The 144,179-nt window shown below is 41.1% G+C and overlaps 3 protein-coding genes across 5 annotated transcripts; 2 read left to right on the plus strand and 1 right to left on the minus strand.

Annotated features, from left to right (window-relative positions):
* The first annotated feature begins 257 nt into the window (after positions 1-257).
* Positions 258-29,993, plus strand: LOC131256906 (putative pentatricopeptide repeat-containing protein At3g25970). Of its 3 annotated transcripts, none has more exons than XM_058258006.1 (4): positions 258-2,719; positions 12,109-12,190; positions 12,984-13,070; positions 13,308-13,366. In XM_058258006.1, exon 1 carries the CDS (start codon positions 319-321, stop codon positions 2,521-2,523), a length of 2,205 nt encoding a protein of 734 aa, XP_058113989.1. In that variant the 5' UTR covers positions 258-318; the 3' UTR covers positions 2,524-2,719; positions 12,109-12,190; positions 12,984-13,070; positions 13,308-13,366. The 3 variants fall into 3 exon arrangements, with proteins under 3 accessions (XP_058113989.1, XP_058113991.1, XP_058113990.1); XM_058258008.1 differs by having other exon boundaries at positions 13,000-13,070; positions 13,308-13,347; XM_058258007.1 differs by lacking the exons at positions 12,109-12,190; positions 12,984-13,070; positions 13,308-13,366 and adding an exon at positions 29,855-29,993.
* Positions 29,994-63,791: 33,798 nt separating this feature from the next.
* On the plus strand, positions 63,792-71,537 carry LOC131256907 (heptahelical transmembrane protein ADIPOR2). The gene is made up of 4 exons (XM_058258009.1): positions 63,792-64,330; positions 64,429-64,521; positions 64,633-64,681; positions 70,676-71,537. The coding sequence occupies exons 1-4, from the start codon at positions 64,059-64,061 to the stop codon at positions 71,384-71,386; spliced, it is 1,125 nt and encodes a 374-aa protein (XP_058113992.1). The 5' UTR covers positions 63,792-64,058; the 3' UTR covers positions 71,387-71,537.
* An 11,440-nt stretch (positions 71,538-82,977) lies between these two features.
* Positions 82,978-115,614, minus strand: LOC131256908 (protein REDUCED CHLOROPLAST COVERAGE 2-like). Its single transcript, XM_058258010.1, has 23 exons — positions 115,217-115,614; positions 112,919-112,980; positions 109,951-110,043; positions 105,469-105,541; positions 102,218-102,514; positions 100,688-100,749; positions 100,035-100,166; positions 98,376-98,417; positions 97,514-98,047; positions 97,222-97,379; positions 95,322-95,850; positions 94,802-94,864; positions 94,586-94,687; positions 93,733-94,053; positions 93,121-93,213; positions 92,927-93,028; positions 92,707-92,811; positions 91,292-91,425; positions 89,551-89,734; positions 88,986-89,117; positions 88,318-88,430; positions 85,565-85,646; positions 82,978-85,483 (listed from the first exon to the last, which is right to left on the minus strand). Exons 1-23 carry the CDS (start codon positions 115,284-115,286, stop codon positions 83,474-83,476), a joined length of 5,493 nt encoding a protein of 1,830 aa, XP_058113993.1. The 5' UTR covers positions 115,287-115,614; the 3' UTR covers positions 82,978-83,473.
* Between the last annotated feature and the right edge of the window lie 28,565 nt (positions 115,615-144,179).

Here is a 144,179-nt window from a genome sequence, read left to right on the forward strand (position 1 = left end):
CTAGAAAATGCACATGGGCCATTGAGTGGGCTTTGACGACATCTGTAAATGTAAGCGTGAGACACTGCAGTTTATTCTTTGAAAACTGGATTTATAGTCGTTGCCCGATCTAACGGGCCAGATTAAATATAAATGGGCCTGTTTTGATAGAGGCCGTTCATCTATAAGGAAGTGAATTTATAGTCCTAGCCCAATCTAATGGGCCAGATGCCCCAACCGAGATCAATGGGCCCTAGGACTTTGATTGGCCCAGCCCATTGTCAGCCCTAGATGGAAATAAAAGAGTGTTAGTAGAAGGTGTCAGAACAACGCACTAATATGTTCTGTAGAGAAACATTGAAGAGCCCCTTTCAACGCCTTTCTCGGAGAAACCGTTATGGCCATTGCTCCCGCCACACCACCTGCCCTTTCCTTATACCACGCAACATCCAAACCACACCGTCGAACACGCCAGCGAGAACCCACGCGCACGTTATCAAGACCGGAATGATTGCAGACACATACACGGCCAACACCATACTTGCGACGTACTCAAAGTGTGGGGTACTGATCGATGCTCGCAACCTGTTTGAGGAAATTCCTCAAAGAGACACTGTCTCTTGGAATTCGATGATCGCAGGTTACGTTAATGGCGGGGATTATGAAGCAGCTTGGCTGCTTTTGAGGGCCATGAGAATGGGTGGATTTGGGCTTGATCAGTATACGTTCGGGAGCACTCTTAAAGCCATCGCAAGCGTGAATTGTGTTGGTTTTGGCCGGCAAATTCATACGGTTGTTATCAAGATGGGTTTTGAACAAAATGTATTCTCAGGAAGTGCGCTTGTGGACATGTATGCAAAATGCAGGAGGATTGAAGATGCGAGTGCTGTCTTCGAACGCATGCCGGATCGTAATTCAGTGTCATGGAATGCCATGATCGCGGGGTGCGGTCTAGCGGATGACTGTGCTAATGCTTTCTTGCTTCTTAACCGCATGGAAAGGATCGGTATGTGGCCCGACGAGGCCACGTTTGCCAGTGTCTTGACATTGCTTGATGGACCCAAGTTTTATAAATTAACATCTCAGCTCCATGCCAAGATTATTAAAAATGGCCGGGCATCTGACACCATCGCCTGCAATGCAACCATCACGGCCTATTCGGAATGTGGGTCCATTGACGATGCTGTAGAGGCATTCGATGACATGGAAGCCACTCGAGATTTGGTATCATGGAATTCCATGCTGGCGGCTTATGCATGGCATGATCGTGGGGCCAATGCCATTGAGCTCTTCGTCAAAATGAAAGAGCTCGGCATTGATCAAGATATGTATACATACACTAGTGCTATAAGCGCTTGTTTCGAGCAAGAACAACAAAATCAAGGAAAATCCTTACATGGGTTAGTAATAAAAGCAGGATTTGAGCATACAATCACTGTGGCAAATTCATTGATTGCGATGTATCTCAAATCGGATGATAAATCCATGGAAGACGCGATAAAGTGCTTTGATTCCATGGACTCAAGAGACAATGTCTCCTGCAACTCGATCCTAACCGGGTTTTCACAAAACGGATTGAGTGAAGAGGCCTTAAGGTTCTTTGGAAGGATGAGATCATCCCATCAGGAGATTGATCACTATGCTTTTTCTGCGGTGCTGCGATCATGCTCGGATTTAGCAGTCCTCCAATTGGGTAGACAAGTTCATGCCTTGGTTCTTAAATTGGGCTTTGAGTCAAATGATTTCGTCGCTAGTTCCTTGATATTCATGTATTCCAAATGTGGGGTCCTCGAAGATTCGAGAAGATCCTTTGATGAAACACAACAAGACAGCTCAATTACGTGGAATTCGATCATTTTTGGATATGCTCAACATGGGCTAGGTAAAACCTCTCTCGATCTCTTCTCCCAAATGCAACAAAGCAAGCTGAAACCTGATCACATAACATTTGTTGGCATTCTATCTGCCTGTAGTCACGTTGGTTTAGTAGAAGAAGGCTTGAATTTTCTAAGATCAATGGAACCCGTCCATGGGATCCCACTTCGTATGGAACACTATGCTTGTGGGGTTGATATTTTTGGTCGAGCTGGGCGTCTTGACGAGGCAAAAGCGCTGATAGAATCAATGCCATTCAAACCAGATGCCATGGTCTGGAAGACTCTATTAGGTGCATGTAGAAATCATGGAAATATTGAGATGGCTATTGAGATAGCAAGGCTTTTGCTAGTACTTGAGCCTGAAGAGCACTCCACATACGTTCTTCTCTCAAACATGTACGCAGGCTTCGGAAGGTGGGGTGAACGAGCTATGATCAAGAGGGTGATGAGGGATAGAGGGCTGAGAAAGGTCCCTGGTTGGAGTTGGATTGAAGTGAAGAACAAGGTCCACACATTCAATGCTGAAGATAGGTCTCACCCACAAGTCGAAGAGATTTATGAGATGTTGGGGGAGCTGATGGAGGAGATTGGGAGGTCTGATTATGTTGCTATTGTGGATTTTTCAACTCATGATGCGGATTATGAAGGGATCGATTGCAGATTATGATACTAACAAGATGTGATTTTAAAGGCAATCAGCACTCTCTAGACTTTTGAGGCAGCATTGGCAAGGTTAGCATTCATCTGTTGGTGGAGCACAGACCCATGCACAGAGGATTGTAATAGCTTGGTGTGGAGGTTTTGCCTCTGGCGTGCTTGATCAGCGAGACGCTTTCGGTTGCCTGCTACCTGATTAATGGCAGGTAAGGTTGTTTATTTCACTCTGTTCATCTAGCAGGTCATGCCCCACAGCTGGAAATCACACCAGTTGGACCATCCTACCTAAAAGCACATTGGCCTGAAATTGTAAATGATTAATGGTCAACATTCAAACTGATAGCTACATTAATCTTTTCAGTGTGATTTTCATGTGGGCCATCTACAAACAGCACCACTAGATAGAGGTCCAGATCCGCCGACCTACCTGCCTTGCATCCGGTGTTGCATGATGGATGTCCCCTGCTGATCAGATTGCTCCATCCCATAGTTCAAAAACCCAAAAACTCGATATGCAGCGAGTTATGCACTATCGAGTTGACTAGCCGAGTATTGATTTGAGTCACTGATTTTTGGAACTATGCTCCATCCCCTTCCATTTTTTGGAATCTGTTTTGCTCACTAGGTTGGTTTCTTCCCTAGTCTAGTTGAGAAGTTTGTAAAAGTACTCACTTTCCATGTCTGAGTGAATTATAATATCTAGTCTCTTGAGATGGATTATTATAACAAACATCAATCATAAAGCTGAATGGCTGTGCATATAAGCTACAGAGGGTGGTGCTAGCAACACCCATTCGGGAGACACCCAATGGACGCTCGTGATTGGGCCGAACCATGTGACGCCAACATGATTTGGAATGTTCATCAGGTGGGGTCTAGTGTAAAGATGCCACAACCTACCTAAAAATGGCATTCATTGGATGATCCTAACTGTTCAATTGGCTGCCACTCGTTTGGGCTAGACACAAACAATGATGGCCATTTGGTTATCTAAGGTTTGTTAGACAGTTGGTCCCCTACTCGTTTGCAAATTAGTAAAATGAAAGTAGAAAGCAGAGAGCAAGAAATTGTTCAGGTTAGATAACCCTTCTCGATTTTGTTCCCTCGACTTCGGTTTTTAATCTTTCTTGGGGCCTGTTTGGACACACCCTCCAAAGGGGCGTTTGAGGCATAAACTCCTTTTTGATCCAAGCTGGAATTTTTGATATGTGTTTGGATGCACATTGCAAACCCCCATTTCACTATTCCACCTAGAGCTAGGCATTGAGTCGAGTCGGACCGAGTTAGGATTGACCCGACTGGACCCAATGTTGCAATAGACCTGACCCGAACTCGATCTGACTCGGTACTGTGTCCAACATGCCTGACCCGATCCGAGTCTGGGTCTGGCCTGGACTAACTTAGACTGAGTCTGACCTGGTCACAGGTACTGAGTCGGTTTGAGTCAACACCAAGTCGGGTGAGGCGCGACGGCTATTGTGGGCTAAAATCACAGCTCAGAACCTAGGTGCACCTGCTGGAATTGCAGCCTCTTCATCGACTTCACAGCATCTCAAATCTGAAACGTCAAATCTAGGTGTATGCCTTGTTGCAACCTACTGCCTTAGCATCAATATTTGGAGGACCCGTCTCCCATCAGCTTCATTTGTGTTTTGCACAAGAAAAACCCACTTTGATCACGACACAATCATCTTCTTTCGGCCCGACCGTTCTACAACCATCAGCTTCATCTTCTCTTAAGCTCGCTGTAAAACCCCTTGCAGATCTGTCATATCTCCTTGCAGAATGCATCTCCAACAACCGTTGCTTCCACGAACCACGTATTACCCCAACCATTAGAATTAGTTTTATTTATTTATTTATTTTTTATTTTAATATGCGAGTTGGGTTTCGGATGGAGTCGATTCAATACCGAGTCAGATTTCGGGTCGAGTCGAGTTACTAGGTGACCCAAACTCAACTCGGTCTGAGTTTGGATTGGACGAAGTCTACTCGGTTTGGATTGACTCATCCACTCGGTTCGGATCAAGTCGGACGAGTCGAGTCTGCCAAGTTGAGTCGTCTCGTTCCTGGCTCTAATTCCACTTGACAAAATAGGTGCTAAAATGCCTCTCAATGAAATTGGTTTTCATGGAGTAGATTGAAAAAGTAGGCTTAAAACCCCCTTTTGTGGAAACCCTCTTTAGCCCAAGTGCATCCAAACATGCCCATCTTTGGAAAAACAAGTTTGGTTTTCAGCCCATTAATAGTCTCTCATTGTCTTTTGGTCCATTCTAATTTCCCATTCCATCTCATTATCAGGTCTCAACCAAACTTCTTTTTCTTTCAGCTCTTTATCGGCTCTCCTATCCAGTTTACATATTTTGGATTTTCAATTCTTATAGTAAAGCCCATGGTTATCTCAATGAAACAATCTTAACCTTTCAATTTTGATGTAGAGAGGGTCGCGGATAGTTACATGGCCAAGATGGATTAGAAAAGGCTCTGTCAACGACAGAAGTGATCCGGACCATCGGACCTTAAATTAGGCGTATCTCGCAATCTGGAATGAGTTATCAGACGTAAAATATATGATTTTGGGGTAAAACGAGCTACTTTAGCCAACCAACCCTGCTACATCGGGTTATGCAAGTCGGATTTGCGAAATACCACGAGATCGACGGTCGTTTCCCTATTTTAATTCCGTTTTTACTATAAATAGTAAGTTATAGTTTGATTATAACTCTTCATCCGTTGGGCTTTAGGAGTTGTGTCCAATGTGAAAAGTGCTTAGAAAAATTAGGAGAACAACTTGGTTGAGCCAAATAGGACACTTACTATTTTTGGCCGAAAACCTTGCGCACTAGTAGACATCACGAATTTTTGACCGTCTATAAATAGTAATTTTACTATTTATAATAAGTCACGAATTCTAGGAGTTTTAGTTGTAGTTTGATTCTAATTTCTTTTCCATTGCTTGGTACCCCCATTTAAAGGGTTGTGAACTCGTTTTTATTTATTCATCAATCAATTTCGAATTTATTAGAATTTATTTCTTTTTTCTTGCTTTCTTTCCTCGTGGATTCGAGAAGTCTCTGTGAGGAGTCTAGAGAAGTTCTGTGGATTTGGAATAGTTATCCTCTTGAGGAAGACGGTGCTCGACCTCACGTCCTTTCCTGTGTTAGTTTGGTATCAAAGCGAGGTTTTTCTTCGGATTGATGACTTCTAACGATGGGTCGGGCAACAATCCCATGGGCGGTGCTCTAGGGAATTTACTTTTAACGGCAGCAGCTTTCGAAGCAGCGCAGCGAGAGAATCGGCAAGCCATGCAAGGGCTATAGGCTTCCATCGACCGCATGACGGATCTCTTGGCAGAAACCCTAGGGCAACTCTGTGTTCCTGCTGGTAATCCTCCACTGCCAATTGCTGAAACTCGTAATTGCCCTAATCGCAGGATAGTACCGGTAATGCATCCAAGGGTCATTCCTGAGGAAGGGGGATCTAGTGAGGATGAGATCGACGACATAATCTTCCAACACCCCAGACAAGGCGGCAATCGAGTAAATTGAACAGATCGGGAATTCAAGAGTTTTGGATCAGGTTGAAAATTGGGCCTATAGAATTTCAAGGGGTGCTGCATCACATGGACCATTAAGATTTTGTGCCCATGACATGAAATGTGTGCAAAGGTGCACAGGTGAGCATTCCTGTATATATACATGTGTTTATGTGTGTCCAGAGAGATATGCTCTCCTACGACCGGTTCTCATTGGAACTTTCATACCTTTGATGACTCATTTCACGTCATGTGTATATGCAATCTAGGCCATAAAGGCCTTTCATTTTAGGTTAGACAAAAAAAACCCATGTTGTTTTGTAACTAAGTGGGCCCCAATGAAAATCGAGGGTGAAAATTTGCTCTAACCAGGCTATGGCCACTAGATGTTACGATCAAGCTAATTTTTAGGCCATGGTGGTCTCATGAGAACCAAATCCTAGGAGAGCATTTCACTACACACTTATATATCCATGTATGTACATCTATATGTATGAATATACATACATATGTTTGTATTTATGTATGTATGTATTTAGGTACTAGCCGGATTTCTAATCCCATCCGTACAATGGAATGAGATCTTATTGTCGGTAAATAGAACCCGAACTTTGAAAGAAAATTTATTTATCCAACAAATAAATAGCTGGTTCCGGATATCAGGCCCAAGCTTAGCCCATGACAACTATAAATGGGCTTGAGCCCATGACTACACCCAGTTTTACATAAGTAAACATAAGTGAAAACTGGATTTATAGCACTCGTTGAATCTAACCATTCAAATTAATTATGACTGGGCCTGGGCCCTCAGTTGGGCCTAATCTTACAAAAGACATCAACAGGCCAAGCTGTTTATATTTTGGAAACTGGATTTATAGCTCCAGTCCAACCTAGCTGTCAAAAATTGAGTTTAGGGCTGTACATGAACCGAGTTAGCTCAATTAGCTCGCTCGACTCGACTTGAAAAAGCTCGATTTGAAACTGAGTTCGAGCTGAGTCGAATTGATTTTTTGAGTTCAAAAAAATTTTGAACCGAGTTCGAGCTTGCCCGAGCTCAACTCAACTTGGATCGAACCAGTTCCGTGACTCGGTTACTCTGATATTGATGTTGCTCACCAAGTGTTTGATGAAATGACTCAAGGAGGTGTCGGCTGGTGGCAAGGAAGGTATGTTTCATCAAACAAATACCATTTTTTCTTGATTTTGATGTTGCCTACAAGGTGTTTGATGAAATACCCGTAAAACCGATGTTGGTGTTTCACATACAGTGAGAATTTGAAGGTGTAGTTCAGGTGTTTGTGAAAATGCTGCACAGGACAAAAAATGATAACTTTATTTTTTTTATTGATTTAATGAATGACTGCCTAATACTTTGGGAATACTTGGTGTGTGTGTGTGTGTGTGTGTGTGGTAGTCACTGTTCGTAGTATCGGTATCGTTACATGTATCGTTGGCTGGGGATATGGAAATATATTGATATCACCGATATTATTGCTGATATCCAGAAATGTATCGCTGACTAAGGGAAACACGAGAAAATGGTGGAATTTCTTAATGAAACTTTAGGAGATGCTAAAATACACATATTTGCATATTTAGGAATCAGATAATTGCAAAAAAGACTTGTACGTAATAAGTTTCTCTTTAATGGGGGTCTAAAAGCATGTAACGTTGACTCAGGAAAATATTAGAGAAACATGGGGTAATGGTGGAATTTTTCAGCGATATTTCAGGAGATGCTAAAATACACATATTTGCATATTTAAGAATCAAATAATAGTGAAAAGTCACATATTTGCATATTTAGGAATCAAATAATAAGTTTTCCTTTAATGGGGCCTAAAAGCAAGTATTGTTGACTCAGGGAAACATGGGGAAAATGGTGGATACATCCATCTGTCCAACCATCCATCCATGCATGCACATACATACAAACACAAATGCATGATCCATCCATCGATGCATGCTCACACAAACAAAGAAACACACACACACACACATCCATCCATCCATCCGACCATCTATCCATCCATGCATGCATACGTGTACAGTCATACAAACATGCATTTCATCATATAACCATGCACATAAAAAAAATTGAAATGGATTTTTTTTTTTTAATAAACAAACTTTTGGTGGATATCGCTACATTGGCAATATTATAGAAATATTGCCGATATATTGGCAATACAAGCGATACTTGGAATTTACAACATTGAAAATATTGGCGATATCGATACATTAGTGATACAAGTGACACCTGGAATTTACATAGTTGAAAATATTGGTGATACATTGGCGATATTGATACATTGATGATACTTAGTAATATATTGCTGAAACCTGGAATTTCTGATATTACCAGTGTTATCGGTATCGTTGAGTTGGAGATACGGATAATATGGGGGACACTCCGAACAACGACAGTAGTAAATCTTCATTTTTGCTAATTATATCTCTGGAATCTTATTATTGGGACTCTACAATCAATGCTCCTGGACTGTGTTAGCTCTGACTTGTTTCACAATCATCTTGATGCTAAGCATATTGGAATAAACACTTCTACTCCTTTTTTTTTTTTTGAAGACACAGGGTGTCCCCACCTCTTTTTTGAAGTGAGACTAATCCTTGCGGATACATGTAATCACCCACAACCACATGTATCGGGTAAAGCCAAGGAGGGGAATCGAACCCTCACCTATAGGGAGCAAACCTATGGTGAAGACTTCGCCCAAACCTTCTACTCCTTGATGAGGGAAAAATATGAGTTACTAGTAGGGAAACACGCGATGCGCAGGCACACACGAAGAAACTGTGTGCCAATCTAGAGAATCAGTGCAAGATCCAAGTCATTCAGCAGGTGACCACTTTAAGCAGGCCCCACGTTGAAGATTGGAAGGCAGCCATCATACCAATGATTGGATCAAAGAGACATGGGCCCGCTCTCCTTATTGCAATCAGATGTTTGACAGTTAATTCAGTCCAGGTTTTGGAATGACCTAATTTTTAGTCCCTTCTTCCTGGTCTTGTCAGATGAATGGATTGGATGACATATACACAGTGGGGCTTGAGGGGTAGATGGGAGGAAAAAAAAGGGAATGGACAAGTATGGGAGATGTAGTTTTGGGGAGAAAAGTGGAGGTAAATTTTCTCGAAGAAAAAAGAGAAGGTAGATTTTCTCATGAAAAAAAGTAAAATCAGAGAAATGACGTGGCAATGCTTGTACAAAAATCAGTTTCTCTTTCCATAGTAGATTCACATCGCACCAAACCATTTCATCAGAGATGAATAGGAACCATTCCATTGATGGATGCTAGGTGAACACGTGCTACTTGTGTCTTCATGCTCTTTGAAGGATTTACTGAGTTCCATTAAAAGCTTTTTGAGAATATCTGTACCGCGGGCACTTTGCATCTAGGTGCTAGATCAAACACAGCACCCAGGTATTCATCCAATTGCACAAATAATAGTTTTTTGTGTTGGCCCTGGATGGGTGCTATCTAGTGTCTCGATGCAGTGGTGGCCTAGTCAATTTATATGTGAGGATAATACATTATCCATGGTCACCTGGCTTTCTAGATGTCTGGATGTATTCCTAAATCGGGTTTGGCACTTCAATGGAGTCCATCTGCTTTGGGTTTGGATTGGCCTGGAAAAAGGAAACGGCACTAAGGGGATTCTTTTTTCCCCTTTTCTTTTTGCCACTGAATGAGGAATACCCACACACCTTTAATGAGGGTGAAGCAATACATATAGTGCTGTAATGTGATGTGGAAGTTCAATGTAGAATAAGATAATTAGCACGATTCTTTAGACAAAATGCATGGCATGAGTAACCTAGAGATCATGTAGATGTCACTATCTTCCAGATAAGCAGCAGTGTGAACAGTTTCTTTAGACATTGATAAATTGCAAAACATGTACGGCATGACTGCCCTATTCTCCTAGAGTTGGAGGAAGAAAATTGGGGCCTGAAACATTAATGTGGCCAGAGGTGGAAGGGTTTTCGAAATTGATCAAAGATTGGTGGGGTTACTTTGAGGCAGAGGGCTTTGCGGGCTTCAAATTATGCGAGAAATTAAAGCGGCTGGAAAGTAATATTGTAACTTGGATGAGGGAAGTGTTTGGGAAGAGGAAACTAAAAGTATCCTTGGTTGAAGTGGGAGAGTTTTCGGAAGAAGAAAGATTTACTCGCCAAAAGCTTGCGCAAGATTACTTGAAACATTTAAGGGAGGAAGAGATCAACTGGAGGCAATGCTTGCATGGCACGTAGCTCAAGGAGGGTGATAAAAACATAAGTTTCTTTTGCAATATAGCAAGTGCCCGGGCAAGATGTAACAAGATTACTAGCATTATGGTTGAGGGTGAAAGGTTCAAAGAAAAAGATAAAAGTATGTAGCACAGTGGTTCAATTTCACATAAGCTGCTGTCTGAAGAAGGTTAGATGAGGCCAAAACTTGACAATCTGTCCTTCAGCTACCTGTTTGGGGAAGAAGCAGTGTTGCTTGAGAGGCTGTTCTTTGAAGAAGAATTCAAAAAGACTGGATTCTTTGGGGAGGGGCAAAGCTCCAAGTCCGGATGGTTTTTCCTTTTAACTTTTTTCAAGTGTTTGGGGAATTAGTGAAAGGGGATGTAATGTGCTTCATGAAGGAATTTTTCGAGCAAGGGCGGGTCTTGTTGTTGAATGGGCCACAAGCATTGAAACATTGCTCTTTTCCTTTTTAGTTTGTAAATAGTTTGCTAGAGTTGTACACGAGCTGAACTGAGTCGTGCTTGGCACAACTCGGCTCAGTTCAGCCAGCAGCCTATCCCAGCTCTAGTTCAGCTTGGCTCCCCTCGGTTCTTGAGCCTGATTGGCAAGCTCGACTTAGTTCGGTCAACAGTTCGGGCCAGCTCAAGCCGAGTTCGAGCTTGAGCTTTCGAGTCGAGCATTTTCTTTTTAGTTTTATATGTGTGGGCCCTTTTTTTTATATTATATATAATATAAATTATAATATATTAATTAAGTTATATATATATATATATATAATTATAATTATATAATTAAGTTATAACTCGAGCTGAGCTTGGGCCAGCTCGAGCTTGGCTTGAAATTCGTTCGAGCTCAAAAAATCAGCTTGGCCTGAACCCAGCTTTTGAGTCGAGATGAGTCGAGCTTATCCGAGTCGAGCTGAGCGAGTTAACCGAGCTAGCTCAGTTCATGTCCAGCTCTAGAGTTCACACCATCTTGCTCTCTTCTTGATAAAATATCAGTTATCTTTCAAAAAAGAAAAAAAGTATGGCATCACTGCATATGTAACATAACAGTAAGTGATTGTCTTGTAGATGATGTGGTCTTCCAGTTACAATTGCAAGCCAGATCTGGGGAATGCTCTGTAATATGTTCATGCAACAAGTTGGCATGTATTTCATTCAATCAGCATTTTAAAACCTGGAATGGACTGGGTGGTCGGACCAGTTTGAGCTGGAATTGGTCATGAAAATGGGCCACATCACCCAAAATCCAGTTCTGGTTGACTGTTTTCTTTAACAATGTAGTGTGAAAAGTGAAGTTTGAACCTAAGACCTGCACCTGGAAAACAGATACTCTACCCATTGTGCCAGGTCCATTTTATTTGTTGATTCTTTTTTATCAGTTAAATCTAAATTAGCTTCCCAGGTCAAAACAGGTCTGACCAGTTGGACTGGCATGTGAACTGCCTACAAAAACCAGTTGGTATCTGGTCTGGGTTTTAAAACATTGCATTCAATAGAATATCAATTTTGGTTTTAATATTGGGGACTTGAATGCATCATGGTGGTCTTTCAAGATGTGAGGAATGATGTTATTCTTTGCAGCTTCCCATGCCATCCTCTAGTTGCAAGCAGAGAAAAGAAATGCAACTCTTTGCCAATTGGTGTTTTGATGATGTCTTCTTTCATGACAACTTAATTTGCTTTCGATGACATTATCAGTCATTTGGACACAATCTATTCTAAGTAAAATAAATCAATTTGTCTTCAGGTTAACTTGCAGATCCACAATATCTTTAGTCATTGACCTCATGTGAATTTCTAAAGGTACAAAGAGAACAAGGAGGCACGTAGTCTGACTCTACAGAAACAACTTAGTCGTTATGCTCCTATTCATATTGATGCGGAGGTAAACAACTTATTCATGTCCTTTGGTTAATCTCGTCCATGTGATCAATCATTGCATAGGAGCACTTGATGGTTATTTCTTGCTTTCCAACTTTGAGTTTGCAATTGAAACTACTGTAAGATTGGAGACAGTTCTTATTAAGCATTCATGGCCAAATAGCAGCTGGTGGCAGGAATGCTCATTGAATGTTTACCCAAGTTTCTCTAAACAAGCATTATTCATACGTTTTCTACTATTTTTACTTCTGTGTTGGTTTTGGATCTAGCGTCTTCAATACCATATGGACACTTGATAGTGCACTTTGGCAATGCATCCTGACTGTCCAATTACCAGACCACCTCTTGGACAATCCATAGCTGAAAATGTGGGCAGATTGGTTGTTTGTACCTTTCCTGCCCATTGCACATTTCTGTTGTCAGGAAGAGTTTTGTTTTTTATTTTTTTATTTTATTTATTTATTATTTTTATTTATTACCATTGGCCGATCCATGATGTGGCTAATCGAAGGTCCATATTGTTGATCACCCCATTTGCCAATTTTATTAGCCATAGATTGATACCCTTTTCTAAATTCTATGGTGTATCTTGACCTGATATCTTTTGTTCTCCTGTGGGTTTATATTATTCAGTTAGCCTAGATGCAGCTTCTGGGTGTTTTATATCCTTGAATGCCTCTACTCTTGTGTTCTCGGCTTCAGGGTGTTTTATATCTGTGAATGCCTCTACTGTTGTGTTCTGGATGTTCATTCATGCCCTTTATTAATTTATTTGTTCTTATGGTTTTTTTGCATAGTTGTCTGGGATTTCAGAAGCAGACAGGGAAGCATTGATCCTTCTCGTTAAAGCTGCAAAGGTTATTGATGAGATCTTCTATTTGCAGGTTATTCTCAATCTCATCGCATAATTATGTTTTATTTATCTTTTCTTCTTAGTTGTATATTTACATTGCATGTTTGTTAACAGTTGTCTTTACTATATTGGTTTTGTATGGTTTCCATTGTTCACATTTTTAATGTCTTGTTCACATTACGTTGTTCTAATATTTACTACTTTAATTCTATATTCATACGTCAAATTTTTATGGATGCTAATACCAGGGCTTCTTCTTTCCTTTCAGGTCTGGTATAGCAATCCAGCATTGCAGGATTGGTTGAAGGAGAATTCGGATATGTCTGATTTGGATAAATTGAAATGGCAGTATTATTCTATCAATAAGAGTCCATGGTAATTTTTTGCCTAGAAACTTGCTCTGTTAATACAAAGTAACTAAACTTAAATGCGGGACTTGTATAAAATTAAGTAATGGGCACATCTAGTTTGTTTAATCTATGCTCTAATTTTGTCCATAAATGACAACCAGTGGTTCTTGTCTCTTTTGCATGCTCAGTAACTACTTTAAGAATCTTCTTTGGAGTCTAGTTTCTCTTTGGCAACTAATGCATCTGCATGAGTTATAAATGTCATAATGAAGTGTGAGAGTTTTTTTTTTTTTTTTGTCATAGATCTTACTTGATCTTAAGAAGAGTTTAACTAACTTTCTGCTGCTGAACAAAATAAGTAAAATTACCACAAGGCATGTATTTCCGACTTTCTTGTCTGACATATACTCTGTAGTTGCTTTCCTGCTTAACTCTTTTGACATTTCAAAGTATTTGCCAAACTATACTTCTGGTGGGCCTTGTTCTTCCTTATGTGTTCCTATTTACAATGTTGCCCTTTCCATAGTTGACTCTAACTTCACAACTAAAATGGTGTAAACAATTATTAGGCTAGAAGTATCGGTATTGCTACAAGTTTCGTTGGTAGGGGATATGGAAACATTATCAATGTCGCTGATAATTTCGCTGATAACTAGTGTTCAAAATATCGGTATTGCGCAATGTATCGCACCTGAGGATACAGATACATATTGGTTATCGCACGGGATATATCGTTCGTATGGCTTAATTTATCACACTTTGTGGGAAACATGGGGAAACATTGAGAAAATAGTTGAATTTTTCAATGAAACTTCAGGGATGATTAAAAAATACCTTAATACATACATTTAAATCATAAAATATCAAAAAAGAAGTACACATAATGGGTTTCCTTTGTATAGGGTCATAAGCTATGCGCCGTCTAACTGAACCGATGCAACTAAATTTGTGGGCAGTTATAAATTTAAATTTTAGTTAGTAGATATTTAATTGGTTGAGAAAAAAATTCTAACCAATGAGGACACTTAATTGTTAAAATAAGACTATTGGAAAAATTACTATTATATGGGTCCCACCTCGATGTATGTGTTGTATTTCTAAGCCCTCCATCCTTCTTGCCAATTCATTTTGGGGCATGGGCCTAAAAATGAAGCAAATCAAATTCTCAGGTGTACCACACCACAAGAAACAATGAGGTAAAATGGACGTTTAATCCTCACTGTTTCATGTCGTGCGGCCCACTTGAGCTTTGGATCTACTTGATTTTTTGGCATATGCCCTAATATACTCTGGAAAAATGGACGGATGGACTAGATTTCTTATAAACATCATAGTGGGCCCCACCACAAGCCCAACAGGACCGTTTGTCTCTAACTAGTTCCTAACGGAACTTGGATTGCTTACTGACGTTGTCAACAACTAGTATGTACTAAATGGTGTTGTGTGGGCCCCACCATAATGTATGTTTTTTTATCTACTATGCCCATCCATTTTTCCAAATAAATTTAGACCATAATGTCAAAAATGAGGTAGATTAAAATCTCATATGGACCACACCACAGGAAATAGTGGAAATTGAACGCCCACTTTTAAAAACTTCTTGGGGACACAACCGTTGAATGGCAAGTCTTTAGATGAATATGATATTTGTGTTTTCACCTCATCAAGATCTTTGTGACCTAATCAACAAGTTGGATGGCAAATAAAAATTACAGTGGGCCCTAGAAAGTTTTTAATGGTGATCATTTAATCACAACTTATTCATTCTTGTGTGGTCCACTTGAGATTTGGATTTGCCTCATTTTTAGGATCATGCTCTAAAATAATAAGAAAAAATAGATAAATGGCATGGATATAACACATACATCATGGTCGGGCCCACATAGTACTGTCTAGTAGCCACTTGGCAACTTGGCACGGGTAGTATCAAGCAAGCAATCTGTGTACGTCCTAATTCACGTCAACAACTATGTGGGTGGGACCCACCATGATGTATGTGTTGTATCTAAACCATCCATCAATTTGGAGTGATCATTTCAGGGCATGAACCAAAGAATTATGCCGATCCAAAGCTCAAGTGGACCCCACCACAGAAAACAGTGGGGACAGTGACGCCCACTGTTGAAACCTTCCTAGGGCCTACATGATGTTTATTTGAGATCCAACCTGTTCATAAGGTCACACAGACCTAGTTGAAGGGAAAAACAAATATCAGCTTGATTGAAAACTTTTGTGGCCCCTAAGAATTTTTCAACGGTAGACATTTAATTCACACTGTTTCATGTGATGTGGTTTACTAGATCTTTATATATGTAATTTTTTTTATTTTTATTTTTTAAGCTCAAGCCATAAGATTATCTGATAAAATAGATGAACGGTGTGGATGTAAGACATATGCACCGAGCTTTGGATATGCATAATTCTCTATCCCGTGACCTAAATTGATCTCTCAAAGCAAATGGTTGGAATGGTTACAAAATATACACATCAAGGTGGGCCCCATCGTAAGGGCTGCACTATCTTAAGTGTAACCGTAGTTGCATCGAACCCAAGAGGACTCGAATCAAAAGGCGAAACTGTCTTCTTCTCCGTTAAAGGCGCAGCCCGCAATCTCTGCGATTTGGAATCCATTCAAAATCCCCAAAAAAATCTCTCTAACTTCTTTCTTTCTTTCTTTCTTTTTCAAAATTTGTACCCAAATCCCAAAAACCTTGATGGAAATCTAGTTTCTTTTAAAGTTATTCTCTTCGGAAGAAAAAAAAAAAAAAGGGTTTTAGGCTTATCCGGTGTTGTCGGCCCCACCAAATCCAGTTGAAGGCCACCCCTTCAAGCAGATTTAAGGTAAGAAATATTTTTTCCTTTATTATTATTATTGTTTTTTTTTCAAATTCGTGGAATGGTAGGTGGCTACAATAAGATATCGATGATATCGTGTATACAATCAAGGGAAAAATCACGATAAATTCCGATATATAATCGATATCGGTGATATCGCACGATATTTTAAGATATTTGTGCGATATATCGCACGATACATAGGATTGCGGGACTTTTTGAATTTCTGAGAGACTTCTTAGGGGTTTTGTATCGTTGGCCATCGATAACGATAATATCGGCCGATAGTATCGATATTACGAACACTGCTGATAACCAGAAATGCGAAAAAATGGTAGAATTTTCAGTGAAACTTTAGAATATGCTAAAATACACATATTTGCATATTCAAGAATAAAAAAATTATAAAAAGAATGTATACACAATAAGTTTCCTTTTAATGGGGGCTTAAAAGCAAGTGTCATCGTAAGAAATAGTCTAACCATCCAATCGTCCATCCAACCTTCCATCGAAACATCCATGGATATTGCATAATATCGACAATTCATAATATTTTGGAAAGAAATCATCAGCAACAGGAAAGGAAACAAAAGATTGTGCTCTTGATATCGCGCATGTTGCGATAACAATAATATTGAGATATTATCAATATTAGCAACGACAAATTGAAAACTTCATACAATGATGCGCTCATAAAAAAATTTGAAATAGATTTTTTTTTTTTTTTTAATAAACAAACTTTCTGTGATATCTCTACGTTAGCAATATTATTGAAATATCTCCGATCACTTGTGATACAAGCGTTACCTAGAATTTACATAGTCGAAAATATTGGCGATATCGATACATTAGCAATGCAAGCGGTGCCTAGAATTTACACAATTGAAAATATTGACGATATCGATTCGTTGGCAGTACTTAGCAATACATTGTTGATGCTTGGAATTTCTAATACTACTAGTATTATCGGTATTGCTACCGGTGTTGTCAGTATTGCCAAGCTGGAAATAACAATAATATTGGAGATATTTCGATAATATCAGGGATAATTCATACAATGGGCTAGACCTGGTCGACAGCTCACTACCAATTTGATCATGATGTCTCACTACCAATTTTACATGTATGATAATCTGAACCATCTTAAAGTGCCGGCCGCATGGCATGTGTAGAATAGCTTGGAAAGGAGATTGATTGGACAATCTTAAGCATATGATTTCTCTCAACAAATTTGGACTGTGAACTATTTTATTTCAATTGTTCATTTAATAGTCATTGGTTTAATGGTTAATGTCATTCAAGCGATTCTTGGTGAATCTCCACTAAATATCATCCCAATGATTAGTAGGGTTGGGAACTTGGGATCTTATTTGCAGGATTCTCCACTTCACCTAATGCTCGTGTACCACCAGCCACTCTTCCTCTAAAGATTTGTTCCAACTCCTAGGAGCCATGCTTCTTATTTGTTTGCTTTCTTCGATAGGAGATATTGCTATTATCTATACACGGGAGTCACCGCTTTTCACCAAAAACAAGTAATAATCCTTATAACCTTCATTTTAAGAATCTTAAAGTCAATCATATGTTGACAAATATTTAAAGAAAATCTAAGTTTTTGTAAAGGTGTATCTTTTAATTATTACAAATCTAACATAGCCACACATTGGTAAGTTGACCTCAAACTCAAGACCTTAATGTTGAAACACACACTATCTACCATTGTGCTATGGGCTTGGACTCTAGAGATGGAATGTATTCATTTTTCCAATATATATGTTTATATAATATAATTTAAAGTAATTGCCATTAATAGGTTTATAGTAAAGACAATTCATAGATTGAACTTCTAACTTTGTAAAAGTAGGTGATTCCCCCCTCCCACTCCACTTTGTGCAACACATGAATGATCGATGATGTTGGAACATTTATTTGTTATGTAGGGGTTTAGCTGTAAATATGCATAGTAGAATCTTATGTGCAATTTTATATTTATTAGAGGGTTACGATGTAATTTGTAAATAGGGGAAACCCTACATATAAACAGAATAAGAAAAAGAGGTAGCTCACGTTTTGAGTTCTCTCTCAACTTCTCCTCCTCTCTCATCTCTCTCTACAACTTCTACAAAAACTACTTGGTATCAAAGCTTTGTTCGATCAGTTCTTCGTAAGATTGAGGATGTATACACAAGGAGGGTTGAAGCTTGAAGGGTTTCTGACATAGGGGGCTGCTGACGTCAGCCGTATGACCTTGTACGGATCGATTTGGGTCGAGATTCACCCCACTAGGTGTGGCTACACATGGGAGGAATTATGAGCATTTTTTCATAATTTTCTGGATTCGTTTCAGTTTTTTTTTTTTTTTTTTTTTTTTTTTTTATAATGGATTTTACAATTTTTTCTAAAAAAAACCCCAAATCATTAATTTCCCAGATTTCTTCTAAATCTGTAGTTTTTAATGCTTGGGACCCTAATGCGGGGCATTTTCACACTGGGCTTGAGTGGGGTTGCCTGTGGGATGCGGGGGCACACTCGGGGTGGGTGGCCCGCATAACCCATGGATTTGGGGCCCGTGTGATGCGGGTGACTCATGTGAGGCGGAGCCCATGGATTTGGGGCCCACGAGGGGGCGGAATGCATGGATTTGGTGCCCACGAGGAGGGTTCAGCCAAGTACCTAACCCAGGGACTTGGAGCCTGGGCTATGAGGTAAAGGGATTAATTCGCCATGCTTTAACAGTTCAAGCTTTTAGAGCAAGTGGTTAATTGTCCTACATCAAATTGGTATCAGAGCGGGAGGTCTCGTGTTCGAGACTCCTCACTGGGGGTGATTAATGCAGGAGCATTTTCATGCCGAGCTTGAGTAGATTTTCTTGTGGGATGCAGGGGCACACTCGGGGTGGGTGGCCCGCATAACCCATGGATTTGGGGCCCGTGTGAGGCAGAGCCCATGGATTTGGGCCCCACGAGGGGTGGAACCCATGGATTTGGGTCTCATGAGGAGGGTTCGGCCGAGGACCTAACCCATGGACTTGGAGCCTGGGCTATGAGGTAAAGGGATTAATTCGCCATGCTCTAACAGTTTGAGCTTTTACAGCAAGTGGTTAATTGTCCTGCATCAGACCCACTCATTATGGACCTTTTTTTGATGATATATCAAGGAATGCTACCATTGTGCAGATTCGAGACGTTTTTATGCATTTCTTGAGCAAAAAGTGGGCCGACTAGACCTTTTTTGTTTTGTTTTTAGAGGTCCATTGCATACACCGGATCTGGGTGTATCTCCTTGCTACTAGTTTTGCTCGTACTACTTCAGTTTGTGATCTTTCTCCACCTCTTCTTTACATATCCATGGATTCCAAGTCTTCTGGACAGCTTCAAGGGGTCCTTCTCAATTACCTCCACAAAATTTAATGGGTACAATTTTCTTTTGTGGTCTCGAGTTGTCCACATGTATGTTATTGGCAGGGAGAAACTTGGATTTCTTATTGGCACATCCAAGAGGCCATCTACTTCTCAATTTGGTGATTCGTCACAGATTGATGCATGGTATTCCTCAAATGCTATTGTTATGGGTTGAATCCTCAACTCTATCGAATTGGGTATTGCCTCCTCCTATTTCTTCTATGATTCTGTTGTCGATCTGTGGAAATCCCTCAATGAGACATATGGGACCATATCTATGAAGCCCCATATCTTCCAGTTGACCACTGAACTCTATTCTCTCACCTAAGTGAATTTGTCAGTTACCGAATATTTTGGTGCAGTAAAGGGTTGATGGGAAGAATTGAGTCATTTGCAACCCATGAGTGACTTTCTAGATAGCCGCAATGCAGAGATTGTGAGGATACAGGAAGATGAAGCAAAAACGTATAAATTTTTGGTTGGATTGAACATTGAATATGAGGCTTTCCGGACCCAACTTGTTGCTACAACTCCATTTCCATTTCTTCATGCAGCTTATTTCATTGTTCATATTGAGGAGGCCCATGGGCAGGTGATTTTAGCACCTGCTGCTACTAAGGAGAGGATTGCATTTACCTCCACCATTGTCCCATCTGGAGACCGAAGTGGTGGTTCATATTCTCAAGGAGGTTTTATCAGAGGACGAGGCCGTGGTCGTAGTAGGTTTATGTACACCTTTTGCAATTGGTCTGGACACACCCGGGATCGATGCTTCAAATTACATGGACGTCCTACTGCTCATGTTGCTGCTTCTGATGAGATCAAGACCATATCTGACTCTTCTGGTGGTCATCCTCTTGACATCTCTCGTCTCCGATCAATTGGACACAATTACCATGACCAGAACCGATGTTATGGATCTTTAGCGCCTTCGGATGCTTCAGACCCAGTCCGTACCTCCTGGCTCTTCTGCTTCACAACCATCTACCTCATCCTTCGTTGCGACCACAAGTACTGCACTCCATGCCTCTTCCACTCCTGTGACCTGGATTATTGATTCAGGGCATCAGATCATATGACTGGTGAGCACACTTGTCCTATTCCATCTAGTTTCTCTACTTGCATCCGTCTAGTACGTCTAGCTAATGGGACCTCTACTCCTGTAGAATTCATTGGCAATGTGTCTTTTTCTCCCAATCTCACCTTGTCCAATGTTCTCTATGTTCCTAAATTTCGTGCAAATCTGATCTATGTTCATAGTCTTACAAAAGCCGTCAACTGTTGTGTGATTTTCTTCCATTCTCATTGCATCTTTCAAGACTGGAATATGAAGAGGACTATTGGAGTGGGCCATGAGCGGTGGTCTCTACATTCTGCATCAGGGGGAGCTGTCTGCTAGCAGTGATGCTTCATCGAGTACTCTTACTCTTGTTTCTCATTATTTTGAGTTTAGTTAGGAGCCGGCTGCCTTACGGCATGCGCAACTTGGTCATGTGTCTTTCAAGACTTTGCAATTTTTTATTCCTAAGTTTAATAAGTTGAATAATGTTTCTTTCCAATGTGAAATGTGTCAGTCCAGTAAGCATGTTCGGACCTCATTTTCTGCACTTTCACATCGTTCTAATAAAATGTTTGCTTTAATACATTTTGATATTTGGGGTCCTAGCCCTGTTACTTCGATTGATGGTTTTTCATGCTTTGTGAGCTTCATTGATGGTTTTGCTCGTGTTACTTGGGTTTATTTGATGAAATGGCGTCAAAAGTTTCTGCACTTATTTAAATAATTTAATCAACTGATTAAGACTTGGTATGATTGCAATATTCAGTCCATTCAGTCTGATAATTATGGCAAGCATATATCCTAAAGTTTCACATCTTATATGATTGCAATATTCAGTCCATTCAGTCTGATAATGATGTCGAGTATATATTCCAAAGTTTCACATCTTATCTTCAAGAAAATGGCATTCTTCATCAGTTTTCATGTGCTTACAGTCTGCAACAAAATGGAGTGGCTGAGTGCAAGAATCGCCATCTTCTGGAAGTTACTGTTCTCTTCTGATTGGAATGAAAGTTCCTAAATCATACTGGTCTGCTGCTTTGTTGACTTCTTGCTATTTAATTAATCGTATGCCTTCTCAAGTCTTAAATGGCAAGACTCCTTGTCATACCCTTAAGCCTGTATGTTCTCTTTTTGGTAATCCTCCCAAGGTTTTTCAGTGCATTTGTTTTGTTCACTCTCTGGGTCCATCCCGACACAAGTCTGCTAATCGTTCCATCAAACGCATCTTCCTTGGGTACTCTCTTCAACACAAAGGCCATAAGTGCTATGATCCATGCACTTAAAGGTATTTTGTGTCCATGTATGTTACATTCTTTGAAGATCATCTTTTTTTCTCTACCATCTCTAATCCTTCGGATTTAGTTGCCCCACATGCTCCTTTACCTATGCCTGTGGTTAGTGACCAATTTATTCCTTCTTCTGAGGCGCCTAAGCAGATTCTCATCTATGTTCATAGAAATTCGAGATAACCAACAATGCTCCCAATAGCTCCTCTTCCTACATCAGGTAATTCTCTCAGTCCCACTTCCATTACTCATCCATCGTCTCGTGTTGCTTCTCGTACTCGTAGCCATCATCTAACCTTGCAACCTATTTCTAACTTTGTTTCTTATGACTCTTTCTCTCCTACATATTGTGCTTTCCTTGCTGCCATCTCTTCCTCCCCTATTCCCAATTCAGTTGTTGAGGCTCCTGCAGTTCTTGTGTGGAAGCAAGCGATGGAGGCAAAAATGGCTGCCCTTGATAAGATTGGCACGCGAGATCGGCTAAGCACACTGTGGGGTACAAGTGGGTGTATTCTATCAAGTATCAGGCCGATGGATCTATTGAATGTTACAAAGCGCGTCTAGTTGCTAAAGGGTACACGCAAAATTATGGTGTTGATTATAATGAGACCTTCCCTCCTATGGCCAAATTGAACTCATTTTTCCTGATCATCTCCTTAGCAACCAATCTTTCCTGGCCATTATATCAATTGGACGTTAAGAATGCCTTCCTTCATGGGGATCCATGTCATCTGACTGAAGAAGTTTATATGGATCTTCCCCCTGAGTTTCAACTTAAGGGGGAGATTGGGAAAGTGTGTAATCTGAAAAAGGCTCTTTATGGCCTCAAACAATCTCCAAGAGCGTGGTTTGCCCGGTTCAGTTTTGTAGTTCTCTCATTTGGCTTTAAGCGATGCCAGTCGGATCATCTTGTGTTTGTTCACACTCAGCAAGAGAGCCGAACCATTATACTTGTTTATGTCGATGATATAATCGTCACTGGAGATGATTTGGACTTTACAGAACATGTTAAACAGATGCTGAGCAAGGAATTTGAAATTAAGTACCTTGGTCCTCTTCTTTACTTCTTAGGGATTGAAGTTGCCTGTTCATCCAAGGGTATCTTTATATCTCAGAGAAAATACACTCTAGACTTGATAAATGAGACTAGTAAGCTTGGTACTCACCTTGCCTCATCTCCTATGGAACAAAAGCATTCTTTACATGAATATGAGGGTGATAGTCTGACCGACCCTGGCATGCATCAAAGATTGGTTGGGAAGCTGATCTACATAACTATTACAAGGCCAAATATCACTCAGGCTGTGAGTGTCGTTAGTAGGTTCATGCATTCACCGAAATTGTCACATCTTGATGCTGTGTATCGTATACTAAGATACTTGAAATCTTGTCCAAGACGCGGTATTTTCTATGCTAATCATGGACATATTCATACTAGTGGATATTCTGATGCTGACTGGGCACGGTGTCCAACTGACAGAAAGTCAACTTCTGGCTATTGTACCTTTGTTGGAGGTAATCTGGTGACTTGGAGAAGTAAAAATAGTCAGTGGTGTCTAGATCCAGTGCGGAAGCAGAATCTCGGGCTCAGGCTCAGGGAACTTGTGAGATTCTATGGTTGAGATCTATTATGGTAGAGCTTAGTTTCCCTATCAACTCTACTACTCCTCTCTACTGTGATAACCAATTTGCCATCCACATTGCATCTGATTCAGTCTTTCATTAAAGGACGAAACATGTTGAAGTAGATCTCCATTTCATTCGAGAGAAGATTTCCTCCGGAATGCTATGCACTTCGTTCGTCAAATCAACCAAGTGGTTAGCTGACATTTTCACAAAGGTGCTAAGTTCTCCTATGTTGTAAGAGATTTCGAGCAAGTTGGGTATGACAAATATTCACACACCAACTTAAGGGGGAGTGTTGGAACATTTATTTGTTATGTATGCAAAATATGCAGAGTAGAGTCTTGTGTAATTTTATATTTATTAGGGAGTCATGATGTAATTTGTAAATAGGGGAAACCCTACATATAAACAGAATAAGAAAAAGAGGTAGCTCACGTTTTTAGCTCTCTCTAAACTTTTCCTCCTCTCTCATCTCTCTCTACAACTTCTACAAAAACTACTAGACGCTGCAACTTAAAAATGTAATGTAAATAAGTTTTTAAGAAAAGAGAAGCAACAATACAAATGGAGAGGAACTTTTTTAACATCGAATTAGGTTACGACTGGAACTGAACATCCCATATATATGTATATAATGTACACACGCATGCATACACACACACAATAGAGATGTAAAATGACCAAAATGCCCTTGGTCATCTACAAAGACAATGTGAAATAACACAATGCATGCGGCTGTTTGAAGATGAGATTGTGCGTGATCATGAAGGAATTGATAGACTAGATTACAAGGTGATGTCTGGGGAAGTGATGGTTGGATATTGAAGGACCTAATCCTACCACAAAAGGTGAAAGGTTCATAACTCAAGGGGCTCTCATTTACTATCAGCCACTTGTTAAGAACTGCATGTGTGTTAGTCGACTTGCAGTTATGTATTCCAAAATTTTCTAGAAGTTCCTAATCATATTTTTGTTGAGGAAGGTGCATGCCGGTACTCCTAGTATGAGATATTTCAACACTAAGAATGATACAAGCCGCCCAAGTCCTTCATGGTTAATTCCTTATGAAGAACATGCTTGAGAGCGATGATTGTTGCAGAACTATTCCCAGTAATAATTATATCTTGAATATCAGCCAATAAGATAACAATGCTAGTGGAGGTGTGGGAAAACAAAGTTCTTACAGATACTTCTAGTATGCTGTGTAGAATAGTAGAATCAATCTGAGAGCTTGTTTAAGGCCATAGATGGAATGAAAAAGTAACGTAGGCCCATGTCCCAAATCAGTCCCATCTAGGACCATTGTAGGGCCCGACCCAGCCCACTTAGGCCCATATTTTCTCATTGTATGGCCTAACAAGACGTTGGTCCATCACCCACCATAGGCCAAACACGTGCCAATTTTTGGGCTGATTATTTAGCGATTTGAAGGTCTAGATCAATGATTATAATTTACTATTTTGGGAGATGGGGGGCTGATTTAAAGATATTATTGAAGATGTGATTGGTATGATTGAAGATATAAAGGAGATGTAATTGATATGATTGAAGATATTTGCTGGTTTAAGAGATATAATTACTTTCTATGTTTTCTTTTTATTAGGCTTTTACCATATTAAGGAAGATTAGATTAGTTTGAAATAAATTGTAATTGATTTAAAATAATCTCTTAGTTGGGGGGATTTCAAATAAAGATTCATTTAGGGTCTATAAAAGGGAGTGATGGTGTAGGAGTTAGACATTCGAATATTTTTTTGAGTGTGAGGTTTCTTAAAGTTTTTGTAAGAGAAGGTTGATATCAATAGAGTTTCTCCCTCTCCACCCCATTGTTCTTGTGGGTGCACTTTTTTTTTTTTTTTTGCAATTTGGGTATCGAGATCTCATTGATACGATAACTGGGTTGCACCATAAAGCCATCATAGAGACTAGGTGTGCTCACCTTAAACAAAACTAGGAGGCTGTTTGACTTCACCCTTCAAGGTGCCATGAAGAAAGGAATTCTTCACGTCTGGTAGAGAAAGTGGTTGTCAGTATTGATTGGTAAGAGCACGAAAAAAGAAAAGAAAAGAAAAAAGAAAAGAAAAGACTATTCACATTTTGACAACAGAGTGAAGGTCTTATCATAGTCAATACCATACTCTTGAGTATGTTCTTTCACCACAAGGAATGCTCTGAACCTTTCAAGAAAACCATTGGAGTTGTGGACTCCAAACAAGTAGAGGTGAGGAATCTTGTATGTAAATGAAAAGCTCACTTGAACACAACCCCTAGGGATTATAATTGAGGGAGACTTGTTAAATGTGATCAAATAGGCCTTGACATTTGAAGTTTTCTTGTGGAGAATAACAAGGTGGGTGGAGGAAATATGAGAGATGAGGGGGACACTCTTGGTGTCATTCCTCCACATCCTTAGGGAAGGCAATTATGTAGAGGATGATTTGGCTAAAATGGCTGTTATTTTTCAGATTCTTTTGATTGGAGATTCCTCCTATTATAATAGGGTTTTCCTTTTTCTTTTTCTTTTTTTCTCCTTTTCATAAAAACTCTTAATACCCTAAGAAAAAAATAGAACCATTGGACTCATGTTTAACTTTGTCAATACATTTAACCATTTTTTTGTTTTTTTTTTTTTTTTTTGTGGGGGGGGGGGGGGGGGGGGTTTTGGGACAGTGTAGCGTGTAGCATTTTGGTATAATGCATCTATTTTCTTAGCCACAGTGTCAAGCCATCTCTAACCCTTGCTGGCAATGCGATATGTTGTTGGTTCCATTATGGCAATGCTATGACCATATGAGCCTTAAAAAGATAGAGGGCGGGTGCAAAGATTTCTTCCCTTGGTGGATTGCTATGGGAAGCTCATTTGCGGAGGGAAGTGTGACCTTATGTCATTGATTGTAGACCTCATCAAAAGATGGGTTCAAATATGCAGGTTGTGCTCCCCAGAAACATCCTATTGAAATGGTTCTGAAATGAGTAAAGTGGGTTCACCTATGCGTAGAGTGCATTTAAGACTATTGTTGGTGGAGGTAAGTCTCCAGACCACACTAAGGAAGAAGCCTGCATCCAGAATTCGTGGAGGTATTGTCAGGGAAGGGAAGGAGACCGTGTTCTTAATCATAGAAGACTCTCCCTCTTATTGTTTGGAGTATGATGAGGTGGAATGTCCAAAACATACTTATCGAATGCGAAATGTCGAGAGAATGAGGATATGCTACCTCTTGAGAGTATTACATCTGTAGCCTTTGTGAGATTCGCTGTAGTCAATAAAGTAGCAATCTGCCTTCCAATCAAGTTTCTGCCTATGAGAGCTCAGAACATGAACAAGCAAAGGCGACCAAAAATCCTCAACTCCACGTGGTTGGGTGAGTAGCCATGTTGCACCTTGTAGGGAGATCAGTCATTAGTTGTGTGGAATGGGATCCAATCGATGTTGTGAACAACTAAATGGAAAGATTTTGGCCATAAGAATAAAGCCTGGTGAGATGTCTGTGTTTTCTTTCTTTTGTACCATTTTGTGCTTGGGTATGTAGATAAGAGAATTGTTGTTGGACACCCTGCTGCCCAAAAAAAAAAAAAACAGAACTGACCGGAGTTGTATTCCCCACCTCATTGCTCGTGGAAAGCTTAATCTACTTACCATAGTGCTTCATAATAAAGATACAAAATGCATCAAAAGAGAAATAAATCAGATTTTTGTTTAAGAAAATAAATCCATGTAAAACAAGTAATGTCATCCACAAAAATAACATGATACCCAAACCATGTTGTAAGCTGTCGGAGTAGGTATCTGGACATTAGAATGAACAAGTTCTAAGAATAATGAAGATTTTTTTTTTTTTTGCTTTCATTAAACAGTAACTCATGATGTTTTGGATAGTTTTGAGCAACTGCCATCATGTGCAATGTTAATTTCATGAATAAAAGATCTGCTTCTTCAATTTTATGCACTTCTGCTTTGAGAAATTGTCATCGTGTGTACTGTCAATTTCATGAAATCTTCTTCCAATTGGGTGATGGCCAACCGAAAGTTCAATTTGAAAATATTGATCGAAATATACCTAGCTGATCCCAATTAGTTGGGATAAGGCTTAGATGACGATGATGGTTGATATATACCTGCACAAAGTTTTTGTTTAAGTAGTTAAATCGTTACCTAAAACTTGGGTTCGGTTTAGGAGTGGTTCTTTTGAATCCAGTACCTTACACAATCAAGAAAATCTTACTGATTTTAATAACAACCAGAAGTAAATCATCAATTGGATTGAAGTAGAACTTGCTAGTTGAAGCCTAACCAAACCAAAACCTATTCAACTTTGCTGGGCTCTGAACATTTGATTTAATTTTGAACAGTTATTAAGCTTGAACACAAATACTTGGTTTCCATATTGTCCATGTAAGCTTTTTATTTCACCAATGTTTCAAAAGGAGTGGGTCTTGAGGCTTGCCTCAAAGCGAGGCTCCCGAAGATATCTTAAGGCATAGATATTGAAGCTTAATGTACATGAGGCATATGACTTAGATAGTGAGGCATACACATCTTGTACGCTTTATGCCTTTTGTGAACAGTGCCTCTCAATTTGTTTTCTCAAGGACCATAGAAGAACATAGTTTTTAATGCAGGGGCATTTTCATACCGGGCTCGAGTGGGGTCGTTTGTGGGATGCAGGGGCACACTCGGGGTGGGTGACCCATGTGATTTGGGGCCCATGGGGGAGGTCTCGTGTTCGAGACTCCTCATCGGAGGTGATTAATGCGCATTTCACACCGGGCTTGAGTGAGGAGGCCCGTTGGATGCCGGGACACACTCGGGGTGGGCGGCCCATGTGATTTGGGGCCCACGAAGGGGGTTGAGCCGAGGTCCTAACCTATGAGATGTGGGGCCTGAGCTATGAGATAAAGGGATTAATTCTCCATACTCTAACAGTTCAAGCTTTTAGAGCAAGTGGTTAATTGTCCTGCATCAAATTGGTATCAGAGCGGGAGGTCTCGTGTTCGAGACCCCTCACCGGGGGTGATTAATACAGGGTCATTTTCACACCAGGCTTGAGTGGGGTCGCCTGTGGGATGCAGAGGCATACTCGGGGTGGGTGACCCATGTGATTTGGAGCCCACAGGGGAGGTCTCGTGTTCGAGACTCTTCACCGGGGGTGATTAATGCACATTTCACACCGGGTAAGAGCGAGGTAGCCCATAGGATGCGGGGACACACTCGGGGTGGGCGGCCCATGTGATTTGGGGCCCACAAAGGGGGTTCGGCCGAGGTCCTAACCCATGAGATGTGGGGCATGGGTTATGAGATAAAGGGATTAATTCGCTATACTCTAACAGTTCGAGCTTTTAGAGTAAGTGGTTAATTGTCCTGCATCAAATTGGTATCAGAGCAGGAGGTCTCATGTTCAAGACTCCTCACCAGGGGTGATTAATGCAGGGGCATTTTCACACCGTGCTCGAGTGGGGTAGCCCATGGGATGCGGGGACACACTCGGGGTGGGTGACCCATGCGATTTGGGGCCCATAGGGGAGGTCTCATGTTCGAGACTCCTCATCGGGGGTGATTAATTGTCCTGCATCAGTTTTTCTCCATATTTACTTTTATCATTCTATCCCTCTGCCACCATGAAAGTGGTAGTTGAGTAAGAAGTTGAATAAAACACGTTTTAGAGCTCCTTTTTACACCAATAGAGAGATCTCTTGAATTTCTTCTACTTCTTTCTATGTATTGGAGGAATAAGCCCACCGATTTTTTTTTTCTCCTTATCCTAATTGCTTAACAGTTATTGGTTAACATTTCCATAAAATTTTCTTTGTTAGTTATGTTTTGGCAATGTTTTTCTTTTAAATAATAATGTAAATAGTTATTTCAAGTTTTCAACATTTAAATGTATAGGAATTAAATAGATAATTCATGAAAGATATCAAAGAATGTTACACACAATTTTTATATTAAATTTAGAATATATTCTTAATTTTCTCTATTTCCATTATTTTGATATTTTTAAATGAAAAGAAGGAAATTAGGAAGATTTTTGGGGAGGCTTATGTTCACCTCTCAGAAGATCTGGGTGCCTTGCCTCTCTTTTTAAAACACCCATTTTGCTGAACATAAATTGTTATTGTATCAATTACGTACTAGTGTCACTATGCATTGACACTGAAATCTGGTCAATGAGTCGTGTTCTCTGGAATTATAACATCACCTATTGCTTGGTGTTTTTACATTGGGTTGAGCAAATTTTTTTCCCTTCTCATAACAGGTCGTGCCTTGATGAAAATAAGGCAATTCTGACAACTGCTGTTTCTGCTGTCAAGTTGTGTGTGGAATCCACAAGGCCTGTATCTGGGTGGAAGGGACTTGAATATAGATCTGCATTTCCTCTGGTGAAACCTCCTGGTGCAAATTTCTATCCTCCAGATATGGATAAAATGGTAAGTTGTATGCATCCTTTTGATACCTTCTACAAACGTGAATCTTATCTACACATTTACATGGGATACTATAATACACAGATGCTAAGGACTCGAGTATGGGTTGGTGGTATAACGTTAATGACCATATAAATGTGATAATTCAATTCCATATGAAAAACGAGTTGTAATTTAACTTAGAGGCTGACTTCCCCGTTTGTTCCTAACAGGGAACTTCTCTGTCTGGAACTTAGTTTTGTAGATGTGCGTTCCATCTTGGGGCACCTCAGATCCTAATGTTATGTAAAGATGGTACTTTTCAGGATAGTGGGTGACCAACAGCTCCAGGTTTGTTATCTTAAAATAATAATAATAAAACTCCAGGTTAGTGGCATAATCTTTATGTCCATTTCCAGCAAGGTTCTTGTCAACAAGGTTTTAAGGTATTGGGGGCCCTATTGGTCTTAGGAAATATGATAAACCTTGAGATATTTGCATGGATTGTTGTGAATGGTCATCAAGCATGGATGGAGAACTTCTGAAAATGTTGCACCATGAATTTCCACCATCTCTAAATTTATGCAATGTGTCAGGCAATAACTATAGAGTATTTATGGCAAGGGTAAGTATTGTTTAGTGATTATTCTGGGTAAGTATTGTTTAGTAATTATTCTTTCTTTTTTCAAAGATCCTTAGATCTTTCCAATGTTGCTATAGGAATTTGAGTTGTGGAAGAGCAGTTTAAGCGAGGAGCAACAACAAGCTGCAACAGGATACTTTAACGTCATTCGAAGGCATTGTGAATCTTTCAAGGATTCTTCCTTGCTTATTCCTTCTGCTTCCACTGATAATGTTTTGGTGACCAAGTCTTTGAACTTGCATGATCTTTATATGGTTCCGTATTTCAAAGAGTACAGAAATTTTCTTACAGAAGCTGCCGAACTTCTGCATAAAGCAGGCGAACTGTCTGACTCTCCTAGGTAAGCTAAGTCTGCCAACTTCTTTGAAGCAAGTTGGGAGGTTCATTTATTGAACTTCATAACTGTGCAACTGATTGTGGACGTCACAATCTAACATAATCTTTCATTTCCATCTCATCATTGTAGTTTGAAGATGTTGCTGAAAACCAAAGCCAATGCATTTCTTTCAAATGACTATTATGAATCTGACATAGCCTGGATGGAATTGGTGAGTATATCTATACTTTTTAGTTTTTTCTAAGTTGGTCAGTTTATTTATCTATAAAAAGTTTGTTAGTTTATCTGCATTCACTATTTTTTCACCAATTACCAAATGTGAAGTGGTAGTTATTACTTTCTGCAATCAACTAATTTCAGTTTCCTTCATTGATTGTCATCTCTTTATTATTGGGTGTTCTACCATCAAGTTTCCAGAAGACGTGCATATTTTTTGAAGGATGTTGAAATAATATTAAAAAGCCCAAAGGACAAAAAACCAAACAGCCAAAAAAAAAAAAAAAAAAAAAAAAAGAAGAAGAAGAAAGCAAAAACATACGAAATAGAAAACCCTAATGAAACTATACAATTCGAGACGAAGCCCATAACAGGGTTACACAACCAAGAGAACCAACATGGCACAGCGCAAAACACCACAAGCTAGTCGAGTTGATAAGAGATCAATGACAAGTCATCTGGAGTAAGTGCAGTCAACCAGTCTTTGATGTTACGAAGGGCAAGCCTCGAGACTATAGTAGCAGAGGAGGCAGTGTCGTGAAAGCATCGATTGTTCCTTTCCATCCAAATTTCCCACAGAGTTGCCAGCCATGCCGACCTCCAAGCTCTGACAAGGCATCTATCAGGGCAAGAGATGCCAGATAAAGAGAAATGAAGATATTGAAGCTGGCATTGTCCAGCACACTTTAAACTTGGCAAGGATCATGGACCACACTTTGTGAGCAAAGGTGCAATGCAGGAAGAGGTGGCTGATGGTTTCCTCAGCCTCCATGCAAAGGATATTGATATTGGGGATAGTATTTTTTTTTTTTTTTTTTGAAAGATGAGAACTTTATTAATCAAAAGGAAAAGAAACAGAGAACAAAAGTAAGGGCCTGTTTGGCCAGTGGTATTAAGTTGTATTAAATGGGATTGCATTGCTAATCCCACCTCGGGATTGGGAATGGCATGTTTGGAAGGAGTGTGGGATGGAATTAAAATTAATTTTATAGGCTTTGGAAAATGAGCCTTGTGTTGGAAAGTGTAAGATGGGATTTCCAAATCCCATGATGATGAATTTCCAAGTGTAATTTGAAAGGAAATCCCAGGATTTACTTTTAATTGCATACATTCCAAACATGGTATTAGAAAACATGGGATACACCTAATCCAGGGACAATACCTTACACATGCATTTATTGTTACTTTTACAATTTCATCCACCTTAATCCCACCTAATGCAGTTGGCCAAACGGGCCCTAAAGGTAAGAAAAGAGAACAGAAAGAAAGAAAAAAAAAAAAAAAAGAAGGAAAAATACAACCAACCAGCCCCATAGCTGGCTAAAACCTAAGTAAGAAATCATGGAGCTTAATCCCTAAACAAAACTAACACCCTAGAGAAAACCCACGCTGCGGAAGAGCTTAGATTCCGGAAGCTTGGATTGTTCCTTTTGGCCCTCATAGCTCAAAGAGTAGCCAACATAATGAGTTGCCATTTTCTTTTTCCTAGAGCTCATCCCAGATCAGCATGCCATATGCAAAGAAGATGATCCACTGAGTTAGGCAAAACCCCCATGATACTCCAGCTAGGCGAAGCAATCTCGACCAAATATCCGAGGAAAAAGAGAAATGGATGAACCATGATTTACAGTTTCCTCAGCATTAAAGCAAAAAAGACATGCTTAAGGGATGGATAATCCTCTTCTTCTCAAATTATCAGTTGTTTAGATTCTATTCCGCCCCACTAGCCACCCAAACGCCGCTACCTTAGGGGGGAATCCATTCGACCACAAAGAACCCATGTGGCAACAAGCTGAGTAATTAACTAGAGCTGACATTGAAATCCACCATTGAAAGTTGTTTCCTTCACTGAGCCCCAGAAGTTTTTAATGGCATGTTTTCGGTTCCCACTGTTTCTTGTGGTGTGGTCCACTTAAGCTTTGGATCTGCCTGATTTTTGGGCTCATGCCCTAAATTCAGCTGGCATAACGGATGGACGGTGTGGGTAAGCCACATACATCACGGTGGGCTGCACATTTATTTTGCAGTGTCCTCGATTTCAGTGTTCAAAAAGTAAGGGCGTGTTTAGATGGCTGAATTCCACTGTAATGTGGTGTAATGTTATGTAAATGTGTAACGATTATTACTACCTCAATAGTCCAAAGTAAAGCCGTTTGTAATACCAACACCACTGTGGTAGCTTCAATTTTTTTTATATGCATGTAATGTACTCATGTGATTAGATACACGTGGATACAACTTGCCTAATATGTGTTATGTCCACATCGTCCTCCATTTTGCAATATCATTTTAGAGCATGACCCAAATATCAGCTTAATCCAACACTTCTGTGGGCCGCATGAAGTTTTTAATGGCAGGCGTTCGATTGGTGTGGTCAATTTCCATTTCGGATGTGCCTCATTTTTTGTCTCTTTCTGTAAAATGATCTCGCAAGATAAATGGATGGTGTGGATATCACACATACATTATGGTGAGGCCCATGAAACTATGCCACATCAACGCATCTCCACCCATCCAAGTCGCTGGTAATTCCGATGGATTACTATGATTTGATAGCTTGGTTTATCCAATCAGCTAAAGGGGTAATGATGACGGGTTTTACACTATATTATGGTGGAACTCCACCGTACAAACATGCCCTAAATAATTATTACCCATTTACAAGGTGTTTACTGAGGGCATGGAAAATCAGACAGGCCCTTGGAGGAATTTGTTGGGACAACAAGGAAGACGTTGAGCGGGGTGGATGGGTTTCTTCAATATGGGGAGGGATTGCAAATTCTATATTCTTTAAAGTCATTTCTTCATCCTTTGTACTTAGTTTACTTGGATATTTGGCATGTGAATTTTTCATTTTTGGTCTCCTAAGATCCATCTTTTGCTTTGATGATTCTTGAGCATTAAATTCATGCTTTTAGTATTGTTTTCAATCCAAGCTCTCAGATTCACCTTACAACACAAACATGTATAAAATATATCATTAAACTTTATTATGTTCATAAAACCAAAATATAAATAAGAAAAAATATGTAATATTTGACACTCAACAATTAACTTAGATTATTATTGTCCAATGTTATTGCTACAGTACGCTTAGGAATACTATAAATATCCACAACCCATCGTCGTCAAAACCCCAATCAACCGAGTCCTTATTTGGAGGATTATACCCTAGACACATCCTGTTGACCACCTGCTACAATTGTTTGTCCGCATAGGCGATCACAAGTATTTATATTTTACTTATTTTTCTGTTTTTTGTTTATCTACCGATTGAATCAATATAATTAACACTTTTAGTCTTTTGTTTCAAATCTTCTATTCACTATTATTCTATTGAGAAATACATAGCTTGCAATTACCGTTGAAAGAAAAGTCTCTAACGCAAGGTAAAAAAAATCAACTTTAAAAGATTTAACTCTTACCTTTTTAAAATTGTATAATCATTGTAACAATTGATAACTGTCGAATGTATCCGAATCCCACATATTTGGTCTTAATTGGCATATCTCAACATTGCAGTCAACAATGTTCAATCAAACTTGAATCCAGTATGACTCTGGCATGCCCACAATATCCTAACTACACGTACTTAACTGAATTCAATCCTTCATTAAAACATGTGGCGTCGCGTTTAATTGAATTGCACAAATATAATCCACCTAATAAATACTTGATTTTGGCAAGCATAAACATTTTGGGTTAGGCTCAAGCTAGAGTATTTTCCATATTATAGGCCTAGGAATGTGGACCAGAGCTTAGCTCGGGCCTAACCCAGGTCAAGACTAAACAAGCTATGATCTAATGATACACCTATAATATACGGGTGGTTATAGGCTAGGCAGCTCATTTGGATCTTAAGTTACTTAAGATAAGTTATTTATGCCGTAAGTAGCTTATCTTAATTTCTACTTATTAAGTTGAAGGGATTAAGTAACTTTAAGTAAAAAAATTACTTATAATTGATCTTAAACCAAACTAACTTATTTAAAATAAGTTACTTATCTACTGTTGTAAGTAGAAAAGGTAACTCATTTGGTGGTATCCAAACGGGCCCTGAATGTTTTTGTGCATGGGTGGCCCACTAATCATGGATTTTATTCAGGTTTTCAATGGGTCTGGCTTAGGTCAGGACATAGAGAAACCATGTCCAGCCTAACCAGGTTTGGGTCCTTTTCGGTCCAGGTCTCATTCTATAGGGTTTAAATCCACGTATGATAAGGTTCCAATGGGTATCCCATGAGTCTTTAGACCTTGCTTTCAAGTTTAAGTCCGAAGTCAAAAGAGGGCCCGTTTGGCTACCACCAAATAAGTTACTTTTTTACTTACAATAGTAGGTAAGTAACTTATTTGAAATAAGTTTGGTTTAAGATCAACTATAAGTAACTTTTTTTTACTTAAAGTCAATCATTTTAGTTTAATTAGTAGAAACCAAGATAAGTTACTTGAGACATAAGTAGCTTATCTTAAGTAACTTACGATGCAAACGCCCCAGTCGGGGCGGATTAGGTTGCACGCATGTGTGCCTTTTTGACAAATGTGATGTATGGGGCTTACCACACTTCATTTAGTTGCTAGATTGGTTAATATATATTTAATATATGAAATTAGCTGGACTCAACCAGACTTGATTTCAACCGGGTCCAAGACAGTAGACCCGACTATACCCTGTTTAAAATCAGATTCAAGGGTCCAAAATGGTAGATGCAAACCCTAAGGATTATCAAACGGTTCCAAAAAAATTAGACCCAGACCTGTAAAAGTAGAGATTTGGGTGGGGCCCACCGTACACTTGATCAATTTTCCGACCGGACCTGGGTCCGGGCTCGGGCTGGGTTCGGGTCTAGGACTACAATGACGTGACTCGCCAAAGCCCAATCCATTGCCACGGCTATATAAAAGTGGGTCCCACTGGCTAGTGATCCAAACAGTTGATATGATGGGAAACACCGGGCTGCGCTATGCACCGAACATTCTTCGGAACTGGAAGATCCGGCCGTTGAATCTTTGGTCATTTTAGTGTTGAATATTGAGTGTTGCTGTTCTTTCTTGCTTGACCGTCTATCTGTTAGCTGTCTAGTGTAGGGCCGTGGATCTTCCCCTCTTGGAGAATTTTCTAAATGGGCCAGCTGTTTAGATGACCTAACCCAAAAGTTCGGCTAGTTAGCTAATTAGGTGAGTTGCGTGCATGAAAACCATGGACGGATCAAAAGGTATTGAGGAGAAGCCTATATTCAAGTTCAACTTGCAGGTGGGGCCCACCTGATGAGTAGACGGTCGGGCCCAGTGGATCATGGATTGGAAGCTTCTAATGGAAAATAAGACCCGGTAGACGTCGATGATCGTTGATCGATTCTACTGTACACGTGGGCGGTTCATGTTTGTCCTGACTGTCCACCTGGTCCCACCTTTGGTTTTCGAATTGGTCATCTGATCAACGGTTTTGGCTATTGTTTGTCGTCTGATGACCCTCCATTTACAGCCACTTTGATCTACGGTTAGGATGGTCTGATTAGAGCAATTTCTTGGCTGTGGGCAACTCGATGTGGGGTCCACTGGTTGTGTGATCTGAACCTTCCATTTGTAAGGAGTAGGATCGGCTTGCTTCACTGCAAGAAGCAATGTAAGCAGTGGTGTCTGGGCTGTCAACGGGCCGGGTCTGGGGTTGGTCTTGACTCGGATTTTGAACTGTTTCGGGCCGGTCGTATTCAAAATCTGATTTTGCGGGCACGAGCCCGGCCCATTGACTCCCCATGTCCGGCAGAATAGAGATGCGTGGGCCCAAGAGGATTTTGTGCCTTGTGGCACATGTGCAAGCATGGCACACGTGTGTGAGACTGCTGTTCATCGAGCAGTTCCCAAGTGTGTGAGATTGGACTGTTCAACAAGCAGGTCCCACGTGATGATTGGACACAAGTGTCTTTAATCCACACCGTCCAAAAATTTTAAAAGATTGGGTGTGACCCCGGAATATCCACCCAGGTGGATGGGACGCGTGAATGTAGGGCTCACAGTGATGTACGTGCCTTAAATCCACACCGTCCAAAAATTTTAAAAGATTGGGTGTGACCCCGGAATATCCACCCAGGTGGATGGGACGCGTGAATGTAGGGCTCACAGTGATGTACGTGCCTTAAATCCACACCGTCCAAAAATTTTAAAAGATAATTTTGGGGGATGATTCCGGTATGAAGCACGCCCAAATCTTAGGTGGACCACACCACACTAAACAGTTGTGATTAAATCCCCAACGTTAAAAACTTTATGGAGCCCACCGGAATGGTTATTTTCCATCCAACCTGTTGATAAGGTTACAAAGACCTATATGAAGAGACCACACAGATATCATCTTGATCCTAATCTTTTTTGGCCCACAAGAAGTTTTTAATGGTCAATTACTATTGTTTCCTATACTATGGTCCATCTGCTTCATTTTTTGGATCATGCCCTAAAAATGAGTTTTCAATATAGATGGACGGTGTGGATGTAGTCACATACATCAAGGTGGGCCCCACAGTCAGGGTTCGCCGCGCCCGTCTTTAAACTGTCCATTCTCTATATACAATAGCAGCTAGCTTGATGATTGGACTGGCCTAAGGAGCAGCCTCGGCCATTCATCAATAGCTCAGGCCTGGCCCAGCCGAGATACCAGGCCTTTTTAAAACCTGGGCCCACCCATCTGGCTGAGGCCGCCGGGCCGTTCATCTCATTGCCACCCCTACGGGCTAGGACGAGGATTGCCTGGTGACCCCACACCGGCCAGCTTGCTTGTGGAAAAGCTCCTTGGCCCTCACCATGATGTATATGTTTTATCCACGTCGTCCATCCATTTTGTCAGATTATGTTAAGGACAAAAAATTGTGCGAGTATGCTTCGATTCAACTGGAGTACGATCATCCTATTAGGGCTGAAAGTCGGGCGGGTTGGATTGGTGCTCAACCCTAACCCAATCCAAGGTTCCTATACCTCAACCCAAACCCAACCCAACTCAATCTCGGGTTGGGAATTCTCAACCCAAACCCAACCCAAGCGGACTCGGTTAGGTTGATCGGGTTGGTTGGGTATATACATCCTAATATTTTCGTTATTACATTAGTTTATTATATTTCAATATAAGACTTATTTTTTGTATCTATAATTTTATTAATTATATATGTGATTATTCATTATAAAGAACTTCATTTTTTCTTTTAAAAAACAAGCTAAAATATAAGACAACTACTCCTTTAAAAGTCATGTAGCATAGCACGGAGTTTATTTGGGAGAGAGAAATCTGGCATATCTTGTTAGCTTGAGTCCTTGGAAATGACGTGGACAAATGAGACTCAACATCACTAGTATGCCTTCGATACAAATGATCCAAACTCAATTATAATTTATAAGTAACTTATATATTAATCGGGTTCGGGTTGGGTCGGGCAACCTGAGACCTCAACATGAGCCCAACCCAAGTTTTATCGGGTTGGTGTTTGTATGGCCTAAGCTTAAGATCAGACACGGAATATTCTGTCCGAGCCCAACCTAATGTCGGGTCGGTCACGGGTCCGTCAGGTTGAATCCACCCAACTTTCAACCCTACATCCTATGGCATGATTAATTCCTACATGCGCGAGTACAGAAATCTCATCGCTTGTACACGCTAATTAGGCAGACGCGTGTCGGGAAAGCACCGAACCGGGCATGGGTCACGCATGAAAAATAAAAGGTAGACATTGTAGTGGAATGAAACCACTAATATCAGGTGTTACCCGTACCATGTGGGGCCATCTTGAATGTATTGTATATCCGGACTGTCCATCCATTTTTTCAGCTCATTTTAGGATGTTATCCTAAAAATTAAGCAGATCTAAATCTCAGGTGGACCACACCACATGAAAAAGTAGTGAATGACCATTAAAAACTTTTCTTAGGCCACAAAAGTTTTGGATCAACCTAATCTTCATAGTTTCCCCTTCGTCCAAGTCTGCTTAACCCTATCAACAGGTTGGATGGCAAATAAACATCACGGATCTACTTACAGTGAGCCCTGGAAAGTTTTTAATGGTGGGTGTTCAATCGCCACAATTTCTTGTGGTGCGGTCCACCCTTAGATTTGGATCTGTTTAATTTTTGGGACCACCTCATAAAATAAGCTGAAAAAAAAGTACAACACTTCATTAAGGTGGGTCCCAAGGTTACTAATTGCCTTGAGCCCATGCCCGGACAGAACCATGCATGCTAATAGACTCAAGCTGTGTGGCGTAAGCAACATCGGGCTACTAATTCCTTATTCTTAAATCAGACCTTTCCCTGAGTATAAGCTATTGTTGGAGTGAAGCTTTTGACATAATTCGAAGAAGAAAGCGACTAAGTCAATGGTAGTAAAATAAGAAAAGAAATACATATTTATTTATTATCTTTTATAAGTTCGTCATGCTAGGTAGGCCATGCGGTCCATTTTCTCCCACATGTGTGCCACGTGCATGCATAGGCAATGGTCACACATACATTTTCTGTGATCTAAACCATTGATATGATGACATAAACATGGTTTCCATGAAAATCTTCCAAGACTGGAATATCCAGAACTTTTCTGTAGTAGCCCACAAAACATTAATTAAAGAAATGGATCAAGATATAAATAAAAAGGTCAAATGATCAAAAGGTTAAAATATCCAAGTTGATGAACTTACATTGCCTATGATAAGAAGCTAGGTGGGTCCACACTAATGTTTGTAAGAAATTCACTCAACCCGTTTGTCCATTTTGTCAGATATGTTAAGGACAGATCCAAAACTCAAGTAAGCTGCGTGGAAGGAAATGCATACCGTTGAAATATCACTTGTCCACGAGTTGTTTATATGTTATCATTCCTAATAGGATGAAGAAAACACAAAATATTAGCCTGATTTAAAACTTTCGTGACCTCGCTAATGTTTTAATGATGGACGTTTAATCCTCACAGTTTCTTGTCACGTGGCTCACTTAAGTTTTGAATTTACCTTTTTTTTTTGAACTAATATCCTAACATAATCTGCAGGCAAAATGGATGGATAAGATGGATTTCTCACAAATATCACGTTGGGCCCGACTGGCTTGATGTCGTGGGTGGATAATCCACCTTGTGAAAGTTTTTTTATAGCATCCATGATGATGCCCATTGCATAAATGTTTTAGAATCATTGAAACATGATCTAACCTAGATCCAACGGCTATAGTCGCACGTTTCCTAGTTAATAAAATAATGTGAGCGTGGGGACCATTTTGGTCCGTTGTTTTTTCTTTCTTTAATTTTTACAATTCAATTCAAATAGACAATCCAAACGCAACCTTCTTGAATTTTTCTTTTTACTAGAAGTTAGCTGAAGGCCTAATAGGTAAGAAATCTTGTGTACTCCTTAGTAGGTGGAGGAGTTCAACCATATACAGGGAAGGGTCTCCTTATAAAATGGGGTATGTTAGGTGAAAGGGAGATGGGAATTTGAGAATGTTAGGCGCCGATCAATTGCACATGAGGAGTGGGCCAACATATCATTTAATGTACACGTGGCATATACGAATAAAAAAGATACCCCATGGTATAATAAAAAAATGCCGTCATTGGATAGATGGCTAAAATAGATTATGCTTTCATTTAGTGGTCTATCAATGGTAGGGCCCACGTGATCAGCTGTCTCGATCATGTCCATGTATGCCAATGGAAAAATGTGGGCAATTGATATTTTATATATATATAGGGAAAAGGTACTATGCCCTCGACCTCACGATAAGCTCCGTGCAGTTGAGCTGTGTGGGCCCCACCGTGATGCGTGTTGACCATCAACACCGTGCATTTGATGGGTCCCCTCTAAATTATGGGATATCCCAAAAATCAGCCATATACGGAACTCAAGTGGGCCATACCATCTAAAATCACGTGAAGACACCGTCAAAACATATAAAAGCACTTGGTGGGGCCCACCTGAGTTTTGAATGCTGCTGAAACTTGGTCTGAACCCTCATGCAAGTGGGACACACATAATGGATGGGCTGGATTTGCAAACCACATCTCGGTGGGCCCAAAAAATGATTATGAATGTTTTAATGGTGCACGGCCCCTCCCCACTTCTGTATGTGGTGTGGCCCATACAAGTCACGGATTGACTTGATTTTTGAGACCTACGTCGACGATGGAATGGTGCATCTGACTAATGGGGTAGATGTTCGAAACGCATCATAGTGGGGCCCACACAGCTCGACCTCATGGGTGGACTCGTGAGGTCGAGCATAGTACCTTTTCCCATATATATATATATATATATATATATAAAGAATGCTCACCTTCTTACATGGTGCGCACCTTTTCACATGTGTCTTAGGTATAAAACTTGAATGTTTCAAGTGATGTGGCGGATTGCGGCCTACCCTCACCCGTCTCCAGCCACAACCGGATAGTTCTATGGACAAGCTCACTATAGTTTATCTATTTATCAACTCCGTCCAGTCATTCTATTAGATTATTTTAAGGTATGTGTACAAATATGAGGCAGATCCAACGCTCAAATGGACACACCAAATAATAAGCCTGGCTACATTAAATGCAAGAGTCATCTTTGGTGTGGCACATTTGAGCATAGGATCTATCTCATTTTTGTGCATATGCCTTAAAATAAGCTGAGAAAAGGGACAGGTAGATAAAAAGATAAATCACGGTGAGCTTGCCCACATAACTGCCCATTCATGGCTGGAGATGGGCATGAGTAGGCCGTAATCCATGTCTTGATGTGGCAACCTTCGAAATTTAATACACCTAATTTTTAGCATGATCCAAAATTCTAGCGGGCCATAGAAAAGAGAAATGCAAAAATCAAGGGAGGAAACTGCTTCCTTTTGCCATAGCCTACTAGAGTTTGTATTAGGTTGAAAGTTGAGCGTGTGAGATTTCAAGAGGTGCAGCATTATGTTGACCATTTAGATTTTGTGCCTAAGGCACGTGTGCAAAGGTGCCAAGGTGAGTATTCCCCTCTCTCTCTCTCTCTCTCTCTCTCTCTCTCTCTCTCTCTCTCTCTATATATATATATATAAATATATATAAAAAAAAATAAAAAATGATTATTCATTATTTGAATGTAGGATTGTTGGACATTTATTGGACAGTAAAAAATATTCAATGGCCTTATTTCCTGGTCCACAAGGTGGGTCCCACAATTTAGACGCTTTAATTTTGAGTTAATGTATTCCCCTCAATAACTTTTGAGTGCCTGCATATCAAGTGTTATACAAAATATCAAATAACTCCATGATATTGATAAGCTATGTTTTTTCTGCTTGAAAGCTTGTTAGGGCTTTCAATTAATGGGTTGGGTCATATATTACCTGTCCCTGCCCTAACCGGGTTCTGGTCTTGTCGGGTCTGAGTCTCAATTTCAAGAGCTTTGACTCATTTCCAATTGTATTTGGGTATCCAACCTCTGCTCATTGGGAATTTGTATATAGTATTCAGTTAGGCTCGCATCAAATAAGAGTTTTTATATGACCGTACGTCCCACTCAATGGATGGATTAGATCTCACACACGTGTGTCACTTTACACATGCATGGTGTGTAAATAAGCTTTCTTACATGCGTGTAGTTAACGAAACTGCATGCATGGGTGTGTTTGGTTTTGCTATCGTCTTTTAAATGGCACTGGGATGACCTATAGTTGAAGTAAACCATTCATTCATTTATTCAATCCCTGATTAGAGAAATGTTCTATAAACTCGACCTTATTGTAACTACAGTGAGGTTGAGTTCTCTCCGCCCTATCATAATGTGTGTCAGAAATCCACACCGTCCATCAGATGCGTATCTTCTTGTTAGCCCTAGATCCCAAAACCCATTTAAATCCATGTTTTAGCTGGGCTACACCACAAGAAGCAGTTGAGAGTAGATGTCCCCCCATTAGAAAATTACATATCATTTTTAGGGCCCACCGAGATGCAGTTTAGCCATTCGCCGACTCCGATCTGTGTATCCCACTTGTATGAGGGTTTCCACTAAATTTTAGGTCATTCGAAAGCTTAGGTGGGCCACAAGAAATAATATATATGGTGTGCCCCACTTAAGTTTTAGATACAACTGATTTTTGAGACATCTCATGTTTAGGAGAAGAGTCCCCCAATGCACAGTTGGATGCCCCATGTGATTTGTCAATCTTATAGAATCATTTTAGGAGTGTTTACATAATACTGCCTCATTAATTAAGTGTTTACATTCCGGTACCTATTTAAATGAATTTTTCATAAAGCTACCTCATTAATCAAGTTAATTGTTATAGCGGTAACTTTGGTTAGTTTTCTCTAAATTCCATTGTATTAAAACTGAATATTTTTTTTTTCCATAAATGACAAAAATGCCTACTAAATAATTTGATTAGTGAGGTAGCTTGATGAAAAATTAATTTAAATAGGTACCAGAATGTAAATGCTAACATTATGTAAAAATTCCTATTTTATTTATATGGTGACTACATGATATCACCTGGTGGACGGATTGGATTTCACGTATACATCTTGGTGGGCCCTAAAGATCGTAAGTGTTTTAGGCGCTGCCTGAAACAGGTGTCATGGACGATTCCAGTCCGATCATCTCCGTTCAAGTTTTAAAAGGGTTAATCCTGGGCTAGTTCATCAGTTTTTGAATGTTGTGGTGACTTATTCACCATACATGTGTCATAGTTGTGTGTCGATTGGGACGGTCCAAATGATTGAACAATCCTATGGTTGACCAAATACAGAACAAAATTAAATAATCAAATAATATGGACCATTCATTGTTTTAATTCCAACCATCTATTTGATAGACATTAATTAGATAATTAGAATCACTAGATAAATAAAATTTTTACCTAGGTTATACCATCCATGCTCCTCATTATTATTTGGACAGTTAAGATTAGAGTTAGGCATCGAGTCGAGTCCAACCGAGTTAGGGCTGCTGACCCAACTCAACCTTGTTTTGAAATAGACCTAACTGAACTAGACAAGACTCGGTAGCGAGTCCAGCATGCCTGGCTTGATCTGAGTCTGGGTATGGCTTAGACTAACTCGGACTGAGTCCAACTTGATCACAGGTACCAAGTCGAGTCGGGTGCGACAGGTATCTATGGGCTGAAATCACAGCTCAAAATCTAAGTGCACCTGTTGGAATTGTAGTCTCTTCATTAGTTATATGGCATCTCATATCTAAAATGTCAAATCTGATTATTATTAGTATTATTTTATTTTTTAAAATGTACAAGTGAGGTTTTGAATCGAGTCGAGTCAGTACCAAGTCAAATTTCGAGTCGAGTCAAGTTACTGAGTGGCCCGAACTCGACTCGATTTGAGTTTGGATTGAACGAAGTCTACTTAGTTCGGATTGACTCACCCACTCGGTTTAGGTCAAGTCGGGCCTAAACAAGTCCGCCAAGTTGAGTCGTCCCGTGCCCGGCACTAATTAGGATAGCCTTTCTCATGTATCATATGTGAGTATGGATTACCATTGTTTTTTTTCACATGGTGGTCATCTTGAGGATGGACATTCTTCATAGTGGCCATGTAAAATAATAAACAAACAGGATGACTTCCCCTCACACTTCAAACTCTACATGTTCATAGAATTAAGTATCATGGCCAAATGATTAAATGGTCAGTATTTATTTGCCATCCAACTTATTCATAAAGTCACATAAGCTTGGATGAAGGGAAAACACAAATATCAACTAGTCCAAAACTTTTGTGGCCCTCGAGAAGTTTTCAACGGTGAGTGGTAAGCATTCAATCCCCATTGTTTTCTATGGTGTAGTCTACTTTAGCTTTTTCCAACAAAATGTATGGGTGATGTGGATAAAGCACATACATCATGGTGAGGCCTATGGAGCTTTGACACCAGCAATCTAGTTGGTGTTGGGTCAGCAGCCAAACCGCGTCCTAAGCAATCAATGACAAGAATTGTCCATTTATTGGATCCTATATGTACATGCAATTTTAATCAAATTATTGTTATAGAAAAAATTAAACTGACCAGCCATATGAGGCATGTGGCAAAGAACTGACAAAGCAATTTTCTTGAGCCATTAATGCGTCTACCACTAGGAAAGCCGAGATATGCTCCGATGAAGGACTCACCTGTTGAGCTAAACCGGTCAAGCTCAAAACTTGGTAATGAGATTCGTTAACCGACCTGACCATCTCGACTGACCTGTTTAACTGACCTTGACCTCAGAATAAAAATATCTAGAGAGAATCTCACATTCTATAAGGGCGATCAATCAGATGAGATCCTATTCGAAAATCACACCAATCAAAGTAGAATTAGAGATATTCTCAGAAGCAAATCCCTACTACAATACGTACCCCTTCATCGTATCCAATAGATCCACTGAGATACATAAACCGCCTACATAATCTATAAATATATATATCCCGTATAAAGTTACACCTACTTTAAATTCATCTAACTGACTCAAAAAAGTTTCCACCATAACCGGTGCCCCGTTATCCCTTGTTTTCTATTGATACGTGTGCCCAATGACATATAGGTGGAGCCGCAGGTTTATCCAGGTTCAACCCATGACAATTATTACGCTGAAGAGATGATTTAGATATTATTACATGTAAAAGGATATTTTGAATGGCTTGCATTCACTCCAAAAATCAAAGTTACGTGAGATGCCAATGAAGCTTGATTATGAGAAGATAAGTTGCCCGTGTACTAATAAAAACATGGACGGTTCAGATCATCAAAATTAGAACGTGCGCTCTACTGGACGGTGACAAAGCTAGAATTATCATAGCTGACAGAATCACGGAGGCATTGCTGATATGTACTCGACTGACCTGTACTCAGGAGGCATTCGCGATATAGAACTGCCACATAAAACAAAAATCCGTACGTACTCAGGAACGGACAAAAATCCATGACTAGATCATCACGTGCTAAGTCATGATGGAAATATATCTCTTTCTTCTATGATTGTTTTCCAAATCCCAGTTGGAAAAGGGGATTGTTTGATATTGAAGGGAGCCGTATCCAGGGCTACGATTTTCATTACAGCCTCACATTGTCATGAAATCAATTGTAGTGGACCATCATCCTATGCTTTGTGTCAATCAAATATATTTTCTACATTACAAAAAAAAAAAACTTAAAAAATGATATTTTCTTTGTATATACTTTCATAGTTGTAGAGCACATGTTTAACGGTCTGGATCAGTAAATATATTATTTTGACTAGTTATTAGGACACCTATAGTCATGAATAAGTTATATATGACTCCCGGGTGGTAGACTCTCCAGAGTTTCAACTCCCGGTCAAGGGTTCGAGTACCCATGGGTCATAAAATTCCACCAGCGTGAGTGTACGGAGTGTGTGCGTTTAAAAAAAAAAGAAGAAGAAGTTATATATGACACATTTGGATAATTTGAAAATTGATTTGTAAATATTTATATATGTCCATGTTAAGTTCTAGGGCCGAAAGTCCGCGGGTTGGTGCTTAATTAACCCTAACCCAACCCAAGATTCCTATACTTCGAACCTAGTCTAACCCAACTTAACCTTGGGTTAGAAATTCTCCACTCATGCCCAACCTAAGCGGGCTCAGTCATATGGATACATGCTAATATTTTCATTATTACATTAGTCTATTGTATTTCAATACAAGTTATATTTTTTGTACCTATGATTTTATTAATTATATTTGTTGGGGGCAAAAATACAAGTCCGAAGACTCGGACTTAATGCCTCGGGACTCGGACTTGATACCTCGGGTCGCCGAAGGATGCGTCAAATCCGAGGCATGGTTCGCTAAACCGAGGCAATGGTTGAGTCGGTTCGAACGACTTGTCAGCGTTCCGGGCACGTGTCGGGCGGACCGCCTTGCAAGACCGACCGTCGCTAGGTCAGATCTCATCCCGGATATCTTGGGATAAGATCTCCGACCCCGAAGCTCACGGGATCGGATGATGGCTCAAGATGGGCACGATCCTATCTCCGTGATACCAGGAGAAGATCCCGCGCTCGATATCAGGAGGACCCGAGAAGATCCCGCGCTCGATATCAGGAGGACCCGAGCAGCTATAAAAGGAGGACCCTTGCCACCTTGAGAGGTACGAAACAAATTCCTCCTAAAAACCTTCCAATACTTTGAGACCCCGAGTCCAGGCCTGACTTTGGCATCGGAGGGTCCCCTGCTCGAGCCAGGGTCTCCTTTGTTTTCTTTCTGTGCAGGCATACAAGGGTCCAGGAGGACGAACCAGACAATTGCATCAACAGTTTGGCGCCGTCTGTGGGAACGTGCAAAAAGCCATCTCGTATCTCTATACTGAGTCCAATGGTGATGACTAGAAGGACGGTCCCAGAAGAAGATTTGAATGAGAACGCGATTACAGGGCCACCCGGTCCAGTCGCCGTTCCCCCAGCCCAAGACCCACCTAACAACCGCCGACGAGGGGCGACCGGAACAAGCAACAATCAGCGGGGTCGCGACGATGGGCGGTTGGACAAGGAGGTTCAGGAAATCCGCTCTGATATGAATACGATGAAGCGATCTTTGGGCCGCGATGAGCAGCAACAAATGCAGCCACTCCCGCATCTTCAAGGGGAGACAGCGCGCGGCGGCGGCGGTTGATCCTCAACCTTCGGCGCCGCATTCTTGCCGAGCCAACCCCAAGGCGGGTCCAGAACCATCTCCAGCGCATTCAGCCAACGCCTCCCCCCGCCCGATCTTCGGCACGAAATAGAACCCAGAAGGCGCAATCGCCCTTCCATGGAAGGCACGGCAGAAAGCAGCGCACCCTGGAAAGCCGACCCTCAAAATTTCAAACAAGACCTGCGGGCAGAGATGGCAAAAGAGATGGCGAACATAAAGCACGGCCGGAATGTATATTCAACCGGGTCCGAAGCGAAAGCGTCCCCCTTTGTGGACTCCTGTAATGAAAGCCCGATTGCCCGAGAGGTTTCGATTACCTCAAATCACTCCTTTCACCGGCAAGACTGACCCGACCGAGCATATTGAGTGCTTCAGAACCTATATGGAACTCCATGATGCCTCGGATGCAGTAATGTGTCGGGCCTTTTCTCTTACATTGACTGATGTAGCTCGGCTGTGGTTCAAACAGCTGAAGCCAAAGTCCATCAGTTCATTCGTTGAGCTGAGCAACGCCTTCCTCACCAACTTCATCGGCGGAAAGAAAAAATTAAAGCCCCCTGCACATCTGAATAACCTAGTTCAGAAGCAGGGAGAGCTATTAAAAGATTACATCAAGCGTTTTAATTTCGAATCCCTTCAGGTTCGAAAACATTCGGAAGAAACGGCCCTCAATGCACTCATGCAAGGAGTTAGGGATAAGCCATTCCTGGCATCTCTAGACAAAACTCCGCCCGATACTCTGGCAGAGTTTATGGCACGGTCCGATAAATATGCCAACGCCGAGGAAGCGCGAATCCTGCGTGAAACTAAGACCTCGGCCAAAGAGTCGGCCAAAAAAGAAGCCGACCGGGGGAAGGAAACGCAAAGAGGATCAAGCGCGTGACGAGCGAAGGTCGGAAAACGGCCGGATCGAAAATTTTCCACATATACTCCCCTGAATAAGACTCGGGAAGAGGTACTGATGGAAATAAAAAACGAAGGCTTTGTTAGCTGGCCCAGTAAGCTCAGGAGTAATCCTAATCGGCGGGATAAGGATAAGTACTGCCATTATCATCGCGATCACGGGCATAACACAAGTGATTGCCGTCACTTAAAAGAAGAGATCGAAAGACTCATAAAAGACGGCCGACTCAGAGAACATATGGTCAAAGCTGGGGCATCTGAGGCCGCCCAACCGAGAGTCATCCTATGGAAGAAATCCGGACGATTATCGGCGGTCCACAATGTGGGGGCGACTCAAACAACGCGCGAAGGAATCATGCACGAAAACTTAGTCAGCCTCAGTCCGAGCTCATGATTATAGATCGGCCATCAAAGGAGAAGAAAAGAGAAAGATATCGCATCTCGTTCACAGAAGAAGATGCCCGAGGCATCTATCACCCCCACGATGACGCATTGATTGTCACCCTGACCATCGCTAACCGAAAGGTGTTTCGTATACTCGTCGATACGGGGTCATCTGCAGACGTGTTATTTACCCAGGCGTTCGACAAAATGGGGATCGAACGATCCGCACTGCGCCCAGTTCGGACCCCGTTGATCGGTTTTTCCGGAGGACAGGTGCTGCCTGAAGGGATTGTCTCGTTACCACTCACTGCTGGTAGTGCCAGACGACGGTGATGGTAGACTTCCTGGTCGTCGATCAACCATCGGTATACAACGCAATACTCGGCCGACCTTTGTTGAGTCTCCTCCAGGCCGTGGTGTCCACTTACCATCTTTCCATGAAATTCCCGACCGAATCGGGAGTCGGGATTGTCAAAGGAGACCAGCAGGATGCGAGGCGATGCTACATGATAGCCGTAAAAGGACCCGCCGACAAAAGTCCGACTAACATATTAACAATCGAATCGCTGGACCCTCGGGGCGAGAATTATGAACGAGGACAGCCGGTCGAGGATCTTGTCTCGGTCCCCTTGGTCGAGGCAGATGGATCCAAGACGGTACGAATTGGCTCGTCTCTGCAGTCCCCTTTAAAAGAAAAGCTGATAGCCCTGCTCCGCAGGTACACCGACGTCTTTGCCTGGGGTCACGAGGACATGCCCGGGATCGATCCCTCTGTGGTGACTCACCGACTCAACATCGATCCGTCGTATCGACCGATCCGATAGAAGCGGCGACCGCTCGGCCCTGAACGATACGCTATCATCGAAGAAGAAGTCAACAAACTCCTCCAGGCTAATTTCGTAGAGGAAATACACTATCTAGAGTGGGTCGCGAATGTCGTGCTTGTAAAGAAATCCAACGGGAAGTGGCGAGTCTGTATCGACTATACCGACTTAAATAAAGCCTGCCCCAAGGATAGCTTTCCGCTTCCGAGGATAGACCAGTTAGTAGATAGTACAGCCGGACATGAGCTCCTTAGCTTCATGGATGCATATTCAGGGTATAATCAAATTGTAATGCACCAAACAGATAAATCAAAAACTACCTTTGTCACCGACAAAGGCCTTTATTGTTACCGAGTGATGCCATTTGGTCTGAAGAATGCCGGCGCAACTTATCAAAGGTTAGTCAACAAAATCTTTGCTCGGCTTATAGGCCGGACTATGGAAGTATACATCGACGACATGCTCGTCAAAAGCATACACGCGGCAGATCATGTGAATAATTTGGAAGAAATGTTCCTAATCCTACGGAAGTTCCGGATGAAGCTGAATCCAAGTAAATGTGCTTTTGGAGTAGGCTCCGGTAAATTCCTCGGTTTCTTGGTCAGTCAGCGAGGAATAGAGGCAAACCCTGAGAAGATAAAGGCTCTGATTGATATGGAATCCCCCAGAACCATTAAGGACGTCCAAAGATTGGCCGGACGAGTCGCAGCACTCAATCGGTTCCTGTCCAGAGCAACGGACAAGTGTCTCCCTTTCTTCAAACAATTGAAAGGAAGACAAGAGATGGGTTGGACGGAAGAGTGTGAAGCAGCATTCCAGCAATTAAAATTATATCTCGGTTCTGCACCTCTCTTATCAAAACCTGAACCGGGGGAGTCGTTGCTCCTCTATCTAGCTGTATCCGAGGCAGCGGTTAGCTCGGCTTTGATACGAGAATCCGAAGGAAAGCAACTACCGGTTTACTACGTCAGCAAAGCGTTATTGCCAGCAGAAACGAGATACCCAAGCTTGGAAAAAGTGGCCTTGGCTTTAATAACTTCCTCTCGGCGACTTAGGCCGTACTTCCATGCCCACACCATCATTGTAATGACCAACCTTCCGCTTCGCCAGGTACTGCAGAAACCAGAAGCTTCCGGCCGACTCACCAAATGGGCTATCGAGCTGAGTGAGTTTGATATTCAATACCGACCAAAGGCAGCAATCAAAGGGCAAGCCGTAGCTGATTTTATCGCCGAGGGAACGTCTTCAGCCGAACTTTCAGCAAATGATACACCGAAGGACGGTGCAGCTCCGATCTCAACCGCTCCCCCTTGCCCTATTCTGTGGAATCTGTATGTCGACGGTTCTTCCAACTCGAAGGCCAGTGGGGCTGGGGTTGTGCTGGAAACCCCCGATCATACTTACATACAGTATGCCTTACGACTTGGATTCCAAGCGACGAACAATACGGCGGAATATGAAGCGTTGTTACTCGGCCTCCGACTCGCCGCTAGCATGGAGGTCACTCACCTAAGTGTTTTCAGCGACTCTCAGTTGGTTGTTAACCAGGTTACCGGTGTATACCAGACACGAAAAGACCAGTTAAGGGCATACATGCAGAAAGCAAAGGAACTCATCAACGGATTTCAACTCTGTCGCGTCACTCGGATCCCTCGTACGAAAAACAGCAAAGCCGATTTGTTAGCAAAGCTCGCCTCAGCCGATGAAGATGAGATACCCAGGTCCGTCCCTGTCGAATACGTTGACAAGCCCAGCATAGATGAACCAATTAGCAAGGCCGTCAATACAATCGACTCGGAACCTTCCTGGATTGATCCAATCCGCCAATACCTTGACGAAGGAAAGTTGCCCGAGGATCGTGCCGAGGCTCGACGAATTAAGATTCGAGCCTCCCGTTATACCATATTCAACGGAACCCTCTACAAGAAAGGTTACTACGCCCCGTTGCTGCGGTGCCTCAAACCCACCGAGGCAAACTATGTGTTACGGGAAATTCATGAAGGAATCTGCGGAAACCACTCTGGAGGGCGATCCCTCGCCTACAAGGTCCTACGACAGGGATACTACTGGCCCACTATCCAACACGACGCCCGCGAGCTCGTTCAAAAATGCGACAGATGCCAACGGTTCGCGGCAATTCCGAGGCAAGCACCCGAAGCATTAACGCCGATGACTGGTCCTTGGCCTTTCGCGCAGTGGGGCGTCGACATCATAGGACCGCTCCCTATGGGAAAAGGTCAGACCAAGTTTGCTGTGGTAGCGGTTGACTATTTCACGAAGTGGGCCGAGGCAGAACCATTAGCTAAAATAACCGAGCAGAAGATCACCGAGTTTGTATGGAAAAACATTATCTGCCGATTCGGAGTACCCCGTACCATTGTCACAGACTATGGAAGTCATTTTGATAATACAAGCTTTCGCGGGATGTGCGACAACCTCGGAATCAGAAACGTTTACTCTTCGCCTCATCATCCTCAAACCAACGGACAAGTTGAAGCGGTTAATAAGATTATCAAGCAACATCTTCGGACCAAGCTTGGCCGGGCCAAAGGAGAATGGGCCGAAGAGCTCCCGAAAATTCTTTGGGCCTACCGAACCACTGCTCGAACAGCCACGGGGGAGACTCCGTTTTCACTAGCTTATGGCTCGGAAGCCGTCACTCCCGTTGAAATCGGATTACCTTCGGCTCGAATCACCACATTCAATGCAGAAGCAAACGAAGAACTCCTAGCACTCGGACTCGACCTTCTGGACGAACAAAGGGAAGTGGCACGGCTGCGCACGGAGGCGCGGCAGCGACAAGTGGCTCGGTTCTACAATACCCGAGTTAGGATTAGAAGATTTCGAATGGGAGATATGGTTCTTCGGAAAGTGTTTTCTAACACCAAGGAATTTGGGTCGGGTACACTGGGACCCAATTGGGAAGGGCCCTACATCGTCTCGGGCACTATTAGACCGGGAACGTATCAGCTGGAAGATTTTATCGCCGAGGGAACGTCTTCAGCCGAACACCTCAAAGTCTACTATCCCTAGTTCTATATTCAACGATTAAAGAAAGGATAAAGCCAAGTCAAATAAGTAAAAATAGGCATTTCTCTTTCATTCCTCAAAACATATGTAAGTACAAAGCAAGTGAATACATCAAAGCAAAAAAAAAAATACATGTCCAAGGGCCCCGGTAACTGTCCTCATGCACCGGCCTCATCCCCAGCAGTATCTTCAGCAGTGGCGTCCGGGTTCTCGGATCCCGAGGCTGCTCCACCCTCGATTTCTGAAAGGTCAAGGTCAGGGAAGGATTTCTTTATGTCCTTGACGCATTCCAGATATCCGCTTTGGAACAAGCGGTCCCTTTCATCCTCGAACTCCGCCGACTCGAGGAATGCTTGGACGGCTTGGTCCCTAGCCCTCTCGGCCTCCCGAGTCTTCTCGACGGCCTGCTGAATGTGCTCCGCCGCCTCAAGCTTAGCCCGAGCTAAGTCATCCGCGCACGAAGCATGGACTGCTAGAACTCGCTGATTCTCCTCTTCAGCTTTGGAGAGTCGAGCCAGTGCCTGGGCGACCTCTGCCTTCGCTTCGTCCAGGGCTCTTCTGGAGGAAGCCGCCTCTGCCCTCGCGTCTTCGGCAGCTTTCCGAGCAAGGGACGCCTCGCCTGTCAGGACGCCGACCCGGATCTCGGCCTCAGACAGAAGAGCCTGCAGCCGATGAGGGGAGGATAGCTCCTGGCTGGCCGTGATTAAGCAAGGAGCGAGTTCAAAAAGCATCCGGGCAGCGCGGTCTGCGACGACGGGGCGTTGTAGAGTTTCACGAACTCTCTTTCGCACCCGGGGCCAGGGCCCAAGGAACCATCCCCGACACCACTTGCTCCAGGATTGACGGCCCCTCCTGGTTCGTCTCCTCCCCTCGGAGGACGCGGCCTCGGTCTCTCCCTCCCCCCTGGAGGACGCGGCCTCGGTCTCTTCTTCCCGACTCGGCACAGCCGCCTCAACGCGTGCCGAGTCAGGTGCCGCCTGAGGCTCCGAAGCAGCAATCGCCGTCTCTTCCGCCCTTTCGTCCGGGTCGGGAATCACGACGACGGAAGGAGCGAAGAGCTCGCCGCTCTTTCTCCTTCCGCAGCACCCTTTGCCTTTTCGGCGCCGAGGCTCCGAAAGAAGAACCGACCGCGGAGGAGCCTTCAACCTCGTGAATCGGCCTGAGGCGGGGACGAGCTCCGTCATCTCGGTTCGGGGACAATCCCGAGGTTGGGACGAGCTTGGCGATCTCGTAAAAAAAAAAAAAAAAAAAAAAAGAGGACAAGTTATGAAGTAAGTCGGGGAAATTCGGAATATCAGAAGATTCATTCCCAATTACCTGTAACTTCCGAGTCCAGACCTGCAAGTGAAGGCGTTTCTGTAGAAGCACCTTCCAAGACTGTCTCTCGGATCCAACGACCTCAACTCTTTGATCCGAGCCGAGGCGAGCGAGCTTCGGCCGCTTCTTTGGAATATCTGCCAAACACAAGCTCGTCAGTCAGAATGTTACAAAAACAAAAAAAGAGGGGGCGAGAGGGAGAGAAGACCCAAGTCACTGCTCTTTGGAACGCCCGAGGGACACGAGCCTCGTAGGACCCGGACTCCGTCTCCCAGCGACCACATGCCCAAAACCAACGCTCTCTCCAGGTGTTTGTTGGAAGTGGGAGGGTCGGTTATCGGGAACCGCCTCCGCCTCGCCAAGCAAGACGTAGAAGCCGGGGTAGTTCGGATTTACCCGCACTTGATACAGGTGGAGAAATTCGTCGACTGTAAGTGGTGGCTGTTCCATCTCAGCCCACAACACCGCACATCCGAGTAAGTTCCTCCACCCATTCGGGACTATCTGCCCCGGGCCAATCTGTATGCGAGATAAAACTCCCCGAACGATGGTCTGAAGGGGCAGACGCAAGCCGCATTGCATCGACACTTGGTAAATCGCGACTGCCCCGGCAGGAGGGTGATCCAGTAAATCATTTGGACGGGGAAGATAGGTGATGACCGACTCGGGAATATGGTATCCGACTCGGATTCTGTCCAAGTCCGTCTCAGTCAAGACTGAGGGAACCGGACCGCTTAAATCTTCCCCCGATCCTTCTTCAGATTCGGCCTGCGCCGACTCACCAACAGGAGCAAGATCAGGGGTTCCTTCGGCGATTAAAATTTCATCTTCTTCCTCCTCATCCTCCTCCATATCCCTTGGCAAGTTAGGCCTTCCCGGGAGGGTTAATAGAGACGACCCGCCCCGAGAAGGAACGACGGAAGCTGGACGCTCCGCCGAGCTTCGGTGACTCTCTCCGGTAGACAAGCAGCGTTGGCGTCCACTGCTATCTCCGTCAGGAAGGAAGGCGATTCCCGTTCCAAAAACGTTGCGCTTCGCCTTCGTCTCCGGAAGCTCCCCCCTGGGGACTTTGAGAACTCCTATCCGCCATTATTACCAAATAAAGAGGAAGGAGAAACTCACCGGAGGGAGAAAGGAAAACGGAGATGGCGGAAAGAGGCACCGACGGTAAAGAGAAAGAAAAGGAAGGAGACGAAAGGCTATGTAAACCCTAAAGAAAATACGGAGCGGGAATGGCAAGAGCAGTAAAAGTTTAAAGTGCGGGGCCCCTGACGTTATATAAGGTCGCCATACGACGGAGACAATTAATGAGGAAATGATTCGACGCCTGCATCGATTCCCTCGCTCGACACGTGGCGCACGTCAACTGGCAACAATAATACCTTCGCTACGTGTCCAATCCTCATTGGCGGGATGTGTGATTTGACGGCTGACGGCGCATGCGATGTCAGGAGCTGAACCGTCCCCCATCAAAGGCCTCATGGAATGCATTTAATGATCACGACTCATCTCGGACTGAGTTACGAACCGACTCCAAACTCGCTACTCCTCAGTGTCATATGAAACACTCTATTAGATGCCCACTGTTGGGGGCAAAAATACAAGTCCGAAGACTCGGACTTAATGCCTCGGGACTCGGACTTGATACCTCGGGTCGCCGAAGGATGCGTCAAATCCGAGGCATGGTTCGCTAAACCGAGGCAATGGTTGAGTCGGTTCGAACGACTTGTCAGCGTTCCGGGCACGTGTCGGGCGGACCGCCTTGCAAGACCGACCGTCGCTAGGTCAGATCTCATCCCGGATATCTTGGGATAAGATCTCCGACCCCGAAGCTCACGGGATCGGATGATGGCTCAAGATGGGCACGATCCTATCTCCGTGATACCAGGAGAAGATCCCGCGCTCGATATCAGGAGAACCCGAGAAGATCCCGCGCTCGATATCAGGAGGACCCGAGCAGCTATAAAAGGAGGACCCTTGCCACCTTGAGAGGTACGAAACAAATTCCTCCTAAAAACCTTCCAATACTTTGAGACCCCGAGTCCAGGCCTGACTTTGGCATCGGAGGGTCCCCTGCTCGAGCCAGGGTCTCCTTTGTTTTCTTTCTGTGCAGGCATACAAGGGTCCAGGAGGACGAACCAGACAATTGCATCAACAATATTTATAGTTATTTATCGTAAATAACTTCAATTTTTCTAAACAAACGAACTAAAATATAGGATAACTACTTTTTTAAAAGTTGTATTGTGTAACACACAATTTATTTAAGATAGAAAAATCACATATCTTGTTAGCTTGAGTCATCGGAAATGGCATGGACCAATGAGACGATGGCACTGGAATTCCACGTGCCTTTAACATAGATAATCCACACTCAATTATAATTCACAAGTAACTTATATATCAATTGGGTTCGGATTGGGTTGGGCAACCCGAGACCAACCCAAATTTTATCGGGTTGGTGTTTATATAGCCCAAGCCCAAGACCAAACCCGATACATTCTGCTGGAGCCCAACCCAATGTCAGGTCGGTCAGGTTGAACCCGCCCGATTTTCAGCCCTAATGTTAACACATACTTACCATACTTTTTAGTACTTTAAGGTTAATGGTAACACATATACACGTGGATGCTTGGACTTATACGGTCGCATATACGACACGTTAAGATATATTATATACAAACCTCTTAAGTTGTGGTGTGGTATACTCAATTTCGGAAACGCTTTCAAACCTCACCCTAGATATATTGTTAGAAATGGTAATTTAAGTAGCTTTTGATATGATTCATGATTGAGAGACTTTGGCCTCTTTGATCAGTTCGCCAAATACCCATATATGATCTTAGCATGGTGTGGACATCAAAGTTTGTGCTTTTAATTCTTCCACATCATCTGCCATATTAGAAATTTTTGGTGAATTAAATGATATTTTAATATTGATGATGAGATTGTTTGGACTCTTTAGCAAAATGTCATTTATCTCTTTCTTTTGTCATCTAAGTTATTAGATCTATTTAATTTTCTACTTGTGTCTTGAGCTGAAGTTGCTTGGTTTAAAGGTAATATCCCAAAGTACTCTTTTATAGCTTGGACTACATGTTTGCTAAAATTAAAAACTAAAGAGATAATGCTTAAACTTGGAATTATTTCGATTGGCTTGTGCTTGTTTTGCCATTTTCTATTGAGACCGGCGACCACCTCTTTTTTGAATGTCCTCATTCTTTTTGGATATGGGAGTAATAATTATTTTTTATTATAATTGTGTGGTGACACTACTTACATTTGATTGCAATGATGATTTTACTATATTTTTTGTTTTACACATAAGTTATAAAAAAATAACAATTTTATAATATGAAAGTATGATAATTACAAATTACTTTATTTATTTTTTTGTTGTTTAAACAAACTCCTGGAAATGATAATAATGGCTTATTTAATTTCCATTTCATAAGAAATCATAAAAGCCAAACATGCATGTTGGTGTTACATCCATGTGCCTCCTCATGTTCACTGCACCTCCAATAATCGTCTTGATCGAAAACTGAGGTGGGACACACTGCTCGAATCTAGGTACAATCACACTTAAAACCTATACACTCACATGGTGTGGGCCACCTGAGTTTTTGGAATGGCTTAATCTTGGTGGGGCACACCTAATGTCTGGATTGGGTGGCAGATACACACCATTGACTCCAAATTCTATCTGAAAGGTTCAACTATGGATAGGGGTGTAAACCAAGTCGACCTGTCCTCAGCTTAACTCGGCTCGGTCAGTAGGCATACCTAGCCAGTGTTCGACTCAGCTCGGTGACCAAGTCATCATGTCTAGCTCGACTCGGCTCGGTCAGCAGATCGGACCAGTTTGAGCCAAGTTCGAGCTTGAGCTTTCGAGTCGAATTCGAGCTGAGTTCGAGTTCGAGTGCTTACCGGCGGGCAGGGTAGGCGACGGTAGGACTGTTGAGTGGCGGCGGGAGGAGGCCGAGCAGATCAGACAACCAGGCAAGGACCATCGGAGACCGGACAACACAGGGCAATGGACGAGTAGGCAACCGAGCAGGGCGACGACGAAGGGTCGGTCGCTGGTCCAGCAGAGAGAGAGAGGCTAGGGTCGCTGGTCAGGCGGGACAGAGAGAGAGAGAGAGAGGGGCAGAGAGTGATGGTCGCTAGTTGGGCGGGACGAGCAGAGAGAGAGAGAGAGAGAGAGAGAGAGAGAGAGAGAGAGAGAGAGGCAAAGAGCTAGGGTCGCTGGTTGAGTAGGCATTTTTTTTTTTCAAACAAAAAGAAAAAAGGGTAAAAGTGATTTAAGGTTTTTTTTTTTTCCTTCTTATACCATATGACCGAGTCGAGCTGAGTTCGAGCTATATATCGAACCAAGTCAGGTCGAGCTCGAGCTAGCCCGAACTCGGCTCAAACTCATTTTCAAGCTCTAAAAACCAACTCGACTCTAATTGAACTCAACTTCGAACTGATCTGAGTCGAGCTTTTGCGAGCTGAGTCGAGCAAGTTGACCGAGCTAGCTCGGTTCGTGTGTACCCCTAGCTGTGGGTGTGACCATCCCAATGTCCTATTGTTCCTTTGGTCTGGCCCACCTATTTATAGATCAGGCTAGCTTTGGGGGTTTGGGTTAATACGGGGTACATCTAATGGATGGTTTGGATAGCCATCATATTTCACGGTGGGCCCCACACAGCTCGAATCATTGACATTCCCCCGCCAGTAGTCCAATCGCTGTTATTTTTTTGTGCTATTATTGGGACATGTTTGTCACTTAAATGGTAAATTATCATACAGGCGTGCATTAAGATGCATGTGCCGCGTCAGTTAAAACTTCCAAAATCACATGCCACATTGTGGAAGGAATATATCAAAAGTACAGATCGATCGGACGATCCTCACCGTCAAGACTAGTGGCCGTTTAGGGAACGGTCGAATGACGAAATTGTTGGATAAAGTTGGACGGTTAAAATCGTCTGAACATTATAATTCTTTTGAGAATGCATCCAACCTTTATACTGTCAGGCCTTTTTTTTTTTTTGTTGGACTACTCTATGGAATGATGCATGAATCATCGTACATGTATAGAACCATTCCACTTTATGTGTTGCTATCACCACCGTACAACGTGGCAAGCTAGCTTTTTACCGGGAGCGGATTAGGTGAGATATGTCCACCTGAGGCGGATGAGACCCTTGACTTTGGGTCTTGCAGTGATGTATGTGCCTTAAATCGACACCGTGCAACCGTTTTGAAAGCTCATTTTAGGGCATGATCCCAAAAATGAAGCAGATCCAAATCTTATGTGGATCACACCACAGGAAACAATAGTGATTGAATCCCCACCATTAAAAACTTAATGGGCCACCGGATTGTTTATTTTCCATCCAACCTGTTGATAAGGTCACAAAGATCTGGATGAAGAGACCACACAAATATCAGCTTGATCCAAAAATTTTGTGGTCCACGAGAAGTTTTTAATGGTCAATTATCATTTTTTTTCCTGTATTATGGTTCACCTGAGATTTTGATCTGCTTCATTTTTTGAATCATGCTCTAAAATAACCTTTCAAAACGGTTGGACGTGTAGATTTTTTAAATCTATTGCAATGCGTGGGCTGAAGTTTTTTTTTTTTTTTTTTTTAAATGTGTGACTCATTTGACTCGATGGATTCAAGTCGAGTCATGACTCACCAGAGCTGAGCTAAATTGGCCTGACTCACCCGAGTAAGGGAGAATTAGGAATGGCTCATGATACTGACCAGACTGATTTCGAGCCAACTCGGACAAGTCTTCAATCCATGGCTTAAAGATGTGCAATGTTTAGAAACTTATCAAATGACAGTAATAATCATGTGATTGTAGGACTAGGGTTCAAGTCCTTACCTCAGTGGTAGACTTTGACGAGTTTCAACATGAGGTCTTGGGTTCGATACCCATAGGTGGTGAAATCCCACTACGGCGTGCATGGGTACATGAATGTCGGGTGTGTGTATTAAAAACAAAAAATTGTAATTGTAGTACTATATATATATGTTTGGCATCTTGATACGAGACTTTGATTGAGTCAGGTAAACCCTATTTCCCAACTATGATCATGTATGTGTTTTATCCATGTTATTTATTCATTTTGTCAGGCCATCTTAGTCCTGTAACTTTATTTAAATTGTTGTATTTCACAACTAATTGCCAAGAATGTAAAGAGTTATTTGAAATAATTGAAAAGAAAGAATATGTGAAAGGCATGAGGAAAGAGAAGAATCCTCACTTTTTTGGCCCACTTGGGTATTGGATCCGATTCATTTTTTATTTGTTGTATTAAAATGAGCTCACAAAATGGATGGAAGGGGTGAATTTCTCATAGACTTCACGGTGGGCCCCACCTAGGTTTCTAGCGCATGAACTTCCTGACGAAGGCATGCGACATCCACATAAAATTACATGAGAAAATGGATAGATGGAGCAGATAAAATACATAAATCATGGTGGACCTCACAGAGTCTACTCAATATGCTAAGTGTAGTGAGTTACTCACTACGCAATCCGATTCCCTCCGTTGAGAAATCGGATTGCACACTGAGTTACTCAGTACACTCTTATCATACTGAGTAAACTCAGTTGGGCTCAACTTTAATGTATGTGGTCTATCTATGCCGTCCATCCATTTTTTCATCTAATTTAAGGGGTTGAGCCCAAAATTGAAGCATATCCAAATATCAAGTGGATCATATCACTGGAAACAGTGGGGATAATGATTTCCACCGTTGAAACCTTGTTAGGCTCCACAATGATGTTTATTTGTCCTCCAACATGTTCATAAGATCATATAGACATGGATGAATGGAAAACACAAATATAAGCTTGATCCAAAACTCATGTGGCTTCGGAGAAATTTTCTACGACAGAAGTTCAATTCAATTGTTTCTTGTGATGTGGTCCATTTTAACATTATAAATGCTTCTTCTTCTTTAGCTCAAACCATATGATTATCCGAGAAAATGGATAGATAGAGCGAATAAAATACACAAATCATGGTTGAACTCATAGAATTTTACGTTTTTGTTTTTTCCTAGCTTGTTAGCTCATAAAGTATACTCATTACCCTGCTAAGCGTGTAAGTTACTCACTACCCAATCCGATTCACTCATTTGAGAAATCAGATTGCATACTGCTTACGCTCTTATCCTACTTAATAAACTCAATTGGGCCTACCTTTAATGTATGTGGTCTATCGATGCCGTCCATCCATTTTTTTTATCTAATTTAAGGGGTTGATCCCAAAATTGAAGCATATCCAAATGTCAAGTGAATCATACCATAGGGAACAGTGGGGATAATGATTTCCACCGTTGAAACCTTGCTAGGCCCCACAGTGATGTTTATTTGTCTGTTCATAAGATCATAAATGAAAAACACAAATATAAGCTTGATCCAAAACTTACAGGGCTAGGGAGAAATTTTCAAGGTAGTAGTTCAATTCAACTCTTTCTGGTGGTGTGGTCCATTTTGACATTATAAATGCTTTTTTATTTTATTTTATTTTTATCGAACCGTAAAATTATCCGAGAAAATGGACAGAGGGGGCCGATAAAATACATAAATCATGGTGGATCTCACAGAGTTTACAAAGTACACTAGCATACTGAGTTACTCACTATGCAATCCGATTCCCTCTGTTGATAACTTTTTAAGGGGCCACATGAGTTTTTGATCAAGCTGGTATTTTTGTTTTCCCTTCATGAATGTCTATGTGACCCTATAAACAGATTGGATGGTTTCAACGGTGTAGGTTATTATCGCCACTGCTTCATGTGGTGTGGTCCACTTGAGGTTTGGATCTGTCTCATTTTTTGAGATTTCTTACTAAAATGACATGAAAAAAAAAAAGAGGATGGATGGTGTGGATAAAGCCCATATGTCACGGTGGCACTCAGATGCACCGTCCGTTCCTAGACAGGAACATGCGGGGGCAGTACCCAATCCGCGTCGAGTTCATTTTTCTTCTATCGCGACTCAGAATTCCGAGCGTGTGGCTGCTCACTGGGCCTCATAAGACTAGTTTTCAGATGATCGGGACCGTCCAAACAGTGAAAACCATGACACTAAAGAATTATGAGAAAAATGTACTGCGTGGTTGGTTTCATCATCATTCTATATATCTGAACTAAGACCAATGCAAAGACAATTTTCGATGGCTAACATTCAACCATGAAATAGAATTTCAAGAGCCTGTTTCTGTCATTAAGAGAAATGAACGGTTATAATCATTATAACATCTTATCATGTGGGCCCAAGTCGAAGACGACAGACGCTGGATTCTCAATTGCGACGGAGAAAAAGCGAGGACTTTGAAATCAGACACCGAACGAATGGGACGGCGAAAGCCTTTACCAGAAAGTTCCTGCCCGGGATGCTAGGTGGGACCCATAATGATGTTTGTAATAAATCCACACCGTCCATACGTTTTTAGAGATCATTTTAGAACAAGACACGAAAAATGAGGTCGATCCAAAACTCAAGTGGGCCGCACAAGAGAAAACGGTTGGGATTCAGTGACCACTGTTTGAAGCATTTGTATGGCCACAAAGTTTCATATCAGGGTAAGTTTTGGGGTTTTCAATTCATCCTAGTGGGAGTGACCTTATAAACGGTTTGGATGGCATATAAACATTACAATCCCGTTGGACACTTCTTCGTGGAAATAGGACTGTTGGATATATTTTCATTTTCAACCGTCTAATAAATTCCCAACAATCCGATAATCAGATAATAAGATAATATTAATTTACATTTAGTAACGATTTAAAACTTTTTAAATAATTTGGAAGGTTTAATTTGACTACTTGTATGCCACCACGTATGCAAGTTCGAAGTGCCTGCGTATCATCCATCACACTCCACCAGAGTATCAAAGTTTTCTCCTTCCTGCCCCCATCTCCCATCGGGGACACGCGTATTTCCTGCAAAAGCCTGCGCAATGATGCTGGGTGGAGTCCATAAAGATGTTTGTGAAAAATCCACTCCGTCCATCCGTTTTTCGAGCTAATTTAGGATATTTAACCAAAAACAACGTAGATCCAAAATTCAAGTGGGTGACACGAGAGGGAAAATTGGGGCAAGAAATGCCTACCGTTGAAACACTCCTAAGCTCCATCTTGATGTTTATATTCCATCCAAACCGTTTATAAGGTCATACCCACTGGGATGAAGTGAAAAAATGGAAATTTTGGCCTGATATAAAAATTTTATGGCCATAATAATGTTTCAACGGTGCTCACTGAATTTTCACTGTTTCCTCTCGTGTGGCCCACTTGAGTTTTGGATCGACTAAATTTTGATTATACGGTACTAAAATGAGCTTTCAAAACTGATGGACGGTGTGGATTTATCACAAACATCTCGTGGACGCCGCCCAGCATCCTTGCGCAGGAGCACCATGCGAAAAGGCTTTCGCAGGAAATGCAGGACGCTTTTCCCTTCCCTTTTTAACTTTGCAGCCCTAGCGCCAAAATCCCCAAATGTCTCTCTCTCTCTCCGATCTTTTTACGCTCCGGTCGCCGATCCGATCGCTACCCATAAATAGCTCCCGAATTTCCTTTCGATTTCTCGAGAAGATCGGTAAACCATTGGAAATTCGGCGGGAGACCTGTTATAAGTCTTTTCTTCAACAAGGTACTTGAAAGGGAAGAGGTCGAGATCCGGTCAATCTCGGCCGTCCGTTACAAGATCTCGCCGGAAAACGGAGGAAAATCGGCTTTCCTTCTTGTTTTCCGACATGGATTCGGTCGGAGAGATGAAACGTAGGTCTGTAGGAGGCCCCAAAAAAGAATGCGCGAAAATCGAGGAGTCTGACTGTAATGTAAGAACAGACGGGTCCGACGATAAGAAGAACCGGAGATTCGAATGCCGTTTGATCAGATACGATGCGTTGCCGGAGTATCTGAAAGATAATGAGTTTATACTGGATTATTACAGATCGGAATGGCCTCTGAAAGAGGCTTTTCTGAGCGTTTTTCAATGGCACAACGAAACGCTCAATGTGTGGACGTAAGTACATCATACATCCATCCATCCATACATACGCCATGTATCCATGCATGTATGTGGTTTTTTTTTTTTTTTTTTAAATTTATTCATTTTTGCAGGCATTTGGGGGGATTTGTTTTATTTCTTGTGCTGACGGTGTTGAGTTCAATGGAGATTCCTGAGGTTAGAGAAATGATTTCCGGGTTTTCCAGGTACGTTGCAAGGGCATTTTCGTCCTTCGATTTTTTTTTTCTTTCAATTTTAATGGATATTTTTTTTTTATTATTTTTTTAATTTAAAATTTGAATTTTTTTTTTTGCCAGATCGATTCATGCGCCTTTGATGAAGAATATCTCTGCAAGCTTCTTACCGGTGAGTCACTCGTTCGACGTTCGGTCAGACGCGTCTGACAAGAATAAAATTGAAAATAGATTGTCCGGATTTGTACCGTACAGCGGATCTGACGATCTCGTCGGGTCCTCTGTATGGGCTAGTTCGTGTGCGTCGCACGATTTTTTAAACGGTTGCAACTGATTGTCTGCAATCCAGACCGTCCAATTGTTGAGTCATATGTGGGATGGAGCATCTCTATAATCGAGTTGCTCCAGCAATCTTAGCCGTCCATTTCACAAGCTGAAGTTAGATAGCTCGGCCTCTTCTTTTCAGTGTACTGGACGGTTAAAATGAGCTAAGCTTGTTAGCACACAGCACCGACGAGAAGCTCCATGGTCCACCTGAAATCATCTGCCTCAATTTTAAAATGAGCTGGCAAAATGGATGAACGGCCTGGATAAAACACGTACATGTTGGTGGCGCCACAGAGATTTTCCAGTAGCTGTGTTACACGACGCAATCCGAGTCCGTCATTTTCCGGAACATCCGTCGTGGCCCCGTAATTTCAACGGTGTAGATTGAAGTAATGTAGTTGCAACTGTTCAGCAAAGGTGTCGTACTGCTCGGGTTTCCAGTACACTACTTGGCTAGATATTCACTAACTGAAACCGTTGGTATGATGGGCCACACCATTTTTGACCTAATCACCAAAGATCAAAGGCATCAACTGTGCAATAGATGGTCAACAAAAAAGACGTATCAACGGTTCACATTCAATGAAGAGAAATTGGGTTAAAATTTACTAATTACGGTTGGTGCAATACTGGCCATCCAATGGTGAGGCGCATTACACCAACGGTTTGGATCATCATCATCGGCCCCATCTATACAAACTAAAAGCCCGGGCGGATTTTACGAATTTCGGCCCTGGAATTGTATTAACATCCAACGGCGGGTGATTCACACCGTTCTTGTTTCAAAAAAAAGGTTTCATACCTTTCTTGCCTCGGTATCTTACGGTCGGACGCTTCTGGAGTTTTTAGTGAGAGGAGTTATATGATACTCAGGCAGCGCATGATGCTCGATACACAGGCACTAAGAGATTATACACGTCGTACAGATTAACTCAGGTTAATCCGACTGAATTGTGGGACCCACTTTCTGTAAGTTAAATTCCCAAAATCAGATTGTTTGAATGATACAAACCTCTGATTCGTGGGGATTTGATTATTGAAATAGGACCATTGGATATTTTTCATTCGTAACCGTCCATTAAATGCATAGAATATGATCCTCAAGAATTAATGATATCATATATGCTGAGAACCATAACCTGTATGAAACGTATGCGATTGTGAATTAATTTCTAAGTGCCGGCGTATCATCCACCACACTCCACCAGAGTATCAAATATTTCTCCTTTTCATCAAGTAGCAACTGATTGTACCTGATAAATGCCCGCGACTTCTGTCATTATTCCTGCGCGCACTTTTTTGATACTCTGGTGGAGTGTAATAGTTGATACGCAGGCTCCCGGTTATTTGTAAACGTGGTATATATTAGCCCAGTTTGAGGTTAGCGATCATATAGCTAGAATCGTTTAATGCATGCATACTTGAAGCTTATTGCGTACTGAGTAAACTGTGGGGCCAGCGTGATGTATGTGTGTTATCACCGCTGTCCATCTGTTTTACCAACTCAAGTGGGCCAGTGTGGATAATTACACCCACCGTTGAGACCTTAGGGCCCACATTGATTTTTAGTTGTCATCCAGCCAACGTGGATGAAGGGAAAACGCAAATTTCAGCTGGATCCAAAACTAATGTGGCCTTCAAGAAAATTTCAACGGTAGCCGTTCAATTTCCACTGTTTCCTGTTGTGGCCCACTTGAGCTTTGGATATGTTTCAATTTTGGGCTCAGGGCTCAAAATGAGCTGGTGAAACAGATGGACGGCTTGGATAAGACACGTACATCAAGGTGGGCCCCACAGAGTTTACTAAGTACGCAATCCAGCGTCCGTATATTCCGACCAACGCCCATCCACCGTAACAAAATAGATGGAAAACCACTGTATACGTGTCAGCATCCGTACATTCGGTGTCACACACCTTAGATCGATCATATCCATCCATCCACTTTTCCACACTGGATCTTGACGGGTGTTTAGGTACGGCCGTCGCTTGTGATGTCACTGATCAGATGGCTAGGATCATCTGATGAATGTGAAATCCGAGCAATTAACATCCACAGAAATTTCGGTTCTACACGGCTCTAAGTAGCATCTTGCCTGACGTACTATGAAAGCTTACCCAATCCAATGCGGCCATTAAATCTTCACCACGCATTTTGAGCTACATGTATGCATGTGGGCGGTTAAAAATTGTGGTTGTTGCAATTTAATTGGCCCGTGTGATTGTGTAATGCATTGAATAATATATCGCTGACTGAGATGGACCAATCACTATACAGCAAAGGAGAAAAAAAGCAGGAAAGTCGTGGTTTGGGCAAAAACGGAGGATCCGGACTCGAAAGAAAATAAATAAGCTTTTGTCTGTATTTAATAGTATAGTGAGCTGAGCGTATCAGAATCGGACGCGGATTAGATACTGACAGGTTGAGTGGCGAGACTCGCTACTAAAGTGACGTCACCAAGTTATGTGAGACCTACATGATGTATGTGTTGTATCCGCACCGTCCATCAATTTTTAGAGATCATTTTAGGCCATGAGACAATGAATCAGATCCAGATTTGGAGTGGACACCACCAAAGAAAACAGTGGGAAGAGTGACACCTACCGTTGAAACCTTCCTAAGGTCCACTTTGATGTTTGTATGAGATCCAACGTGTTTATAAGTTAAGACAGACGTGAAAGAAGGGAAAACACAAATTTCAGTTTGATCGAAAACTTTTGTGGGCATTAGAAAATTTTAATGGTGGGCGTCACTCTCTCCACTGTTTTCTGTGGTGGGGGTCCATTCGAGCTTTGGATCTCACTCATTCTTTGGCTCCTGCCTTAAATTGATATCTCCAAATGAATGAACGGTGTGGGTCCCACGGAACTTGGTCACGTCAATTCAGTGGCTAATCCGCGTCCATCAGAATCTTACTCTGCCCACGGTTGCATTTGGACACGTTTGCATTCACATCACCTATCTGGATCGATCATGACCCTTTTTGAAAACTGGAAAGAGACGGGAGGGATTCATGCACCTTATACTCGGGTTTCTCTTTTAAACAACCTGTATCATGGTTCTTCGATCAAGCCATTGGTCGGTCGGGTCATGCTTTCATGGATGGTGAGCCAAAATTTTTCTTTGATCTGATGGTTCCAGTCGTCCATCGTAGGCCTTTTTTTAAATTTTTTTTTTTTTTTAATGTAGAATGAGCACGTCTACAAATTATTCATCTGCATGCAAAAGTTGTTCACCTGCTTATACGCTATTGTCTCTGTGGGGCCCACCGTATTATGTGTATATGGTGGATGCGGATTCCCTGCGCAAGGATTCTGGGTGGTGCCCACTGCGATGTTTGTGAAAAATCCACTTGGTCCATCTGTTTTTTGAGCTAATTTGGACATGCGACTAGAAATAAGGTGTATACAAAACTTAAATGGACCACATGAGAGGGAACAGTGGGATTTAGTGACCACCATTGAAACATTTATAAGGCCACAAAAGTTTTGTATCAGTTTAATTTGATGGTGTTTTCACTTCATCTCAGTGAAAATGGCCTTATAAACGGTTTTGATGGAATATAAACGTCAAGGTGGAGCCCAGGAAGGTTTCAACGGTAGGTATTCCTTTCCCCACTGTTTCATCTAGTATGGCCCATTCGAGTTTTGGATCTTCCTCATTTTTGGTTGCGTTTACTAGAATGATCTCGAAAAATGGATGGACGGGTTGGATTTCTCACAAACTTCACAGTGGGCCCCAGTCAGAATCCTTGTGCAGGAACTTCATGCGAAAGGCTTTTGCAGGAAATCAGCGTCCGTATATGGTCCAATCCGTGCATTAATAAGGCCCACCGTGATGATGGGATGCCTTATAAGTCGGGCATATCCAACCATTAGGTGGGCCACTGGCCAAAGGATGGTTATATCCGTCTATTTTTTGGTCATCAACTTTCACGGTGGTGGGTGACTCTTCTAGACAGGTAGGATGCCATTCACACGCCAGGGTGGGCCCACAATCAATCCTTGTAGATAAAGCTCAACCACAAGGACTTTAGTGGAAGCGGCCTCAAAATCGAAAGCTTTTAGTCTTTTTTCTTGAAAAAAGTAGATTCTCCTACCGACCGTTTTATCTGAATAATAGACCACGCCATTGAGGATTCCCCAAAAATCTCCCGGATGGGTGAACTTTTGTCGCCCTTTTTTTGTCGACCGTTCATTCTAGGTCACCGGGTAGAGGATTAGGATCCTTGGGCTGAGAAATCTTTCGGGCATCTAATCCATGCTGAGGAGCTTCAGATTCATATGGTCCACTTTACGTACGGTCGGGTCATGGGACCCGCTATAGACAACCGATTTTGGTGAGTGGTGACAAGACGGTCAAAATAGAAAATGGGGAATGCTCACACACAACTAGTTGGTGTGTGCGGCCCACGTTGTATTTGTATGACATCTCACCCATCCAGCAAGGTTGCCCAAAAGTCAGGTCGATCCAACCGTGTAGAAAAATAAAAATAAAAAGAGCAACCACCTAAAAAGCTCCACGTTCATGTGGGACGCATCTAATGGTTGGATCGACCCGAATTTTATGGCATCCCATTTTCACGGTGGGACAACCTTGCTAGACGGGCTAGATGTCATAAAAACAACCATGTTGGCCCCCCTACACGCTAACTAGTACGACGGACAGCTAATTGTGTGGGAGCATTTCTCATGAAAATAGGATATCGTTCCCATCCTACTCCTTTTATTTAAGAGGGAGTTATTTGATACTCGGGCTGCTTATGACACTAGATACACAGGCACTTGTCGAACCCCCTGTAGTGTACATAATTTAGACGGCATTGTTTAAATTATTTGTATGCATCGTCTGTAATTTCAAACTGCCTGCGTATCATCCATCGCACTGCTAGAGTATTAAAGTATTTCTCTTAAATAAATGTCTCTAGGTTACGGTCGTCCAATTCACGTGATCTGGCATGATTGGGACACTAAATCCAGCATTTTCCACTCCCCTCATTACAATTTTTTAATGCATGCGTGTGAAGATCAGGTGCTATAAATGCTCCCTTTGACTTTATATCTATTCTCCCTTTGAACATGCGCTTGTTTAAACGCATTCACATGGTCACCTCGCATGCGTTTACCTCAATGTAAACCGTTCATTTGGTGGGCCTGGGTTTTGGCGGGACATAAACCCAGTTGGATTGGATGGGTCTGTCTCAGAATTGGATTGAACGGACGATCCTACTCCTTTTAATGAACACTCCTTCCTAATATTTGGTTTATTGACCGTTTTCCATCTAACAGTCTATTTCATGCTAATTGCGTGTTTGGATGCCACCCATTTTATTATTTTTTTTAAATTTCTAATTATCTGCCTAATCCAATTGTTGCTGAAGCTGCTCCCCTCTTGGAATTTCCACATGCAATTATATACAGCACGTGTTAGAAAAATCCAAACCGTTCATCAAACTGGCCATCATGAAATACCCATTTATATGAACTGAACTGAACTATAATCTGGAATGAATAATTATTATTAACTAAAATGAGATGAACTCATTTTTAGGTTTTTTTATTGGGAATGTTTAAACCATGTTTGGTTGATCGGACTTGTATTTTCTTGTCTTGAAAACCAAGTTTATGTTGTGTTTGTTTGGATAAGGGCATGTTTGGTTGCACCAAATATCATGCAATTTTAATAACATTTTTAAATCATGACATTTGGTGCAACCAAACGCACCCTACGCAGAGAGAATTTAAAACTGTTTCCAAACTTCCCCATTAAGAACATTTCTAACATTTGTAGATAGGTTGTCTGGACCTCTGTTTGATTATCAAATTCTTACCATTTTACAGGACCATTTAATGAGATTCGTGTTACGAGATCAGACCGACCATATCATGGAACCCATTGCCAGGGTCCCACGTTGGCCCTGGTTCATCTTCCTATCCGGGGCAATGAGCTGCTTGGCCTGCAGCTCTCTCTCCCACCTTCTCACATGCCACTCCCGGCGCATGAACCTCTTCTTTTGGCGCCTCGACTACGCAGGCATCTCTCTCATGATCGTCTCCTCCTTTTTCCCACCAATCTACTACGCATTCCTTTGCTATCCTTTAGCACGGATCTTCTACCTTTCCACCATTGCAATCGTAGGACTAGTAGCTATCCTGACTCTCTTAACTCCTGCATTCTCCTCTCCTCGTTTCAGACCTTTCCGTGCATTGCTTTTCCTTACAATGGGCTTTTTCGGTGTGGTCCCAGCCACACACGCCCTCCTAATCAATTGGGACCAGCCCAGTTGCCATGCTGCACTCGCTTATGAGCTTTTGATGGGTCTGGCCTACGCCGTTGGGACGGGGTTCTATGTTTCAAGGGTCCCAGAGCGGTGGTGGCCCGGAGCTTTTGATCTAGCTGGGCACAGCCATCAGATCTTCCACGTGTTTGTCATCGCGGGGGCGCTCGCACACTATGCTGCCACGCGGGTGCTGATGGATTGGCGAGATGGCGGCGCCACGTGTCAGGCGTATGGTGGGTCCACTGGCCTTCTTAGCTGGCTGAGATTATAGAGATATATATATTTTTTTAATGTGATAGTTATATTTGGTGGTGGTGAAGTGGGTGGTCTGTTTGGCTGCTTTTCAAAGGGGATGGAAATTATCATAGAAGGGTTGAGTGGTTGTGGAAATGTTTGTTTGTGATTCCACCCCTTTATTTTGTGACTGATGTTTGGTCAGAGTATATATCAAATATATTTTCTTGCTCTAACAAAAACCGGTTTTTAGAATTGTTTTATGATAGGAGGGTTAATTTGATACTCTTGCTTCGTAGAATGCTTGATACGCAGGCTCTTAGAAATGGTACAAGTAGCATATATTAACTTGGTTTAAACTGCCTAAGTTGTGGCTGTTTCATGGATGCTTGTTTTTTCAAATAAGGCCATTGGATATTTTTCATTATCAATCATCAAAATAAATGTGGACCAATTTGATATTCAGGTAATTAAATAACCATAATATTTGGATCATGGTAGTGTGACCCCTCAGTACTGAAAAGCTCTGTGGGCGTTCTACCGACGCTGTCTATTCTTGCTGCGAAATTATTTTAGTGTATGAGCCCAAAAATGAGGTAGATCCAAAGCTCAAGTGGACCTCACCACAAAAATGAAGTAGTGATGAGCTTCCTAAGGCTTACAGTGATGTATATGCATGCCATCTAACATGTTGTTCATAAAGTTGCGTAAACCTGGATGAAGGGAAAACATGGAAATCATCTTAATCCAAACTTGAGCTTTGGATGTCCCTCATTTTTTGGATGATGCCCTAAAATGAGCTGGCAAAACAGATGAACACCGGAGAGGGGTCACTATGCAATCCGAGTCCCATCTAAACTGGCATGAATAACTTGGACGGATTAAGTCGAATTACTTGTATGACAGGTGTGCAATTTTTAACGAGTGCTTGCGTATCATTCCACACTCTGCCAGAATATCAAAGCTCTTCCCTTTATAACAATATGGGAGTGTTTGGGAACGTGGAGATCCCAAATTTCCTAGGGAGCGAATTGGGTGAGACCATGGAATGACCCAGTATGGTGCAGCCCTTACTGTGGGGCCCACCTTGATGTATGTATTCTATATCCATGCTGTCCATTTTTCCAGATCATTTTAAGGCATTGTCCCAAAAATGAAGCAGATCCAATTATCATGTGGACCATACCATAGGAAACATTGGGGATTGAACGCCCTACCATTAAAAACTTCCTGGGCACACCTTAATGTTTCTGTAGTATTTATTTTCCATCCAATCTGTTGATAAGTCATATAAGCCTGGATGAAGGAAAAAAAATAAATATCAGCTTGATCCAAAACTTTTGTGGCCATTAAAGTTCAATCACTACTGATTCCTGTGGATGGTCCACCTGATAATTGGATCTGCTTCATTTTTAGCACAATGCCCTAAAATGAGCTGATAAAATGGATGGACGGTGTGGATACATAATACATACATCACGGTGGGCACCATGGCAAGTGCCGCACTATCTTAGGTGAGTCCGGGGTCGCACCGAATCCACTCCCCTCCTATTCGAGAGGTGAAACCAAGATGTGACTTTAGTTTTGAGTGTTCGGATGCAGGATATCTAAAATGTGACATGGAAAAACCAAGATTGAAGTAAAACGTGATTTTTTATTTTTTATTTAGTAAAACACTGAAAATGTAAAATTTTATTTATTTATTGATTTCAATTGGGAGAGAAGTAGGTCTTCTATTTGGAGAGGTTTTTCATTTTTAAGGTATTACAGCCATGTTTGGATCGAAGAATTTTTCGTGGAATCTGGTGGAAATTTTCATGTTTAACTGATGGCTATTTACTGTAATTCCGTCTCAAGCAAGGATTCCGCATTTATGGTACGTGGGACGGTTCTTGCAGGGGTATGTGGGCCCACATTGACGTATCTGTTTTATCCATACGGTCCATCTATTTTGAAAAATCATTTTAAGATATGAGCCCCAAAAGGAGAGATATCGAAGGATCATGTGGACCACACGAATTGAACGCCTACCGTAGAAAACATCTTGGGTGCCATAGAAGTTTTGGATCAAGCTGATATTTATGTTTTCCCTTCACTTATTTAGGTACGTGCGATGTTATGAATAGGTTGGATGGTAAATAAACATCTCGGTGGGCCCTAGTAAGGTTTCAACGGTGGGGATCTTTGTCACCACTGCTTCCTGTGTTGTGGTCCACTCAAGCCTTAGATCTGCCTCCTTTTTGGGATCGTTTACTAAAATGATCTTTCAAAATGGATGGACACTGTGGATAAATCACATACATCACAGTGGGCCCCACAGAACCCCTGCAAGGACCGTCCGTCTGACGGTTTTATGGGCTCTGGTTGGGAATCACATTGAAATTTGTAAAATGGGCTTTTTGTTTGGGAATCACATTGAAATGTGGAAAATGGGTTTTGTCTGGGAATGACGTTGAAATGTGGAAAATATAAAATCATATCTCGCAGCCCATTCACTATACACCAGACGAGTGAAATCTTTAGAGGAAATCTTCAAGATTCCTCACTATCCAAACATGCCAAAATATCACATTAGGTGAACCTAGTTTTCATTTTCATTAAATTACATATGAATCCAGCTATCCAAACAAGACCTTAATATTTTTTAATGATTTATTCAAATGTAACAAAATGGGTCAGCAAGTTCATACATGAAAAGGCTATGGTTTCGAGATCATGACCGTTGATCTGAAGGAACACCCACTAGATAGATGATGCCTATAAAATCCCCTACGTCAGTGGCTTATAAATCAATGGTCAGGAATAAAGAAGAAGAAAAATTCATTGATGAGATGGGATAGTGATCCAGTTTGATTTTATTTTTATTTTTATTTTTATAGATGATGCTGCATGCATGGGCAGGCACCTATATCCTCAATTTGGATCACTGATACATGGCCCCACTTCCTATTAATGGATAGAATTTTGTTTGAATGCATCTTGTCTTTTACTTATAATCCTATGCACGGCTATTACAAGTGTTTTAAATATGGAAGAACATGTGAGGCAGCTTTTGTTGGGATTTTGGCCTACCGAACACACTGATCTAGATCTAGGATAGCAATTCAATGGCACCAAGCACATACAAGAGAACACACATATTTAACGTGAAAAACCCTTGCGGGAAAAAACCACAGCACAAAACGACAAAATTCCACTATGAAAGCATCAATTACAAAGAGAGAGGACTTACCTGATTCGAACAACCTCGAATCTCACTCTTGCTATACCCTTTGATAACCCTAGAACCCTTTAGAATATCTTTAGGAAGCCTTAGAATACTTTAAAATAGCCCTAGGGACCCCTATTTATAGTTTAAGAAACTTTCCTTTCGCACCCTTCCGAAACCGCTTTAGATTTTCGCAATCCGTACAAGATACGGACTCGAATCTGCGTAATCTCGACTGGTTGAGCCGAGTCCTCGACTGGTCGAGCAGCCCGGACACCAAAAATCTGTACTTGCTGGACTTCGAGTCGAGATGGCCTCAACTAGCTTAGTGACCCACTCGACTGGTCGAGCAATTTAGAAGATTTAAGACATCTTCTCTGACAACAATCTCCACTATGTCTTCAATCTTCAAACGTGTAGCTCCTTGACCTCTTCCCTTATCTCTGTATCACATCATAGCTTCTTGTGCATACTCCGTCCTTCTTTTCTAGCATCGCCAAGCTCAGAGAAGTTACACAGAACTTGAACTTCTCTGCATGAACGATCTAGGTGAACATGCCTGCCAGATCTGAGTGCACGTGCCCAACTACTTTTGTTCCTATCTTCTCAAAAGGAAAGACGTAGTCTTCTTACCATCTCACCGCTACCCAATATTGCTTGCCGGGGTACTTGCTCACAACACTGATAGCCTGTGAAATAACCGATCTAATCCAGACCCTCACGTACATTGCCAACCGCATTCGAATAAGGCTCATGAGATATCCTGCTTTTCCTCATCTGTTTTAGGACATATCTTGAGAAAAACTTGAAGAGAGACGCGTAGGGAACGCTCTCCGGCTTTATTTAGCCCATCACATCCGTGATTAATACCTACACACAAGGTATTCCTCCTTTGATTACCAAGGCCTACTTCTCTTTCAGTCTCAATGCCGAGAACCATCTTTGCAGCCCCCTGATCCTTCATCCTAAATGTCCTACTTAATCGAGTTTTCAGTACATTGATTTCAGACATGTCATAATTGGCGATCTACATGTCATCAATTCCTGACTCACCATGAAGGAATCAAACCACTGCCTAGGCGACAGGTCGAACCACGACCTCCTGCAACAAAGTCTTTTCTCAGCCCCTTTAACTTCGAACCGCTCTGGTTACTTTATGTAGATCTGCTCTTCACTTTCCCTTGCAGAAGTGCAGACTCCACATCCATCCTTCCAGCTCAAGATACATTGGCCAACCAGCACCAATCACGGATCTAATAGACACCTGCTATACCGTCGGCGCGAACATCTCTAAGAAGCCGATCCATTCTCTCTGAGCATAACCCTTCGCTACCAACCTTTCCCTATTTCTATGCTGTATCCTCTTAAAGATCCACCTGCATCCAACCGCTCTTCGGCCCACTGGAAACTCCACCCGTTCCTATATATCGGTCTGGTACAATGAATCCATCATATCGCTCATAGTCACCTTCCACTTCTCAGCACCAGGCTCACCTAGAGCCATCAGAATAGAAGACGGATCCTCCTGCGATATTGGAGTCGTTCATGTACCTCGCCGATATCCTGTGATCATGTCGTGTGATTCTTCTCACAGGTGGCTGCTCCAGCTGCTCTGTATCCTTGTTCGCACGTATCAGCCTTCCTGCCCTGCTTGCTCATGTGGCCATGCCCAGCATGCCACACATGTGCAGAGGTGGAATCCGCTACATTCACTACAGCTCCATCTTTTGAAGTGCTCCCGATTAACCTATACAGGTTACCGAGTCATTGCCTTTTTATGATTACTTGTACCCCATTGGATACATTAAGAGCACCATCAATACCTGTGAACTTGCAGCCCATTGCCTCAAGTACAAAAAGAGAAATCAGATTCTTCTTCAAATCAGGAACATACCTAACATCAGTTAAGGTACGCTCCACCCCATCAAACATCTTGATACGCACCGTACCAACAGCCACAACATTACAGGCAATATCATTGCCCATAAATACCTGTCCACCATCGCACTCCCTGTAGCTGGTGAACCAACTCCGATGAGGAGTTATGTGAAAAGATGTTTCTGTGTCTAGAATCCACTCGCCCTTACAATCATCGTATGGCCGTCTAATCGTAGACACAGACAAAACATTACCATCACATCCACTCGATCTATCTGACATGGCAGCATTGGCCTCTCTGTATGAAGCCTCAGAATCTTCTCTCTTTGATTTAGAATTTTTACAATTCTTTTTCACATGTCCTTCTTCCCACAGTTTCAGTACTTTACCTTTCCTTTGCCCTTGCCCTTAGATTTGGATTTAGAACCTGAAGAACCTGTACCTTGTTCAGAATTCCTACCCCTTGTAAACAAGGCATTAGAAGTTGTCCCCATGTTGTTGTTTAGCTTTCTCATAACCTTCCCTTGAAGGGCTGAGATAACGGTGTCGACACTCAAAGTTTTATTCGTACTGCACATAGTGTCCTTGAATGACTCATATGACACTGGAAGAGAATTCAACAACATACGTGCTTGTTCTTCATCTTTCATCACTTCCTCCATATCCAGCAATTTGCAAAACAATTTATTAAAGTTACTGATGTGAGCCTTGAGATCTCTACCCTCTGTCATCTTGAAGTTATACCACTGCCGCTTCAAGTGTAGGCGATTTTCAGATGATTTTTTCGCATAGACATCCTCTAACTTCGCCCATAACTTAGCCGCAGTTTTCTCCCTCATAACGTTATAGAGAACCTCATCCGTAAGACATAAACGGATCGATGATAAAGCCTTCATATCAAGAGTATTCCATTGATCATCAGGCATAGTAGACTTTCGTTCCTCAAGAGCACCATATTCGCCTTGCTTGATTAAGGAACTCATCATCTTGATCTTCCATAACTCAAAATTATTTTTCCCTGAGTACTTCTCAATATCATACCTAGTGTTTGCCATTATCACTAATCTCTCGGATTCAGATCTGTGCCTCAACGATTGCTCTGATACCACTTGTTGGGATTTTGGCCTGCAGAATCACACAGATCTAGATCTAGGATAACAATTCAATGACACCAAGCACATATAAGAGAACACACAGATTTAACGTGAAAAACCCTTGCGGGAAAAAATCACGGCACAAAGCGACAGAATTCTACTATGAAATCATCAATTACAAAGAGAGAGGACTTACCCGATTCGAACAACCTCGAATCTCACCCTTGCTACACCCTTTGATGACCCTAGAACCCTTTAGAATACCTTTAGGAAGCCTTAAAATACTTTAGAATAGCCCCGGGGACCCCTATTTATAGTTTAGGAAACTTTCTTTTCGCACCCTTGCGAAACCGCCTTAGATTTCTGCAATCCGCATAAGATTTGGACTCGAATCTACATAACCTCGACTGGTCGAGCCGAGTCCTCGACTGGTCGAGGGACCCCCTCAACTGGTCGAGCCATCCCCTCAACTGGTCGAGCGGCCCGGACACCAAAAATTTGTGCTCGCTGGACTTCGAGTCGAGATGGCCTCGACTAGCCTAGCGACCCGCTCGACCGGTCGAGCAGTCCACTCGACCGGTCGAGCAACTTAGAAGATTTAAGACATCTTCTCTGACAACAACTTTCACCCTCACTATACACTACTTTTGAAGCTTTAATTAAAACAATAATACAAAAAAGGGGGAAGTAAATGTATAAGATTTAAAAAAAAAATTAAAAAAAGAAGCAATGAAATTGATATAATAATTGCTTATATTTATTTTATTAAAATAATTGAAAACATTAATTAATTTTATTGTTTTATGCAGCAGACTCGATGTAGTGTAACTATGTGAGAGTGGATCACCCCAATAATGTAAGAGTAAGCTATTCACTACCTTTGAAGTTTTAATTAAAACAGTAGCAAAAATAAGGCAAAGTAAATTTATAAGATTAGAGAGAGAGAGAGAGAGAGAGAGAGAGAGAGAGAGTATGGGCATTTGGCATCTCTATAAATAATAGTTTATCGGGTTATTTCTTTAAAAAAAAATAATCAAACTGTTTGATAAAAGTTTAATTAAAATGCTTATTTGTTTAGAAAGTAGTAAATAAGCTCTGATTACTTTTTGAAATAGAGTTTATTTGGTTTAAATAGGTAGACATTTTGAACTAATTTTTAGATAAATTTGTCCTTAAAATTTTTAAGTAATTCTCATCTTATACACTTCTCCTCTTTACAATTTCTTCCAAGTAAGCCCACTTGATGAATGACCCATATTGAAGGTGAATCCCACATGATGAATGGTCCACATCAAAGGTGGGCCCACATAATATACAATCACATCAAAGGTGAGCCTGAAATGATAGATGGCATGCATCAAAGTGGGCCCCTACAAAATGGACAAATCACATCAAGCAGCCCTACCTGATGGATGGTCCACATTAAAAGTGGGACCCACATGATAGACATTGGACATTTAACATTAGACCAGATGATGGAAAGTTGACATTAAAGGTGGGCCCACATGATGAATGACCCACATTTAAGGTTGGGCCTACATGATGGACGATCTACAACAAAGGTGGGACCTACATGATAGGAGGTGGACGCCAGAGGTGGGTCCCACATGATGGACTATACACATCAAGTGGGCCCCACATGATAGATGGTCCACAACGAAGGTGAGACTAGGGTTGTTAATGGGTTGGCCCTGTGTTGGTCTCGGTCCGGATTTTGAATTATTTAGGGCTAAGTTGTCCGGCCGGCCCTATTAAAAATTCTGAATTTTCAGGCCCGAGCCTGGCCCATTGACACCTCTAGGTGGGATCCACGTGATGGACGGTGTACATCAAAGGTAGGCCCTTCATGATGAACGGCTCATATTGAACTTGGCCCCATATCAAGGGGGGCCCTCATAATGAAAGGTTCATATCAAAGGTGGATCATGCATGATATATGGACTACATGAGTGTGGCCCAACATGGCATAACATGCACATCAAGCGAGTCCCATTTAATGGGCAGTCCACATCAAAGGTAGGACCCACATGATGGATGGTCATTGAAGGTGGGCTAACATGATGGTCGATTGACATCAAAGGTGGGCCCGCATGATGAACGTCCCAATATTGAAGGTGGGTATCATTATGGGAGACACGACCTATCAATCTTAACCATAACAGGCCATCAGGAGTCAACTAACCCACATAGTATCGTGTCGGTCCATTTTGCGAAGAATACTTCATTATAGCTCAAAAATGAAATTTTAGAAAAAAATTGTTATTTTTAGTAATTCCTTTTTTTTTAAATAGTATTTCCTTATTTTTAGAATTTTAGTTTTTCATCTTTTTAGAAATTACTTATAATCATCCTGGGACTTTTCTAACAAAGTTTATCTGGACTTTTTATTTTTGACAAATTAGACTTTAGATGAGTTTTACTATTTCAGGTAACTTTTATTAGTGTTAGAATTTTGCTATTTTTGGTAATTACTAATTAGGATTTTATTTATTATTTAGTGGTGTAATAGAGAAAAACACAAGAGACATTCAATAAAATTATTTGGAGTTTTCTATATTCTTTTCTTCTGATACAGTATCATTATGTCCGTGATCAAATAAGAGATAAGAAAGTCGTCCTCAAGTACATTCCCACTAAAAAGATGATAGCTAATCTTTTGACAAAGCCTATAGCTAGAGATTTATTCTAGGTACACGGATTGAGGATAGCTTGAGTGATATGCTTCCATGATGTACCTTTGATATTCCATTAATAAATAATACATTCTTTCTATTCAACATCAAACACTAGTAATAATACATTCTTTTTATTCAGTATCAAGTACTAATATTGACTAGAATGTTAGATCATCATCATTTACCTTAAGATCATGTAGAATCTCAACTTTTGTCAGCAAGCGGGTCACCCACTCACATAGGTTGACCAAGCCTAAATTTACAAGAGAGGTATATTCAGGGTGATGTTCATACGTTGAAGTGTGAACTATCCTTTATTGTAAATAGTAGAGGATGAGGATATGAGTGAGTTGTATACATCATCAATTTTAAAAGATTGAATATTAAAGATGGGACTAAACAAATCAAAGAACGTAATCGTTCCATTGCTCTTCTTGCAATCAATGTTATAGCATGTATAAAAGCCGAATCATGAGTATATGAGATGAGTCATACCTCAGGTGAAACGACTTATGTAGACCCGACATATGCCTAGTATTATCTACTTTATGGCATGAATTATAAATACATGGAGGGACCTTTTACCTATAGATTGTAATTCAATCTAATCATTTCAGTGTATGAGTAGCTAGTCTTATATGAGACTCTTTGACGCAGGGAAGGACGTGAGGTCGAGCACCATCTTCCTCAAGAGGATAACTATTCTGAATCCATGGAACTTCTCTGGAGTCCTCACAGAGACTTCTTGAATCCACGAGGAAAGAAAGCAGAAAATAGAAATAAATTCTAATAAATTCGAAATTGATTAATGAATGAATAAAAATGAGTTCACAACCCTTTAAATAAGGGTACCAAGCAATGGAAAAGAAATCAGAATCAAACTACAACTAAAACTCATAGAATTCGCGACTTACTATAAATAGTAAACTTACTATTTGTAGACGATCGTGATGTCTACTAGTGCGCAAGATTTTCGGCCAAAAATAGTAAGTGTCCTATTTGGCTTCACCAAACCGTTCTCCTAATTTTTCTAAGCTCTTCTCACGTTGGACACAACTCCTAAAGCCCAACGGATGAAGAGTTATAATCAAACTAAAACTTACTATTTATAGTAAAAACGAAATTAAACTAGGGAAACGACCGTCGATATGGCGGTATTTCGCAAATTCGGCTTGGGCAACCCTGCATAGCGGGGTTTGTTGGCTAAAGTAGCTCGTTCTACCCCAAAATCATATATTTTACTTCAGATAACTCATTCTGTATTGTGAGATACGCCCGATTTAAGGTCCGATGGTCTGGATCACTTCTGTCGTCGACCAGGCCTTTCCTGATCCATCTTGGCCATGTAACTGTCCGCGACCCGCTCTACATCACTTTTCGTATTCTTAGTTACCCTCGTTTTATGTATAGGAATATGGGATTGAGTGTAGCTACTTTAATGTACAATGACGAAAGGCTCTTGATTGTTCAAACTTAGTTATATTAGAAAAGCAGTTTAATCAATTCCGAATTACACATTTATATGGATAAGATCCCATGATAGGTATACAAGTTTCTAGAATCATTAATACATACTTGAAGACTTATCCTTATGTAAGATCAAGCTTTTGACAAATTTTTACAAAACGATATTCTTTCAAAAGTATATATATTAATAAAAGATTCAAATTGATGTTTGTAAAAAATCAAGTTTTCAGAATGACTCAATAAGTTAGATAAGTGCGTGTTGGCTGAGTACTCTATATCAAGAGTCAACTTCATCCGATGTGGTCGTGAGGATTAAAACAGGTATTGCAAAGCTTGGGTTATTGAGTATTAGTTAGGTGGTCAATTAGTGCTCAAATACATGTGAGAAGATATCACTCTCTAATTCTTTTGATTGAGATATTTGGTTTTGGTTGTTATGAGACAAGGTAAATTGATAATATATAATGTGACAATCTCACAATGTGATTAAGTGAGAAATGTTGGACATGGGCTTGTGGGATCCACTTGTAAGCAACCATTAGTAAGTGGGTTCCACGAGAGTTTCCCTTTGTTACTCATTCATGTTTTCTCTTAGTGGTTTAAAGTTGAATTTCAAATTCAACATTAAACATCAAATTGGATAAGAGTGAAATCGGATGAGACAGATAACCTCCAGCCTCATCCAAACTCTCCGACGCTTCCTTATAAAAATGGGATGAAGTTTTCTTGTGAAAATTATCTTATAATCCCGAGAGTCCATAGAGAAAAATAAAGAGACTAATACCATATCCTATATTATGTCCATCTTGCCCATCTTTTATAAAATCTAAACCATTGATCATAATTCGAGACCATCTAAACCATACAATTAGAGGGGCGATCATTCTTCTCTGGTCCCATAGTGGTTAGGCAGACCGTTGGATGTATACCGTCAATCTTTGGATTTCAAGAAGGTCCCGAGATCGTGTAGATTTTTGGATCCTGCAAGCCCACCCTACTGGGCCGACTTTCAAAGGTACGAAACATACAGAGCTAGCAAACCTAGCATAGAATTATATAGAACTTGAAAAGGGTTGTGTTTGGATTGATCCGGATCGTGGATCTGATGGTTCCCACCTCATTGGACCATGCCCCAAATCAAATGTTTCCCAATCCAAAGATCCAAGCCATCCAATGTTTGGCCTTCTTATTTATTTCGATTATGATCAAGTCAATTCTCCCATTTGGGAGTCTTTTCGGTCCATGGCCCATCCAAGATGCAGCCCACAAACCAACGGTCCAGATCTCCATTCACGGCCCGCACTCGTGCAAATTCAAGCTCTCCTTGTATAAACTACTGACATGGAAAAACATCAACCAAAGTGAAAAATGAAAGAAAAAGAGGTAACTACTTTGACTGTCTTTCTGCAGATTTCTTTCACAGTAACCACAAAGGAGCAAAGACATGTAACTTAGAAATCTGCCAAGTCCTAGCATCTCTCCTTCAATCACTGCTGCAAAATCATAGAAAGCAGGCCGCACCATCATATTACAAAAACTTATAACAGATAATTTTCATACCTTCTTCGCTGCCTTACAATTTAGAAAATGGATGATCTGCAGCTTCTTGTGCTTCTCTACGTGTAATGTGCATACTCGGGAAGCCTCCGCTTCCGATATTATTCAAGACTCTCTCTCTCTCTCTCTCTCTCTCTCTCTCTCTCATTTTTTATTTGCAATTCCTTGTCGTGCTCATTTAACTTACAGATGATGTGAATTTGCATAGTTACTCAACACAAATCGATCTACTTTTTTTTTCTTCTCTAGCTCGTAACCTCGACAGTGTCAGCTTCACCGTCGCTGTAATCACCCCAACATTTTGTTGGTTTTTCATTGTTTTTCAAATCAATGCAAGCTTCGCTGGCCACCACCGAGTGATCTTCTGAGGCGACGGTGATGATGGAAGTTGGGTTTTGTTCGGTTTCGATATGTGACTCTCCATTGTCTTCAGATTCATCTGTTTTTTGCGCTGCATTCTCTTCTTTCACTTCAATAGAAGGAATGTCATTAGCCTTCGTTTCTCCTTGGATTTGGCTTTCACTGATTTCAGTAGCGGGTGTAGGCGACACTGGTAGACTGTTTGGGCTCTCCGGAAAACCATTTGGAGTTGCAGGAATACAGTCAGGATTTACTGGGACGCCATTCGGAGACACAGGAATACCATTTGGAGATGCCGGAAATCCATCTGGTGACACCGGGAAACCATTGGGTGACCACGGTTGGCCTGGTACGAACTCAGCAGCGTGTGGATTCATTATGATAGAACTCAAGCGATTCCCATCACCACCATGTTCTCCATTCTGCAAATTAGGCTTGCTCCACGGAACCCGATTCCCTGATCGATTATAACTGCTGGAGAGACGTGGGCCATACGGGACCCGCGCCGTTGGTGACTGATGGGGAGATTTACGGACGGGATTAACAGTCAGCATTGGTGGGATATTCACTGGTGGAGGCAGAATACCTCCATGATCATTGAAAGCCTGGATTGGAACAGACCCGAAAACTGGAATCATTGATGGATTATACGGAGGTGCGGCGGCAGAGAGTTTCCGGCCCGTCTCTTTCATGGTCTCGACAACTTCATTCTGCTTTTCCCCTTCGCTTGGAAGAGGCTTCTCGTTTCCGGACCTGTTGGATAGATGGTGTGCATTCTCATCTCCTTGCTCCTTCACTTTATCTTCAACAACAGCACAATCTTTCTCTACTGATGGAGGCATTCCTTCAGATGAAACAGATTGGCATTCCTTATCAACAATGCTTCTTGTTTCTGACATTTCGGGTTTGGAAGAAACTGCATTTGATTCTATAATTGGATCAGAACTCTTGGATTCTACCACAGCAGCTTCCATTGCTTCCGCCTCTTTTTCCTCAATGACAGCATTATGTAATTCCTGAGAGGATTCTGCTGCCTCTTCTCTTTCCTCTGCTATGTGGGTTTCTGTTTCCTGACAGGAAGTTGCTACCTCTAGCTCTTCTGCAGCTGAACTCTGAGCCTTTTCCTTTTCTTCAATCTTAACTGCTGCTGCCAGCTCGCCTTGAGTCGATTCGACCGTTGTTGATTCTTTACTTACCTGAGAATTCTGCTCATCTTGATGATTTTCTTTTGGCCGTTGCTCAGCCATGGCCTTTACAATTGTCCCAGGTGGAGCCACTGCTACTTCTTTGTAGGACAGAAGCTTTCCACCAGACTGGATGCCTATCGGACTTTTCAGAGGAGCCAACTTGGCAGGTTGGGTGGCAGAAGCAGGGCTAGGTGGTGCTGACTTCGGGTTAGTAGATTTATCTGTGCAATTAGTGGAGATGGCCGGCGCAGTTAGTTTTGGATTGAAACTTGAACTCTTAACTAGTTTTTTGGGAACAGTTGCTGGGGACACAGCCTCAGTTGGTGACTTTTTTGGGGAAGGGAAGTTCGTGGGCCTTCCTCTATAGCGTATGGATTCTGAGCTGTTCATTGAATTTGGATTCAGTTTCGCCAGGCTTGGTCTTCTCGAACTAGAAGATTTGGAGCTTGTCGTAGATCGTCCCTTCGGGACAGCTTCTTGCCATCCTTCATCAGAGACGTCTGCGATTTCATCCAGTTGGTGCAATACAGGCTCGTCTTTTATACTAACAACAGGTCTGGCATCCCTGGATTCAACGGACTGGACTTCCATGTTGTTTTCTTTATCACTGGAGGTTTCTGTAACAGAGTATGTTGGCAGTGTAGCAGCATCATTTTGGGATTCGTCAGTGGCCATTTCCTGCTGGTTCTGGCCCGGCCTGCCCTTGATCTGAAATGAATGATGAAAGATGGGAGATTTGATGGGAATGTGGGATTGTAAGGTTTTTGGCATATGGGAGAAAAGAAATACCTTTGCACGTGCTTGTTTCTTTTGGAGGTCTCTTCCTTTCAGATCTGCATCTGGGTTTATGTAATCCAGAAGGTCTGATACACTGGTCCAAAAGGGGAAAGAAATTCAGATACAACAAAGGAAAATCAGAAGACTTATGTTTAGCATAAGCCATTAGCGGTTTTCAGCATGATGAAAATGCAAGCAGACTTGAATTTGCTGGCGTGAAGTAGTTTTCATTTACACTAGTACTGAAGGAATTTTCATCACTTCTCTAGATTTATTAACAGCCTGTTTCGATTGGTAGAATCCTGAAGTAGATTTGGAAAGGAAAACATCTCATCCAAGGAAAACTGTGGATCAAGATGTTCCATAATGGTAATGGTGGTCGTAACAGCCACCGCCGTTACTGTTATGATACGAGCCATAACAGCCGTTACGACACTTTTTTTGGGGAAAAAAATGTTTCTAGACCATTACAAGGCCTTTACATGGACGTTACAGGCTGTTACGGGACTGTTACAGGGCCATTACAGCTGATTTTTTCTGTAATGGCCGTTACGGCCATTTCGGCCCCGTAACACATAACAGTTATGAGTTATGACTGTTACCTTACGTAACCGATTTTGAATACCTTGCTGTAGATAAGGAAATCTGTGGAAAGGAATCCTAAAAAGGTTGTTTGTTTTAGTTTCAGTCATTTCCCAGGAAAAGTGAAATGGTCAATGGCCAAAAGGTCTCAAAGGAAAATCAGAAGACCTATGTTTAGCATAAATCATTTGCCATTTGCAGCATGATGAAAATGCAAGCAGACTTGAAATTTTGTGGTGTAAAGTAATTTTCATTTAATGCTAGTAGTGAAGAAATTTTCATCACTTCTCTAGATTTATTTACCAGCCTGTTTGGATTGGTGGAATCCCAAAGTAGATTTGGAAAGGGAAACAACTCATCTGGAAAAAATAATAATTTGTGGATAAGAAAATCTGTGGAAAAGAATCCTAAGAAGGTTGTTTGTTTTAGTATCCATGATTTCCCGTGAAAAGTGAAATGGTCAATGGTCAAAAAGTGAAATCTGTTTCTCAAAAAGTGCGAAAATGAGAATTATCAAGCTTTTTAGAGGGAAAAAACACCAATTTTGAGGAAAAGCATGGAAAGGAAAACAGTCTTCCACATGTTACTTTATTGTTGCAATCGACAGAGAATGTCACGCGGAAAGCGTTCTATTTTCCATACTTATTTTCTGGATTCCATCAATCCAAATAGGCTCTAACTCAATAAAAAAGAATTATGATCCCAACACAGTGAAAACAAAGATACCCACTGAAAGAAAGGCCTAATACGGAAGAATTGATTGGATAAAGCAAAAGAAAAAAGGGGCGAGGACACCCTGTTGTCATCACACACACACACACACACACACACACACACACAGATACATATGAATGCTCACCTGCGCACCAATTCTCACGAGACTTGTGAGAACTTTTTGACAACTCAATCTCCCATAATATGAGCCTAAAATCTGAACCATCTACATGATGCAGCACCCCTTGGGCCCAACTTTTACCCTGATTCAAAACCTTGGTGGGCCATTACAAAAGAGAGGCAAATCAAGGGAGGAAACTATTTCATTTTTCCATGGCCCACCAAAGTTTTGGATCGGGGTAAAAGTTGGGCCCTAGAGGTTTCATGGGGTGCTGCATCACGTGGACGATTAAGATTTTGGGCTCATATTACAGGAGATGAGTTGTCAAAAAGTTCTCACAAGTTCTTGTGATAACTGGTGCGCAGGTGAGCATATATATATATATATATAGTGTTCAAAGTATCGGTATCGCTACAAGTTTCACTAGCCAGGGATACAGAGACAATATCGATATTGCTGATAACTGGAAATGCGGGGAAACATGGGAAAAACAGTGGAATTTTCAGCGAAACTTCAAGAGATGTTAAAATGGACATATTTGCATATGTAGAAATTTAAAAAAAAAAAAAAAAATTGCAAAAAAGAATGCATATATAACAAGTTTCCATTTAATGGGGCCTTAAAAGCATGTGTCGTTGTAAGAAATCAGTCCAACCATCCCATCCAATCTATTTAACCATCCAACCTTCCATCCAAACATCCATCGATATTGCAAAATATCAACAACACATGATATTTCACCAAGAAATCATTAACAATTGGAAAGGAAACGAAAGATTGTGGTCTCAATATCGCACATGTTATGATATCGATAATATTAAGATATTATCAATGACAAATTGAACACTACATACAACCATGTGCCCATGAAAAAAAAAAAAATTTGAAAAAAAAATTACTATTGAAATATCATCGATACACTTATAATACAAGCATTACCTAGATTTTACAGTCAGAATTATTGGCGATACATTGGCGATATTGATACATTGGCAATACAAGCGACACCTAGAATTTACATAGATGAAAGTATTGGTGATTACATTAGTGATATTGATACGTTGGCGATACTTAGCGATACATTGCTAATACCTGGAATTTCTGATACTACCAGCATTATCGGTATCACTACCAGTGTCAGCGGTATTGCTGAATTGAATTTTATTATCGGGTCACAAGACTATCTTTAGGACAAGATCTAACTCTAAATAGGAATTTTATTCTTATGATAGTTAACTGGGTATATCCATATTTCAAGTAGCATATTTATCGGTTACTACATTCCGATGGATTGAGTTATTTCGTGCAGAAGCCAGATGATTCTATTTAACCTGAATTTTATTATTACCTGAGGTGGCCTTTGCTGGAAATAGAGGCATCTGGCTTTGGAGTGCCGTTGCGGGCAGCTTCTTGCTGCTCCAAGGCCTTGGACTCAAAGTACTCAAGCCATGCATTAGCATCCTGCATGACCATGCATGACACGCAAGTGTATTAAAGCATAAATCAGAAGAAGATGAGAATGTTTGATCATCAACCACTAATTTTCTAGTGTGGTAACATATGCTGCTTGGTCAAAGGAATCGATGTGCATGTGGGGACCACCTTTTGATGGTCCAAACTGTCAATCTAGTCAGCCCCGTCATGTGATGGTTGACGCCCGAACATTTCTCATACCATCTGAAACTAGCCATTCAATGAAAATGGACAAGTACAGATAATGGTTCACATTTAAGAGGGGCCCAATTGGATGGTTAGGATTTTGTGATGGCCAATATTCTAAGGCAGATATGAACAATTTGGATTACCAAAATGCTGAGGAAATGATCAATCAAACATGGCGGGGGATTTACAATCAATCCTCCTTATTTAACAGGGGCCTAATCGAATAGTGAGGATCATCTGATGCCGCACCAAAGAAAGATACAGACCGCCAAAAGATGGCCCCACATGTACAGTTTGCTGGGCTGGGAAAATGCTCGACTCAACATGATATATTGTATTTGATCTTTGTGATACCTGTGTCCGAAGATCTTCTGTTCCAAGTTTGGCCTTCAGGATCTGTAGAGTGGTCTGCTCGTGCTGGACACTTAGTGAGTAGGCTTCCATCAGAGACAGAGCGATCGCAATGGCATGATAACTGGCTGCAGTCTGTCATAGAACCCAACAAATTAATATCATGCATTAGAGGTAGGCTAGCTGGATTGAGAGCTTCAACATACTACATGGGAGATTAAACAATGCTCAGCCCAAAGTTGATATGATGGCCTCACTCCAGATGACCAATGCACTAAAAATATCCCGGATGGGACAATCCTAACACTGTAACACTTCAAATTCTGTCGGGGGTATGGACAATCAAGAAAGAAAATAAAATGGTCCATATTCTACAAAGGCAACCAGAGATTCACTGGCTGAGATTTCCCAATCTAGGAGATCTTTCCTGCATGGGGCATCCACAGTGGTTCTCATAATACAAACAGTTCCGACCACTCAACCATGAGTAGAAACTAACATACCAGGCATCATATAATGCCTATGCAAAAGATCGCCATTTTATCAGGGATAGAAAAGGGAGGTGCACCTGAATATGATCAGCTCCAAGAAGTCTTTGGTTACATTTGAGAGCTTCATGCAGATACCTGAGAGCAACATGGACATTGCCCAGGCCTTCTTCCATCATTGCCACATTAATGTAAGTAGCAGCAGTGTTTGGATGCGAAGGGCCACAAGTTAGGTGCAAAAGATACAATGCACGATTGACGTATCTGGAACCACGGAAAAGCAATAATAAGATGATATATCCCCATTTCCAGGTCACCATTATATAATAACAAAAGAAATCGGGCTTCACAAAAAGAAATATTTTGTAACTAGGCACTTCACATGTAACGAAATGGATATTTGATATTTGATTGCAAACATAAGCCATTCAACAGCAAGTTTGCTAGACATGAGCTTAATGAGAATAGCCCAAATGCCAAATTAACATGCATTTCAAAATGGACTTTGAAAATTCAAATTTTGAAAGGATTGTAGATTCCTGCCAACTTTCCCTAAAGGGTGGGAATATATATATATATATATATATATATATATATATATATATATATATATATATATATATATATATATATCTTTTTGTGTGTGTGTGTGTGTGTGGGGGAGAGAGAGAGAGAAACTTCCCAAAGTGAGGTTTAAATGGATCAGTACAGATTACTTCACTCGTTAGAAGAAACTGAGGACTCACATCTCCAGACTCTGTAGGATAATCCCATATTTGGTATATGTATGATGCTCGAATGAGTGAAACGTCATTCTTTTGTTCAACCCAGCAACAGCACAGGTCGGACCCAAACATTGATCTGATTGGTCCCATTATAAGATGGTCCATGCACTAGTATCCCCAGTTAGATGATCATAGTCATATGAAGAAAATGGATATTTGTGACCAATAGTGCACATTTAACAATACCAAATGAAACAGTTACAATCATTTGATGGGAGAGATTTTGGAGGTATCTTCCACCCACCACAGGGGCCACCATATGAACAATTTGGATCACCAAAAGGTGGACCCCACTTGTATATCATCCATGGATTATTGGTGCTATCCATTGTGTGTGTGTGTGTGTGTGTGTGTGTGTGTGTGTGTAAACTCTAGTACCCAACTCAGCAAATCCCATTTTCCTTAAGCATATAGAAACCTATGATTAACATTATCATATGCTGGTTTGCTGGGCCAAAGAAAAGCTCAATCAACCATTGTGTATTTCCATAGTAAATCATGAAATATATAAAGAAAGATAATTATGAACTGTTTCACTACCGTAGAGAGAGTATCCAATGCTAACACTAATCTTCGTTATCAAACACTCAATCTCCAGACTGTTCATCTATTTTATCCGAAACATGGATAGACCATAAGAAATCACACCACTCAGATGATCTTAACCCTTGATTGGAGTTTTTTTTTTTTCACTCAGATGATCTTAACCCAACTGTTGGTTGGACTTTTTCATAGATGCCTGTTTATAATTGTCAGGAGTCCTCCAATCCATGGAGAGGATCACCAGAGCAGTGTGATTTACAAGGCACGCCCATCCAAGTAGGGCCCAAAAGATGAAGAATCTAGACCTCACATGTTTGCTGCATATACAGGAGATCAAATGCCTGATAATTGGATAAAAATTTGACACTTTTCGTGGATTGATAAAAACTAGAACATGGACACAATATTCCACCAAAATGGAATCACCCAAACACTAGAAAATTACCAAGAATATAAATCTAGGGAAGCAATACTTAGACAGTGTGGAACTTACTTCAAGGCCAATTCAGTGTGTTGAAGGCGATAATAGAAAACAGCAAGATCCCCATAACTTTTCATTGTATCTGGATGATCGAGTCCAAGCTCCCTCTCATTGATATCTAAAGCCTTTTGCTGATAGATGGTTGCCTGCTTAAAACACAATCAATGTTAACACCTTGAAGTTCAATATTCATAACGTGCAAGAGAGGCAAATCTTATTAAAGCATGCGAAGGAGCTTCTTATCCCGAGGAAAAAAATTGCATGGAAGATGTTAGATGCTTATGAACTTTGGCCTGTTTGAAGATGAGTTTATTACGAACTCCAAACAATTTGTACAGATTTTTTAGTTAATTTCCATGCAAAATACAGGTGTGCATGAGTGTGTGTTGTCGACCGCATGCAGAATATGTCTTAAGCAACAGTAATTGCTTGTATGTAAATGAAAACATGCATACGAGGAATTACTTGTCTGCTTTGTGTATGCAATAACATACAATATATGCGATTCAAAACTCCATGATCATAATCAAATAGTAACTACGAGGGGTCCACCACCTACTAGAGGTATGGTCCTAATGCAGGGGCATTTTCACACTGGGCTCGAGTGGGGTAGCCCGTGGGATACAGGGACACACTCGGGGTGGGTGACTCATATGATTTGGGGCCCACGAGGAAGGTCTAGCATTTGAGACTCCTCACCGGGGGTGATTAATGTGCATTTTACACCGGGCTCGAGTAGGGTAGCCCGTGGAATGCAAGGACACATTCGGGGTGGGCGGCCCATGGGATTTGGGGCCCATGAGGGGGGTTCGGCCAAGGTCTTAACCCATAAGATGTGGGGCTTAGGCTATGAGATAAAGGGATTAATTTGTCATACTCTAACAGTTCGAGCTTTTAGATAAAGTGGTTAATTGTCCTGCATCAAGTCCATTTTTTAGCCAGCAACAATTGATTTATTAAAAGATTAAGATAAATGGAAAGAATTCCCAATACAAAGAGCTGACCAGCCCACTCCTTTTTTGCCAATAAAACCTCAACGTCATTGGCCTCTCTCCCCACAGGAGTAAACAAAAATGTTTATTCTAGGGGGGAGAGACCTGATTTCATAGAAAACATAACAGATATCCCATGGCTCTAATGTGGTGGACATCACCCACTTAATGACGTTGGAAGAGCCACCCTCCAAAATGACCTTATCATGTGATCCCCTAACCAGAATAAGAAGAGCTTCCCTAAGAGAAAAGGCATCTGCAATGTGAGCAGCACTTGGGAAGATGGGACCAAAATAGGCCCAAATGGTATTGTTGTCCTACTTGACATCATGCCTTCCTGGTGGGAAGTGGGTCCCACTCATTGCCTCCATCTGGTTGTTATCAGAAGGTAGTAAATGCATATGGAAATGTTAGCATGCATGTCAAAAGGTATACCTGGTTAAAATCTCCAGTATGGTAAAGCACTACAGCCAAAAGGCTATATGCTCCTGCTGTCATTCGATTGTGAGGACCACATACCGCGACAAGTTTCGAAAGTGCCTTCACAATTCAAAGTTTGAAAGATTAAAAAAATCGAGACTTAAAATATGACCAGCCAATGAATAGAGTTTCAAGAAAGCACAAAAGTAATCTTAGATGAGCAGATGGCTAACACCTTAGTGCCGTAGTTAACAGCATCCTCCAGTTTGCCTTTATCCAATGAAGTCTTGGACGATTCCAACAGTGTGCGCCCATCTGCCGATGAGCACGCTACATGCTGTAGGACAAAGCTACCCATGTCAAATCTTCATAAAGATCCCCCATTATTGTTGAATATAAGTATTAATGCAAGCGAATCACCTATCTTACTTTATATACAGGAATCATGCTGATGATATCTGTCTTCCTAAATGGAGATGGAGTATCCATATCATAGTCCCTAGGAACTAGCTCGAGTCCAACCTGATAAGTGCATAAGTAAATGCATTTTTTAATAAAATGAAAAAGAGATGAAATTAAAACGAGAATTGATATAGCTACTTGCATGAGTTGGATTTCAAATCATATTCTCCAATGCCTGGTTGGATACAAGTAGTTCAGGTGGTGTGCCATAGCCCCAAAATTAAGACAATCCTTTTTTTTTCTTTTACCCAAAGCCAGTCCAGTCATTAGGTGGGCCACACATATTATGACTGTGGACCAATTTTCAAGTTTTTTCTTCTTTTTTAACTGTCAACTCTTTTCATACATGTGTGGCCCATCCAATGACTAGAGTGGCCTATTTGTGGGCCACAGATATATAGTAGGGAACCCCTGATGAATGACCCAGATCTCACATGCATGTGCCACATTGGCGCTGCTAGGACTGTAGGATTCAAAATCCTATTCTTGGTAGTATTCATCACATCACTTAGTCAGAATTGGTAGTCAAAAGATTAGCTCAAATTTCGGGAAGCCAAGAAAAGAATCAACGTGTAGTACCTTGTGGCAAAGCCCACGAAGAATGGCAAACTTTCTCAAGTCATGGCAACTCTCATCTTTTAATTTCCATCCAAATCTCTTCAAGAGGAAGGTTTCCACCCACTTCCACTTAAGGATATCATCATTATTTGAATCTGTATCAGCTTTTTCAACTAGCGGGGTTCCAAGCAAGATATTCAAACATGAAGCTATGGATGCAGCCAAGTCAGAAATGTTATCAACTGCAGCCACTACTGCTTGCAGTATATGCTTGAAGGATCGAACAACCATCTCATGGATGCATAATGACTGTACGTGGGGGAGCTTATCTGCTAGTTCAACCTGGTATGGAGGAGAAAATGAAGGTAATTTAGAAACTTAAAGCTATGAGCGCCTAAAAGAGGAAATGATCACGTGAAGATTAAAGCATCCTCAGGTTTAAAGTAATCCATGGTATGTGATCCAAAATGTTGTTTTGATGGGCCGAAACATACACAAAAATCTCCCAGATTCGAAGATTTTTAACATCCAATATTTGGCTTCTTCTTTCTTTTCTTTTTTTGTTGAATTTGGACCTTTGTCTTACTGTTCTCATTGTCTATTTGCTGCCACCATTTAAAGGCAAGGATTGTCCCATGGAAGAGAACTTTGGTGCATGAGCCCTTATCATAAAGCCTATGGGATCAACAGTTTAGATCACAGAACCATGAGCCCAAATTTTGTGAACTCAAAACCTAAGGGTGTGTCTTTGATCAAGGATCATGTAATTCCTCTTGTTGAAAATTTGCCATGAAATTTACTAAATGCTCTGAAAGAAATAGCTTAGAAGTAAATTATAAGAAAACAGAGAATAGAGAAAGAGTTTGAAGGTTACCACATGTCCCAAAGAACGCATTTGCAAACCCCTTGTATGCATAAAATCGGTCAATGTCCTCCCATCAACTGGTGAAAGTTCGAGGGAACCAAAATCCGTCACCTGATAAAAATTGAAGCGGAACCCTAAATACACTAGGATATAGAATATGACATGAACAAGGGATAGTTTGATATTAAAGTAACATCATAAAGGACTAAAAAGAGTTAATCTGACCAGTTTCGGCAATGCAGTATCAGCATAATATTTATGCGCCATCTCTATCAACTCATCTGGTGACTGCCAAATGCTAACAAGCATGAAATGAGACGAAAGATAATATATTGCAATTACATATGATCTGAGTTTCTTGATTAGGCTTGCAAAAAATTGAGCAATAGGAATGCTATAATGACATGCATGCTCCACAAGCCCCATGACATGTGCACCAAAACATCTCCAATCTAAACATGGCACTTGTTGAAAGTGAGTTCAGGACAACTAATATGGTTGGCAGAGAAAAGGATTGGCCATATTCAGAACAGCAAAGTCATTGGACTCAGACTGATGCGCAGCCATCCACATTAAATTAGATTATTAGAGCTGTCATTTCACTACGATTTTCAACATCTTGCCCATCACGGACTGCCTCCCAGGTCAACAGTCCCAACTCCCAATTACCATAAATGATTAACATGAATACGGGGGAGATGGCACATCATAGAGTCCACTTTCTGAGGAAGCCAGCAGCACAAACCTTGAGATGAAGACCAGTTTCTGATTCTTTTAGGCGTGAAAATGCTGCTTCAGAAAGCGCTTTTCGTAACATCACTTCCTTCTCCAAGTCTTGCTTCTCTAATTCCTTCTGGTCAGCAGTATCTGTGGTTTCTTTCTTGCTTGAGTCGAGGCCAGTACAAGTAGAATTTTCCTTTGACATATTGGCTTTGTTGCTCTTTTCATCTATCTTCTTCTTAATCTCCTTTAACAGTCCGCCTTGCTTCCCTAGACCTTTAACAGCGGGCTCCACTTTAGCATCTTCACTTTTCTTAGACTCAGTGTTCCCTGAAGCCTGGTTTTGTAAATGCTGCACCCAACATGCTCCGAGCTCCCATCTGATTGGCGTTCTCTGCTTAGTAGCTTCTCCTTGTAACTTCATCAAACTATCCACTAGAACCTTCCTCACCAGAGACCTACCAGACTGTAAATCTTCAGAACCTGCACATTGTGGGCGCTGGACACTGGTAGATGATTGAGGCATTGATGGCTTGTGCAGTAGCATTCTTAAGCTGAAAGTGATTAGAAAACATAACCATGATCATAATCATTGAAAAATGTCAAAACACACAAGTTGTTTAGAATGTCATCATGGATGCTTGTTAAAACAATGTGAAGTGTCCATTTATACATGAACATGTGTGTATGCAGCATGCAGTGGGATTCTTCAACATCATAATTCGAAACCTGAAAAACCAAATTCGTTAGCCAGCCGGTGCTGATGTTATTGTTAAATTTTAACATCTTAGTGGTCCAACAAAGTTGTAGAAACCATGTAATTCTTTCACTTAGGTGTTGATTTAAGTCATTTCCTTATTAGGCACTTTGGTTTTGTTTCCGTGGGTTACAAGTTTGTAGGCATGAGTTATGTTACAAATCAAACAGCCAAATATCTCTATTGGTCATGTTTACGAGAGTAGAGAACAACTGTAGTGATGACGTTATTATTATTATTATTATTATTTATTTTTATTTTTATTTGTTTTTTTTTTTTTTTTTTTTGGGGGGTTTGGTTAACTTTAAGCATATATGAAAGGTGTTCCTTAGACAATCTTCTTCTTCTATCTACTATTGGATTTTTTATTATGATTGTGTTGACGGTGCGATTGAATGGTGGGATCAGACTCTCTAAGGCATAAGATTCTGCTGATGGCAAATATGGTCCAAACCCAATAGGTCCAGTCACCTTAAAGACTTGCCTAGGAATTAAAATAATATTCTTAAATATCATATGTAATTGATAAATTAATGTATGTGGCAGAACTTAAAATAATAATAATAATTGCGCATAGTTAAATACGGCACTTTTAAACCAAAAAGAAGCGTGCGCGCACAACAAACGTACCCCTATAAATTAATGTATGTGGCAGAACTTAAAATAATAATAATAATTGCGCATAGTTAAATACGGCACTTTTAAACCAAAAAGAAGCGTGCGCGCACAACAAACGTACCCCTATCGTTAAATAAACTATGGAACACAAACACAACAGAAGTACCCCTGTTGTTAAAAAAAACAAAACTAACCACAACCCTTTTTCCTCCCATTTAAGTTGTTTAGACTGCAAAGTGACAAGTCAAAAAGGCAAGCAGACAAGAAACTCAAATAAGTTGAATCAACTCAGCCATTTTTTAGTTAACTCAGGTTCTAGAAGTCTCGTATATGATATAATACACAGGTTGACTGCCTCCGCTGCATCAGTTCATATTTTGGTAGTACACTGGTAGCAAGCATCTATTAGGTTGTGGTGTAAATGTCATGCATTCGAATAAGTCACCCAAAACGTAAGTAACCCAAATGGGTACCTCAAACATACGAAAAGCTTTATTAACATTCACAGAATAAATAACTTAAACCAACTAATTGAAGCGCAGATTATTACCTATTGACGTTCAAGGCATTGGCACCTCCTTCAGGTTGATCTTCAATGTAAATGTCCTGAGGTATAGGATGCCCCTCCAAATTGACCTCAACTGGAACTTTTACAACAGCTGTGTATCCGCAATGCCTAACAACTACAACACCTAAGGTAGCAGTATCCTGCAAGGCCACTACGCTACTTCAGGGTTTAACATCTATGACTATTAAACAAGAGAAGCATCTTATAACAGGCAAGCATTAGAAAGGAAAAAGAAAAAAAGAAAGAAAGAAGGGAAAGAGAAAGTAATGCTTACATGAACTGCCGCACTCTCATCTGCAGTTATTCCTTTCAATAAATTCCTCTGAGCAAGCTCCTTGTCTGACATTCCTGGAGACTGACTTCCATCTTTCTTACATTCCGACTTCATGCTTGCATCGGGCGGATCTCTTGTTACATTAATCCTTAAATCGCCAACTTGTTCCTCGTGCAAAATTGAGTTTGGATTACCATTTGGAGTCTCATTCAAGCACTTATGACTGTCAACGAGACATTGGATCACCTCGACAGCTTTCGAAACAGAGACATCGACAAATAGACTGTGAAGCAGGAATGCTTTCCGATCTCGGATTTGTCTCTCCTCAGGTGTTTTACATGGCATGGCTGCCAGAATTGAGAATTCCTTAGCCCATTGTCTTTGATCGTGCTTCCCATCTCGTCCTTGGCCACCACCATTTCCACCCCAATTTTCATCCTCCATAGGTAGAGGAGGGAAAACAGCTGGAGCATCAGCAACAATAGGAGGGACAACCCATGTGTTTGCGCGGAAGCCATAAGGAAGATTCCCAAACTGAAACGAAGACGGTTTTTGTTAACATGAACTCGGAAAACTGAATTAACTAATTTAACATCATGTTTTTAGGGTCTGTTTGGGTAGGGATCCCGCAAAAATGGGATTATGCCTTAACACGATTGTTGCTGGCCCTGCACCCATCAAATTCCCTCCCACAAAAGTGGCACCTTCCCTGCCTACTCACAATCAAGTAAAAAAAAAAAAAAGCCAAAAAGGCTAACAACTTGCACTTACGTGAGGAAAACTGTATACACCCAAATGGACCCTTAGATTGAGGACAAGTCTTATCTTAAAAGAACTAAAATTCTAATTGTAGTAAACTCACCTTATTGTGCTCTGCGAAAGCTTTAATAAGGGATTTGTAGGCCTGCAAGCATCATTGCAAATAAATGTAACTGCCTACTTGAGAGTAAGCACAACCAAAGATGATAAAAAAGAAAAAGGAGGTTAAGCAGAACCAAAGATGATAAAAAAGAAAAAGGAGAATGTCATGACCTGTATGCTTAGGGGGCGTTTGGATCATACGTTACTTAAGATAAGATACTTATGCCTTAAGTAGCTTATCTTAATTTCTACTTGTTAAACTGAAGTGATTAAGTAACTTCAAATAAAAAAGCTACTTAAAATTGTTCATAAACCAAACTTACTTATCTCAAATAAGTTACTCATCTACTGTTGTAAGTAGAAAAAGTAACTTATTTGGCAGTATCAAAACGGGCCCTAAGTGATTATCCCACTGAAAAATACTTGGATCACATTGGCAATGCAGTATATTGGAGCTAAATGTTGCTATTAGGGGATTTTAGATAAGACAGACGTTAGGAATGTCTACTCTTAGTAGGTTTTGAGTTGGTAAATGTTTACATGTCTGCCAGAAGGAAGCTGTGAGAGCATTGTATGAGTCTTCTAAGAAGGTCACCCTCTTGAATTGTCCCTTTGTAAGGTCTTAGAGTAGCATTTTGTGGGGTAGTATTAGGGGTGCAACTCAGGCAGATTGGGTCGGGTTGAGGGTCATCCTGAGCCCAACCCGAAGTCCTCTATACTCAACCCAACCCGACCCAAATACATGTGATTATTCCTAACCCGACCTAACCTGAACCGAATTTGCTTGACCCAAACCCAACCTGAGGACCTTGACAATTTGGGTTAGGTCAATCAGGTGCAACTTGACTTGAACCAAAGTTGCAACCCTAGGTGGTCTCCTCCCAAGTGCATTTGTAATTTTATATATGTAACTATGACACACACACACACACACACACACACACACACACACACACACAAAAGTTAGTTTTGGGTTCACTAAAAATGATGTTGGAACACTTTCCATTTTCTAAAGCCTTTATCGTGTTCAACTAAGAACTCGGAGATTGCCCGAGGTAATGCCAAACATTGAGAAGAACAAGGCTTCCTTCCCAACATAACTGTTTCAAATCAGAACTTTGACGACAGTTCTTTTTGTAAGAGATATCTTTCGCATAGCAATGATCCAATACCAAGGTATTCTAAAACAGTTATGTAACAGCTGTTATGTGATGATAACATGGTGACTGTTACACATTATGGGGTCGTCATTGCCATAACGGCAACATTAACCCACAACAAGCCCATAGCGGGCCCGTAATGATCCTGTAATGGCCGTAACAGCCCTGTGATGGTCCAGGACAAAAATCAGGCCACTCTAGTCATCGAATCAGCCACGTGTACAAAAGAAATGGATGTCTAAGAAAATTGACCACATTCAATGCACAAGCATAACCCACAAGATTAGCAAACCATCCTTTTGGGCCAGGACGCTTACACAGTGGGTCCACCCCGACAACCATGATTTTACGACCACACAAGTAGCCTTCACATTCCTCTTCATTGCATTTTGAAGTGGGACTAGGAACTATAGCTCAATTCAATACAGAAAAGCAAGAAACAACGCATAAAAATAAAAAATCACTGAAGTAATAAAATTCTGTAAATTCGGTATACTCACACTGTCAAAGGCCCGGCTAATCTGCTGCAGCAAACCTACCAATGAATGGCTCAGAAGAAGCTGTTTTCCAGCTGGGTAAAACCCCTTTCGGGAAGCGACGATTGTCACCAGCTTCCCATTGCAAATCCTCACCTAACTCCACATACACAAAGTACCATGGAAATGGATGTTTAGATTGAATAAAAGAGCAATCCACTTCAAATGTACATGATCAGCCTGACAAGCATAACAGCCATGGTAGGGCCACCAGATGAATGTCCTCTTCATCTGAATGTGCTGACATGTTTTTCAGAAAGAGAGGGCAATTCAATCATTCAAATGCATCAGGTTGGCTGCTGTACCCCATCTTGAAAATGCCCTGGCCCAAAAACCAGAGTAGTCTACTCATCAAATGGGCCACAAGTGCACAATAGCATTGAATGGTTAAAATGAATCGATTGGTCCATATCAAAGTACATCTATGGCCCAAATGATGATCATATCAGTGACCAGATTGACTGTTGGGCTAGGCCATCTTCATAGTGGGGCCCACCTGATGAACAGTAGGTTCACCTGAGGACACTGCACATTTCTCCACAAGAGAGAGAGAGAGAGAGAGAGAGAGAGAGAGAGATGAATTCAATTATTCAAATAAGGAAAATTAACAAACTCACATCGATTTGAAAGAAATTGTCTTCCTTATCATCAACAAATGACTGCGATGAACGCCTAATATCTGTCATCATCATTCACCACAATGAATATCATCAGTTATCATCACACGTGCCTAACATATGCTATCCAAACTCACCACAGCGAATACCATCAGTCATCTCTCTCACACACACAGGGTTTTGCTTACGTTGGACATCGACGCCATCCATTTGGTAGGTCCCTCTAGGTTATGGGATGTGTCTAAAACAGCCGTATCCAGAACTCAGGTGGGCCACACCATATGAAACCATGGGAAATCATGGCTAAAACGTCTAAAAGGCACTTGGTGGGGCCTACCTGATTTGTGGAATGGAGTGAAATTTGGTGTTACCCCTCATCCAAGTGGGACACACAAAATGGATGGTCTGGATGTGTAAACCACATCTCGCCGGGCGCTATATACAATCAGGAAGGTTTCAATGGGCAGCCATCCACTCTCAACTGTAGTCTGTGGTGTGGCCCACCAAATTCATGGATTGGCCTGATTTTTAAGCCCATGCCTCACCATAGAAGGGCGGATCTGATTGATGGGATAGATATCCGTCACACATCCCGGTAGGGCCCACAGCTCAGCCTCATTGGAAGTTCCCATGAGGTCGCCCTCATAGTACCATTCCCCTTTCTGTGTGTACGTGTGTCCACTGAAACCTTCCTGATTGTTTACAGGGCCATCTAACCAAAACTCAGGTGGGCCCCACCAAGCAACTTTAGATGTTTCAGTCATGATTTTAGATGGTGTGGTCCACCTGAGTTTCAGTTATGGCTGATTTTTGGGACATCCCATAAACTAGAGGGACCCACCAAATGCACGGTGTGGAGGTCCAACGCACATCAGGGTGGGGCACACAGAGCTCGACCTCGTGGGAAGCTCCCGTAAGGTCGACCTCACTGAACCTTGTGTACATGACGCCAGCTTTCTAAGTGGGGGTTGGGCTCAGGTGGACCCCACAGTGATGTGTATGTTAAATCCACTCCAACCAACAGATCCATCAGCTCATGTTAGGCCCAAGGCCCAAAAATCAAGGTGAACCTTGGTTAAGGTCGGCCATATCATGGGAAACAGTTGGGAGAGGGACACCCACCGTTGATTTTTACAGTACCCCCTGTTTACATGACATCCACTCTGATCATTAGATGTATCATCCCAAGATAGGTCCAGATCCAAAAAAATCAGGCGACTTGTGATTCAGGTGGGCCACACCAAAGGAAAGAGTTGGGAGAGAGACATCCACCGTTGATCTCACCGTACTGATTATATGAAATCCACTCCAACCATTAGATGCCACACAAATTTATTCTTGGGGCCAAAAGTCAAGCCCATCCGTGATTCAGGTGGGCCAGTCATATACACGCTGGGCCCCACCTGAACGCCCAGATCTTAATATTGACAGTTGGTCAGCCCTATTCAACCGCCATTTTCTTTCACAGCGATGGGGCCCACTTGATGAACGCCAGAGAGAGAGAGAGAGAGAGAGAGAGAGAGAGCTCACATTGCAAGGGGGGTGTGAGATGGGAAAAGGAGAAGAAGTCATAGAACTCTCCAAGTTTGGGAGGCGGGCACATGGACGATATGTCGCCCTTATCCGCCGCGACGTCCTTCGCCACATCATCCCCGCCAACGTGCGGTTCTGATTTCCCGTCTTTGCTAGTGTTTGCGGTGGGCCCACCTTCTGATGATTTCGATGATGCTGCTGATGCATGTTTAGAGGAGGAGAAGAAAGTAGTGCAAGCGACGATGTCCAGGAGTCGACGCACGTGTGCAATTGACTGTTCTTCCGTATACTCCTCTGCGCACCCAAGGATTTCATTTTACGTCGAGGGTTAAAATAAAAAAGAAAAAACAGCGGGGCCGTGGGGGACTTTTTGGTGTCTCGCGGGTCACTTGAACGTGTATATCTCCGAAAACTGTCCTCTTTCAATGGCCAGTTCCTGGCTATAGTGCTAACTTCGCGAACGGACGCGGGATATATGGACCGCTCATCAGGTGGGTCCCACCAAGCAAGGAAGGTCACCTTGAGCAGATTAGCTTGTTTTCAGGGCCTGGGGCGAGTTCACAGAGGGACTCGCCCGGTGTGGCCCAAGGACGTCGTTTGGCTGATGACCCGAACACCTGCCAGCTAGCTGGTGTCAAAGCTCTGTGGGCCCACCATGATGTATGTGGCCTGAACCCAAAAATGCGGCGGATCCAAAGCTCAAGTGGACCACAGCACATGAAACACTGGGGACAATGATGTCCACCGTTGAAACCCTCTTTAAGCCCCACAGTGATGTTTATTTTTCATCCAACCCGTTCATAAGGTCACACAAACCTAGACGGAAGTTAACAACAAATACCAGCTTTTGATTCAAAACTTTTGTCGCCCTGGGAAGATTTCAACGGTAAGCATTCAATCCTCAGTGTTTTCTCCTGTGGTGTGGTCCACTTGAGCTTCAGATCTACCTCATGTTTTTTTGCTCATATCCTAAAATGAGCTGAAAAAATGGATAAACGGAGCAAATAAAACACACGAAATGGTGGGGCCCATACAGCTTTGTCACCAGCCAAGCCACTATCGCTGCTCCATGCAGTGGTGTGCTGACATGTCAAAGTTTTATGGCCCCAGGTGATGTATGTGTTATATCTACATTGTTCCATTCATTAGAGAGATCATTTTAGAGCATAAACTTAAAAAATTAGGCAGATCTAAAGCTCAATTGGAACCTACCATAGAAAAGTAGTGCAGATTAAACACCAACCATTGAAAATTCTTAGGATCATAGAAATTTTGGTTCTGTCACCCAAGTATAAGTGACCTTATGAACCATGAAGAGGGTTGGACTAGACCTGACATATATGTTTTTGGCAGGGCTTGACCTGAAATATAAGGCCATGATGTGCCAGCCTATGCAAGTGGGGGCATGATTAGGGGGCAAGATGGCCCATTGGAAAGTTTAATCAAGATTCCAATACTTTATAGCTTTCAACACCGTAGCTTTGCATTAGAGATCTATTTTTATACCCATGTGATATGTCATTGGAAAGTTATCAACAAGCCAATGCCTAAGACAATTAATCCTAAATAAAATTTTAAAATAAATAATTTTATAAGTTAATTTTTAGTTTAAAGTTAAATTTTATTATTTTTAATATACTATGATATTTTTAGATGTTTTAAGGTTGAAAGGAATCTACCTGGAATGATGAAATCAAATGTTGTTATTGTGAGACGGTTTTTAAGCGAAACCATAATCCAAGGACGTGCTCTTGCCCTCTATGGCCATCTTGGGCACTACTTGTTTTTTTCAACACATGCACCCCCAACATATGCTCACGCACTCACACCATAATAAGATTTGGGTACTTGAACCTATTAGCTCGTGTTGAAACTCTTATAAGCCAACCACCAAAGCATGAATAAAGAATCAAAGTAAAATGTTTTAAGGCCTGAAAAAGTCTCTGTTTATAAAAAAAAATTTACTTTTTCCAAGAGTTTAATATTTTAGAATGTATTAACTTAGCTATAAAAGCTCTTAAATGATAGCAAAAGTATAATGGTGAATTGTAGTAAGTGTTTGAAAGAAATGAAAACAGTTGAATAATTACACCTCAAAGACCGGTATCTAAAGATGTGCTTTTACCCTTTGTAGCCATCTTGTGTGCTCTTGAATGAATGGATTTAATGAAATATAAATACGGCAGGGTAGCCCCAGCAAATCTAACAACCAATGTTACATCCCAACTATTTCTTATGTTGTGGCCAGACCTACTTCAATTTTGAATCATCTTGAGTATTGGATTCAATGGTAAAATTACATTGATCAAGTAATCATAACCATCCAATTAATGGGCTATCAAACCAATGGGTAAAAGTAAATTAGTGAGTGCACCAAAAAAATCAAATGGTTGATGTTATCTTTTGATGCAGGGGAGGACGTCGTGAGGTCGAGCACCATCTTTCTCAAAAGGATAACTATTCTGAATTAACAAAATTTTTCTAGACTCCTCACAGAGACTTCCCAAACTTACGAGGAAAGAAATCAAGAAAATAAAAATAAATTCTAATAAATTTAAAATAGATTAATGAATGGAAAAAAAAAAAAAAAAAAAATGAGTTCACAACCCTTTAAATAGGGATACCAAAAATAGTAAGTGTCCCATTTGGCTTGACCAAGCTATTCTCCTAATTTTTCATAGCTCTTTTTGCGTTGGGTACAACTCTTAAAGCCCAACGGATGAAGAGTTATAATCAAACTAAAACTTACTATTTATAGTAAAAATGAAATTAAAATAGGGAAACGACCGTCAATCTGACAATATTTCGCAAATCCAGCTTACCCAACCCAGCATAGCAAGGTGGTTGGCCAAAGTAGCTTGTTCTATCCCAAAATTATATATTTTATATCCGATAACTCATTCCAGATTACGAAATATGCCTGATTTAAGGTCCGACGGTCCAGATCACTTCTGTCATTGACCGGACTTTTGATCCATCTTGGCCATGTAACTGTCCACGACCCTCTCTACATCATCTTTTTAGTGCAATTTTTCAGCTATACTCCATCCATAACTGGATTAGCTATTTGGGTGGTCTGGATTGCCTTGCAACTACACTATGGGTACGTTAGAAGAGTCACCACTAATTTCTTAAATGTTGCAAAACCAGCATAAGAGTATAGAAAAGGTGGGCCCCAAACATGGGCAACCTGTATTAAAAGCCCAGTTTGGGCCCATTTACTTTTGCTTTTAGCCTTTTATCATTACCTTCTATCACACGGAGAACACAGGGTTTGAGGGAGCCGATTTCCACCGAGTCTTTCAGCCTCGGCCCTTTGACCTGTGGATGGAGAAGATAGGAAATATTAGGAAAGATAACTCTCAGAGGAGGAATTATATGAAGTGGGGCCCATGGTTCGTTGATCTGGACCATTGGTCTTTTTCACCACACCGTGGGCCTCCAAAATATAGTTGATAGAACAATCTAGTTGGATATCATAGATCCCACTGATTCAAGTGTTAGAACCTACATGTAAAGGGCTATAATTAAATATGACTCTGTGCGCCCACTCAATCATCCAATGGGTCTGGAATTTCCACCTTATGTATTTTTCTTTTTAAATTTTTTTCCATCAAAGTGAGACCAATAAACGGTTCGGATTTTAACTTGTGTGCAAGTGGTAGGGAAGTAACACCCCCCAATTAGGGGTGGCAATAGGACGATCCAAACCCTTGCCTGACCTTAGGCCCTAATCAGGATGAAAAGGCCCTGGCTTACAAAATTTTTTGGATTAAATCTAATAGTTTATCGCTGAATTTCTGACTATTGAAACTTTCTAACAACTAGTGTTATGGGTATTTTAGTTGAATAGACCAATTACCGTATTTTCTTCTTACATTGTTGACCTCATAAAGTTAGCCTATGAGAGTGCGATCGTACTAGCACTGATATATCAGATTCCATCAGAAATTTATAGTTAAGCGTGAGTGGGCAAAAGTAGTGTCAGGATGAGTGACTTTTTAGAAAGTCCTCGTGTCGTATTCCCTTTAAAGAGTCCCTACTCTTTTTTTCTTTTTCTTTTTTTGGTATTAGCTTGTTAGTACACACCCATGTCACTATACTCACTCCAAGTCAAATGTTTAAGTACCCATAGGTGGTGAAATCCCACTATGGCGTGAGTGTGTGGGTGGGTGTGCATGTTAAAAAAAAAAACTAGCCCATGTATATGTAATTAAGACATTGAACTTCTCACACATCTTAAGTTTTAAAAATTAATCAAGGCTATTACCTCTACAAGTCAACTATAATTTACATCCACAAGTCAACTATAATTTACATATGATGGGCATTTTCATTAAGAGGCTTGAATTGATCCACCAATGTAACTACCCCAATAGATCTAACATTAGAATCCTACTCTCATGGGCTCTTACAATCCTATGCAGAATAGGAGGGTGGGCGCCTACTCATTGTAGGCCTGATGATGAAGACCTTACATGACTTGTCATTAGGCCCTCCGCACATGATGATCATGTAATAATGATAATAAGCATAAGTATATCCTACAATTTGTTAGTTGGTCATGAAATAAGAAGGGTACTCAAATCCATGACCCAAGACTCTTCCTTGGTGAAAATTATGTTTACTCTCAAGTTTTTAAAGACAACCAAACAAATACCTCTCCTTTAATCCATGTTCACATATATTTAAGATATTCCCATATATCAATCACATCACAATCACATATTCATGCAGGCCCATGGTCATTATGTTTCGTGAAGATGATCATTAACATAACCTCCACATAATCAATAGATAAGATTTACATTGGACAACACTCCCACGAATGGTCTATTTTTAGGAACTATGATGTCACTTAGTAGAATTAAAGGCAATATGTATAAGGTGGGGAAATTTTGGTTTGCATTTGCATCCCATAAAGATTGAGCCAAGATCTTAAATGTCATTGATGACATCATGGATGTGATGCTTGTAGTGATTTTTGTGGGGTGCAAGATGTAGATAGAGTATCCTCCCCGATGTGAAATGTCGAAGGTCATGTGTTATATAATTAATTCCTCGTGAGTCTCTCTTTAGTTTTACAGTTCAATGGTTCCCAAAGTCTCTCCCATTTTAAATTCCATTAAAGGATGTCCCATGATTGGTAGTTGGGATCATTTATTAGACATATGGGGCATGGTCCATGCATATTGAAATGTAAGTGGCACCAAACAATGGGCCCCACTTTTCATAAAATAATAACCCACCTACTTGAAGGTGTGATCTATGTATCACATTAAATAATTTCTTTCCTCAAAAATTCTTTGCATTGGAGATCCTATTTTTCCATCCGTGGCCTTTCATTGGATTTTTCTTTTGCTCATTTATTTGTAAAGCAATTATTTAAAGAAAAGATTAGGATCTTCTCATTCTAAAGATTATTGAGGTGTTAACCATAATCAATTGCATGTAGCAAGTGGATAGATGCGTTTCTTCCAATGATGACTTCATGTCAATAAAAAAAACCCTATGTGCACGTACAAGATGTGGAGGCTCATAGTAAAATAAAAATAAAAATTCATCATTTCTTACTAAAGAATTTTTACTTTTTATTTTTTTCCCATACGTTTTATATATAACAGATGTGTGTGATACGTCTTCATTGACTCCACATCAATGCTAGACGAGGCGCATCTAATCATTTGCCATATGTAACTACATAATTTAAATTCTTAGATTTGAGGCCCTAATTATAGGCTAGGTGTGAAAGATCTTGATGCATCATGGCCCATACCTCTACTTTGGCATTGCCCATGCCAAGACTCAACCTGACCACACCACCCTTGGAGATTGATCCCACTAACTTAAATACTACCTCCTCATCACCCATAGAACAAGTTCTCGGAGACCTTAGTCACCCAAGCAAGTGTGTTGTCATCTTTTTTTAAAAAAAAAAAAATTCATAATAACCTTTGCTTGTGGTGCCATCGATGATGAGCGATGGAGACGTTATTTGTAGTTATTTGTAATGAAAAAAAAAGGAGGGAAATTAGAGATCTAGGTTAGTCATCAATTCTATGTTGTGTTTTTTAAAATAAATTTCTTTTAAAAAAAAATAAAAATCAATCTATGACTTGTGTGGGCCACACCACATAAAAAAGTTGAGAAGGATTACCCTCCATTAAAACATTCATAATCATTTGTTGGGCCCATCGAGATGTAGTTCACAAATCCAGTTCATCCATTATGTATGTCCCACTTGGATAAAGGGTTAGACTAAGTTTTAGATGCATTCAAATTTCAAGTAAGCCTCATCAAGTGCTTTTATATGTTTTAGGCATGTCTTCACATACTTTTAGATGATATAGCCCTACCAGAGTTCCATATACAACTGACTTTTAAGATATCCCATAATTTAAAGGGAAACAATCAAATGCACAATGTTGATGGTTATCACAGTGGAGCCCACACAGCTAGACTTCATCTTCATCTCAAGTTCCAATGAGCTCAACGGCGTAGAACGTTTTCCTATATATATATATATATATATATATATATATATATATATATATCACACGAGGTAGCTTCTAAAGATTTTTTGTGCTTTTTAAATTTTCCACGATTAAACTATCGGGAGGTATGTCCAGGCAGGCAGGCATGGTGTGGGTTGCAGGACCCGTACTAAGTGCCACATGGCACACGTGTGCTAGATCCAAGCCCATCCTTAGGAGGGGCTGACCATGACCATTCCCATAGATCAAGGTTAATCTACCTATGAGGTGCGCCGCACTGCATAAGGAGAATGGAAGTTTTGAAATGAAATATACAGTTGGCTGTATCGTACGGTAATGTGCGGCCCACATGATTAGTCCAGCCTGGATTTCATGGAAACGGATTGGCTACTCCCCCTGACACCATCCCCGGAGCTGGTGGTCGGTGCTCTGTGGGCCCCACCATGATGTATGTGTTTCATCCATTCCGTTCATCCATTTTAAAATATCATTTTATATCTTTATCCCAAAAATGAGAGGGATATAAATCTCCAATGGATCACACCACAGGAAAAAAAATAGTGATTGGATATCCATCATTTAAATCCTCCTTAGGCCTAATGTACTGTTTATTTGAAATCCAATCCGTTTATTAGGTCATAAAGACCCAGATGAAGGGAGAAAACAAAGATCAACTTGATCCAATACTTTTATGGCCCCCAAAAAATTTTTAACGGTCGAAGTTCATTCAACACTGTTTCCTGTAATGTGGTCAACTTATGATTGGGATATATCTCATTTTTTGTGTACTACCATAAATTGAACTAGAAAAATAGATAGACGGAATGGATGAAACACATACATCATGGTGGGGCCCACAGAGGACCGACCACCAGCTCCGGGGCTGGTGTCAGGGGGAGTAGCCAATCCGTTTCCGGATTTCATTATAAGACCTGTTTCTTTAGAGACCCACGTGGTACACGACCCGGATTTCAGTACTGTGCTACGTGGCATCTCTCGTTCAGGTCGAGGTCAGACTGAAGGAACATCGCTCTGGTGGGCCACACGTACGATACAGTGTCCTACCAGAATTCATGGTGACGGACGTATATTAGTTCATCACGTACGTCTCCCCACCATGCACGTAGCTACATGGAAACACATCAATCAGGACCTTTAAAACGTGGGCCATCCAATGGACGGTCCAAATTAACCGACCACTCGACTGTCAATGACCCAAAGATAAGCGGAGCCTACCTCGTGGGAAAACGAGTAGTTGGTGAGGTGACAGGTCTCCACGTGTACTGCTAGCAGCTTGCGGACGTCCAAGATCCTGTCCGTCGAGATTCCCTGTACAGGAAAATATAGAGTCAACGTTAAGGCGTGTTTGGTCCGTGGAATAAAATGGCGTTGAGATGTTTCAACACTGAGGTTTTGGCATCGATTCCTAGCAGTGGTGGCTAACAGTGAAGTGTGATATGACGGTGAGTGTACTAACAAGCTAACAAAAGGTTTTACAAAAAAAAGAGGTACTGAGATGCATTAGATGGGATGAACATCGTTATCTCTCGGTGTTTGCGTGTCCGGAAATATTACAGTATTTTAGATCCCATGTATAAAATTCTTACAACGGGAAAACACACTGGTTAAGTAAAATCATGTTTAGCATGCCGTACACCCTGATCCATAGCTCAAGTGGTAAATTGAGGTAAAGATACCTTGCTTTACCACAGAGGTCTTGGTATAAAAAAATAAAATAAAAGTTTTGTAGAGCATAGAATTGTAATTAATATTAATTAAATTCATAACGGATGTAGCTCACTTCTACCCATATATGGGTCGGAGTTGTCATAAGTAGTAATTGTTACGTTATATTATATGAGTCGTGATTTTCACTGATTCATTTCTTTTTATTATCAAATAAGAGGATAGCCATTAGTAATAGTACTATATCTTAAAGCTTATAATAGGATAATTCGTTCCATTCACTTTGTCAACCAGCTCATTGTAGGCTTAAAAAGTCCTAACTTAGATAGTGTTTACTTCTAACACACATCACAATAAGACTGAAAAGTTTCAACAATAAATGTCATTGTTACTATTATTTTCTATTATGTGGTCCACATGAGCTTCAAATAAATTTATATTTGAACTCAATCTTAAAATAACATGATAAAAAGAATGGGCAATATGACTTATACATATACATCAATATGGGCATCATGAGTTGGGCCTTGCCGTGCTAAAAAAGTCATCTGTCAAGGGGGTTGAAATATCACTAGGAAATTTTTCTAAAGATGGCCAGACGGCCACCCTGAAATATTTGAAAGGTGGAATACAACCATGTCACTACTGTTGAAATCCCTAGATATATAACCAGAATGTGGGGCTCAATTGTGGAGCGGATTTCAAAATCCATGGAAATGCACGGACTAAGTGCAATCCTATCCCACCTAATCCCAGCGTTTCTATCCTCCAACTGCTTCATGTAATTTACACAGGATCACATGTAATTCTATCCCACCCAATCCCATCAGATCCAGCCTATCCGTCAAGTGCGCTGCGAAATTTTCACTATCAATCCCAATATTTATTCCACTCTAAAACTAAATCTGCGTGGTGTGGCCCACCTGAGTCTTGGAATGTCCTGATTACCTGAAAATCCATTCATCCTTCTGTTTCATGTCGGATGAGTGGATTGGATGGCAAATATACACCACCGTGGGTCCCACACACAATTGAGACGAATTTAAAGGTGGGATTTCGAATCAGAGAAGGTAAACGCAACAGCGAAGAAAGATACTCACACGCTGCTAACCGTACGTCCAACTAATTAGCTTGTGGGGCCCACTATGGTATTTCTATTACATCTCACCCGTCCAGTAAGGTTGTTCCATCGTCAAAATGGGACACCCCAAAAGTTAGGTGGATCCAATTATCTGGTGGGGCACACATCATAGTAAATAATAAATAATGAATAATCTCAAAAAAAAAAAAAAAAAAAAAACCAGATTCATGTGCGGCTCAAATCCACCTCATGTTTGTGGTATTTCATTTTCACGATGGGACAATCGTTCCGGACGGGTGAAATTCCGTACAAAAACCATGGTGGGCTCCACATGCCAACTAGCTGCGTGTAAGCATTTCTGGTATGCGTGTATTTCCTTGGCAATTTGCTGGTAAGAAAATGACGCATTATACGGTGGTGGGGTCGATGCAAGTGGGGCCCATGATTCTGTGATCCAAAACGTTGATGGGATATAAATCAGATGGCCCATGGACCAAAAATCTCCAATACTGGGACATCCTCACCCTGAAATGTTGGGCTTCTATTGGTTGAACGGCAACCATTTCCCTTTTTTCCTGACCGTCTCTTTCTTGGCAAGACTCGGGAAGTTCAGGATCATTTCGTCTTGGAGATAATCCAAGCATGGATTAGTTACCAAGTGGGCCAGAATATTAAAGGTTTAGATCAATGGAAAGTGGGCCCCACATGTACAAAATCCCTCGTGCGGACACTTGTATAACTCTCGAGTAAAACTCATGAAGTTTTCCGGATGCTGTTTGGCTAGTGACGCTGGCTTTTGGTCGGCGCTTGCGTGCCCAATATTATTTTATCCACACCGTCCATTCATTTTTTTCATATCATTTTAGGGCTAGAATCAAAAAATGAGACAGATCTAAATCTTAGTTGGACCACACTACAAGAAAACAGTAGTAAATGAATGCCCACCATTAAAAACCTCCTAGGGCCCACTGTAATATTTATTTGACATCCAACCTTTTGATTAGGTCATACAGACTATCAGCTTCATCCAAAACCTTTTTAGCGCCAGAAGAAGCTTTTAACGGTGGCCGTTCAATCAACATTATTTCATGTGATGTGGTTCATTTGATATTTGGATCTACCTCATTTTTGGTGTCACGCTGTAAAAATGTATGGACCGCATGGATGAAACACATACATCATGGTGGGGCCCACAGAGCACCGACCAGTAGAAGCATCAGCAAGGAAACCGCGTCCAAGTTTTCCTGGCCGTACAAGTGGCATAAGCTTCCTCACCCCACCTATCGAACGGCTAAGATCATCAAGTTGGAATTGGTGAGACATGATCTTAAGAGCCTACGTTGTGCAAAGCCTCCTCACCCCACCTATCGAACGGCTAAGATCATCTGACTGGGCCACCAAATGGATGCAATGGTTTAGTCCACAAGTGCATCTTACCTTGAGTGTCACTTGAGAGTAGTCGGCGGTTTCCACAGTAACGTCGAGCACAGTGGGCAAAACTGTAATTTCCAGAAAAACAAAAAATCAGTAAAAATAACAAACTTTCTAGTTTCATTGCTTGGCTCATCCATAATGAGATCCCAATCGCTGCTTTATAATCCACACCGTCCATTTAAGGGTCTCAACTGTAAAAGCATTGTGATGGTCGGATAACACTAGCCAGCTGAATGAATGGTTAAAAACAAAAGAGCGTTGCTTCACACACTCAACTTGGAGATCGGGCGGCCAGGATTGTCTCATTGGAACGAGACTTTCAATGATTGCGTATACAAGAAGTCATCGACTCATAGTTGGTGGAAGCTCTGGGAAAAGGATTGCGTACTACGCCCATCCGTCTCTAGCCACGAATGGACACATCCACGTGGGGCCCACCATGATGTATATGTTTATCTACGCCGTCCATCCCTTTTTTCAAATCATTTTAATCCATTACCCAAAAAATGAGACAGGTACAACGCTCAAGTGGACCACACCACGACTCTGGCATTTAATGCTCTATGCATTTAATGAAAATCAAGCTTACTATATTTTGTGCGGGTTTACTCAGCATTATATCTGCCTCATTTTTAGGCTCATTATTTAAGGGATGAACGGCGTGTATAGACAGATAAATCACGGTGGGCCCCATAAAGTACGGACGGGGGCAGGACGCAACCCGCGTCCGAAGCTCTGTGGACCCCACCTGATGTCCTTGTCATACGCACTCTACGTCAGTTGGCTCATGTTAAGAAACAGCCATGACATGTATCTAAAATCCAAGTGGTCCACACCACAAGAGATACTGGAAATTGAATGACCACATTCAAACTTTATCGGGAGTCGCGGAATTTCTGCATTAGGAAAATGTTTGTTTTGTTGTGTCAGACTAATTTTATGAACGGTTAGGATGACATATAAAAATTCCTCAATGTTTACTGTGGTGGGCCCACTTGAGTTTGGGACATGTCTCATTTTTAACTGTCATATCCTTAACATGAGCCGGCGAAATTGATGGATGGAGTGGATGTCACGTTCCATGGCGATGGGCCCCACAGAGATTCCCTGTAGGTAGGCCGGGATTACAGTAGTCGCGTCCGTCCCGTAGGTGCTAGTTCCGCGTACTCCGTTATTAATAGTAGAGCCGCCGTGATGGACGGTTGGGATAGCCTGATTATACAGCCACGTGGCCAAACCTACACCTCGTTTTTCTAAGAAGAGTTCGTTTTGCCTCTGACGCGAGTCAGGATTCAGCGTGTGTCGCTGTGGTAGCCTAAATGATCCGATGATCGGAACCGTCCATACTATGGAGTCTGTGATATACGGGTCACCGTACGAAAATTACACAGAACGGACTACTGTGGACATAGATAAAATTTAAATTAATGAAGATAAAATTTTCAATGGCCAGTATTCATCTCTAAGAATCGAAGGCCAGGATCATCATTCAATAGTGCTTACTTATACTTATGGTGGTAGAGGAAACACGGACGGTTCAAATCATCTGAATATCTTAGCAGGTGGGCCGTAGTAACTGGCGATGCACTCTGGTTCTTCCCTCGCGACGGAAACAAAACGAACTCACAACCCTTTACCCCGAAAGTGTGGCCCATGTAGAAAATTTGAACCGTGAAAAAGGTGGACCACTGCATCGAAATCCACTCTGACGAAAACCAGAACAGTCCACTCATCATACGCGCTGTACCGAGGAAATCAATGGACAGCCACAATTGTCCGATACAATGTATGAATGTGGCCCACCTAACGAGTGGATTGGTCCCATTTCCACCCCAGGCAATCTTTACAGCAGGGTCCACATTTTGCACGGACCCGATGTTGTGATATATATATATATAGAGAGAGAGAGAGAGAGAGAGAGAGAGAGAGAGAGAGAGAGAGAGATGATACTCAGGCAGGTATGCCGCTTGATACGCATGCACTCAGGAATTGTACACGTGGCATATATCATTTAATGTAAACCCACCAGAATGTGAAACTCTGATTCATGGAAACTTGTTTGTGGAATCAGGACCGTTGGATCTTTTCCTTTTTAACCGTCCAATAAATTTCCACCAGCCCGATAGTCGAATAATCAAATAAGCTTAATTTTTCAGTTCATGATACATCAACAATAGGTACCATCAAAATGCAACATCTAAGCGCCTGTTTATCATCCGTAACACTCTGCCAGAGTATCAAAGTATATCTAAAAAAAAAAAAAAACAGAAGAAAGGAAAATACGAAATGGAGAAGAAATACCTTTCTCTTCCTTCTTTTTCTTCTCTCCCTTGGCTTTGTGAGGTTTCGCTTTTCCCGTTTTCGGAGCCATTTTCGAATGAGAATTTCAATTTCTACTGAAATCCACCAGCATCAGATTCCAATTTCAAAGCGTTTCTGAGAAAATGCTCTCGTTTCAATTTGAACTTCTATCTTTCATTGTTCTTGGGATTTCTCTCCAAAATGGGAATGAATTTCATTGGATGTATTTCAATTCATATCTCTTCGTTGAAATCCGATGATTGAAGGAGAAAGAGAAGCGATGAAAGAAAGAAAAAGAATCTGAGGATGGAAAGAGATTTGTAAATGAAAATCTGGAGTTGGAAGTGCTTTTAAAATGAGAGAGAGAGAGAGAGAGAGAGAGAGAGAGAGAGGATAAGGCAGAGATTAGATAAGAAGTCCTTAGAAGAGAAGATGAGAGAATGTGAGGCTGAGATTTCAGGCCTCTCGTTTCTCTTCATTCAAGATCAAATCACCTTTCATTCCTCAATCTTCTCTCGCTTGACAGTCTCTTGTTTCAGGTTTTCTTTGATAGGGACCGGATTCCTCCACAACGCGTATAAAGAGCGTGCAACACTTGAGATTTCTGTGGGCCCACCTAGATATATTTAATATCCAATCCGTCCATCTGTTGAAAAAAATAAAATTATTGTATCTTATAAAAATAACTTCGATTCAAAACTTAAATGGGCCACAACTGAAGGAAATTTGAGGATAGGAACTCCCACCGTAGAAACTTTCCCGTGACCACCGTGTTGTTTATTTGAAATCTAACCCGTTAATCAGACAATAATCTGTATTATTATGGAAAATATGAATTATTTACATGATATAAACCTCAGGATGGTCCTACCTTGTAAATTTTGAAGTTCTTAATTGTGATTTTATATTTTTAATATAGTGTGGCAGAGATAAGATTTTTATATCTAGGATTTTTACTACGTGAGGTAATAATGAGTTTTTAAAACTTATGGATGGACTGGATTTCACAAAAGCATTATTATTACTACCAAAGGGTTGGGGGGTTGCACGAGCTGTATAGAAGTGGTGTTGTACAGGATTCCAGTCTTTTGGATTGGGGCCACTGGGATTATTCATTCTTCGTGACTTAACACGTGGCCGATAGATTGGAAACAACGGTTGATCTGGTGGCCCCACCTGGACGGCTAACGATGCAGGAACGCCAGGGATTGGATTATCCAAGCCGCTGATCAATTGAAGCGGATTGGCTGGAGTACCACACATTACCGACGTAGTTGATCTGTGGGTCCCACCATGAGGTATGTGTTATATCCAAACCTTCCGTCCATTTTAAGAGCTCGTCATGAGGCTTGAGCCAAAAAATAAGAAAGATCCTAAGAGCAAGTGGACCACACAGCAAAAAGCAGTGGAGAATTGAACGTCTATTATTGAAATCTTTTTGGGGTCGCCGAAGTTTTGAATCAATGTGATATTTGTTTTTCCTCTTCATCCAGGTCCGTGTGACCTTATGAGCTTATTGGATGGAAAATAAACATTATGCTGGGCCGTACGTATGTTTTAACGGTAAGAATCATCGGAAAACAGCTATTTGTGGTGTGTTCCACTTGAGAATTGGATATTACTCATATTTGGTTTCATGATCTAAAATAATCTCTCCAAAATGGATTAACGGTGTGGATAAAATAAATAAATCATCCTAGCGCTCATGTAACTTTGATCTCATTTGAACCGTTCGTACAACTCAGAGCTTGAGGAGCGTCAGTGTGCCTTGCCTACGCAGGACACGTGCCACCCCAGCCATTGCGAAACCGTCATGGGCGCGGATTGGGTACCATCCCCACCCGTACCTGGGTAGAGACGGACGGTCCTGGCAGGGGCTTTGTGGGGCCTACCGTGATGTATGTATTTTATCCAAGCCGTCCATCTATTTTTAAATATCATTTTAGGGTATGTTCAAGCACATCGATGGCTCCAGTGTACCATACCACAGGAAGCAGTTGTGACAATGACCCCCACCGTTGAAACCTTCCTAGGGCCCACCGTGATTTTTATTTTCCATCCAACCTATTCATAAGGTCACATATACCTGGATGGAGGGAAAACATAAATATCAGCTTGATCCAAAAATTATGTGGTCCCCAAGAGATTTTTAGAGGTAGGCATTCGATCCTTACTGTTCCCTGTGGTGTCGTCCAATAAGCCTTTTATCTGCCTCTTTAATTCCTACATGTTCTAAAATGATTTTTCAAAATGGATGGACGGCTTGGATAAAACACATACATCACGGTGTGCCTCACAGAGGCCCTTATAAACCGTCCGTCTGTAGCCAGGTCTGGTCGAGGAAGTACCCAATTCGCGCCCATGCAATGAAACATCAGGAGAAGATCCTCTGTGTGTCAATCCAGACCATTGAACTCGAGGGTCCCACTGTAAACGGTGTTATTAAGGATAAACTATTTGTTTGATTAGCTGAGGCATCATTAACTATTGGATCTCAGCCGTTGCATTTGGTCATTGCTTTGACGGTAGGGATTATCCGACCAATGTGATTTTTAGGGTTGTTGTCCATTGACAGTGAGGTCCATAATTTGGACGGTATTGATTGATGCAATGCCCTGCCTCCTATATTGTAGATGTGTTGGCGGTGCTCTCTTTCAGTGTATCAAAATCCAAATTGTTTCGTGTAACGTGGACTATTTTTTCACCTTTAATCGAATAATCTGTCTTGATATGACGTCTATGCCATTTTTTGTCATTACACTAGCGAGCACAGTGGGGTCCACCAGATAGACGATCTGGATTCACCTAGTAGCAGAAAAGTGTGGTCTTCCTTTATACATCTAATCGAACAATGATGCTAGCGTGTACTGTTTTACTTTTTGCAGTTACATTTCAGATGTCAGATTCCACGCGACGTTGCTCGACTGGGCCCCTTGCTTATCCAGCTCGAACCCAAGTCGGCTCGATTTGGTCAGCGGAGCGGACCGGTTCAAGCCGAGTTTGCCTGTGCAGCATTTTTACGAATAGATGAACTACACTTTTAAAATCTCACTGTATGTAAAACAGCAACAATAATTTATATAAAATTTATGAAAAAAAATAAAATAAAATATTTGTTTTATATATATACTTTCTTTGTCACCAGCCATACTTAATTGAGTCATTTTATCAAATACTTGGTGAGCAACATCAATATCAAAGTAACCGAGTCACTGAATTGATTCTATCTGAGTTGAGTCGAGTCAAGCTCGGGCAAACTCAAACTCGGTTGGAAATTTTTTCGAGCTTAAAATATCAGCTGGACTCTGGCTCAAACTTAGCATCGAACCGAGTCGAATCGAGCTTTTTCGAGTCGAGTCAAGCGAACTAACCGAACTAACTCGGTTCGTGTACACCCTTATATTGACGTTTGTAGAATAGATTTATTCTACATTGTGGTGTGTGGGGCCCACCGTGGTGTGTAAATAACATCCAATCTGTCCATCATGTGCGCCCACTTATGCTTTCCATGGAGCCCAGAAACCAGGCCAATCAAGAACTCCCAACAATCAAGAAAATACCCAAAACATCTTAAATCACCTTCCGTGGCCCACCTGAGGGTTTCTTTGGCCAGCTTTTTTTAGAGTCCATACATCCTGGTGGGGCTCCTTTAGGGAGAGAGAACTTTGATACTCTGGCAGTGTGTGATGAATGATAGACAGGCACTCACAAATTAAACTGTGCAAATTGTGAATCCCAGTTACGCATGTACATGAATCAAATATGATGCTTATTTAATTATGTAAATATATGATTGCTGGACATTTATTGAACAGCTGAATTTGAAAATTATTCAGTGGTCCTATATTTTTTATGATCAAGTGTTCATGGATCAATGGTTAAGATTTTTCCTCTAACCTGCTATTGAGATTAGGCTGTGGGTTCCACAATTACATTGATCTAATTTAAACTAATGCTGTATACAATTTCTGAGCATTGGCGTATCAAGATCATGCTCTTCCAGAGTATCCAGTAACTTGGACTGGAATTGGACACTGCCCGCCGTACACTTTGGAGACAGCGGGCATAAATAGGCCGAGAACTGATTGGCCTACAGGATATTTGCAGATAAAGGTAGTAATCAATCAAATGACTTTCAAATATGCTTTGTGTGGATTCTATACATGTCTAATAAAAAATCCCACCACATTACCAATGGCAATACCTAATCAGTGTCCCGGTAATTTATACTATAATTTTATTTAGTCTTGGCTGCATGGATGCATGAGGAGCCCACGAGGCTACAAAAACAGCTAAGCTACTAAGGTACTGATGTGGTAAGATTTGACTGGGCCAGTGTCATTGTGAGTAATAAGGCCATACAAAGTACGTTCGAAATCCATTTGATAATCAAATGGGTTTAACCAATCAACTCTTATCACATCAAGTCTTACTGGACCCAATGTTTCTCAACCTGAAAATTTCAATTCATGAAAATTAGTCAGTCTCATACACATATAACATATGTCACACATAAGTTGAGACAATCATATCTAGCCATGTCTGATTGAACCAATATTTTTTTAACATTCACAAATTTAGTGCCGACATCCGAACCAATCAAATCTCACGACGTCAACTACACAATGTGTTTTATGCATGGGGTATATTCATTTTGCCATGTTATTTATAGGACATCAACCCAAAAATGAAGTAGATCCAGTTCACAATAATGTTTATTTGCCATCCAACCTACAGATTAGATCACATAAACTGGGATGAAGGGAAAGGAAATATCTCAGCTTAATCCAAAGCTTTTGTGGCTACCTAGAAGCTTTTAATGGTGGGGATTCAATTACCATTTTTCCCATGGTGTGGTCCACCTGAGATTTGCATCAGCTTCATTTTTCAGTTCATGCCTTAAAATGATCGTGGAAAAATGAATAGAAGGCGTGGATAAAACATATACATCATGGTGGGCCCACGGAGCACCCTCAAAGTAGCGAGCTACACATTCTCAGTGTGCAATCCGCGCTCGTCAGACAAAAGCTCGTGCTCCTGTAGATATCAGCATGCTTTTATTTCGTTTGAAAAAATTAGCACCGTAGACGAGTCTGTACTATGCTCCTTTTTTATTCGCTGCTTAAAAAGTATTTTACCGATTTAGATTTTTAGGATATGGAGTTTCGTTTTTTAACAAAAATACCCCTACCTATTAGGCTAAAGCAGTTGAAAAGGCAGAGATATTTTCGTCTTCCTAGATTCGTCTATACATTGTGGTATATGGGGCCCACCCTGGTGTGTAAATAACATCTAATCCGTCTATCAGGTGTGCCCACTTATGTTTTCTATGGAGCCTAGAAACCAGACCAATCAAGAACTCAGTTGGCCCAACAATCAAGAAAATACCCAAAACATCTAAAAGCACCTTCCGTGGCCTACCTGAGTGTCCTGATGGCCAGCTTTTTTTAGAGTCCATACATCCTGGTGTGGCTCCTTTAGAGAGAGAGAACTTTGATACTCTGGCAGTGTGTGATGGATGACAGACAGGCGCTCACAAATTAAACTGTCCAAATTGTGAATCCCAGCTTCGCATGTACATAAATCAAATATGATGCTTATTTAATTATGTAAATATAAGATTGCCGGACATTTATTGAACAGCTGGATTTGAAAATTATCCAGTAGTCCTATTTTTCATAATCAAGTGTCCACGGATCAATGGTTAAGATTGTTCCACCAACCTGCTATTGAGATTAGGCTGTGGGTTCCACAATTACATTAATCTAATTTTAACCAATGCATATCAAGTATACAATTTCTGAGCATTGGCGTATCAAGATCATGCTCTTTTAGAGTATCCAGTAACTTGGACCTGAATTAGACACTGCCTGCCCTACACTTTGGAGATGGGGGTGTAAATGGGCTGAGATTTGATTGGCCTACAAGATATTGGCAGATAGAGGTAGTAATCCACCAAATAACTTTCAGATATGCTTTGCGTGGATCATATACATATTTAATCAATTCCTGCCATATTACTAACGGTGATACCTAATCAGTGTCTCAATAAATTGTACTGTAATTTTGTTTAGTTTTGGCCGCATGGACGCATGAGGAACCTGCTAGGCTAAAAAAACAGCTAAGCTAGTAAAGTACTGATGTGGTAAGATTTGATTGGGCCAGTGCCATTGTGAGTAATGAGGCCATACAAAGTGGATCTTACTCTTGTGGTAGACTCTCAGGAGTTTCAACACCCGGCAAGGGTTCGAGTATCCATAGGTGGTGAAATCCCACTATGGCATGAGTGTGTAGGGGGCAGGGGGTGCATGTGTAAAAAAAAATATACAAAGTACATTCAAAATCCATTCGATACTCAATCAAATGGGTTTAACCAATCAATTCTTGCCACATCAGAGTCTTACAGCACTCGATATTTCCCAACCTGAAAATTTTAATTCATGAAAGTTGTTCAGTCTTATACATATATAACAGATGTAACACATAAGCTAAGTCAATCATATCTAGCCATGCCTGATTAAACCAGTGTTTTTTTACATCCATAAGTTTAGTGCCGACAAATTTAGTGCCGACATCACATGGACTGAACCAATCAAATCTCACCAAGTCAACTACACCTAGGTGCTTAATAGTACTTTATTGGCCCATTGTATGTGTTTTATGTATGGGTTCTATTCATTTTGCCATGTTATTTTTAGGACATCAACCCAAAAATGAAGTAGATCCATGTTCATGGTAATGTTTATTTGCCATCCAACCTACTGATTAGATCACATAAACTAGGATGACGGGAAAGAAAATATCTCAGCTTGATCCAGAACTTTTGTGGCCACCTAGAAGTTTTTAATGGTGGGGATTCAATTACCATTTTTCCCTTTGGTGTGGTCCACCTGAGATTTGCATCAGCCTCATTTTTTAGTTCATGCCTTAAAATGATCTTGGAAAAAGGAATAGAAGGCGTGGATAAAACATATACATCATGGTGGGCCAACGGTGCACCCTCAAAGTAGCGAGCTACGCACTGAAAGTGTGCAATCCGCGCTCGTCAGACAAGAGCTCGTGCTCCCGAAGATACCGGCATGCTTTTATTTCGTTTTGTGCCCTGAAACGACTCCTAATACGGTAGATCCGATAGAACTGGAGTACGATAGGCCCATCTCATCACAGAACACGTGGATATGTGTAACATCAATCAAAACCGTCCATAACGTTTTCCATACCTTAGATGAATTCATATCAATATAAAACTTCCATCAGAAGATTTTTTTAATCTAATCAGTCCCAAAAATTCATCGGTAATATAAAAAATCAACGGTCGTAATTCATTGTAAGAAATCAAGAAAATGTTAAATAAACTTGTCTAATATGCCTAACTTTTTAAACATAGAAACCCAAGATGATTATTACTAGATGAACGGCTCTTAGTTGTTAATACCCGGCCACGTGTACGGTAAGAAGAGCTACGGGTCTACTGTACTACGAATCTTCATCTCCCTAGCAACGTTTCGCTGATTCTGTTTCCGTAACGGATCCCATATTTTCACGCTCCCATCCAACCCGTTGGACTTAAGTTAACGTCCAACCAGGATAAGTTCAAATCTTTCATGCGTGTGTGAAATGTAAACCACCAAATAGCTGGAAATACCACAAGGATCTTACCGTTAAAAAATAACACAATCCAAAAATTAGGTGGGCCACACCATGGAAATCAATGGGTATCCGTTAATGTGTTATACAAATATTTTGATTCCCTATATAACGAATGAATCAGACTTAAGTTTTCAATAACTCGATCCTCATTGTGGCGGGGGATTTGTGGGGCCTACCGTGATGTATGTGTTTTATCCAAGCCATCCATCTATTTTTAAATATCATTTTAGGATATGTGCCAAAAATAGGCACATCAATGGCTCGAGTGTAGCATACCTCAGGAAGCATTGGGGAAAATGACCCCCACTATTGAAACCTTCCTACCGCCCACCGTGATGTTAATTTTCCATCCAATGGTCACATATACCCGAAGGGAAAACATAAATATCAGCTTGATCTAAAACTTATGTGGTCCCCAAGAGATTTTTAGAGGTAGGCATCCGATCCCCACTGTTGCCTGTGGTGTGGTCCAATTGAGCCTTAGATACGCTTCTTTATCATTTTGATGACCTAAAATGATTTTTCGAAATGGATGGACGGCTTGGATGAAACACATATACAATATGGTGCGCCTCACAGAGGCCCTTATAGAACCGTTCGTCTCTAGCAAGGTCTGGTCGAGGCAGTACCCAATTTGCGCCATACAATAAAACATTAGGAGAAGATCCTTTGTGTCAATCTAGACCATTGAACTCAAGGGTCCCACTGTAAACAGTGTTGTTGATGCAAAAATCTGGATCACCCTTCACCGAGCCCTGTGCACTTGGAACGAACCCTGGTCTTGCACAGAACAGTTAACAAAAGAGACCCTAGCTCAAACAGGGGACTCTCTGGTGCCAAAGTCAGGCTAGGGAAGCTGGGTCTAAGTAATGTAGAGATGAGTAGGGTGTGAAATGTTACGTACCTGTTGCAATGGGTTTCTCTGGTATTTATACTTGTGGATCGAAGGGGTCGTTGCCGTTAAACTCGGCACGATATATTCCATCAAGTGGGCATTACACGCGCGCAAATGTTGGCCGTTACCCTTAGATTGTGCATCGGATTATTCTCCCATATGCCTTATTGGGCTATATCTCTGAACGTGATCTTCGGCCACGTTCTTACCCGGGCCAGTCCTGCAACTCGGTTCCCCAAGCCCATGATGGGACTAACCTTGTTCGGACCTCAAACTTAACATATCCGAGCCCATGGTTGGAACCCATGGTTGAAGCCCATGGTCCGAACCCGCTGGGAATACTCGTCTTGGACTTGGTCTCTGACCTCTAGGCCGAAGATAAGGTTTGGGACTCCGATCCAAGGCTGTAATTCTTCGGATGAGAGCTTCATATGCCCATGTGGCCCAGTCTACCTCTCTTCCAGAACCCTAGTTTTGGGACCGTAGTCCGGAAGCATGATCAGCCCTGATGTAGCACTATTCTTCTTAGGCTCTACTCGTTAGTTCAGTTTGACCGAGTCGGCCCTTATCAGTCCGGCTCAGATTTTCCCATAACAGGTGTTATTAAGGATAGACTATTTGTTTGATTAGCTGAGGCATCCTTAACCATTCGATCTCAGCCGTTGCATTTGGCCATTACTTTGACGGTAAGGATTATCCGACCAATGTGATTTTTTAGGGTTGTTATCCATCGACAGTGAGGTCCACAATTTGGACGGTATTGATTGATGCAATGCCCTGCCTCCTATACCGTAGATGTGTTGGCGGTGCTCTCTTTCTGTGTATCAAATTCCAAACTGTTTCGTCTAACGTGGACTATTTTTCACCTTTAATTTAATAATTTGTCTCGATACGACGTCTATGACATTTTTTGTCACTTCCACTAGCGACCACAGTGGGGTCCACCAGATAGACGATCTGGATTCACCTACTAGCAGAAAAGTGTGGTCTGCCTTTAAACATCCAAACGGACAATGACGCCAGCGTGTACTGTTTTACTTTTTGCACCTACATTTTAGAGGCCAGTTTCTCTACAACGTTTGTAGAATAGATTTAATGCTACATTGTGGTATGTGGGGCCCACCGTGGTGTGTAAAGAACATCCAATCCATCCATCATATGCACCCGCTTATGTTGTCCGTAGAGCCCAGAAACCAAGCCAATCAAGGACTCAGCTGGCCCAACCATTCAGAAAATACTCAAAACATCTAAAATCACCTTCCGTGGCCCACCTGAGTGTTTCGATGGCCAGCTTTTTTTAGAGTCCATACGTCCTGGTGGGCTTCTTTAGAGAGAGAGAGAGAGAGAGAGAGAGAGAGAGAGAACTTTGATACTCTGGAAGTGTGTGGTGGATGATAGGCAGGCACTCACAAATTAAACTGTCCAAGGTGTGAATCCCAGTTTCGCATGTACATGAATCAAATGTGATGCTTATTTAATTATGTAAATATATGATTGCTGGACATTTATTGAATGGCATTAGGCTGTGGGTTCCACAATTACATTGGTCTAATTTAAGCTAATGCATATCATGTCTACAACTTTTGAGCACTGGCGTATCAAGATCATGCTCTGCCAGAGTATCCAGTAACTTGGACAGGAATTGGACACCGTCCCACCGTACACTATGGAGACCGCGGGCCTGCCGAGGTCGCAGTCAACTAAATAACTTTCAAACGTGCTTTGCGTCTGATCTGTATATGTCTAATCAAATCCCGCCATAACCTAATCAGTCCTAGTAACTAAGTACTATAATTTTGTTTAATCTTGGCCGCATGTGTGCATGAGGAACCCGCAAGGCTACCAAAATAGCTAAGCTAGTAAGGTCCTGGTGTGGTCAGATTTGATTGGGTCAGTGCCATTGTGAGTAATGAGGCCATACAAAGTACTTTCGATAGTCATTTGATACTTGAGAACGTGGTTGAACCAATCAATTCTCACCACATCAGAGAGTCTTATTGGACTCGGTTTTTCCAACCTAAAAATTTCAATTCATAAAAGTTGTACAGTTGAGTATATATCCAACCATAACCGATGTCACACATAAGTTGAGCCAATCATATCTAGTCATGCCAAGCCTAATTGAACTTGATGTTTTCTTGCCATCTACAAATTTGGTGCCGACATCACATGGACTGAACCAATCAAATCTTGCCAAGTCAACTACACCTCAATACTTGGTGATGGGGATTTTTTCCTCATTGTTGGGTTCGATGAAATTGAACTAGCTTTGATATCATCGAATATTTTCAGGATTTTTCATCCCGGGTCGCTGGACAGTTTTGGTCCGTTTTCGATATTATCAAAGAGTTACGGAGATGCGATTGCGAAAACACAGATTTTGCGATTTTTTTTTCTATTCCGATTCTACCTCTTTTTATTCTTATATAAAGGGGTGTATGCGGGATTGAGTTGTATTCCAGAGTATTCTAAGGTTTCCTAAAGGTACTTTAAGAGGGTTTAGGGCTATCAAAGGAGAGAGAGAGAGAGAAAGAGCGAGAGAGAGAGAGAGAGGAAGCTTGTGAAAGGGAGATTCTGCTCGTAGAGGTGATCTACTACCTAGTTCACGTCTCAGCGCTTCTACGTCCTTGTGATCGGTGAGATCTCTCTGTTTTTCCATTATTCTCTTATTGTTCATCCACTCCTGTGTGAGTGAAGAAGGTTTGATCTAAGCGGTGTGTGCTTCTGATCAGTTGTAACATTCTGCTTTATAGTGGATTGTTGATCTGGAAGAGGTCCCATGGTATTTACCTCTTTGAGGGTTTTCCACGTAAAATTTTCTAGTGTCGTGTGGTTTATGCTTTGATTTATTTCATTGCTTTATTATCCCATAATTCTAGTTTATTTTGGGAGGCTAGATCTTAAGGTTTTGTGCAAGGCCCCCAACAAAGTAGTATCAAAAGTAAGTTCATTGAACGGAGAAGGATCGATTTTGAATTATGGAAGGTGGCTCATCAAGGATGATCAGCTTCAATGGTTCTAACTGGACCATATGGAAGGCTAAGATGGAGGACTTGCTTTATTTTAAGGACTTGTATTCTCCAATTTTAAGCATATCAGCAAAATCCAAGGATATGTCTCATGGTGATTGGAAGAAGTTGGACCGAAAGGCAGTGAGGTATATTAAACAATGGTTGGACGATTCCGTATTCCATCATGTGTCTACGGAGACCTCAGCAACTAGCCTATGACTGAAATTACAAGGGTTGTATGAGAGGAAGACAGCCGGCAATAAGATTTTCTTAATACGATGACTTGTGAATCTCAAGTTCAAATATGGTGGTTTTGTGACCAAGTACATGAATGAGGTCAGCAATATAGTGATTCAGTTCTCCGCTATGAAGATGGTCCTGGATGATGAATTGCAGGCTTTACTATTGCTTAGTTCATTACCTGATAGTTGAGAGACATTGGTGGTATCTCTAAGTAACTCCGCACCAGACGGAAAGGTATCTATGGAACAGGTAACCAGTTGTCTCTTTAATGAAGAGATAAGGAGGAAGTCTCAGGGATATACTCAGCAAGAGGCTCTTGTGACACAAGAACGGTGGAGAGGAAAGAACAGGAATGGCGAGAAAGCTCGAGATAAATCAAGAGACAAGTCGAGTACCAGGAAGGATGTTGAATGCTGAAATTGTGGCAAGAAAGGCTACTATAAGCATGAATGTCGTAAGAATAAGAACAACAAGAAAGGAAAATGAAAGGAGAAGGAAGATGAATCAGATTCTACTGCGGTCGCTTCAGATGGCGACGTTGTAGTTATTCTTTTAGCAGATCATGATGTTTGTCTTACGGCTACGAGTCAAGACACCGACTGGGTGATAGACTCGGGAGCCTCATTTCATGCGACTCCACGCAGGGACTTCTTTATAAGCTACAAGTCAGGTGACTTTGGGACCGTGAAGATAAAAAATTCTAGCGTATCGAAGATCGTAGGGGTCGGTGATATTTGTGTGAAGACCGATGTGGTCTGCACATTGGTTCTCAGAGATGTGAGGCATATCCCAGACCTTCGCCTCAACTTGATGTTGACGAGAAGGTTGGATGATAATGGCTAAGAAATTCGGTTTGTTGGTGGGCACTGGAAGCTCATCAAGGGTTCGTTGATCGTAGTCAGAGGAAAGAAGTGTTGCACCCTTTACAAGGCAAGTGTCAGTGTGTGTAAGGGCGGATTGAACGCAGCAGAAGACTCAACTATTGACATGTGACACAGGCATCTAGGCTACATGAGTGAAAAATGACTTCAGCTACTAGTGAGGAAGCAGCTCCTTCCAGACGTGACAAGTGTACCTCTCAAAACCTATATTGATTGTTTATCAGGGAAACAACATAGAGTTTCATTTATTAAATCTGCTTGTTATGTTAATAAAGTGCATACATTAGATTTGGTTTATTTTGATGTTTGTGGTCCTATGAGGACAAAAATCTTGGGTGGAGCATTGCATTTTGTTACTTTTATAAATGATGCATCTAGGAGGGTTTGGGTTTATGCTTTGAAATCCAAGGATGAGGTCTTTGGTGTGTTTAAATTGTTTCATGTTATGGTCGAGAGAGAGACAGGTAGATCATTGAAGTGCATCCGCACTGACAATGGTGGTGAATACATTGACGACTTTCATGAGTTTTGTAAGTCCTTGGGTATACGGCATAAACAGACGGTTCCCAAGACCCCCAGTATAATGGTGTGGCTGAGCGAATAAATCGCACCATTGTAGAGAAAATCATATGCATGTTATCTCATGCGAAGTTGTTCAAGACGTTTTGGAGAGAAGCAATGCACATGGTAGTGTATCTGATAAATAGGTCTCCATCAGCCCCGCTGAATGGAGAAGTGCCTGAGAAGGTGTGGACTGGATAAGATTCATCGTACAATCATCTCGGGGTGTTTGGATGCAGGGCAACCGTTTACGTACCAAAGGACGAGAGGTCCAAGCTCGATATGAAGATTAGACAGTGTGTGTTCTTGACGTATGGTGATGAAAAGTTCGGTTACAGATTGTGGGATCCGACCGAAAAGAAGCTCGTCAGGAGCAGAGATGTGGTTTTCTTTGAAGATCAGTGCATAAAAGACATTGGTAAGCCAGAGAAGAACCAGCCTAGTTCAGGTGAGGTAGACGACATGGATCCGATTATTCCTCCCGTGGTGCCTGATGACGGGGGAGTACAACAATGTGCAGAGAACGAGGGAGTTCCTACAGAAGATGGACCAGGGGAGCAGCCCCCACTTGATTTACCTATTAGCCACAGGTGAGGAGGTCATCTAGAGACAGACAACCGTCTAAGAGGTACTCGCCGCATGAGTACATTATGCTGACTGATGGGGGAGAGCCAGAAGATTATTATTTGCCCTAGCCAACGAGCATAAAGGGGAGTGGTTGAAAGCTATCCAAGAGGAGATGAAATCCTTACATAAGAACGTACACCTATGATATGGTGAAATTGCCTAAGGGCAAGAAAGCTTTGAGCAATAAGTAGGTGTTCAGAAAGAAGATTGAGCAGAAGAATTCACAGACGAAGTTCAAGGCCAAACTTGTGGTGAAAGGATTTGGTCAGAGGAAAGGCATAGACTTCGAGGAGATATTCCCACCACTGGTGAAGATGACATCCATACGGGTGTTGCTTGGGTTAGTGACTAGCATGGATCTGGAGATAGAGCAGTTAGATGTTAAAACTACATTCTTCCATGGTGACTTGGAAAAAGAGATCTACATGCACCAACCATAGGATTTCGAAATCAATGGCAAAGAGCATATGGTGTGTAGGCTGAGGAAAAGCTTATATGGGCTTAAACAAGCTCCACGACAATGGTACAAGAAGTTTGACTCGTTTATATTGAAGCATGGGTATGAGAAAATAAAGTCGGACCACTGTATGTTCACGCGCAAGTTCTCAGATGGCGATTTCTTAGTTCTGCTGTTATACATTGATCACATACTCATCATGGGAAAAGACATCAAGAAGATTGACAAGCTGAAACAGGAATTGGGTAAGTCGTTTGCGATGAAAGACTTGAGCCGGTCCTAAGAATGGAGATAACCCATGATAGAAGCAGTAGGAAGCTTTGGTTGTCACAAGAGCGATATATTGAGAAAGTCCTACAGCGGTTCAATATGAATGCAGCAAAACCGGTCAATACTCCACTGGATGGTCACTTCAGATTGAGCAACAGGCAGTGTCCCAAGACGAAGGCAGAGGTGGAAGAGATGTAGAAGATACTCTATGCGTCAGCTGTAGGAAGTTTAATATATGATATGATGTGTACACGCCTAGACATAACATATGTGGTTAGTATTGTCAGCCAGTATCTTGTCAATCCTGGCAAAAAGCACTGGGCAGCGGTGAAATGGATACTGCGGTATCTAAGAGGCTCATCCAGGTTGAGCCTATGCTATGGTGATGGAAAATCTGTCTTAGAGGGCTACACAGATGCAGATATGGCAGGCGACATAGACTCCAGGAAGTCTACAGCGAGGTTCATGTTCACGTTTGAAGGGGGAGCGGTTTCTTGGCAGAGCAAACTACAGAAGGTCGTAACATTGTCGACGATATAGGCCAAGTACATTGCAGTCACAAAGGCATGTAAAGAGATGCTTTGGATGAAGAGGTTCCTACATGAACTTAGCCTGAAGCAGGAGCAACACGTGGTCTATTGCGATAGTCAAAGTGCTATACACTTGAGCAAGAATCCAAGTCAGCACTCCAAGTCGAAGCACATAGAGATTCGGTATCACAAGATCAGGGATACTTTGGAACAGAAGGTGTTACAGCTTGAGAAGGTCCACACGGACGATAATGGGTCAGACATGATGACCAAGGCTTTACTCAAGGGCAAGTTTGAGGTTTGTAGAAACCAAGCTGGCTTGAAGAAGGTGAATTCCTCCTGAGTCAAAAATGGAGAGATTTGATAGGAATTTTCTCCTCATTACTAGGTTCGATGAAATCGAACTAGCTTCGATATCATTGAATATTTTCGAAATTTTTCATCCCAGGTCGCTGGATAGTTTTGGTTCGTTTTCGATATCATCAAAGAGTTACGTAGATGCGATTGCGGAAACGCAGATTCTGCGATTTTTATTTCCTATTCCGATTCTACTTCTTTTTATTCTTATATAAAGGGGTGTATACGGGATTGGGGCGTATTCTAGGGTACTCTAAGGTTTTCTAAAGGTACTCTAAGAGAGCTTAGGGCTATCAAAGGGGAGAGAGAGAGAGAGAGAGAGAGAGAGAGAGGAAGCTTGTGGAAGGGAGATTTTGCTCGTAGAGGTGATCTGCTTCGCAGTCGACGATTCAACGCTTATAACTCCTCATAATCGATGAGATCTCTCTTTTTTCATTATTCTCTTATTATTCATCCACTCCTACGTGAGTGAAGAAGGTTTGATTCAAGCAGTGTGTGCTTGTGATCGGTTGTAACGTTTTGTTTTATAGTGAATTGTTGATTTGGACGAGGTCCCGTGGTTTTTACCTCTTTGAGAGTTTTCCACGTAAAATTCTTTGGTGTCGTGTGGTTTATGCTTTGATTTATTTCATTGCTTTATTATCTCATAATTCTGATTTGTTTTGGGATGATAGATCCTAAGGTTTTGTGTAAGGCCCCCAGCACTTGATAGTACTCTTTGGGCCCCACAATAGTGTATGTGTTTTATCTATGGGGAATATTCATGTTTCCCATTCTTTTTAGGGCATCAACCCAAAAATGAAGTAGATCCAGATTCATGGTAATGTTTATTTTACATCCAACCTATTGATTAGATCACATAAACTGGGATGAAGGGAAAGAAAAAATCTCAGCTTGATCCAGAATTTTTGTGGCCACCTATAAGTTTTAAACGGTGGGAATTCAATTACCATTTTTTCCCGTGGTGTGGTCCACCTGAGATTTGAACCAATCTCGTTTCTTACACAATGCCCTAAAATTATGTTGGAAAAAGGATAGACGGCGGGGATCAAACATATACATCATGGTGGGCCCACATAGCACCCTCGAGTAGCGAGCTGGGGGCACTGTCAGTACGCAATCTGCGCTCGTTGGACAAAGGCTCGTGCTCCCGAAGATACCGCATGCTTTTATTTCGCCTTGTGTCCCGAAACGACTCCAAATACGGTAGATTCGATAGAACCAGAGTACGGTAGGCCCATATCATCACAGAACACGTGGATATGTATCACATCAATCAAAACCGTCCATAACGTTTTCCATACATTAGATGAAAATATCAAAATAAAACTTCAATCAGATGACTTTTTTAATGTAGTCAGTGGCCAAAAATTCATCGGTAATATAAAAATTCAACGGTCGTAATTCATTGTAAGAAATCAGGAAAATGGTAAATAAAATTGTCTAATATGCGTAACTTTTTAAACATAGAAACCCAAGATGATTATTACTAGGTGAACGGTCCTGATTTGTTAATACCCTGCCATGTGTACGGCAGGGAGAGCTACGGGTCTACTGTACTACGGATCTTCATCTCCCTAGCGATGTTTTCGGATTCTGTTTCCGTAACGGATCGAGAAAATGACCATTGTAGACAAAACCTCTTACCCAGCGGTTTTTATGAAGGAGTACAAACTTAAGTTACCAACTTAGACTAGCACGTGCGGACAGCGACTTTGAGGACGAAACTACCCCTCCTTTTTACTGCCGTTGCTTTTCCGCTCCCTTTAACATAAAACACATGCGCTTTTTTTCAGAACACATCCCTACGATCCATTGCAACGAAAAACCGACGCACGGCCATTTTACTAATCATTTTCCTTGCTAAAATTCGAACTTCATCATCTCCATATTATCATTTTACATTTGGCATTTTCCATCTTGGTGAGGGTTACATGGAATCCTTCAAAGTGGTTGCACCTCCAATCTTCGAAAAGGTTCAAATTAATCCCTCACTTGAAAGCATTCGTCCTCAACTTGCATTGAGCGAGGCTACGGTTGCTGGAGGTACAGATATTTTTTTAAAAAACCCTAGTGTGGTTTATAGATACTTTCCTTTGTAGTATTGAACAACGATTAACTAAGTACCTGTGGAAATTCAGCTTGTAATTCAGCAAAGGTGCATGGTCAAACTTAGCCATTGCACACTGTAATTTGAATAAAGAACTCACGGAAATTGAGACGAGCGGAAGTCAACGACAATTGATCGACTACTCGTCGAATTTTATGTGAAGTTCGGTGAATTTCATGTCAGGCTCTTACAATTTCATTTGTTAGGCTTAGTCAATTTTATGCGTTGATCGTTCAAATTCATGTGAAACTTGTTTAATTCCATTTGAAGCTCACTCAATTTCATTTTAGGGCTCACTCAATTTCATTTTAGAGTTGCTCAATTTCATGTTTGCCCAGCTCAATTTAATGCTATGCTTGCTCAATTCAATGTTTGCCCAGCTCAATTTCATGGTAGGCTCGCTCAATTCAATGTTCGCCCAACTTAATTTCATGGTAGAATTGCTCAATTTAATGTTTGCCTAGCTCAATCTCATGCTAGGCTCACTCAATTTAATGTTTGCATTGATAAATTTCATGTTTGCCTCAATGAATTTCATTCTTGTCTCACTCAATTTCATGTTTGCGTTGCTCAATTTCTAGTTTGCCACGCTCAATTTTCAGTTTGCCATGCTCAATTTCAGCTTTCCTCGCTCAAATGTCAGTTTGCCTCGCTCAATATATACTTTACCTCGCTCAATTTTCCCTCTTCCCTAGCTGAATTTCTAGTTTGCCTCGTTCAAAATCTAGGTTGCGTCGCTAAATTTTCAGGCTTCCCTTGCTCCATTATTTCTTTTGCGTCACTCAAATTCGAACTTCCCTCGATCGATTTCATTTTTCCCTCGTTCAATTTCTAGTTTGCCTCGCCCAATTTCTAGCCTGTCTCGCTGAACTTTCGCTTTTCCCTCATTGAATATCTAGTTTGCCTCGTTCAATTTATAAGTTGCGTCGCTGAATTTCTAGTTTGCCTCGTTCAATTTATAGGTTGCGTCGCTGAATTTTCATGTTTGCCTTAATCATTTACATGTCTCTTAATTTTAGTTGAGGTTTATTCCATTTTATCCGAAGCTCACTCAAATTTATCAAGTGCTTGATATTTAGTATTAACGTATATGATGTAATGCTTAAATTCTTATTGCTCTAATTCTAATTAACCACGTGTAGAGAATTTAGCCTTGTATCCCCTTATGGTATATTTGTGATTGCTTAAATATAGGTATATTTCTAGTAGATATGACATGAACCGTTAAATTACATTTTATTTTGTCTTATAAATCATACAATGTGGAATGTTTGTTGAATGTTGAATGAACTTTTAAATATTCCAAATTGCTTAACCATTCTTGAGATTGATATGACACGTTTGTGGGCCGTCATTTGAGCTTAGAGGAATTATAAGAATCCATGTTAAATTCATGTGTTGATGTTTAATATCATGATTTGATAATATGTACAATTTAAAGAGCAATCTAGCCAAAATTTAAGGGATGTACATGGGTACCATGATGCCATGATGCATAACATCCACCCATGACATATGAGCTTTACCGGGTGCTCGATGTAAGCCACATGTTGTTCCAGTTACTAGAATAGCTAATTGAACCTATACAGAATTCCCTCAGAAGAAGGAAAATTGCGAACCTAGAGACGTAAAAGTTTAGGACCCTTAGGAAATTTCAAATTTAGTTGTTTGAACGTAGAAATGAAACTTAGGTTCCCTTGAAATCATTAGAATAACCATTCAAACTTGGTTGGAATCACTTTGGAATTATGACATTTGAGAAGATAGAGACTCAATATTTTAAGTTCTCTAGGAGATTGCCTGCATAACCATGAAACCTAGGAACAAAACCTAGGTCCCCATTAAAAACTTTTAGAATGATTGTTTGAACTTAGAACTAAACTTAGGAATTATGGGAGAACAAACAAACTACTATGATGTATATTAGACTAAACAAGAAAGTTCCTTGAACTTGACCTCCAATGAACTTTTTAGCAATTTAGGATTTGAATTTTACCATAATTTTCCTTTGTGGAAATGACATTACGAAGACACTCAGTAGACAATAGCTGAAATGAGTTTACGCATTGTAAGCAGTTCCTTACCCATTACATTGTACATTAGATCAAATTTAAGCACTCTCTACACGTAAAACCCGCACTAGGAGTTAAAAATGAAAATTTGCTAAGAAATCTCATTAGTTAGAGATGATATTTCTCATAACTTTTAGCAATTAGCACTAACTAGAAGTGAATGTATAAAGGTTTTAGAAAAAAATTTCAGCTCTAAATGGAGCATATTGAGACTAGGATTTTGTATTTCGAATCCCCAAATACATCTCGTTGATCAGAAACAACATCTCTCGTATGTTCCAACAATTAGAAATAATTAATAGTGGAATTTTAGGTGAAATTTCAACCCTAGACTCTGATCGTTGAGACTATCTTTGAAAATATATGTAAGTTTAACATATTTTAAACCCAAATCCTCATGTAGAAATGTTAGGTTCGTATATTTTTTTTGAAAGTGTACTAGGCCATCATAGAATTGTCCCTTGTTAAAATACAAGACTATATGGATATTCCATGATAGATAGCATCGCTGAATTTAACAAGCACCACATGAAATCATTTCTATCTCTGAATTTGTAATCCATATAAGCTCTTCTTGTTTATTTTAAAAAAATTAACGCATTGCTTACATTTTATTTCCTTAAGTTATGTATCATCGTCATCTATTATGGAACATGAGTACTCGCTCCTCTATTATTTAATCGAGTTTTGTCTTATGGCAAGCTTTCATTACTTAATGATTCACTAATATAATGTCATTGTATTGGTTTTTAGATAATCTCTACGAGAATCATCTATTTTTATGGTAGGAAGATTGAATATGAGAACAAGCGATACTCGTACACTGGTGGGGTTTTCGCTATGTGTCGAGACTACGTATGAGGAGCTTCTATCTAGAATTTACAGGATTATTAAGAGTCAACCAATAGATTGTGATATTAGGATGAAAGTAATGTATCCTTGCACAAATGAATCAATCCCTCCAATCATAATCGCAGATGACGATGACGTGCGAGAGTTCTTGGCAACACAGTTGGAGCATTCGGATAAATTCATTCCCTTAGTCATCGAGACAACACAACACATTAATAGGACAACACACATAGACAGCTTGCCTGAGGAGCATGGCGTGGAATTTGAATACAGGGCATCTCCATTACAAGTGGTAGTGAGCAACGATCAACTGCCCGAGCCGCCTCAAACATTAAACTTTGTGAGTAGCCAAGTCAGTTGGGCACGTGACCTTAACCTCACTTATAAGTACTTGGCCCTGCTTTTAGCAACAACAGCAGATCTGCCATCATCATTCACCACCCGAGTTGTACGTGTAAGCGACATTCCGCTTTCAAACCTTGCTGAAAGCGGAAACTTCATCACTCGTCAAGTTCCTGTGCCATTTGATGATGCTACATTCACCTATGTAGCACTGCTGGAATATACAGATTCGTTGGGTGAATCGATCGATATAGCTATTGGATAAACATTTAAGGACAAGAGTCGATGCCAGTATCTTCTAAGCCAATTTGCAATTCGCAATAAATTTCAGTATAAGGTACTGTACTCAAATTCTAGCAGATTTAGCGTGGTGTGCTTTGAAGATAAATGCGACTGGAGGATTGACGCAACTCGGGTGAATGCTACCAGGATATTCAAGATACAGAGTTATACGTCAGAACACACGTGCGGCATGTCGTGGATGAAGAGTGATCACCGGCAAGCAAGTAGTAAGTTAGCATGTGATCTAGTTGTTAGCCGCATTGAGCAACAGTTAGGTTTAAGGCCATGTGATATTATCTTCGTTGTGCAAGAGAAATATAATATTCTTATCAGTTATAGGAAGGCATGGAAAGCTAAGGAGCTTTCAATTAATCAGGTGATGGGGTCTTACGAAGACTCTTACAATCAACTCCCCTTGTATTTGCATGAGTTGAGGATGGTCAACCCAAGGACGGTGACTGTCGTGCTTGTTAACCAAGAGACTTGGAGGTTTGAGAGGTGTTTTGTAGCGCTCGGACAATGCGTTCGAAGTTTTCAGAATTCTATGAGGAGGGTATTAGTCATTGACAGGACACACTTAAAGGGTAAATACAAGGGTGTTCTATTCATCGCCATAGCCTTAGATGGGGATAATCATATATTTTTAATTGCGTTTGGCATCGAGGAATCGGAGAACAACATGAGTTGGAATTGGCTCCTTACCTACCTTAACGATGCGTTAGGGTATCTAGAGGGTCTTGTGATTATTTTTTATCGACATAAAGGTTTAATGAAAGAAGTTCCCCAAGTATTCCCACATGCAATTCATGGGTATTGTGCGTACCATATTTATAGAAACTTGGTGGACACCTTTAAAGACAATTCGTTGGAGATATACTACTGGCGGGCAGTTAAGATTTGCAGGAGGGTTGAATTTGAAAAATTAATGCATGATATTGAAATGGCCAACTCCCCAGTACATGCATGGCTGACAGAAATCGACTACGAAAGATGGACATCTTCGCACTTTCCAGGTAAAAGATTCAACTTGGTCACCACAAACATATCCGAGTGTGTTAACGCCCTCTTCAAAGAAGCACGGGAATACCTTGTTACTAAATTAATAGAGGCTGTAAGATATAAGATACAAAAATTATTTTACAAGAGAAGAGAATCTGCAGCCTCATTTATAGGTCCGTTGACACCATGGGCGGAGCAACAGTTAAAGGATCTTATACAGAAGGCGCGAGATGTTTGTTGTCATCCGATTTCTCGAGATGAGTACTACGTCGTGGGAGATTATAATGATACAGTCAAGCTCAGCTCGCTTTCATGTACATGTCGTGAGTTTGACATGAAGGGGTACCCTTGTATGCATGTCTTGTCCACATATATAAACTACAATCTTCCTCATTACTCGTACTGCTCCCCATTCTACGCAGCGCAAAATTACTTGAGCACATATAACGAATCGGTGTACCCCGTACGTGACATGAGAAAATGGGAGATTATAGATGGCTTCAAGGAGTATTTTGTGAAAATTAAACTCCCGGGACAGAAGAGGTCATCTGGAAGACCAAAAAAGTTAAGAATTCCCTCGCGTGGAGAAAAATCGAAAACATTAAAGTGCGGTCGATGCAAACATTCCGGGCATAATTGTCGAACGTGCAAGTTTCCCATACCTGATGTGTAGCATACTTTGTAATTTATTTAGTGTTTTGTATGATATATGTTGTAATATATTTCCTCTCATGCAATAATCTTTTGGTTGTCTCGCTCAATTTTTAGTTTATCCCGCTCAATTTCCAGTTTGTCCCGCTAAATTTTCAATTTGGCCCTCTGAAATTCTAGTTTGTCCCACTCATTTCCATGTTTGCCCGCTCAATTTCTAGTTTGGCCGCTCAATTTCCAGTTTGGCCCGCTCAATTTCCAGTTTGGCCCCCTAAAATTCTAGTTTGTCCCGCTCATTTCCATGTTTGCCCGCTCAATTTCCAGTTTATCCCGCTCAATTTCCAGTTTGCCCGCTCAATTTTCAGTTTGGCCTGCTCAATTTCCAATTTGGCCCGCTCAATTTCCAGTTTGTCCCGCTCAATTTTCAGTTTGGCCCGCTCATTATGAGCTTAGCACAATAGCCCATAATGATGTGTTCTTGTCGTGGGTCCCATGATGTTCTGATTTTTTATTTTTTATCCAAAATTCTAAGATTTTCAAGGTCCCATCATGTTTAGCTTTTTAAAATAAACCCCAGTTCAAAGATTTTCAAGGTCATTTCTATGCATGTCATAATTAATCCTGGCGATTTCGTTTCTCATTTCACTCTGGAATGGGAAGTCAATGTATATATTGTCCCCAGATGTGATATTGACATGTACGAGTCTACATGTGAGATGAGTCACCAAAAATGATGTGGACCATTAAAAGCAGTCGGCATTGAAATTTCTTTTGCCTTCAACACAAATGATCTACACTCAATTATAAATTGATTTATAAGGAACTTATATATTAGTCGAGTTCGTGTTGGGTCAGGCAACCCGAGACCTCAACCCGAGCCGAACCCAAGTTTTATCGGGTTGGTGTTTGTATGGCCCAACCGCAAGACTAACTCCCATAACATCCTGTCCAAGCCCAACCTAATGTCGGATCGATCACATTTTGGTAGGGTTGAACCCGCCCAACTTTCAGCCATAAAATCATATATGATACGTCAAGTAATTAATTTTGGTTTAGAAGATATTCTTGTTATATGATTAAAGAAATAAATGAAGATAAAAGAGATAAAAAATTTATTTATATGCTTATATATACATATTTATATAAATATATGTAAGTGGAATAAAATTCTCCATGTAAAATAAATGGATACGGATATCACTATGGTTTTAATCCGTAGCTATAGACAATCCTCACCTTGGCGATCAATTGCGGATCCTGCGATTCCACCGTAAGTCGCTGTGACGATCGGCGATCAATCACGGATTTCACGATTCCACCCCAACTCGTTGTTAGGTTTAATGATCTATGGCTACGGATTATAACCATAGCTATAACCGTATCCCAAAATTTTTTCCCTTTTACATGGAGATTTTTATTCTCTAACACATATCAATTTGAATGCAAGTTTTCTCTAACACATATCTATAAAAGGTAAATCCCATCGACCCTCAAACTAAGGAAAGAAAATTAAACAAGAGAAACCAACTTCCCGACTCCAAAAACCCACTCAGCTACTTCCTCTATGTACGACCGCATGGGCTTGGATATGTGTACGGCTGTATGAAACCCTCCCATACTCTATGGTTGTTTGCATAAACCCAACAATAAGGCTGTCAATTGGATATGTGGGACCAAGTCCAATCAATGGAATTTGATTGGATACGTGGGCCTCAAATTGGACCTTAATTTGCTTAAAGCACCACAAACATACACTGCTCAGAAACTGAAAAGCCAATTGCCTTCCATAGTTCTCCTCAACATAAAGGAAAAGACGTATGATATGCAAAATGGAGTGCCAAAATAACTTCTTTTAGTACCAACAGGGGCAATGTGAAAATAATAGGAGTAGAAGTAAAAGGTATATGGCACAAATTGTTAGGGAAATGATAGTTGGGTCACTTGGCAAAAATTCGGCCAAGATATCACTATTCTCACTTTTTGTAGTATATGGCATGTCCTTGGACACTTGTTGAGAATCTTGACAGTGCATTCAAAATAATCACCCGGTCAGCTCAATTCGCCCAGAAAATCTCAATTGAGGACTCAATCAGGTTTTGAGTTGACTGGACTTGTCAAGTCACGAATCAGGTTTCAAGTTTTCAAACATTGTTATTTAAATAGAGAGGTCTAAGTTAAAATCAGCCATTTGTAGGAAGAATGGTAATTACATGAGCCCAAGTACAGATAATTAGGGGATACGAGGTAAGATTAAAAGAAGATAGAAGAAAATGTCGGATGAAGAAACATACCTCTTCATCAGACATACCAGGTTTACCCTCCACCCTCATAGCAAGCTCGGCCTGCGATGTCAAACAAGCGACAAAGTTTCAAAAAAATGCAGCCATGAGAATGATGATTGTCTTGATGCAGAATGGAAAAATAGAGAAATTTAGATTTATTTTTTCCCCTGTCAAAACTTCCATTCATGAAATTGTTACAAACTTGGAACCGCCACCGAAAGACGCAGTTTGGGTTATTGATCTTGATAATTATCCACGACTGTACGAACTTATCCTATGCATCATAATAAGCTTCAAGTTTTTTGTTTATGATCTCCAGCTGGAATATGAATTATGATATGAGTAAAAACCAAACTGATTAATTAACAATAAACATGCATAAAAGCCAAATTGATTAACTAACAATAAACATGCATTTGACAAAAATACACTAACCAAGCACATGCAATATAAAACAGATGTGAGTGTTGGATCCCTTTTTCAAGGGCTAACCTGTGGGTCAACTGCTTTGACGACTTCGTTTGGTAGAGGTTTGAAACCAAGCATCCAACCTTCGAACAATACGACCTAAAAAACCACAACACAATCAAAATACTGAACATTGATCATCGTATATACCATACACAGCCATCAAAAGGTTATTTTGGGTGTGCTTGAGTGCACTCCCAAATTCACGGTTGGCAGGGCTTCTATGGCAGACATGTAAGTGTTGGGTGGGGCGGCACAGAAAACAGAACAACATTATGAGGGACATGTTTTCATGATTTTTCAGTTATTTGCATCTGGAGAACTTGTAGCATGGAAGAATTTCAGAAAGTAGAAATTGAGCGGGCCAAACTCAAAATTGAGCGGGACAAACTGGAAATTGAGCGGGACAAACTGGAAATTGAGTGGGCCAAACTAGAATTTCAGCGGGTCAAACTAGAATTTAAGTGGGCCAAACTGAAATTTGAGTGGGCCAAATTGGAAATTGAGTAGGCCAAACTGAAAATTGAGCGGGACAAACTGGAAATTGAGCGGGCCAAACTGGAAATTGGGAAATTGAGCAGGACAAACTGAAAATTGAGCATTATTCAAAGAATTCCTCAGAAGATCCATAAAGTATTCTTTTGGGACACCTCCATAGTTTAGTAGTGAAATTAAAGTCTTATTTAGGTACGTTTTTCTTGGCTAGTTGCTAAAAAAGGAAGACAAGTAATTTGGATCAACTCTTCACATCACATTTGTAGATAACCCATAACTGTTACATACAAGCACTAAAAGTAAACAAGGTATTATACTATTATTCACACAACCAATTCGAAGATGGAGAACCCTAACTTCTCACCCTAATAAAATTTCAAATACTCTCAACAAGGATGAAATTTATTCATAAAAGGATTGAAATTCTTCCTACAACATATGATGTATAATCCTAAGAAAAGGGCGGAAACAACACTGGCAAATGAGCTGAGTCTTATTAGGACATGGGAGATCGTCAACGTATATAAAATAATCCTCCATAGGTGATGTTACAACCAATTCCCTACACAATTAACAAAGAAGTGGTCACGGATTTATCGATGAACCAATAGGGTTGGTTCATAATGGAGTATCCCAATATTATTCTGATTTTCCATCCGAAAGGATTTGAATCAGAAAAGGTTGGATGTTTGGTCCCTCCAAGACATCCAGCACCAAATTGAGAGACCATTCAGAACTGGTTTCTCAGCAATCAGGAGATATTCTTGGCATTCTGGAGGCATGTAGCCCCAAGAGGATAAGCTAGGATGTTCGTTTGAGGAACATTTTCATAAAAATTGAGTAATCTGGTAGATATACCCTGGGTTGTTAAAAACATATATTAGGCGCATCCCCTATAACTAATGAAGAATCTTGGATATACCCTGACCCTATAAATGTGGGATCCACCTTAGTGGTCTAAATAGTTCACATTTTAGCTTCATTGTGCATAGAACATCCCCATAATGTTCTATGTCTTCTAATACAAGTTTTATGTGTTTATATCGAAGAGCCATTGTTTTATGTTATGTTTGCAGCTTTTCAGCTTTTCATTGTTTTATGTTCAATTGCCAACAGTTACACCATCCAAGCATTACAATGCCTGGTAATTGAAATATCCAATGCATCTAGATGCCCCCAATTCAAATGATCCTGAAGTAATCTCACATAGTTTTGTTTCTTAAAATTCTAAAGACTTACCTTTATAATTTGTAAATTTGGAGAAGCTATATTGGTGGGTATTTTGAAAGTGGCTTATTTCCCAGGGTATTCATTATGTCAAAGCACAGTTCTAACGTACCTAAAAAAATTTTATAACCAGTCTAATATTTTCCATGTTTCAGGACTTGCACATTTGTGTAAGGATAATGGATTTTCAATCTTTTAGAGTTTATTAACTACTCCCAAGAGCAGTTGAAGTTGGCAAAGCTAGCCCTTCTCTCCTTATTCAGGTCTGTTCATGGCTCTGGAGGTGGATGGCCTGCTCATTTTTCAGTTTGTCCCACTCAATTTTCAGTTTGGCCCACTCAATTTTCAGTTTGTCCCACTCATTTTCATGTTTGCCCGCTCAATTTTCAGTTTGGCCCGCTGGAATTCTAGTTTGTCCCACTCATTTCCATGTTTGCCCGCTCAATTTCCAGTTTGTCCCGCTGGAATTCTAGTTTGTCCCGCTCATTTCCATGTTTACCCGCTCAATTTTCAGTTTGTCCTGCTCAATTTTCAGTTTATCCCGCTCAATTTTCAGTTTGTCCCGCTCAATTTCCAATTGGCCCGTTCAAATTTCAGTTTGGCCCGCTCAATTTCTAGTTTGTCCCGCTCAATTTTCAATTTGGCCCGCTCAATTTTCAGTTTATGCTTATCAATAGCCCTTGACCTTGAGTCAAAAATTAAAATATGAAGAGATTTCACATACACCAAAGTTGGTTTTTGCCTTATTTTAAAAACTTGTTTCTCCTTGTTTCAATTATTAGAGGAACAAAAAACGATCTCAAATGTTTGGGGTGTGAATGCCATTTGTGGGGTCGACCGGGTTTCCTCGCTCATTTTCTAGGTTGCCTTGCTTAATTTGTATGTTGCCTCGCTCAATTTCTAACTTCCCTCACTCAATTCCTAGGTTCCCTCACTCAATTCCTATGTTCTCTCGCTCAATTTCTAGGTTGCCCTGCACAATTCCTAGCTTCCCTCGCTCAATTCGTAGGTTGCCTCGCTCAATCCGTAAGTTCCCTCGCTCAATTCCTAGCTTCCCTCGCTCAATTCTTAGGTTGCCTCGCTCAATCCGTAGGTTCCCTCGCTCAATTTCTAACTTCTCTCGCTCAATTCCTAACTTCCCTCGCTCAATTAGTAGGTTGCCTCGCTGAATCCGTAGGTTCCCTCGCTGAATTTCTAGCTTCCCTCGTTCAAATCCTATGTTCCCTCGCTCATTTCCTAGGTTCCCTCGCTGAATTTCTAGCTTCCCTCGCTCAATTCGTAGGTTGCCTCGCTCAATTTCTAGCTTCCCTCGCTCAATTCCTAGGTTGCCTCGCTTAATTTTTAGGTTGCCGCGTTGAATTTCTAGCTTCCCTCGCTCAAATCCTATGTTCCCTCGCTCAATTCGTAGGTTGCCTCGCTCAATTTCTAACTTTCCTCGCTTAATTCACAGGTTGCCTCGCTCAAATTTTAGGTTGCCTCGCTGAATTTCTAGCTTCCCTTGCTCAAATCCTATGTTCCCTCGCTCATTTCCTAGGTTGCCTCGCTCAATCCCTCGCTCAATTCCTAGCTTCTCTCGCTCAATTCTTAGGTTACCTCGCTGAATTTTTAGTTGCCTCGTTGAATTTCTAGCTTCCCTTGCTCAAATCCTATGTTCCCTCGCTCAATTCGTAGGTTGCCTCGGTCAATTTCTAGCATTCCTTG

Source organism: Magnolia sinica, chromosome 9 (genome assembly GCF_029962835.1).
Source record: "Magnolia sinica isolate HGM2019 chromosome 9, MsV1, whole genome shotgun sequence".
In the NCBI taxonomy this organism is placed as follows: Eukaryota; Viridiplantae; Streptophyta; class Magnoliopsida; order Magnoliales; family Magnoliaceae; genus Magnolia; species Magnolia sinica.

Bases quoted from the DNA above. Each gene is read 5' to 3' on its own strand.
- LOC131256906 (XM_058258007.1), top strand. From the start codon at position 319: ATGTTCTGTAGAGAAACATTGAAGAGCCCCTTTCAACGCCTTTCTCGG.
- LOC131256907 (XM_058258009.1), top strand. From the start codon at position 64,059: ATGGATTCGGTCGGAGAGATGAAACGTAGGTCTGTAGGAGGCCCCAAA. The intron at 64,331-64,428 runs GTAAGTACATCA...TCATTTTTGCAG, and splicing joins GAAACGCTCAATGTGTGGAC to GCATTTGGGGGGATTTGTTT. The intron at 64,522-64,632 runs GTACGTTGCAAG...TTTTTTTGCCAG, and splicing joins ATGATTTCCGGGTTTTCCAG to ATCGATTCATGCGCCTTTGA.
- LOC131256908 (XM_058258010.1), bottom strand. From the start codon at position 115,286: ATGGCTCCGAAAACGGGAAAAGCGAAACCTCACAAAGCCAAGGGAGAG. The intron at 89,118-89,550 runs GTGCACCTCCCT...GTTCTATGACAG, and splicing joins TTGGAGCTGATCATATTCAG to ACTGCAGCCAGTTATCATGC. The intron at 88,431-88,985 runs GTATCACAAAGA...ATGGTCATGCAG, and splicing joins CAGAAGATCTTCGGACACAG to GATGCTAATGCATGGCTTGA.